The 144,179-nt window shown below is 50.4% G+C and overlaps 2 protein-coding genes across 2 annotated transcripts in view; one reads left to right on the top strand and one right to left on the bottom strand.

Annotated features, from left to right (window-relative positions):
* The window catches only part of LOC140407820 (uncharacterized), a 3,194-nt gene extending 2,542 nt beyond the window's left edge, over window positions 1-652 (top strand). The window contains exon 1 of the mRNA XM_072495071.1: window positions 1-652. This exon is cut by the window's left edge and continues 2,542 nt beyond it. The gene's annotated coding sequence lies outside the window, so the exon portion shown is untranslated.
* Window positions 653-31,720: 31,068 nt separating this feature from the next.
* On the bottom strand, window positions 31,721-120,885 carry s100b (S100 calcium binding protein, beta (neural)). The gene is made up of 4 exons (XM_072480932.1): window positions 120,732-120,885; window positions 99,399-99,551; window positions 65,164-65,332; window positions 31,721-32,041 (listed from the first exon to the last, which is right to left on the bottom strand). The coding sequence occupies exons 2-3, from the start codon at window positions 99,534-99,536 to the stop codon at window positions 65,186-65,188; spliced, it is 285 nt and encodes a 94-aa protein (XP_072337033.1). The 5' UTR covers window positions 99,537-99,551; window positions 120,732-120,885; the 3' UTR covers window positions 31,721-32,041; window positions 65,164-65,185.
* Between the last annotated feature and the right edge of the window lie 23,294 nt (window positions 120,886-144,179).

Genomic DNA, 144,179 nt, shown 5'->3' with positions numbered 1-144,179 from the left:
GTTCCTGAGCTTGGAGACCTAGGAATGCCTACGCTTCAGCTAGCTGGCTATTGACTGGGAAGATGGAGACCACATGATAGCTCTTTTTTTTCCAAATATACGTTGAGAATATTCTTCAAAAAAACTAGAAGTCAGGTTGGAGAATAAACCCAGCATTTCAGATTGTCTATAAAGGTTCCAAATTTCGTATATGTTTTTGGTTGGGGTTGTTGAAAGGGAGCTAAGATTTAGCTTTGGTGCATCCAGGCTCGGGAGTGGGCATAATTTCCCACTCCTGCTTACATCTGATGTCCTCTGCTAGAACAGTGTGGAGGATTCTGTTGGGGAATCAAATTGCAGGAGTGGTTTACAGGGTAGCCTGGGGGACTGGGGGATGTACTCCTGCTCCTCGACCCACAAGCAGTGTTGGAAATATACGTACCAGTTCATAGAATTTACAGTGCGGAAGGATGCCATTTGGCCCATCGAGTCTGCACGGCTCTTGGAAAGAGCACCCTATTTAAGCCCATACACTCTATCCCCGTAAACCAGTAACCCCACCTAAACCTTTGTTGGGGGGACACTAAGAGCAATTTAGCATGGCCAATCCACCTAACCTGCAAATCTTTGGACTGTGGGAGGAAACCGGAGCACCCAGAGGAAACCCACTCAGACACAGGGAGAACGTGCAGACTACACAGACAGTGACCCAAGCCGGAAATCAAACCTGGGACCCTGGAGCTGTGAAGCAACAATGCTACCCACTGTGCTACCGTGACGCCCATTCAGACATTCTTGTCTCCCTTCAGCAGATGGATTCTCAAAGTTTGTAAAACCATGGGAGTTAAACCTGAAGCAGGTTAACTTTGAGGTTCAAAACCTCATGCACGGTAGCACAGTGCTTAGTACTGTTGCTTCACAGCGCCAGGGTCCCAGGTTCGATTCCCGGCTTGTGTAACTGTCTCTGCGGAGTCTGCACGTTCTCCCCCTATTTGCGTGGTTTCCTCCGGGTGCTCCGGTTTGCTCCCGAATGACGTGCTGTTAGGTAATTTGGACATTCTGAATTCCCCCTCTGTGTACCAGAACAGGTGCCGAAATGTGGCAACTCGGGGCTTTTCACAGTAACTTCATTGCAATGTTAACGTAAGCCTATTTGTGACAATAAAGATTATTATTAAAGGTCAGATCTGCCTCTGGAAAGAGGGTTGCTTGCCTGCTCCACCTCCATGAAATCTGGAAATTGGTGCTTTGGAGGGGGGGGTTTGGGGGAAGATTCGAGATTTGTTTTATTTTGAACTACTTTGCACCTGCCTCTTCCCACTCTTATCACTGGGGTTCAAACTCCTCCTTATTGTCTAGGCTCACACACAAAGTGGGGAGCTGGGGGACATCGGGGAAAAGAGCAATATTAACTCAGCCACACCACTTCCAGTTTCGAGCTCTGGCAATCAGCTCAAAGTCACACTCGCTAGCGAGACAGAATAAGTCAGCCCATTGCCTTTAGGAGAGAGGGGAAAACACGGGAGCAACAATCGTGTTTTCCATTAAATGTGTAGGATAAATTTCGCCAATCTCACTTCATTAATTGTGGAGATGCCGGCGTTGGACTGGGGTGAGCACAGTAAGAAGTCTTACAACACCAGGTTAAAGTCCAACAGGTTTGTTTCAAACACTAGCTTTCGGAGCACTGCTCCTTCCTCAGCTGAATGAAGAGGTATGTTCCAGCAACATATATATAGACAGATTCAAAGATGCAAGACAGTGCATAGAATGGGAGCATTTGCAGGTAATTAAGTAATGCTTGCATTCTAAGCACTGTCTTGCATCTTTGAATTTGTCTATATATATGTTTCTGGAACATACCTCTTCATTCACCTGAGGAAGGAGCAGTGCTCCGAAAGCTAGTGTTTGAAACAAACCTGTTGGACTTTAATCTGGTGCTGTAAGACTTCTTACTGTGTTCATTAATTGTCACAGTGGGCTGGTGCAGACTCGATGGGCCGAATGGCCTCCTTCTGCACTGTAAATTCTAAATAGCTAAGCATGTCTATGGGCCATTCAGACCTGTGTAACTTCAGAAGCCAGCATCTAATTATTCAGGCAAAGAGAGAGTGCGCTAAATGGCCTCTGCTATTTCAATCTATAATAATAATGCATTTGTCAATCCAGGCATGTTAATCAATTTTCAGACACCCAGTCCAGCAATGAAAGTGACTCTACAACCATTTTACTGTTTAAACTGAAGCTGTTGAAAGTTTCGACACCCTGGGCTAGTGCACAGTCAATTCCAGCCTGTAGGCCCCGGCGTTACAACACAAGTGAAGTCACCAATAATTCTTATAGAAATTCCCCAAATCTTTGATCTTAGCCTGCCCAATTATTACAATCACCATGTTTGTAAGTTGAAACAGAATTACTGTTTATTTATAACAGGAATGAAGATTAAATGTGTAGTAATCACAGCTGCTTAACAATAAGCTAAAACCTGATCTCCCCGTTTAACTGTACCACCCTATACCCACACACACAAGACAGACAAACACAGAGGGGTGCAAAGAGGTAGAAATAATAAGGATTAAGGTCAAAAGATAAGCATCATTGCTTCAGATGATGAGTTCCTCAGTGCACCTTCTTCACAATATGAATGTAGTTTAAAGTCTCAGGCCTATAGGCCACAATGATCTTTGCAATTCAGCAGTATATCTGAGAGCTTTTCCACAGCCTGTTCTTAGAGAGAGTTGTCATATTCTGGTCTCTACTTCACAGCAATCTTTTCTGGAGAGAGAGAGTTATCAGATTGTCAGCGGCTTGGTGAGAATTAACTGGATATTTCTGGAGTGAGTCGGTTAGATTCCTCCATCCAGCCTGTAGAATCGAAAGTGAAATGAACTCCAGCCTTGATACAGTGAGAAACATGTCAGCAGGGCCAGAACCAATCATCACTGGCCACCGGGTAGGGCACAGACATTCGAACCAATTCATTGGTCACCAGCCAAGCCAATCAAAGAGAGTCATCACTCATGCCCTCCGGACTGTTCCTGCTTGATTTATAGATATAGGCCATTGCTTCTTCTTGAGTTAAAGTTACAGTCTGCATTAAAGTCACTGGTCCATTACTCATCCATTGATCAAAATGGTAGTAGCAAAAATAAAAGAAAGGGGAAATCAGGAAATGAATGTGGAATTAACAGAAAGAAACAGGAAGGACCCTTACCATGTGTAGTAGACACACAATTGGAACCTTGGATTGCTTTATTTGGATCTCCGGTTGTAGTGTATCCATTGTTTTAATCTGCTTGTCTGCAAATCTAACTGGAATCTGATGTATCACTCAATTAAACTATTCACATCTTTCAAATTTTCTATTCAAAACATCACATCTCTCTTTGTGTTCTCCCTGTCCCATCCCATGCTTTTTCTATTGAGTTTGATACTTTTTGGGAAGAAAGTGCACACCTCAAGGTTGGAAGTTATCTGCTCCCTCACTAAGTGCACCACTTTGTTTTCTCCCGTCCCTGCTACACCCCACTCTGTGCCCCACAGCACCACGGCCCAAGATAAATCTCTCTGTCTCTACCTTGTTACTTTTGTTGAAAGCTTTGCAGGTCACACACTGACCCACTCAAAGTCTGGACATCCCGAGGAGTTGTCAAAACAAATTACTGCGGAAGCTGGAATCAGGAACCAATACATAAAATGCTGGACAATCTCAGCAGGTCTGACAGCGTCTGTGGTGAGGGAACCGAGCTAATGTTTAGAGTCTGGATGATCAAAGCTGTGACAAAGAGTCATGCAGACTCGAAACATTAGGTCCCTTCTCTCCCCGCATATGCTGTCAGACCTGCTGAGATTGTCCAGCATTTTCTGTTTCTGAGGAGTCGTATGTTGGACATCTTGTGTAGTCAAGGGTTAATAGTCAAACTCCCTTGTATCTTGAAACAACAGACTTACCAAGATAAACAGTGTGGGATAAAATGTTTGTGCGGAGAAATAAGTGGCAATAATGATTCCAGTCATGAGTAATTATGGGGCTATGTTAATAAGTGCACGTAGCAAGATCCATTAACTATTATAGAAAGATAATGGTTAATAAGACCTGTCTTCTTATGAGGTCAAGAATAGTTGGAGGGAACCCGCTCTGGAGTAAACAACTGCAGTTTGAAAAGATTTGGAAACAGATAAGTCACAAGGTTTTATCTATAACATTGTTCTTTGATCTAAAAAGGTATGTAAAGGAGCCTGGTTTTCACTACATTCTCAGTAATATTCAGGAACGGTGGTGCTGCTCTCTCTGTATATAGTCCAGCTGATCACGGCGTTGTTATCAATAAAGTCTATTCTATATACTCCATTCTCTAGTGGCGCATGCTTACTCAAAACATGATGTTGTCAGCTGGAGAAGAGTGAAGGCTGAGCATTAACGTAAGAGTGGATCAGATAACATGGAATTTCGGTCACTCCAAGGCCAGACCAGGACGGGGTAGTAGGCCAGTATAGTGATCAAGTTATGACTTTTTACATGAAAATTCAGATTCTTTCACTATTATTTACTTCTATTGGGCAACACGGTAGCACAGTGATTAGCACTGCTGCCTCACTGATCCAGGGACCAAGATTCAATTCCTGCCTCGAGCCACTGTCTGTGTGGAGTTTGCATTTTCTCCCCGTGTCTGCGTGGGTTTCCTCCTGGTGCTCCGGTTTCCTCCCACAGTCCAAAGATGTGCATGTTAGATGGATTAGCCATGCCAAATTGCCCCTTAGTGTCTGAAAGGTTACATCAGGCTATTGGGTTTTCAGGGATAAGGTGGAGGCGTGGTCTTAAGTAGAGTGCTCTTTCCAAGGGCCAGTGCAGACTCGATGGGCCAAATGGACTCCTTTTGCACTATAAACTCTATGATTCTAGTTCCAGCCGATCCATTACTAGTTTTGCTGCAGCACAAACAGACATGCCGTCGACGTTTTCCATCTTACATTCATCAGGACCAGTGCAGGAATACCAAACTTCAAAGGGAACAACAATTTACACTGCATCAGAAAAAGGTGCCTATTAGTTGGCATCTGGCCTGATAGGTGCAGGATGCAAAGATTCAATAGCATGTCTCTTTTTTCAGCAGTACTCAAATTCTGTACTGCTAAGTGAGAATTACTAGAATTGTTGAATTCACTTTCTTGTAATGGTGAATTTTTAATTCATAAGATTTGGACTGTTTGTTGAGTACTGTCAGCACAACACAATTTTACCCTTCTTTTACCCTTAGTAACTGGGTTAAGGCTGCTAAAAATCATTTCCCACCCTAACCCTAATCCTAACACAGTCAGCAGTGTCCAGTCAGTCTGGGCTGTGTTCAAACCAAATCCATAGGTGGAAATTCAAAACAAACTCAAACACAGAATCCAAAATGTTTGCTATTTAACTGTTGAATAAATGTTATTTTCTTGGATGGTTCCCTTTTGCATCCCATTATGATAAACCACGCGCCAGAGGAGGGATAATCTACATGAGAAACCAATCCTGAAATATTAAACGGATAAAACTCTTTATCAACATCGACCCACCAACTGCAAAATGCAAGATTTTCCCGTGAATTAGCAGAATAACAGGCCTTATGCAAAATAAAACTCAATGGTCAATCTACATTCTGAAAAATAATAGACAGCTGGGAATGTAGGTAATGTGATGGACTTAGGTGTCTGCATAAATTCCTCTCAGCAGCAGCCCAATCCCAGCAATTCCCATCCCAACTAATCCCACCCCACGTACTTTCATTCAATTCAATCCAAACCCACCCTCTGCCAACACATCCCATCTCATTCTATCATGTCCTTTTTCATCCCGATCCATTCCATTCTCTGCTATCCCCTCCTGTCCCACAACATGTCCTCTTGTTCCACCCTATCCCATTCCATCTCATCCCTTAGATTCCATTATTGCCTTTTTGGCTGTTAGCTTAGCTCAATTGCTAGCACTTTGGCATCAGAGGCTGTGGGTTCATGCCCCACTGTGGAACATGTATACACTCTCTGGGTTAACACTCTAGTGGAGTATTGAAGATATAACGCTACGGCAGATAACAATCATCGTATTTCTACTGTTCCTCAGTGGAGATCAGCTAATTCAGTTAAGCCAAGATTTGAACCTTGGACTTTGTTGGTGCTTATATATACTCACATAAAATACTTTGGAAGATATGCTGACTCCATTACCTCACAGACATCTCCCCTAATAGTTTTAGTTCTATGATTTTTTTGTTCATGGGTATGGCTAAAATAAAAATTCTAAATGGAAAAAATTGCATTTCCAATTGACAATAAAACCATTTGGCGCAGAGCTTTGATCAATAATAACTATGCTAATTATTTGATGTGTTGACATTTCTCTGTGAGTTATAATCATAGAATGGACACAACAGAAGAAGACCATCGATCTGTGTTGGCTCTTTTGAAGATCAGTCCAATTAGTCCTACTCCCCCAATCTTTTTCCACATCCTTGCAATGATTTTCTCTTTCTGTCTTGTTTTTATATTGCAGGATGACTGACACCATTGTTGTAAACTAACTTTATTAATAACACATTTTCAGTACATGAACACACAACTGCAAGGCATCTGCAGCCTGTTGCAATCTTCTCTTACATGTGCAATCTGACCTTCAACCCCCAGGTCCGATGACCCATGAAGTGCAGAGCGTATTGTATCTAATACTGGAGTCCACTACTGTAATCACCTTTTTATCATGATATCTTCAAGCACTTATCTCATTCTCTTTTGAAGGCAGCTATTGAATCAGTTTCTGCCATCCTCTCAGACATTGCATCCCAAACCCTAACCATTTGTTGCGCAAAGTTGCTTTTACTTATGTCGCCTCATGTTGCCAATCAACTTAAATCTCTGCCCTCTGCTGATTAACTCTTCTGCCACTGGGAAACGTTTATCTTTATTCACTCCATCTAAACCATTCATGGTTTTAAACATCTCGATTAAATCTCCACTTAACTTTCTCTGCTACTGGAGTTATTCATCTCACTAATGACAAAGTTAGTCTCTTGAAAAGCATTTAGTTGGTGCCTTAACCAGCCAGCACACACAACCATGTGAGAAGAAGGATGGAAAAGACCATCTGATTCATTAATCCCACTGTGCCATTTGAGGTCTTGATGTTTGGCCCTAACCTCAAGTCACAGTTTCCTGGCTGAGGCAAAACATAATTGAGGGAAAGCATTGAGAAATTCCCCTCTGACTCCTTAAGGAAATCAAGCAAAGTTCCATGGTGCCACGTAGATTGTTCCAATCCCAGTTTGATCTCTGTAAATGGAAATCGCCTCTTCTTTCAAAACTTGCTCAGTTGCCTTTTGATGGACTGTAGATAATTCATATTTACCGCATTCTTCAGTAATCTGTTCCAGAGGGAGATGACTCTCAAATGAATCGGAAAAGAATTCCAAACATGTAGCCTAACTCTTTGATATCTATCTTGAGTAACGTATCTAATAGGATTAAATCTCATTGGTTCATCATTTAAAAACCCTCGTTATTATCCCCGCTCGCTAAACTTTGTGTGAAAGTATTTTCAACTCCTGATTGTCAAGATTGTATAGGTGTGACTTTATAGATGTATAAAAGCTTATCTTTCTTTAAATGGCCTGTTTGGAGCCTTAAAAATGGCTGCCAAAAGTTGCCTAATCTTTTACAACTGCAATGTTTGTCAAGGTTCTAGGAGGCTTCAAGTGGATTGCAAGGGAATGTACCCAGACTTGTGAATAAATTTGTAGTTAATGTGCATTTTCACAAGAGTAAACAGAAAATCATTCACAATAACTTCCCTGGAGGTGTGAATAGCTCTTTCCTAGCTCATCAAATTTGGGAGCCATTCAGATTAAAGGCTAAAACATTCAAAATGTTAATTACCTCGGCTAAAAGACAGCAGATGGGATTATACCTCCAGATCTGGGCTAACTCAATACCTAATTTGGCTGCATGATCCAACGTTTTTGGGATAGCAGCCACTTTTGCGTTTTTGAACTGGTTAAAGGAGGCTGCAAGAAGCCATTTTGTGTGGCAGTGTGAGAGACAATATAAGCACACAGCTCTCAGCTGAACTGGCCATGAGCCACATGTGAGAGCTGGAGTGCCCTGCTATTGGGAGTTAGAGTAAAGCACCCAGAAAATCATCCCTGGTCTGCTGTGAGGAAACCAGGCAATCTCCAAGTGTCAGTACCTACAGTTTCCAGTGGGGAAATATGTATCAAAGTAACACCATTGGCTGGTGTAATGTTGCTTGTTACACGTTCCACGGGCTTTTTGTGGAGTTCACCATTGCCCCGTTTGAACAGCGTCTTGTAAAAAAAAACCCTGCACTATGTTACCCAAACTCAACGAGTGCCACCTCTGATTCTCTCTCTTTGCCGCTACAATAAAGAATATAACGAAAGAGAAACTGGCAATGTGATCTGGGCCGTAAATAATAAACGGGAGAAAAACAACTTTCAATGATGATTTTGTGAGCCAAAATAAGGAATCAACAACGAAGATCCAGGACTATACGCCACTGGGAGTAAGATCGGGCAAAATATCGTCAACTTCCAAGGCTAACTCATCGTCGTCGTGGCAAGTAAAAACTCTCAAGTGAATATTTTGACACCGCAGAGTTTGTATCGGGCATCGGCAAATCATCCGGTTGATCATGACTTCGCTAGTGTAAGTAAAAGGAATCCAAAACAAAATCTATCGGACAGCTGCAAATTACTGGGAACTTACTTCAAACAGACGATTAAAGTTTTCAGTACACTTACCGGTATAGTGGGTAGAGCTGTGGAGACCACGCACGAGGCACTGAAACGGGCCACAGGAACAAAAATCTACGGAGCTGCCAACTCTGCAACCTACTGCCCGGGAATCGATAGCGAGGCACAGAAACAGCTAATCTGCTTGAACGCTGTGAGTTTCTCAGAGAGAAAATAAACAGCAGGAAAGACAGACTGAAGGCTGAGTAGCATAGATCAGGGAGCTTCAATACAGAAATGGTGGGACGAAAAGGCTCCATGGACGTGTTTGATGAGGAGGAGACATGGAACTCTTATGAGGAAAGATTTCAGTCATTCCTTAAAGCCAATCAGACACCAGCAGATAAAAGCAAATCACTGCGGATGCTGGAATCGCAAATGAAAGAGAAAATGCTGGAAAATCTCAGCAGGTCTGGCAGCACCTGTAGGGAGAGAAAAGAGCTAACATTTTGTGTCCGATGACTCTTTGTCAAAACTAACAGACAGAGAAAGTGGGAAATATTTATACTGTGGAGTAAGAATGAAAGATGAGTCATAGCCATGGAAAGCAAGGGGAAAGAGTGCTAATGGCAGTCCCCAGAGAGAACAAAAGACGTGAAAGGCCAAACAGCAGAGAAACTAACATCAGAGAGTGAACTGTAGATGTGGGGGGAGAGGAAGGGCGAAGCAAAGAGGAGAAAGGGTAAGGAAAGGTGGTTAAGATGGGGGATGGGGGGTAAATATATATATTAAGAAAGATAAGAAAGAAAGAAATGGTAAAAGACAGTGAAAATGAAATGGGATGAAAACAAATGGTTCGAGATGGGGTAGAGCTAATCATCTGAAGTTGTTGAATTCGATGTTGAGACCAGAAGGTTATAGCGTGCCTGACCGGAAGATGAGATGCTGTTCCTCCAGTTTGCATTGAGCTTCATTGGAACATTGCCGCAGGCCAAGGACAGACATGTGGGCATGGGAGCAGGGTCTTTTGTTAAAATGGCAAGCAACGGGAAGGTCAGGGTCCTGAATGCGCACAGACCGAAGATGCTCAGCAAAGCAATCGCCCAGTCTGTGTTTGGTCTCTCCGATATAGAGGAGACCACATTGGGAGCAGCAAATGCAATAGATCAAATTGGAAGAGATGCAAGTGGGACGCTGCTTAACCTGGAATGAGTGTTTTGGCCTGGGATGTTAAACATGGAAGAGGCAAAGGGGCAGGTGTTACACCTTCTGCGATTGCGTGGGAAGGCGCCATGAGTGATGGGAGAGGTACTCGGTATGGTGGAGGAATGGACTAGATTATAACAGATACCAGCAGATCTGCATACTGTGACCTTTCTCGGCCCAGTTGGGAAGAAAACATTCATGTTACACAGAATTTAGCACACCCAGCTAAACCAGGAAACAAGTCATACGATGAGTTAATGACTGGCTTGCAAGAACATTTCTCTCCCCATCCACTATTAAAAGCTGAAAGATTCCACTTTCACCGACGTGGAAGGGGAAATCATTTCACAATTTGTTGCATCACTGCGAAAGCTAGCAAGAAACCTGATGAAGGGGAGCGAGTGGATGTGGCGTATTCGGACTTTTAGAAGGCTTTTGACAAAGTCCTGCATAAAATAATAGCGTGTAACATTAAAGCGCATGAGATTGGGGGTAGGGCATTAAGATGGATACAAAACTGGTTGGCAGACGGGAAACAAAGAGTAAGAATTAACAGGTCTTTTTCAAATTGGCAACCGGTGACTAGTGGGGTACCGCAGGGATCAGTGCTAGGACCCCAGCTATTCACAATATATATTAATGATTTAGATGAGGAACTAAGTGTCCTAGCTCTATATTTGCAGATGTTACCTAGTTGGGTGGGAGGGTGAGCTGTGGGGAGGATACTGAGATCCTTCAGTGTGATTTGGACAAGTTGAGTGAGTGTGCAAATGAATAGCATAGGCAGTATAATTTGGATAAATGCGAGGTCATCCACTTTGGTAGAAAAAACAAGAAGGCAAACTATTATCTGAATTTCAATTTAGAACACAGAACATACAGTGCAGAAGGAGGCCATCCGGCCCATCGAGTCTGCACCGACCCACTTAAACCCTCACTTCTATCCTATCCCTGTAACCCAATGACCCCACCGAACCTTTTTTGGTCACTAAGGGCAATTTAGCATGGCCAATCCACCTAACCTGCACTTTTTTGGACTGTGATTTACAGGCATTTCTAAAAAAAAAATGTAGACATGCACATTTAACTTAAATCAATGATCCCTTAGAAGAGAAAACATGCACCATGTCCATAAGACCTGAAAGAATGGATACAATGGGTAACTCTTTACTGCTGGTAGTGGGGGGCCATAAGGATTTATGTTAGACATGGAAAAGCACATGGCCATAAATTAGGAGAGGGGAACATTAAACGAGATCTGGGTGTCCTCATACACCAGTCGCTGAAGGTGAGCATGCAGGTGCAGCAGGCGGGAAAGAAGGCAAATGGTATGCTGCCCTTCAGTGCGAGAGTTTTTGAATAGAGGAGCAGGGATGTCTTGCTGCAATTATACAGGGCCTTGATGAGACCACACTTGGAATATTGTGTGTAGTTTTGGTCTCCTTATCTGAGGAAGAATTTTCTAGCTATAAAGGGAGTGCAGCAAAGGTTTACTAGACTGATTCCTGGGATGGCAGGACTGACGTATGAAGAGAGAATGAATCGGTTAAGATTGTATTCGCTAGAGTTCAGAAGAATGAGGGGGATCTCATAGAAACCAAAAAAATTCTAACAGGACTGTAGAGGGTAGATGCAGCAGGATGTTCCCGATGGTGGGCATGTCCAGAACCAGGGGTCACAGTCTGAGGATACGGGTAGACCATTTACGACAGAGATGAGGAGAAATTTCTTCACCCAGGAGTGGAGAGCCTGTGGAATTTGTTACCATAGGAAGTAGTTGAGTCCAAAACATTGTATGGTTTCAAGAAGCAGTTAGATATAGCACTTAGGGCGCAGGGATCAAAGGCTATGGGGGAAAGCGGGATTAGACTATTGAGTTGGATGATCAATCATGATCATAATGAATGGCAGAGTGGGCTTGAAAGGCCAAGTGGCATCCTCCTGCTCCTATTTTGTCTATGTTTCTATGAACTTCATGATACACTTCACGACTGTGACCTCAGGAATGAAGCCATCCAAAGGAAATTGTTGACTGCAGGTGCATCAACCCTAAAATCTGCTATAGAAATCGCAATGTCTATGGAACTTGCTGCGAGAGAAGCTTCACTGATTGGAGTTTGAGCTAAAGCCAATAAAATGGAGTCTGTGAGAAGCAGGTCTGCAAAGAACCTACCATGTCATTGCTGCAACCAAGTGGGACATATGGCTGGAGAGTTTGGAGTAAGGGGAGCAAACGCAAAAATTATGATAAAGTTGGTCACATTGCCAAGGCTTGTTGTTTACGCCAACCTCCATCAGCACAAAAGAAGCGTACCAAGAAAAATACTGCAAAATCTACAGGGCGAGTTTACGAGTGAAGTGATCCAACTGAAGACTCACCAAGTGCCAAATGGTCAAGTTAGCTTAAGGAATGTAAGCTCAGTGTTCTAGCAGTACAAGGAGACCAGCAACGATTCTGGGTCTATCCAAAATTAAATGGGAATACTATTAAGATGGAAGTGGATCTGGGCGCTGCAGTATCATTTATACCTGATTCGATATTTCGTCAGGGATACAGGAAAGGAACTCAATCTCTTTCTCAGTATCTGCTCTACCTATCGATGAGACCTACAAAGGAAAACTCTGACTATTCTACTTCAAAAGCCATCACAGCTGCTAAACCAAACTTCAGGTTCAACCCCTTCACTTTGGACAGAAGGTTTGCAAGCAACAGGCATGCATGGGCGGCATGGCACGGTGGCACAGTGATGAGCACTGCAGCCTCACAGCGCCAGGGACCCAGGGTCAATTCCAACCTTGGGTGACTGTGTGGAATTTGCACATTCTCCCCATGTTTGCGTGGGTTTCCTCCGGGTTCTCCGATTTCTTCCCACAGTCCAAAGGCGTACAGGTTAGGTGGATTGACCATGTTAAATTGACCCTTAGTGTCCATAATCAATGCATGGGGTTACAGGAAAAGAGTGGGGCCGAGAGCCTAGGTAGGCTGCTCTTTCGGAGGGTCAATGCAGACTCGATGGGCAGAATGGCCTCCACCTGCACTGTAGGTATTTTATGTATTCTAACAATATATCACAGCAATTCATTTGAAGGGTGTCATTTAGCGGGAAAAAACAGAGTGCCATTGTGGGTAGGTTTAACGGGGTGTTGACCGCACTACTGAACGAGACTCTGTTATTTTTTCGGGCCTTGGCAGGGATGGCCCTGCCAAGACCGCAATTACGTTCATGTCCCGCACTAAGGAGCTCCGCTCGATCCCCCAACGCATTCCCCAGAACCCCCCCACATACCTGTCGAGGGATTCTTGAACCTCCGCAGCGAACCTCATAAGGGCAAGGAAAGCCTGGGCCCGATCCCCAGCAAGGGCAAAATGCCACCTTGGCCCTGCCAGCCTGTCACCTGGCAGTGCCAGCTGGGAATCCTGGCAGTGCCTGGCTGGCACCCACATGACACTGCCAGGGTGCCCAGGTGATACTGACAGGGTGCTAGGCTGGCAATGCCAAGGTGTTCAGGTGGCATTAGACATGCCAGGCTGACACACTGCCTAGAGGCTGACCACCCGGGGCCTCAGATCGCTTGAAAGACCACCACAAGTGCTGTCCCACCTGGCCCCATTTCTGGAGACCAGTGCTAAATGACACCCAGCTAGCGTCTCCTCGACAAGGCCTTTAGATCCCGGGGGCTGGTTAGCTCTGGCGGTGACTTATGTAAGTGTGCAGTGGGCCTAACTGCACACTTAAATATGCAAATTTAGGTCCCATCCATTATGGGCAGGATCCAGCTCGCAATGTCCCGCGAGATTTACCGACTGCGTTGTGTCCGAATTTGCACCCAAAATCTCATCTTCAAGTGTCTTTTTTTGAATTGTAATCTTTGTACCTGTAATTTAGTTAATAACTTTATCACTTTTACTTAAGTAACTTTCAGTAATAGTTTTACAATAAACTAACTTTTATTGTGGATAGCACCAGGGTCCCAGGTTCGATTCCGGCTTGGGTCACTGTCTGTGCGGAGTCTGCACATCCTCCCCGTGTGTGCGTGGGTTTCCTCCGGGTGCTCCGGTTTCCTCCCACAGTCCAAAGATGTGCAGGTTAGGCGGATTGGCCATGATAAATTGCCCTTAGGTCCAAAATTGCCCTTAGTGTTGGGTGGGGTTGCTGGGTTATGGGGATGGGGTGGAGGTGTTGACCTTGGGTAGGGTGCTCTTTCCAAGAGCCGGTGTAGACTCGATGGGCCGAATGGCCTCCTTTTGCATTGTAAATTCTATGATAATCTATGATCTGGTTTAAGACTAAAACTTTGCTGCTGGGTTATTTTTGAATGGAACTATCTACAAATGAAAAGGGTGCTGTACACACACACACACAAATTGTTAGCCCATGGAAACTCTTCTTATGTGGTGGTGACACTGGCGTTTCAAAGCCCTAAGACTGGGTAACAGTTTTGTTGCCTTCTTCTGTGCCAGCCCTATGTTCCTTGCCACGTAGAGGACCCAGAACTGGATATGGCTGTGCCAAAATTTTGTGTAGTTGAAGAATAATGTCCCCTTTAAATTTTTTGTATCTCTAGTTACCTAATCTCAGTTTAAATAAATGATCATGAGCTCTTCAGTTGCCTTGCGGCTGTTTCTGAAAGTTGATGTCAAACAATTGTTTTTTTTAATAAATATACAGTACCCAATTCTTTTTTTCCAATTAAGGGGCAATTTAGCGTGGCCAATCCACCTACCCTGCACATCTTTTTGGGTTGTGCAGGTGAGACCCACGCAGATGTGGGGAGAATGTGCAAACTCCACGAGGACAGTGACCCAGGACCCGGATCGAATCCAAGTTCTCTGCGGAGTGAGACAGCAGTGCTAACCACTGAGCCACCGTGCCACCCAATGTCAAACAATTAACTCCACACCGAGTTAAATAAGAACAAACTTTTATTTATACAAACGGTACATATACACTACCCGGTAAACCCCTTATGGGTTCCTGATTGCCGGTGCCTTACTGGACAACATTATATATATTGGGTAATTAAGATACCCATATCCGAGTGGGAGAGCTTGTACTCTTCAAGGGGCATGGGGAAGACGAGCATTCCCACCCTGTAGGTCTCGGGCGGGATATTACACTATTAAACTTGGATGTCCGTATGTCACCCTCTGTACTTCTCTCCATTTGTGTTTTATTCAGACTCCAAATGGTTGGGTTGTTTGCTGTCTAGCTCGCCATTACCACCGTTCAGGAACCTTCCACCAAGTTGCCCATTGTTTGGAAGCTCATGCTGGCTTAGCACAGTGGGCTAAGACAGCTGGCTTGTAATGCAGAACAAGACCAGCAGCGCGGGTTCAATTCCTGTTCCAGCCTCCCCGAACAGGTGCTGGAGTGTGGCGACTAGGGACCTTTCACAGTAACTTCATTGAAGCCTACTTGTGACAATAAGTGATTATTACTATTATTATTATTTTTGCAGTGACCTGATTGGGTTATCCCGCAGTCTTGCCTGCATTTTCCAGTGCAGGAGTTCAAGAAATAGGAGCAGAAGCTGGGACTGGTTTAGCACACTGGGCTAAATCGCTGGCTTTTAAAGCAGACCAAGGCAGGCCAGCAGCATGGTTCAATTCCCGTACCAGCCTCCCCGAACAGGCGCTGGAATGTGGCGACTAGGGGCTTTTCACAGTAACTTCATTGAAGCCTACTTGTGACAATAAGCGATTTTCATTTCATTTCAAGATATACAAACGCACAAAATAAGAGCTGCAGCCTCTTGAGCCTGCTCTGCCACTCAATAAGATCATGGCTGATCTGTTTGGGTTTCAAATTCCCACCTACCCCCCTCATTTTCCCACATTATACAACATCAGACTATCCTTTTACTCCAGCACCAATCTGCAACAATTTTAGAGTTGATTCCCTCGACTTGATTTTCTTTTCAAATATAATTTGCATTAGTATTTAAAACAATATGTATCTGCTCAGGTGGCCAAGGCATTTAAGGGCATCTGCTCCGTTGCATGATTTGTATTTGTCTTGTTTATGAAAGCATGGAAAATATACTGCATATTGCTTCATTAAAGATGGGATCAGGTGGCACAACAATTAGCATATTGTACTTTCACCTCTGGGACCTCGGATTATACCCAATGCAAATTCATGAGATGCCCTTAACTCTTATCATTTGTGGGAACTCTTCACTTCTCACAATTTGGCACTAAATGTACAAAATAACTCAAAGATGGTTACTGGAAGTGACACTATTGTTGAAAGAGTTAATGATGAGGTCAGGATTAAAACAGGCTTGGGGAAATAGAGCTATGAAAGTAGCTTCACTTTCTAACCCATCCTATATCTGACCTGCGAGTGCACAATAACGATGAATAACAGAATGAAAAAACAGTCCTTTCCATAGCTGGCACTGGCATCCCTCACTCTGATTTGGATGCAACCTCAGCAGAGGTTTAAAAGACAAGCAACAAATTAAAACACTGCACAGCTCTGATTTTATATTTTGATGATGTATCTTGTTCTTGTGCTGCTTGTCTGTGGAATGACAAATCAGCTGTATTCCGAGTATGGTGGAGATTGTTGAGGAGGTCAAGACCCAATTACCATTGTGTTTCTATAAAATCTCCCCTTAAACCCAAAGATGCAATCATTGGCAGAAGGGGACTTGAGAAACAGAGTGCAGAAACAGATCTTCTACATCATGTTATTTATATTGTTAAGATACACAGGTGAAGGACATTGTTTAATTAAGCACCTAGAGTACTTATAAAGAGAGACTGACTGACTGATTGACTGACCCTCTTTCATGGCTGGGTGTCCCTGGAGTGGAAGAGTGCAGTTTCTGCTGGCTTGCAGGGATTGGAATGCATTATCAGCCCAGAAACAATATTTTAATTTAATTACATAAGTTTCCTTTAAAGTTTTGTCTTTTGTTACAATGCCCCTTTTAAAGGGTTGTCAATTTAATTTGTTCATCTGTTAATTAGTCTATTTTTATTCCATTGATTTAATCAAAAGTATAGAAAGAGACCAGTGAGGTTGCACCCCTTTTTTGAGCTCATGCCCCTGGGATATAAGTTCAATTGCCACAATGGCAGCGGGAGGAATTTAAATTCAAGAAATAAAAATTTGGAATTAAAAGCTCCTCTCAGTAATGGTGACCAACCATTATTGATTGTTGGAAAAATCCAGCTGGTTCACTAATGTCCTGACGGAAACCTGCTGTCCTAATCTGACCTACATATGACTCCAGACCTGGCGCATGGCAATGGAGTTGACTCTGAAATGGTTTGCTTTATCAAACTGCTGCAAAGTCGAAAAGGAATGAAACCATATGGACTGCTGTCATCAACCTCGGCATTGGGGATGACAACAGCAAACCCAGCCCTGTTAAGCCTGCACAAAGTCCTCAAGTGTGCCATACATTGTCTCAGTTGGTAATACACTCCCACTGAGGCAAAAGCTTCTTGATTCTTGTCCCAGTCCAGGACATGAGCACAAAGATCGAGGCTGACAAAGCAATGCAGTGTTGAGGCCTCTGCCTTCCAGATGGGATGTTAAACTGAGATCCCATTTGCTCTCACAGGTGGATGTAAAAAAAAATCACATTGTTCCATTTCAAAGAGCTGGATTGTTATCCCTGGTGTCCTGGGATAGTTAAAAGTGCCCCTAACTTGTTCATTAATTAATTTGTTTATTTTTATTGGTTTATTGAAAAGTGTAAAATGGAACTGTCCCTTTTAAGGCATTGCTAATTAGTTAATTTGTTTATTTTATCTTGTTTATCTTATTTGTAAATCTTTGTTTACTTGAGTATAAAGCGAGAATGCTGGGACATGCGGGTAATGGGTAGGAAGCAACCATATGGAACGCTGCATTCTGTGAATAAACCCATTACCAAGAGAAATGTGTTAGTGTCTGATTTCATACTTTGCCTGTTGGCTTGGGATCAAAATAAAAAACCCAGGGGGTCACTAATTTTTATTTTATTTTAAATATTTTTTTTATTCTTCTTTTTCACATTTTCTCCCAAATTTACACCCACCAACAATAAACAATAATCAGTAACAAATATGTCAATCCCCATATCAATAACAACGATCCCATCCTCCCACCAAATCCCAAACATTAGCCCGCATGTTCACACAAACAAATGACAAAAAGGAATCAGGGATCACCCATAGTCGCCATTAACACACACAGCCCCCTCCCCCCAACCCACCCATCCACCCGCCCCAACTAATGTTCGATGTTATCCAGTTCTTGAAAGTGCATATTGAATAATGCCACTGAATTGTAGAACCCCTCCATCCTTCCCCTCAGTTCAAACTTAACCTTCTCAAGAGTCAAGAATTTCAACAGGTCCCCCCGCCACGCCAGGGCACAGGGTGGAGAGATTGGTCTCCAACCTATCAGGATCCGCCTTCGGGCGATCAACGAGGCGAAGGCTACATCATCTTCCTCCGCACCCGTTTCCAACCCTGGCTGGTCCGACACCCCGAATATGGCTTCCCGGGGGCCCGGGTCCAGTTTCACGTGCACCACTTTAGAAATTACCCTAAAAACCTCCTTCCAGTAATCCTCTTGCTTTGGACAGGACCAAAACATATGAATGTGATTAGCCCCCCCCCCCCCCCACCGCCCGCAACGTTCACACACATCTTCTACTCCTTCAAAGAATCGGCTCATCCTCGCCCTCGTAAGGTGTGCTCTGTATAACACCTTCAGCTGTATCAGCCGCAACCTCACACCTGAGGTGGAGGCATTCACTCTCCGGAGCACCTCACACCAGAACCCCTCCTCCATATCCTCTCCCAACTCTTCCTCCCATTTTGCTTTGATCCCTTCCAGTGGTGCCTTCTCCTCTTCCAAAATAGCTCCATAAATCGCCGACACTACCCCTTCTCCAGTCTCCCTGTTGTCAGCACCTCCTCTAGCAATGTGGAGGCCGGCTCCACCGGGAAGTTCTGTATCACCTTTCTGGCAAAATCTCGAACCTGCATGTATCTAAACATTTCCCCCTGCTCCAGCCCATGCTTCGCTTCCAGCTCCTTCAATCCTTCAAACCAACCCCGAAGAAACAAATCTTTTAGTGTTTTAATCCCCTTCTCCTCCCATTTCCGAAAATTTCCATCCCACTACCCTGGCTCAAATCTGTGGTTCCCCCGAATCGGCATTTCCCTTGACCCTGTCCCCAACACGAAGTGTTGCCGAAACTGCCTCCAAATTCTCAATGAAGCTATTATTACCGGACTCCCTGAGTATTTCCCTGGAGCCATTGGGAGCGGCGCTGTCGCTAGTGCTTTCGACCCCTTGCACAAACTCTCCTCCGTTCTGACTCAGTGGGAATCAACCCCTCTGACCCAGCTCCGCACTTTCCCCATATTTGCCGCCCAGTAGTAATACATAAGGTTCGGAACACCCAAACCCCCTGCCTGCCTTCCCCTCTGTAGCAGCACCTTTCTAACTCTGGCCACCTTCCCTCCCCATATGAACAAAGTAATTCTTCCCTCAATCTCTCTGTAAAAAGACTTTGGCAGGAAAATCGGCAGGCATTGAAAAATAAACAGAAATCGTGGCAACACGTTCATTTTAACCGCCTGGACCCGACCCGCCAGTGACAGAGGGAGACCATCCCACCTTGCCAGATCAGCTTTCACTCTCCCCACCAAACTAGAAATGTTGTACCTGCGGACCCCCCCCCCCCCCACTCCCAGGCAACCTGCACCCCCAGGGACCTAAAGTCGGTCCCTGCCCTACGGAATGGCAGCCCCCCCACCCCTGCCCCCACCCCCGGCCCCGGCCGAGACACCACAAAATACTCACTCTTGTCAAGATTTAGTTTGTAACCCCAGGAAGACCCAAACACCCGAAGCAGCTCCAATATTCCCCCTATCGACACACTCGGTTCCGACACGTAGAACAGCAAGTCATCGGCATATAAGGACAGCCTATGCTCTATCCCCCCCGCATTATTTCTTTCCATACCCCCAAACTTCTTAATGCGATGGCCAATGGCTCAATCGCGAGTGCAGACAGCAGGGGGGAAAGAGAACATCACTGCCTCGTCCCACAGTGGAGAGAAAAGTATCTCGAGCTGATGTTGTTTGTGCGGACACTCGCCCTCGGCTCCTTACATGGTAGCTTTACCCAGTTCACAAATCTTGGTCCAATCTCAAACCGCTCCAGAACTGTCATCAAGCACCCCCATTCTACCCAGTCAAATGCCTTCTCAGCATCCAATGCCACAACCCCCTCTGTTTCCTTCCCCTCCGCCGGTGCCATAACGACGTTCAATACCCTCCTGACGTTCGAAAAGAGCTGCCTCCCTCTCACGTACCCCATCTGATCTTCACCTATCACCTTCGGGAGGCACTCCTCCAGCCTACTCGCCAGTACTTTCGCCACATTCAGAAGTGGTATGGGCTGATACGACCCACACTCCGTCGGATCCTTATCTTTATTTAGCAACAGAGAAATCGATGCCTGCCCCCAAAGTTTGTGGCAACACCCCCTTCCCTATCGCCTCTTCAAACATCCCCACCATCAGGGGTGCCAGCTTATCCTTGAATTTTTTATAATATTCCACCTGAAACCCATCCGGCCCTGCCACCTTCCCCGACTGCATCCTCCCAATCGCATCCTTTATTTCCTGCTCCATTGTTGCTCCTTCTAATGTAGCCCAGTCCCCCTCCCCTAACCTCGGGTACTCCAACCCATCTAGAAATTCCTGCATCTCCTGGTCTCCCCTCGGTGGCTCTGACCTGTACAACCTCTCATAAAATTCCTCAAAAACCTTGTAAATCAGATCCGGAGCCACCACCAACTTCCCTGCCCTACCCTTCACCTGAACAATTTCCCTAACCGCTGCCTCCCTCTGGAGCTGACCTGCTAACATACGCTTTGCTTTATCTCCATGTTGGTAAACTGCACCCCTTGCTCATCTCAGTTGGCGCACCGCCTTCCTGGTAGATAGTCGGTCAAAGCTCACCTGTAGTTCCTTCCTCTTCTCCAACTTCGCTGGGTCCCCATCTTCTGCATAACTCCTATCTATCCCCAACATCTCATCTATTATCCTCTGCCGCTCTAACCTCTCTTTGTCCACCTTGGCCTTAAACAAAATCACCTCACCCCTCACAACCATCTTTAGAGCCTCCCAGACAACTGCCTTTGACACCTCACTCGTACAGTTGAAACCTACATATTCCTCAATTACCTTTTCAATTTTGTCACAGAACCCTTGGTCCCCCAAAAGTCCCAAATCTAATTTCCTCCCCAACCTCTGCGCTACCCCCTTCTCCAGTACCATATCCACCCAATGCGGAGCATGATCTGACACTGCAATTGCCGAGCATTCCGACCCCTTAACCCCAGCCAGCAAAGCCTTCCCCACCACGACAATGTCGATCCGCGAGTATACCTTATGGACTGCTGAGAAAATCGAGTACTCCTGTTCCCTCGAGTGCAGAAACCTCCAATGGTCCACCTCTCCCATTTCCACTATTAGCCCAGCCAACGCCTTCGCCCCCCCTGGTGGGACCAGCGAGCGTGGCCGTGACCTGTCCAACCTTGGCTCCTGCACCAAGTTCCAGACCCCCCCCACTATCAGTTTGTGCGTGTCCAAGTCGGGTATGGCCCCAAACACCTTCTTTGCGAATCCCACATCCTCCCAATTGGGACCGTATACACTTAACAGCGCCACTAACCTCCCCTCCAGCGCCCCTGTCACAATCACATATCTACCCCCCTGATCTGCCACCACCTTCTCCACCTGGAAGCGTACTCTTGCTGACCATTACTGGTACCCTTCGAGCCGTTCCGTCAAATCCAGAGTGAAACACCTGACTGACCCAGCCCTTTTTAAGTCTCACCTGGTCCTTCACCCTCAAGTGAGTCTCTTGCAGCATTGCTACATCGGCTTTCAAACTTTTAAGATCCGCAAGCACCCTTGACCTCTTGGCCGGACCTCCTAACCTCACGTTCCACGTGACTATCCTAACTGGGGGTCTCTCACCCCCCCCCCACCCTTCTTATCTACCATCATCATACCACCGGGCCCTGCCCCATGAGCCTGACCCGCCCCATCCATTATTAACATCGAACCCCTTCCCCCCCCCTCCCAAAAATCCCCCCCCCCCGCCCCCCTACATTACTTCTCGAAAAATCATCTCCCAGCATCAATCCATTCCCTCCCAACCCACCCTCGTTTGCCTCGTAGGCCCATCGAAACCTGCTAACCAGGCTCCAATGTCCGCAAGCCTCCTCTCACCTCACCTCCGTTCACTAGCCGACTTTAGTTAGCTAGCGCGGGTGGCTCCCCCCGCCAAGGTATACCGTCCCCTCCCACCCAGTCCCAGAGAAAGAAAAAACAAAAACAACAATCCAACCCATGCCATTCACTAAAATAAGATCTAACCGTCGCAACACAGAATGCCAATCAACCCAACCAATAACTTGAACTCTGTAACAATGTGAAATGAAGGAAATTACAAAACACGTCAATACAATACACATCCAGGCACATTGAGGATCACTGAGGCATCGGGGAGGAGGGGGGTGCAGCGCCAGCAGGAGTGAGGTATTGTCTGGGACATAAAATATCCTTTTGCACAACCATTATGATGCTCCACTTTCTTCCATAATGTGGGCAGACCCTTGCAACCTTTGGCCATCTCTCCAGGCGGCACCCCCCCCCCCCCCCCCCGCGCCCCCCCCCCCCCCCCCCCCCCCACCACCACCACCACCACCACTTCCCCTCGCCGTTCATCCACCCTCCAGCCGTGGACATGCCCTTGGAGCTTTGTCCCATCCCCTGGGTGTTCCCATATAGCAAGTGTGCTGTTGCCTCCTGCAGTGTTCATAGAATCATAGAATTTACAGTGCAGAAAGAGGCCATTCAGCCCATCGAGTCTGCACCGGCCCTTGGAACGAGCACCCCACTTAAGCCCAAGTCTCCACTCTATCCCCGTAACCCAGTAACCCCACCTAATCTTTTGGACACTAAGGGGAAATTTATCGTGGCCAATCCACCTAACCTACACATCTTTGGACAATCACAGTGACTAGGCATCAAGCTGTGATTGGGATGCCAGACAATGACTCCCACATGCTCCATTCCCTGCCCACCCATAGGAACCCACTTGGCATGTGTGAAGTGCTAACTTAACCACGATTGCCAATTACCTATTTCCCTATTAGTGATTGCCTTCAGCCGCCCAGCCAGAGGCATCAGCAGTCGGTAGGGGTTATGGGTGATCAGTGGCTCTGACGGGCAGGGACAAGGGTTTCCCCCGGAATAGTTACACACATCCAGGGGTTGGCATGGTAGTGCCGTGAACAGTTGCCCCCCCGATTGCCCCCTGCCCCCACTCCCCCAGGGCGGCCAACCCTGTGGAGGGTCCTCCACCCCCAGCCGAGCTCCCCACACCCCACACCCTCCCGCTGAGCACTGGGGTTGCAATACCAGCACACCCGGGCTCTTTGCCTGTGAGCAAAGTTAGTTATTCCCCTCCTCGGCTCCCCACAGAAGCCCTTTCACCAGTGTGAGCATTTGCCGGAGAGGCCGCTGAATGACGGGAGGCAGTTGGATCTGGGGTGGCTCCCGTTAATTGTATGGGAATAGGGCTTAAATGGTGATTATTGGTTTCTCGCCACGCTACGGCAAGATCCCGATTTTGCCTATGGGAGCAGGCGGCTTGCATTCCAAACTGTTTGCTCCCTGGCGCAGATCTCGTTTTTGGCCTCTCCCGTTATTCACTGGTGTCGTTACGCTTGAGCGAGAGCGCAACAAGGCTGGAGAATCGTGCCCAATTGGCTGTTTTAAAAGGCCAACCACAGCACCAAAAAAAGTTATTGTATAAATACAAGAATCTCAGATCATCATACGATTGTTATTGATCGGTGAAGTTGTGAAAAAAATAGCACTCCTATTTCCAATTCACTTAACAGCCATTGACCAATAAACAAATGCAGAGATCCTGAGTAATTTCTTTCAAGTCTAGAAATAATGGATGGGATTTTGTGGTCCCGTCCGCTCCAAGACCGGAACTTCCTCCCCGAGGTCAATGAACCTTTAAATGGCCTATCAACTTCTCCGTCCCGCCCACAACAGTTCCCAGCATGGACATGACCGTAAAACTGATCATTTCATTACTCCCTAATAGCATTGTGGGTGTACCTACACCACATGGACTGCAGTGGTTCTAGAGACAGCTCACCACCACCTTCTCAAGGGCAATTCTGTATGGGTAATAAATGCTGACCGAGCCAGCAATGCCCACATCCCGTAAATCAATAGATAACTTGCAGATCAGCAATGGAATAGCTGGAACTGGATTAATTAATGTGATGCAATGAGTATTGAGTAGGATGATTGGAATGGACATCACTGAATACTATAATAATAATAAAATATGTCACAAGTAGGCTTACATTAACACTGAAATGAAGTTACTGTGAAAAGCCCCTAGTCATCACACTCCGGAGCCTGTTGTGGTACACAGAGGGAGAATTCAGAATGTCCAATTCACCTCACAGCACGTCTTTCGGGACTTGTGGGAGGAAACCGGAGCACCCGGAGGAAACCCACACAGACACGGGGAGAATGTGCAGACTCCACACAGACAGTGACCCAAGCCGGGAATCGAACCTGGGACCCTGTCACTGTGAAGCAACTGTGCTAACCACTCTGCTACCGTATTGGAAATTGGGCTCCTGCTTTGGCTGAAAGGTAAATAATGGTGCAGGTGAATTCCTCCCCCATTCCGCACCATTCTCATTAGCAGCCGCAGACTTGCTACCCATGGCAGAAACTTGATCCAGAATGGATGAAAAGCTTTCCAATCACCCTCCTTCACACTTGAGTGATTTTGAAGTGGTCAGCTAGAAATTGACAGCTCTTAACTCTCTTTGAAGTGTTTGATGTTTATAAACATTGCGGTTAGAGTACTCCAGAGTTACTTAACTGTGAAGGAAAATGAATGAATTAAGGCTGACAGCTGTGTGTGTGGAAGCTGTCAATCAGAGCCTAGTAAGGGAAATGAATGAATGGCTTGCAGCTCAAGCATCTGAGGGGTTTAAACACAGCTGACTGGTTCTCTTTCCTGGAGTTCATTTGTGATGCTTCCTCTGTCTGAGCCAGCAGGTGTACGCCCAGGTGAGTGTTACAATGTCTGGACTGCTCTCTAACTTCCAGAAAGGGGTCTCTTTTCTTGGGGGCTAGCTGACAATGTCACTTTTCTGGGAGTCTGTGGGCGGGTGTCTTTAATCAAGGGGTGACTGGGGGGTCCCTTTATTTAGGGGTCTGTGAGGGGGGTCTCCCTATTTTTGGGCTCTCTGATGGAGGTCTCTATTTACGGGTCTCTGGGGGGTCTCCTCATTTAATAATAATAAAAATAATCTTCATTAGTGTCACAAGAAGGCTTACATGAACACTGCAATGAAGTTACTGTGAAAAGCCCCTAATCGCCACATTCCGGCGCCTGTTTGGGTAAACTGAGGGAGAATTCAGAATGCCCAAATTAGCTAACAGCACGTCTTTTGGGACTTGTGTGAGGAAATCGGAACACCCGAGGAAACCCACGCAGACACGGGGAGAACGTGTAGACTCCGCCCAGACAGTGACCTGATCCGGGAATTGAACCTGGGACCCTGGATCTGTGAAGCAACAGTGCTACCCACTCGGCTACCGTGCTGCACCACTTTTGGGGTCTCTGAGGAAAGTTTCTTTATGAGGTACCCTCAATAGTGACGCTTAGAGATTAAACTGTAAAGAAGGCTTTATTAGACTAATTATACTACAGCTAGAGACGAGAGCTGACTGTTACACAGACCATGAGGCAGGCCTTTATGTATGGCTCCCAGATGGGCGGAGCCAGAGGCGGAGTCCCCAGGGTTCCAAGCCCGGTCTTAAAGGGGACATCACCTTACATGATGATAAGGCAGTAACCATTCATCACATTCACCCCCTGTTTAAAAAGGAGTCCGGCGGGGGTGAAGTGCCATCATAGGTCCATCCGTCTCGGTGGCCGGATCGTCCTCCTCGACCTCCTCAATTCGGGCGGTGGTGCGGCGGGCACGGACGTCCCGGTTGAGGGCACATCCGGGAGCACAGCGGTCGGAACTTCGGTCCGGGTCGGGGCAGAGGAACTAGGCAGGGCCGGTGGTAGCGGAGCCAGCGCCGGGGGTGTGTGTAAAGGGGGGGGCGCAAGGGGGGGGCGCACGGTAGGAGCTCACCAATGGGTGGTAGGGCCGGAAGGGGGTGTGTTGTAGGGGGCGACGGGTCCTGCAGGGGCGCGGAGCGGGAAGGTGCGTCTGTGGTGGAGGATCCAGCGGGTGCCAGATCCCGGAGGGAAACCGTATCTTGCCTGCCGTCGGAGTACTCCACGTAGGCGTAACTGGGGTTGGCGTGGAGCAGTCGGACCTTTTCAACTAGGGGGTCCGTTTTATGGCTCCTTGAGTGCCTCCGGAGAAGAACAGGTCCCGGAGCCATCAGCCAAGGTGGAAGCGAGACCCCATGGTAGACTTCCTGGGGAAGAGAAACAATCGGTCGTGAGGGGTCTCATTCGTGGCCGTGCAGAGGATTGACCTAATGGAGTGTAGGGCATCGGGTAGGACCTCCTGCCAGCGGGCGGTTGGGAGATTTCTCGACCGCAGGGCCAGAAGGACAGCCTTCTACACGGTTGCGTTCTCCCTCTCCACCTGCCCGTTTCCCCGTGGGTTATAACTGGTCATTCTGCTCGAGGCGATGCCTTTGCTGAGCAGATACTGACGCAGTTCATCGCTCATGAACGATGTACCCCGGCCGCTGTGGATATAAGCAGGGAAACCGAACAGGGTGAAGATGCTGTACAGTGCCTTAATCACCGTGGCTGAGGTCATGTCGGTGCAGGGAATGGCGAATGGGAAAAGGGAGAACTCATCGATCACGGTGAGGAAATAGGCATAACGGTTGGTGGATGGGAGGGGCCCCTTGAAGTCCACGCTCAGTCGCTCAAAGGGGTCCGAGGCCTTCACGAGCCGAACCTTGTCTGGCCGATAGAAGTGCGGTTTGCACTCCGCACAGACTTGGCAGGTCCTGACCATGGCCTTGACCTCCTTGGTTGAGTAAGGTAGGTTGCGGGACTTGATGAAATGGATGAGCCGGGTAACCCCCGGGTGGCAGAGGTCATTGTGGATGGCTTGCAGGCGGTCCTCCTGCGCGTTGGCGCATGTGCCGCGGGACAGGGCATCTGGGGGCTCGTTGAGCTCCCCTGGACGATACTTGATATCGTACGAGTAGGTGGAGAGTTTGATCCTCCACCTCAAAATTTTATCGTTTTTTATTTTGCCCCGTTGCATGTTATCGAACATATAGGCGACCGACCGTTGGTCGGTGACGAGGGTAAACCTCCTACCGGCGAGGTAGTGTCTCCAGCACCGCACAACCTCCACAATGGCTTGTGCCTCCTTTTCGACTGCAGAGTGTCGAACCTCGGAGGCGGTGAGGGTTCGGGAGAAGAACGCTACTGGTCTGCCTCCTTGATTGAGGGTAGCAGCCAGGGCGATGTCTGATGCATCGCTCTCTACCTGGAAAGGGATGGTTTCATCCACCGCGTGCATGGCGACCTTGATGATGTCAGCCTTGATGCGGTTGAAGGCCAATTGAGCCTCAGCCGAGAGGGGAAAAGTGGTGGTCTTTAGGAGTGGGCGGGCTTTGTCCGCATACTTGGGGACCCACTTGGCGTAATAGGAGAAAAGCACCAAGCACCGTTTGAGGGCCTTGAGGCTGCGGGGGAGAGGGAGTTCCTTAAGGGGGCGCATGCGGTCGTTTCGGGACCTAGGACCCCGTCTTCCACAACATAGCCGAGGATGGCCAGCTGGGTGGTGTGGAAAACGCATTTGCCCTCGTTATAGGTCAGGTTAAGGGTTTGGGCGGTCTGGAGGAACTTTTTGAGGTTAGCGTCATGGTCCTGCTGATCATGGCCGCAGATGGTGACATTGTCCAAGTACGGGTATGTAGCCCGCAAACCGTACTGGTCCACCATTTGGTCCATCGCCCTTTGAAAGACGGAGACCCCATTTGTGACACCAAAGGGGACCCTGAGGAAGTGGAAGAGCCGGCTGGCTGCTTCGAAGGCAGTATAGGGGCGGTCTTTTGGTCGGATGGGGGCTGGTGGTAGGCAGATTTGAGGTCAACTGTGGAAAAGACTCGGTATTGGGCGATCCGATTTACCATTTCCGCGATGCGAGGAAGGTGGTACGCATCAAGCTGCGTGAATCGGTTTATGGTCTGGCTATAATCCACGGCCATCCGTTTCTTCTCCCCGGACCGGACTACCACCACTTGCGCTCTCCAAGGGCTGTTGCTAGCCTCGATGACCCCCTCTCCCAGTAAACGCTGGACCTCTGACTTGATAAAAGCCATATCTTGGGCACTGTAGCGCCCAGAAAATCCGGGTGTGGGCTCTAAATTGTGATGCCCAGGGTGGGTGAAGGGGGGGGGGGAGGTGGTGGTGAATTGCACTGGGAGGGGGTGTGGCCAGCCACAGGTCCTTGCTATCAGACCACCCGCTCAAATGGCACCCCGATAGCAGGATTCCCTTGGGAGCGAAAATCAGTTGCAATTCTGCTCCGGTGGGAGATCTATTGGCTGCTTCCCACCGGGACCGGGACAGCACGCGGCCGGTAGATCCCAGAAGAGTCCTCACCCAGGATTCCCGACGGTCCTTAGGCCTCGCAAGATCGAACCAAATCTCGGCCATTGTGATCTGGATCCCACCTACAATGTACGGGACTCAGACTCACAAGTGCTGAAAAACTCTTTTAACTATGCTCGCCCTGGATCGAACGGCCACCCAGCATCTATCTTGCTGAGGAGATCCCAGCCAAGCGCCGTTTAGAATTGGCCCCGACAAACAGGGACCAGGCGGAATGGCACATGGAGGGGTCTCCCAGGCAATCGAAGGCGCCTGGTGGTCGGCCTGCAGGCAGGATGGCACCCTGGCACTGTTGCTGCCACCTGGGCACCTGGGCACTGCCACCCTGCCACCCTGGGAGTGCCATCCTGGCCATGTCACCCATGTGCCAGCCTGACACCACCAGGGTGCACAGGTGGCACGGCCAGGGTGCCATGATGGCAGTGCCAACCTGCCAAGCTGACATTTTACTCATGCTAGGATCTGGCCCGGGTTTGCCCTTTCCATGTGAGGTGGGATGCGGGGGGGTGGGGGGGGGGGCTCAAGAACCTCCTTGTAGATGGGTTGGGGGTTTGGTGCCCCGATCTCTTCCTGCAAAGAGGACCTTCGCTCGTCAGAGCAGGAAATGATCCTAAGTGTGGCCAAGGGGGGGGGGGGGTTGAAATAGCAATAAAGTGCTGTTAGATAGCAGGGCCCTTCCTGGCGCCAGAAGGGGCCATGTCATCAACTTTGACTCACCCTCTAAGCAATGTATCACCTCATCTTGCAGCAGTGGCAAACGGAATGACTGGCACATTTGCACAAGAAGGAAGGAGGGAAGGAATATGTAATTGGATGTAGATATCAATTAGCAAATGGAATAAAACTGAACTGTAGCAGTAACATTTTGTTGAAGGAACAATGCCTTCTGATGTGTTTTGCAACATGGCAAGAGTAACAAGTGCCTAAAGATCCTCAATGACACAATTGACAACTTGTGATCAATTAGTGTTGCTCAGTGACTTGATTTATTAGAAGAGGTCTCTTTTCCACCTCCTGATGTCTCATATCTTTATCTTAGTCTACCTAGGGAAGGGCACAAATATCATAACTGGGAGATGCCTGCTGATCCTTTCTCTCATCCTGGGTTCACTGTTGATTCTGTCCTGTGATTTTTCCATTTGCTGCTGAGAAGGTGTTGTAGTGGTGCCGTGAAAACGATGCATCTTTCAGCCAGAACTTTGAAAAGCTGTGGTTCCAACAATAGGTGGCAACACGTTGTTTTTGCCCACTCACAGATGAGGAGTTGCGGAGCTCTTAAGAACGTTTGTAACCTTTTCAGTTTGTCACTGCCATAAAGGGTTTGATTAAGCATCAGTCCCCATAATTAACCGTGTGTTTTGTGTTTTGCAACCCAGCCATGACAAGATTGTTGAAATACCAGTCAGTTGGCATGAGCAGCTGAATGCTAATTCATGCCAGGACTTTTTTCAGGTCTAGCTTTTAAATAAATGGGGAGAGAGTGCCCGGTCTCATAAACAGAATTTTTAAACCAAATGTTTTCTGAATTAAATATTTAATTTAGGGAAATGTTTCCTGTTTGATTTTTTGTCTTTTTTGGTAATTAGTCCCATGACTGGGACAAGCTGGCTCGGCCAGTATTTATTGCCCATCCCTAATTGCTCCTTGAAAAGGTGGTGGTGAGTTGCCTTCTTGAACTGTTGCAGTCCATGTGGTGTAGGTATTTTGACCCATTAACAGTAACGGAACGACCAATATATTTCCAAGTCAGGATAGTAAGTGGATGTTCAGATCCTCAGACTGTCCTTGTTTTGTTCCATTGTTGGCTTTCAAATTATAGCCAGACCATCTCAAGCAATGGCTTCTCTTCCCATCCCACCTGCTCTGTCATCACTGGAGGTCCCTCTGTCTATCTATCCTTGACTTATTTCCCTGCCTTAGCTCATGATGCCCCTAGGCTTCATCATCTACAGGGAGGGGTCAGATGCCACAGGTATGCTTCGGACACTTGGGCCTACTTGACCTTCACACCTGTCATCCAATGTCAGATGAACAAGAACTTCCTCCATCTAAACATAGGGAAGACTGAAGGCATTAGAGGGAATTTAATTATTTTTAAAAATCTTCCACCTCCAAACAGACCATTTCCGATTCTAACTGAGGCTAGAAGATGGTTGGACAAAAAACCTGATCCAAGGAGGTGGGTCGAAATTTTACATATGGTAATAATGCTGCGAGCAACATGACCATTCAGGTTTCAGACTTTAACCGTTGTTGATGAGGTTTCCCGAATGTCAGGTAACCAGGGGCTGGTTTAGCACAGGGCTAAATTGCTAGCTTTGAAAGCAGGCCAAGGCAGGCCAGCAGCACGGTTCAATTCCCATACCAGCCTCCCAAACAGGCGCCGGAATGTGGCGACTAGGGGCTTTTCACAGTAACTTCACTTGAAGCCTACTTGTGACAATAAACAAATTTCATTTCACCTGGCAGCATCACCAAGAGGAGACCTTGGTGGATTCAGGACGCAAAATTTCTTCGTACTGATCTCAATTAGTTGCCCATTAGCCCCAGCCCAACGCTTCAGCGATGGATTGACACCATCAGACTCAATTGAAGTCTGTTATAAGTAAACAACAGCTTAGGAACATTCCAGATTCAAAGAGTAGTCTATAATGCAAGGTGCTTTCAGCTGAGGTAAGTCTGAGGTGCTTTAGAAATGGAGCTCAAAACTCCAAGGTCACCAGATCCACCCCATTCTTCATTCAACAATTGCAGGATTCTCGAGGAACACCGCACTGTTGGCTATTGCTGCCAACTTGGCCAAGGTGGGGTTCTCAAGCCCAGGAGGTATAAATCCACAGCCTTTTAACCTGTTTGTTGTTGGCAGATGTAGCTCCAGTGACCTCAACATGCTGGGTTCAGGCAACGGAAGACAGCCAGAGATCGCTCTCTCTCTTTATTCAGTGATCACAGCTGGGAAGTATGTGTGTGAATGAACAATATCAGACTGGGCATGGCATGATCGCGTCTGAGACTCAATACTAGAGCTGAACAAGAACTGAGATCAGCCAGTGCTCAGAGAACCCAAACTCAGCATGCGTTAGCATTGTAGGAGAGAGCTGGAATTAAAACGACCAGACAAAATTGGTGCAATTGTCCAATGTGACTGTTTTTATTTATGGATTCATTACAAGCATGTTTAACCATTTACTGATCCAGCATTTCACCTACACTAACCTTTGTTAATCCTTCATTTGATTAAACAGATCTAGGCATTACACAATCTTCATCATCAGGGGTTGAGTTACATTGCTTCCAGAATTAGTGCTGTAGTTGAAACCCTATGAGTTATGCAGGATAATGGGCTTCTTCACAACTACACCGAGGCGAAGGTTAGTTTGCTAGCGGTGTCTTTTCCTGGAACTGCTTATTACTTCTGCAGTGTCGACATTGCTCTGCGCTTTGCTTCCTGTGAAGGAAAAGTACCTGAATCAATTGAAATAATTTTAAATGCAATGATAAAACAAGAACTCCTCTGAGACCTTTTTATTTTGAAATACTTTTTTCTGGGGAGATAACATTTTGCTGTCCTGCAGTTGAAATGAGTGAGTTTACCTGACGCATGGACATAACCACAACGACAACAGAAGATCTAGTGGGCCATTCATTATTTAAAGAAATGGTCACCAAGGTCACCAGCTCCACCCCATTCTTCATTCAACAATTGCAGGATTCTCGAGGAACACCGCACTGTTGGCTATTGCTGCCAACTTGGCCAAAATGGGCTTCTCAAGCCCGGGAGGTTTAAATCCACAGCCTTTTAACTCTGAGATAAAAGGGCTAGCAACCAGGGCATACAACTGTTCCCCACGGTCTCTACATTCTGAGAAAGATCCCCCAGCCTTGCCCTCAAGGTGAAATACCTAACAGACCTTCCATCATCCATTACACACCTTTGGCCTATGACCTTTCTAAGCATGATATTTACATAACCTCAGGTGTTCAGCAATTATATTCCACCAGTCGAGTAAGGGAAGTGAGGAATTCAAAAGTTACAAAAGAGAACACTGGTAGCTTCTGGACAGCAGAATTCAGACTTTTCGGCATCTGAGATCGGTGGGACTTGGTTCGATTAGTTGGCTGGTGGCTAATGAATGGCCGAAAGGCTGTATTCTGCCTGGTAACAGGCGATGATTGGATCCTGCCGAGTGGATGGCGAGTAGAATGATTTTTTCCGAGAATCAAGGAAGGACAGTTGGAGTCTTTTCAACTCTTAACCCAGATATCCACACTCCTCCTATCCAATGGTTTGAATTGATTCAGTGTTAATTGATCAGTGACTTCATCTCAAACAGTCACTGTCCTCTTGGGGTAGGGAGAGGGGATTATTCTTTTTGAGTCTTGAAAGAATCTTGTTCATTTAGCACTCAAGCCTTGTGGCCTGTTACTCACAGCCCCGCACAATAAACTGGTAGTGGTTTGGCTTGACCATTTTAAAACAATGTTTGTCTTCCTCTGTGTCCTTCATCCCATTAAACAATGTTAATTCACGTCAAATTCACATTATTATTATCCATATGGAAGTTTGTCTTGGGTGCATTATCCATTTGTTAAAATAATAATAATTGCAAAAGAATGAAAATTGCCCAATGGCAAAGATCTAATTTTAATTAAATATGTATTTAAAATGATTTCAATGCATTAAAATAATCAGTCAATGTGTGCATATCTTCATCCATAAACCAACCACCTGTTCAAAGATCTTGATCAAGATCTTTAAGACTCTGAGGGTTATTGACAGGGTGGATGTGGGAGAGGATGTTTCCTCTTGCAGGGGAATCTAGAATTTGGGATTACTGTTTAAAAATAAGGATTCACTCATTTAAGATGGGGATGAGAAGTTTTTTCTCTCTCAGAGTGTTGTGAGTCTCTGGAGCTCTCTTCCTCAAAAGGCAGTGGAAGCAGAATATTCGAATATTTTTAAGGCAGAGCCAGATAGATTCCCCATTAACAAGAGGGCGAAAGGATATCAGGGGTGGGAAGGAATGTGGAGTTGAGATTACAATCAGGTCTGTCATGATCTTATTGAATGGCAGAGCAGGCTCGAGGAGCCAAGTGGCTTATCCCTAATTTGTATTTTCTGACAGAGAAGGGCACAAGGAAGTTCAGAAGCCAATTAGTCCTCCATCTGAAGGATTGTAGTCAGTTTCTTTCCAAATGTGACATTCATCTCCTCAGCTGCCCTTTTTCAGCAGAAATTAGTCTACATCAAAGACCATTGCAACTTTAAATTAACCGTGACCAAAAGTCTTTGAGATGCATCTTATTGTTGTCCTACTCTCTTCAGCCTTATCCACTCATTGTCTCTCTCTTGCTCTGTTTGATTGTTTATTGTTGCCAGTCGCTCCATTTACTATGTTTCTTGGTGTTCTGTCTGTTAGTTGTGTAAGGGAGCTTCCTGTTCATTCCCTTTTTTCCCCTTTCTTTATTTTTGCTGTTATCATTTAGATCCATGGATGCTTAATGGACATATTCCTTTAAGTCGAGCAGGGGAAGTGCGGAATTCAAAAGTTATAAAAGAGAACATTGTGTGAGCTTTCGGACAGCAGAACTCCCCAAGTGATAGATGGGACTTGATTTGATTGGTTGGCTGGGGCTAATGAATTGGCCAAAAGGCTGTATTCTGTCCAGTAACAGGCGGTGATTGGATCCTGCCGAGTGGGCTGATTTTTCTGAGAATCATGGAAAGCCAGTTGGTGTCCTGGACACTCAGAGGAAATGACCTTTTCTCTCTCCCTTTCTCCAGAAAAGCTGCATACCTGTACAGGGAATCTGAATGAATCGATAGTGAAAAACAGTAGAGACTGAAAGCAAAATAAACCTTCGGCACTGCTGCCTCATGGCGCCGAGGTCCCAGGTTCGATCTCGGCTCTGGGTCACTGTCCGTGTGGAGTTTGCACATTCTCCCCGTGTTTCTGTGAGTTTCGCCCCCACAACCCAAAAGATGTGCAGGCTAGGCCACGCTAAATTTGCCCCTTAATTGGAAAACTGAACTGGGTACTCTAAATTTAAAAAGAATAAATAAAAATAAACCTTTGGACTGAACGCTTAAATTGAAGGAAGGTGTGCTATAAGATAACCATCTGCAACAAAGTCTTTTATCCCTTTTACTTATTAGTTTTCACCCTCTTTTCCCCTTTTGTCTGTCTGTCTTATGTGTGTATAGAGGATGGGGCAAGTTTAAATGGAGGGGGGGGGGTTAAGAATTAGAACAAGAACAAAGAACAAAACAGCACAGGAACAGGCCATTCAGCCCCCCAAGCCTGTATCACTCATGATACCACCCTTGGCTAAAACCCTCAGTACTTCCTAGTGCCATATCCCTCTATAGCTATTGTGGTAGTCGGTATTAGAGGTATTAACGGTACCCTGTAATGCTGCAAGACCATTGGTGTAGGAGGTCCTGTTTTCATTGGTTAAGCCAGCCTGCTGGTTCCGCCCAGTAAGGCAGAGTATAAGACCCCGTGTCGCCCCAGCAGCTGTCTTCTGTACCTGCACTGCTGGGGGAAATGTCTAGTGTAACAAAGCCTTCAATTGTCTCCAATCTTGCTTCTAGATCGAGCATCAATTTATTACACTAGATTTTAAAGAATGGAGCTCCGATTCAAGCCAGAGTGTCTGCATCTCAGCCCCCATGCTGCAAACGCAGCGGCAACCTTCAAGCACTGGCTGGCGTGTTTCAATGGATATCTCAGGATGGCTACAATTACACCCACGGAGGACCAAAAAATGCTATTTTTGCACTCAAGGGTGAGCCCAGAAATCTACACTCTCATCGAAGACGCAGACGATTTCGAGGCCGCAATGAATCTGCTGAAAGGACACTATTCGCCCTGTACACCAGGTCTACGCCAGACATCTACTAGCGACGAGGCGACAAATCCCTGGGGAATCGCTGGAGGAGTTCTACCGTGCGCTCCTGGTGTTGAGGAGCAAGTTTCAGCCAGCGACCACACACAACTTTTGATCCAGGGTGCATTTGTTGCAGGTATGCTGTCCTCCCAAATCCGCCAGCGATTGCTGGAGAAAGAGACACTAGGCCTCAAGGAGGCACAGGCCCTTGCTAGCTCCCTGGATGTGGCCTCCCGAAACGCCCGCGCTTATGTCCCCGACCGCGCAGCAGCCCCTTGGGCATCGTGGAACCCCCACCGCAACCGACTCCGATGCATCCCCCATCCCCCCACCAGCTTGTGCTGCGAGACTGCCAGGCAACCCCAGGGGGCCCCGCTGCTATTTTTGCAGGCAAGCGAAGCACCCCCGACAGCGCTGTCCGGCCCGTCATCCCTCTGCAAAGGATGCGGCAAAAAGGGCCACTTCGTGGCGGCATGCCAGGCCCGGGCGTTTGCTGCGGTCTCCGGAGACGAATCGGAACCGCCACCACAACCCTCTCCATGGGCCGTGTGTGGCCAGCGTGCACGACCATCTTCCTCCTTCAGGGTCACGTGTGGCCTCCGGGCGCCGCCATCTTGCCTGTCGGCCACCTCGGGCGCGATTCTCCGATGCGCGCCAGTTGGGAGAATCGCCTGCCGTGGCAGCTTTCCACGCGGCGCCGGTCCAACACCCTCCCGTGATGCACCCAAGCGGCGAGATCGGCCCCGTCGAGTTCTGCGCGGCGCAGGCCGGAGAATCGCCCGAGACACACAAAGTGGCGATTCTCCGCTACCCCCGCTATTCTCCAGCCCGAATGGGCCAAACTCCCGACGGCGTGAGCCCAGTTCATGCCGTCGCCGTTCACACCTGGTAAATAAAGTCGTCAGCCAGTCGTGCTGGCTGACACTGAGCAGTGAGGAGGTGAGCGGACTGTTCCGGAGCTCCTGCAGACCGGGTCAGCTTCCCCGAGAACGCTGCGGCCAACGGGGGGGTGGAGGGGGTGGGGGTGAGGGAGGGAGTGGATGTGGGAGGGGGAGGGAGTGAGTGGAGGTGGGAGGGGGGAGGCAGGGAGTGAAGGTGGGAGGGGGAAGGAGGGAGTGGAGGTGGGGGGTGAGGGAGGGAGTGGAGGTGGGAGGGGGGGTGAGGGAGGGAGTGGATGTGGGAGGGGGAGGGAAGGAGTGGAGGTGGGAGGGGGAGGGAGGGAGTGAAGGTGGGAGGGGGGAAGGAGGGAGTGGAGGTGGGGAGGGTGAGGGAGGGAGTGGAGGTGGGGAGGGTGAGGGAGGGAGTGGAGGTGGGAGGGGAGTGAGGCAGGGAGTGGTGGTGGGAGGGGGTGTGAGGGAGGGAGTGGAGGTGGGAGGGGTGAGGGTGAGTGTGGAGGGTGTCGTCCATCCGCGGATGTCACATGTCAGCCGCCCTGATATGGCAGGACGGTGACGAGGACACCACCGCAGGTTGTCGCGTGGCTGATGGGCACAGGCGACTGGCACACTGGTGATGAGGAAGGTGTGAACTGACCCTTGGACGCAGACAGTGACCAGGTGTTAGGCTGGCTGCGTATCTGCAGCGCGACCAGGCCACCGGGTCACACAGGGATCCCATGCAACCCGGCTGTCGAGGTGTGGAAGAACCTCCGTGTAACATGTCGTTTCTCTGCCCCCCACCACCCGCCTGCAGGTCACCATGTATGTCAACCAGACAGCAATGTTCACTGCCGCTGTTGGAGCCGCAGCACTGCAGGTGGCCAGCCGGCAGCGTAGACTGCGACGGCCCACAGTGGCTGCAGATGCAGCGGTTGCCGGTGCAGCAGAGGGGATGGCCGCGGAGTAGCCCATTGTCGCCACGCAGGCCGCAGGCCCTCAGGCCCGGAATGTCCAGGGGGATGCCGAGGGGAACATTGACCCCCCCCAACGGTGAGGAATGCACAGGAAGCGGGCACTGATATCGAAGTGCTTGGGAGGGAGGAGGAGGAGGAGCCACTGATGGTGGTGCCAGGGCGCTACAGGCGTCCAGCAAGGCCTAGGGTGTACCGTGACAGAATGTTGTTCGAGGCCCTACCGGACATCACATGCAGGAGGAGACTACGGTTCAGCAGGGAGACGGTCGCACATATGAAAATGAAATGAAATGAAAATCGCTTATTGTCACGAGTAGGCTTCAATGAAGTTACTGTGAAAAGCCCCTAGTCGCCACATTCCGGCGCCTGTTCAGAGAGGCTGGTACGGGAATCGAACCGTGCTGCTGGCCTGCCTTGGTCTGCTTTAAAAGCCAGCGATTTAGCCCAGTGAGCCAAAACCAGCCCCGGTGGACATATATGCCACCTCGCGGAGGACACGCTATACCAGTCTCCGTCAAGGTGACGGTGGCCCTAAACGTTTACGCTACCGGTTCTTTCCAGGCGCCGAGCGAGGACCTATCCGGGATATCACAGGCATCGGTCCACAGGTGCATCCGGGCCATGACCGACGCCTTGTACGCCATCGCGGACAGGTACATTAAATTCCCCGAGGACCGAGCACAGTAGGAAGCACGGGCACGTGGATTCGCCAAGGTGGCCGGGATACCAATGGTCCAGGGTGTCATCGATGGTGTGCACGTCACCATGTATGTCAACCAGACAGCGATGTTCACTGCCGTGGTTGGAGCCGCAGCACTGCAGGTGGCCATCCGGCAGCGTAGACTGCGACGGCCCACAGTGGCTGCAGATGCAGCGGTTGCCGGTGCAGCAGAGGGGATGGCCGCGGAGTGGCCCATCGTCGAGGAGTAGCTCCTCGAACGACATTCGGTCAGGGTACACCCTAGGCCTTTGCCCACCCGCAGACACCAGGAAAGTGTTCATGAACAGGAAGGGCGCATACTCCATGAACATTCAGGTGGTCTGCGACCCCCACACGAAGATCATGCACGTGTGTGCAAGGTACCCCGGGAGTGTGCATGACGCCTACATTCTGGCACAGTCGTTCATCCCCGCAATGTTCAATGGATGCCCCCCCCCCGGCTGAGGGGCTGGTTGCTGGGCGACAAGGGCTATCCGTTGAGGTCATGGCTGATGACGCCAATACGGAGGCCTCAGACCAACGCGCAGAGCCTATACAACGAGGCACATGCAGCAACCAGGGTGTGGTGGAGCGGTGCTTCGGCCTGCTGAAGAGGCGATTCGGATGCCTGGACCGCTCTGGAGGGGCCCTGCAGTATCGGCCCTACAGGGTCGGTTGCATTGTTGTGGTCTGCTGTGCGCTGCTCAACTTTGCCATGCAGAGGGGAGATGACCTTGTGGAGGAGTCGGAGGGAGGACCCGATGGCACCGGAGCCAACGCAAACGAGGGGGAGGAGGAGGAGGAAGAGGATGGCGTGCATCAGGGTGGGGGAGGGGCGCAGGACACAGACACTGCCCGGTGCTGGTTACGTCCAGGAGGCTGCACGACGGCACTGTCGAGGACAGCGGGCAGACGACGCGTTGGTGGCCGCACGGTTCACGCGCCGTGGGGGAGAGATTCGCTGAACACTGCCACTTGCACCGCCAGTCCTGCACACGGGCACTACGCTGCACCCCCCCAACACCCCCGCACCGGGTTCACGGCACCAATTCCACATCACCTTACCTCTGCGGCACGACGGGATTGCATAACATTGATGATTGGGTAAGCGGGTGTGAACAGTGCCATGTTGAATGATGACAGCCCGCTCTGCGATGAGCTGTGAGCTCAGATTCGCCAGCCAAGGTCTGACTCGTGGCTATAGCTGAACCATCCACTCCGGTGGTCACAGCGTTCGTCACGGACATTTCGTCACGTGCCCATGTGGGGTAGCTGGCGTTGGAGTGCCGAGGACTACGGTGTCCGATTTTGGGAGGCAGGGGGGAAAGGAACAGCACATCCGGCACCGCGTTGAACCGCTCATTAACCACAGCGCCACTCGGTCACCCTCACGAGCCCCCTGGCACCGGACATAGCACAGAGTCTTACAAGGTAAGTGCAACAATGAGTTTATTTGTGACATTCACATACAGATGCCCTGCCCCCTACAACTAAACTGTGCCCTGCACCCGTGCAAACTTACTATGTTTCTAACTTTTTTCCTTAGGTGTCTCCCCAGATGGTACAGCAGGAGTGGAGGCGGACTGTTGAGAATCACGCCCTGTGACATGGCTCCCCGTCGGCACGCGTTTCCTCTGGCGGCCCGGCTTCGATGGGCCAGGCTGCTCGGCGGGCGTGCTGGATGGCGTGGTGCCACCCTGTCCTGCCCGCTGCCCACCAGATGCGCCAGGGACGGAACGGGGGGAGGCCGAGTGTTCAGGGACGCCCCTTGCTGGAGGTAATGGGACGGGTCCCAGAACATCCTCCTCCCTCAGGGAGCCCGGTGGCCCCCGGGCCTCACTGTGGGACGGAGGTGCGATCGGCGACATGCCCCATCGCACCACCGACACCTGGCGCTGCCAGTCCTGGAGGCCTGCAGCGGTATCGACCATGGTCCGAATGTTCGCAGAGACGGAGCCCAGGGAGTGCGACGTTCCTGCCAGGGACTGTGCTATCTCTACCTGTGAAGGCGCTATGCCATTCATCACGTGAGCCAGGCGGTCTATGCCCTCTGCGACTGACTGGTGGGACTGTGCCATGGCCTGCTGGGACCGGGCCATGGCATGGTGAGACTCGGCCAGGGCCCGGAGCGTGGCGGCAATGTCGTGTTGGCTCTGGCGCATGGCTACCTGTGAGAGGGCAGCCCTCTCCTGGGCTATTGATGACGCATGCACGTTGTAGCACAATCAATCACTCACGAGACGAGATGAGAAGGAGTCGTACGAAGGCTTTATTACGCAGACTTGTTCCCAGCAGCACAGTTACAGGATGCGGCTGCTGGGAGAACCCGGGCTCTTATACTCCGCCTTACTGGGTGGAGCCAGCAGGCGGCTGATCCAATCGGGACCCAGTGTCTATCCACCAATAGCCTCTCGGCATCACAGGGTACCTTAATACCCCTAATACATAGCACCACACACGTGAAGCCCAACGCCTTGCAGAACCTGACCAATGGCCAAAACCGTTTCACCCATTGCCTCCACCGCGGATGCCATCCGTGCTGTGTCGGCCTGGGTGGCTGTGATGAGCGGCACCACTCTATGCTCCTGGATGCGGATAGACTCCTCCAACTGCATATGCAAGTCCTGGAAGATGGCCCTCATCCCGTTATTCAGTCCCTGGGTGTCCACAAGCATTGGGTGTCCGGGTGGGTCAAGTACATCCAGGAACCTGGGAACCGTCTGGGCGGAAGCTGGTTGCTGGGCCTGGGCTGTCCTCCGACCGTCCAGCCCCTCGGCTGCTCCAAACTCCACCTGCTGTACCGGCACGGCTGTGTGGTGCGCATCAGACCGTGACCCAGGAGCCTCATCACTTATTTGCCCAACCGAGGTGAGTGTCTCTGCGATGGTGGATGGTGTGGGAGACAGCAGTGCCGCTAGCTCGAGGACATCGTCCGTAAAGACGTCTGGTGTGTACTGGTCCCCCTCATGCCCGGCGCAGGGTGCATGCGGTCCATGTCATGTCGCCCTCCAGTTGATTCCGTGGACTGTGTGACCGTCCTGTGTGCGTCACCGTCCACTGTCCCCGTCCTGTCCCCGCCACTGTCGTGGCTCATGGCCCTACCTTCGGGCAATGCACGGCCATCGCTTTCATCACTGTCCATCCTGTGCCCCTCAGTATTGTCTCTGTCCATCCTCTGTGCGTCCCCGTCCAGCGTCCAAACTGAGAGGATGGCCCTCCTGTCCGACCGACTGCCACCCTCTGGCATGCGTCCCTGGGTGCGGTTGAGGTTGGAGATGGTCGGCTGTGTCTTGGCCGAGACGACCCTGGACGTTCGGCGGCTGGCCCTGGGGAACACAACGATACGGGGTTCGTTCGACAAGCTGGGCCGAGTGTATGGTGGTGGTGGGGGCAGTGTGTGAGGGGGGAGGGGATCGAGAGTGCAGTGGCCAGAGTGTGAGGGGGGAGGGGATCGAGGGTGCAGTGGCCAGAGTGTAAGGGGGGAGGGGATCGAGGGTGCAGTGGCCAGTGTGAGGGGGGAGGGGATCGAGGGTGCAGTGGCCAGAGTGTGAGGGGGGCGATGACGGGCTGAGGGGGGGGATTGGGGGGGGAGGGGGGCATGTAGGGTTGTCTCACTTGCTTCTGCTGCTCCAACCTGGCATGTCGGGACCTCCCGGGTGGCGGATCCCCCAGCGAGGTCCAGGGCCCTCTGCTCGTGAACGTTTAGGGGGTGCAGGACCGGAGAACCCCCTCCGGTTCTCATACGCTCACAATGGTTGTGAGCTGTCTTGTCCTGGGGTGGGGGGGGGGGAGTGGATAAAGCATCACAGTCAGGCGGGTATCATCAGGGTGTGCAGATATAGGCTATATTAATGCTGGGTGAGGAGACAGTTGGAGCCACGCCATGGCATCTCTCCAGGGGGTCGCGGTGCTTATGTGGGTCGAGTACAACGTTGTGCACCTTGACCCCCCCCCCCCACCCCACTTCCCCCCCTCTTGCCCGGGGGTGGGGCAGTTGGTTGTGACCCGGGGGCACACTCGTGGCACTTACCCTGGCAGCCCGAGTGAGGTCGTGCAGCTTCTTCCTGCACTGCTCCCCGGACCGGGGGGGTAGTGCCCCACAGCATTCACAGCGGTGCCAACGTCACGCCAACCGCGCCTCACCGTGCTGGACGGCTGCCGATGCCCACGTCTTGGGCAGAGGGTGGCCCTTCGTTGTTCAACCTCATCGAGGAGGGTGTCCAGGTCCGTGTCCCGGTCCCTCGGTGCGGCTCGTCGGGGCTCAGCCATCTCTCCTCCTTCTCCTCCTCCGGGGTCCTTCCGTGCACGGATCACGTCATTTATGGCGCTGCGCGGCGTCATTCAGGCATCGCGCGTTGCGAGCTTACGACGCGGCTTTCGCGCCACGCCCCCCGAGTTCCTCGCGGCCCCGCTCCTCGCCCATTTTCGGGGCCTGATTCGATCGCGATCGGGGCCGTTTCACGCCATCGTGAAACTCAACGGCGTTTACGACGGCGCGGGGACTCTTTCGTGACATCGGAGAATCCCGCCCCACGTGTGGTGGATGGGTGCCGCCATCTTGTGCACCCCCAGCCATGTGCGACCGGTGGGCGCTGCCATCTTGGCTGGACTCTCAGGACCCCGACTCGGATGACCACACACCGCCCTAGGAGAACATCCAACTTCTGCCACGACGAGCCTCGGTGACCCTGAACCAGTCGCGGCCCCGAACACTCTCGACTGCAACGACGACCGTTCTCATCAATGGGCATGAAACATGCTGTCTGATCAACTCTGGGAGCATGGAGAGCTTCATACACCCCACATGGTAAGGCGCTGTTCTTTCCCCGTTCACCCAGTTAACCAAAAAATCTCCCTGGCCTCCAGGTCTCATTCAGTGGAGATCAAAGGGTTCTGCATAGTGAACCTCACGATCCAGGGAAGGGAGTTTAAAAATTACCGGCTCTACATCCTTCCCCACCTCTGCGTCGCCACACTCCTAGGGTTAGATTTTCAATGCAACCTCCAGAGCTTAAACTTTAAATTCGGCGGCCCTATACCCTCCCTCACTGTCTGCAGCCTCGCGACCCTCAAGGTCGATCAGCCTTCTCTGTTTGCGAACCTCACCCAGGATTGCAAACCCGTCGCCACCAGGAGCAGACGGTACAGTGCCCAGGACCGGATCTTTATTAGGTCAGAGGTCCAGCGATTACTGAGGGAAGGTGTCATTGAGGCTAGCAACAGTCCCTGGTTGTAAAGACCGGGGAGAAGCATAGGATGGTCATCGATTATAGCCAGACCATCAAAAAGTATACGCAGCTCGATGCGTACCCTCTCCCCCGCATATCCGATCTGGTCAACAGGATCGCACAATACAAGGTATTTTCCACGGTGGATCTAAAGTCCACCCACCACCAGCTCCCCATCCGCCCTAGCGATTGCAAATACACTGCATTCGAAGCAGATGGGCGGCTCTACCACTTCCTAAGGGTTACCTTTGGTGTCACTAATGGAGTCTCGGTTTTCCAACGGGAGATGGACCGAATGATTGACCGGTACGGTTTTCGGGCCACGTTTCCGTACCTCGATAATGTCACCATCTGCGGCCACGACCAGCAGGACCATGACACCAACCTCCGAAAATTCCTCCATACCGCAAAAATCCTTAATCTCACATATAACAAGGACAAATGCGTGTTCAGCACCGACCGTCTAGCCATCCTTGGCTATGTAGTGCATGATGGAGTTATAGGCGCAGACCCTGAAAGCATGTGCCCCCTCATGGAGTTCCCCCTCCCTCAGTGCTCCAAGGCCCTGAAACGCTGCCTGGGATTTTTCTCTTATTATGCCCAGTGGGTCCCCAACTATGCGGACAAGGCCCGCCCGCCAATCCAATCCACGTTTTTTCCCCTGTCGACAGAGGCCCGCCAGGCCTTCAGCTGCATCAAAGCAGACATTGCAAAGGCCACGATGCACGCCATCGACGAGTCCCTCCCCTTCCAAGTCGAGAGTGACGCGTCCGACGTAGCTCTGGCGGTCACCCTCAACCAAGCGGGCAGACCCGTGACCTTCTTCTCACGCACCCTCCAGGCTTCAGAAATCCGCCATTCCTCAATTGAAAAGGAGGCCCAGGCAATAGTAGAAGCTGTGCGGCACTGGAGGCATTACCTGGACGGCAGGAGACTCACTCTCCTCACTGACCAACAGTCGGTGGCCTTCTTGTTCGATAATGCACAGCGGGGCAAGATAAAGAACGACAAGATCTTACAGTGGAGGATCAAACTCTCCACCTTCAACTATGAGATCTTATATCGTCTGGGGAAGCTAAATGAGCCTCCTGATGCCCTATCCCGCGGCACATGTGCCAACGCACAAGTGGTCCGCCTCCGAGCCCTCCACGAGGACCTCTGCCATCCGGGGGTCACTCGATTCTTCCATTTCATTAAAACCCGCAACCTGCCCTATTCCATCGAGGAGGTCAGGACAGCCACCAGGGACTGCCAAATCTGCGTGGAGTGCAAGCTGCACTTCGACAGGCCAGAGAAAGCACACCTGATAAAGGCTTCCCGTCCCTTTGAACGCCTCAGCATGGACTTCAAAGGGCCCCTCCCCTCCACCGACCGCAACACGTACTTCCTGAACGTGATTGACGAGTACTCCCAGTTCTCATTCGCCATCCCCTGCCCCGACATGACCGCAACCACCGTCATAAAAGCCCTCCATAGTATCTTTACGCTGTTCGGTTTCCCCGCCTACATACACAGCGATAGGGTGTCCTCCTTTATGAGCGATGAACTGCGTCAATTCCTGCTCAGCAATGGCATTGCCTCGAGCAGGACGACCAGTTACAACCCTCGGGGAAACGGACAGGTAGAGAGGGAGAACGGAACGGTCTGGAAGACCGTCCGACTGGCCCTACGGTCCAGGAATCTCCCAGTCTCCCGCTGGCAGGAGGTCCTCCCGGATGCCCTCCACTCCATCCGGTCACTGCTGTGGACCACGACCAACCAAACACCTCACAAACGTCTCCTTGTCTTCCCTAGGAAGTCCTCCTCCGGGACCTCGCTCCCAACCTGGCTGGCAGCTCCTGGACCCATCCTGCTCCGCAAACACGTGTGAGCGCACAAGTTGGACCCATTGGTCGAGAGGGTCCATCTCCTCCACGCTGTCCCTCAGTACGCCTACCCCGACGGCCGACAGGATACGGTCTCCCTACGGGACCTGCCGCCCGCTGGATCCCCACACACACCCCCACCACCAATCCCACCCACCCTCCCACCGGCGCACCCCACTGCCGTCCCCATCCCAGGTGGATCGGTCCTCCCATCGGTCCCGCCTAGGGGTGATGAAGCTGCCGAAGAAACCAAAGCCACGCTCCCGGAGACAAAGATGCCCGAGCCGGTGCCTGCATCACCACCGAAGCTACGACGATCGCAGAGGACGACCAGGGCCCCCGATCGACTAATTGCTTCATTCTGAACTGTAAATAAATTTTGTAAGTAGTTGCAATGTAACGAGGCAAAACCACTGTACTGATGTATACCGGGTACCTCCATAACCTTAACCTCTACCACTGTGTAATGCGAGGCCACCACCCCCACCGGACTCTTTTTTTTAACAGGGGTGAATGTGGTAATCGGTATTAGAGGTATTACGGCACCCTGTAATGCTGTAAGACCATTGGTGTAGGAGGTACTGTTTTCATTGGTTAAGCCTGCCTGCTGGTTCCGTCCAGTAAGGTGGAGTATAAGAGCCTGTGTCGCCCCAGCAGCTGCCGTCTGTACCTGCGCTGCTGGGGGAAACATCGAGTGTAATAAAGCCTTCAATTGTCTCCAATCTCGCTTCTGGAGTTATTGATCGAGCATCAGCTATCCTATCCATGTATTTGTCAAGATGCCTTTTGAACACCATAATGGATCTGCTTCCACAACCTCCCCTGGCAACGCGTTCCAGGCACTCACCGCCCTCTGTCTAAAAATCCTACCTCACACATCTCTTCTAAACTTTGCCCCAAGATAATACATAACCTGCTTTATTTGCAGCATGTTAAATTATAGTTATTATTATTGATAAAAATAATAATAGTGTTTTAGTTTACAAACCTGGTGACGAGAGTTATTGCGCAGCCAAGAGCCTAAGACATTGGGTGTTTTTCTCAGAATTATTTATTAATTTCAATTGTGTTGTGACTCCGGGCCAAGAATTGTAACCAAACTCTGCAATCTTGGACTTGATCCCTCCCTGTGCAACTCGATCCTTGACTTGTTCACCAACAGACCGCAGGTTGTCAGGATAGTTAACAGCACCTCCTCCACAATAGTCGTCAAACCGGGGGCCCCGCAAGGATGTGTGCTCAGTCCTCTACTATACTCCCTATACGACTGTGTGGCAAGATTTAAGTCCAACTCAACCTATAGGTTTGCGGATGATATGACTGTGGTGGATTGTATCTCAAACAACGACAAATCAGACTACAGAAGGGAGATAAATCACTTGGTTGCATGGTGTACCGAAAACAACCTCTCTCTAAATGTCGGAAAGACCAAGGAACTGATCATTGACTTCAGGAAGCGTAGCTCGACATACTGTGCCCCCCCCGCCCCCCCCCCCCCCCCACCTCCCCCACCCCCACCCCCCCCGAACTGCATCAATGTCTCTGAAGTGGAGATGGTGAGCACCATCTGTTTTTCTAAGATTCCTGGAAGTATGCCAACATCGCCATGCAATAAGGACATATGTTGATAATGAAGAACAGAACATAGAGAGAATCAATGATCTGTTACCCTTGTAAAAGTGAGGGAACATTTTTCACCCAGAGGCTGATTGGGGTCTGGAACAAACTTCTTGAGAGGGTGGTGGAGGCAGGTTTGATCAAGACATTCAAAAAGGAATTGGATTGCTATCTGTGAAGAGAGAATGTATGAGGTTACGGGGATAAGGCATGGGAGAAGGATGAGGTAAAGAGCTCTTTCAAGAGCCAGTGCCAACTCAATGGGCTGAATGGCCTCCTTTTGCCCCATAAATATTCTGTAATTCTGTGAGAAGATGGTGGTGAGCTGTCTTCTTGAACCATTAGTCAGTTTCAGCGGGAGCATTGCGGAAGGAGGGTGCTGGGAGGTAAGTCAACCTTTAAAAGCACTTCTCTTTGCAGGGGCAGGCCAGTCGATTTCGGCCGCGTGAGAGCAGCTGGTGAGTGGTGAGTCAGTTTCAGCAGGAGCTGAGACTTTTTCTCTTTTCTTTAAATTAGTTTTTTAGGCGGGATCAGGAAGTCGACCCGCGGACGTCTGGGAAGACCCTCACCAATAAATTCTGGTGGAGAGGAAACCCGAGACACTACACGTGTAGTGTCTCCCACCCGCCCTCCTCCTCTAACCTAATAATAAAACCCATTGGTCTGAGGTAAGTACCATATTTTTATTATATTATTATTATTTTTTATAAAAATTTAATTTAGTTGTTAGCTAGATCTTGGTAGAAAGTTAGAGGAATGGCAGGGAAGGGAGTACAATGTTCCTCCTGCAGGATGTTTGAGGTGAGGGATGCAGTTAGTGTCCCTGCTGATTTTACCTGCAGGAAGTGCTGCCATCTCCAGCTCCTCCAAGACCGAGTTAGGGAACTGGAGCTGGAGTTGGAAGAACTTCGGATCATTCGGGAGGCAGAAGGGGTCATAGATAGCAGCTTCAGGGAATTAGTTACACCAAAGATTGGAGATAGGTGGGTAACTGTAAGAGGGACTGGGAAAAAACAGTCAGTGCAGGGATCCCCTGCGGTCGTTCCCCTGAGAAACAAGTATACCGCTTTGGATACTTGTGGGGGGGACGACTTACCAGGGGTAAGCCATGGGGTACGGGCCTCTGGCACGGAGTCTGTCCCTGTTGCTCAGAAGGGAAGGGGGGAGAGGAGCAGAGCATTAGTAATTGGGGACTCTATAGTCAGGGGCACAGATAGGAGATTTTGTGGGAGCGTGAGAGACTCACGTTTGGTATGTTGCCTCCCAGGTGCAAGGGTACGTGATGTCTCGGATCGTGTTTTCCGGGTCCTTAGGGGGGAGGGGGAGCAGCCCCAAGTCGTGGTCCACATTGGCACCAACGACATAGGTAGGAAAGGGGACAAGGATGTCAGGCAGGCTTTCAGGGAGCTAGGATGGAAGCTCAGAACTAGAACAAACAGAGTTGTTATCTCTGGGTTGTTGCCCGTGCCACGTGATAGTGAGATGAGGAATAGGGAGAGAGAGCATTTAAACACGTGGCTACAGGGATGGTGCAGGCGGGAGGGTTTCAGATTTTTGGATAACTGGGGCTCTTTCTGGGGAAGGTGGGACCTCTACAGACAGGATGGTCTACATCTGAACCTGAGGGGCACAAATATCCTGGGGGGGAGATTTGTTAGTGCTCTTTGGGGGGGTTTAAACTAATGCAGCAGGGGCATGGGAACCTGGATTGTAGTTTTAGGGTAAGGGAGAATGAGAGTATAGAGGTCAGGAGCACAGATTTGACGTCGCAGGAGGGGGCCAGCGTTCAGGTAGGTGGTTTGAAGTGTGTCTACTTCAATGCCAGGAGTATACGAAACAAGGTAGGGGAACTGGCAGCGTGGGTTGGTACCTGGGACTTCGATGTTGTGGCCATTTCGGAGACATGGATAGAGCAGGGACAGGAATGGATGTTGCAGGTTCCGGGGTTTAGGTGTTTTAGTAAGCTCAGAGAAGGAGGCAAAAGAGGGGGAGGTGTGGCGCTGCTAGTCAAGAGCAGTATTACGGTGGCGGAGAGGATGCTAGATGGGGACTCTTCTTCCGAGGTAGTATTGGCTGAAGTTAGAAACAGGAAAGGAGAGGTCACCCTGTTGGGAGTTTTTTATAGGCCTCCTAATAGTTCTAGGGATGTAGAGGAAAGGATGGCGAAGATGATTCTGGATATGAGCGAAAGTAACAGGGTAGTTATTATGGGAGACTTTAACTTTCCAAATATTGACTGGAAAAGATATAGTTCGAGTACAATAGATGGGTCGTTTTTTGTACAGTGTGTGCAGGAGGGTTTCCTGAAACAATATGTTGACAGGCCAACAAGAGGCGAGGCCACGTTGGATTTGGTTTTGGGTAATGAACCAGGCCAGGTGTTGGATTTGGAGGTAGGAGAGCACTTTGGGGACAGTGACCACAATTCGGTGACGTTTACGTTAATGATGGAAAGGGATAAGTATACACCGCAGGGCAAGAGTTATAGCTGGGGGAAGGGCAATTATGATGCCATTAGACGTGACTTGGGGGGGATAAGGTGGAGAAGTAGGCTGCAAGTGTTGGGCACACTGGATAAGTGGGGCTTGTTCAAGGATCAGCTACTGCGTGTTCTTGATAAGTATGTACCGGTCAGACAGGGAGGAAGGCGTCGAGCGAGGGAACCGTGGTTTACCAGGGAAGTGGAATCTCTTGTTAAGAGGAAGAAGGAGGCCTATGTGAAGATGAAGTGTGAAGTTTCGGTTGGGGCGATGGATAGTTACAAGGTAGCGAGGAAGGATCTAAAGAGAGAGCTAAGACGAGCAAGGAGGGGGCATGAGAAGTATTTGGCAGGAAGGATCAAGGAAAACCCAAAAGCTTTCTATAGGTATGTCAGGAATAAGCGAATGACTAGGGAAAGAGTAGGACCAGTCAAGGACAGGGATGGGAAATTGTGTGTGGAGTCTGAAGAGATAGGCGAGATACTAAATTAATATTTTTCGTCAGTATTCACTCAGGAAAAAGATAATGTTGTGGAGGAGAATGCTGAGCCCCAGGCTAATAGAATAGATGGCATTGAGGTACGTAGGGAAGAGGTGTTGGCAATTCTGGACAGGCTGAAAATAGATAAGTCCCCGGGACCTGATGGGATTTATCCTAGGATTCTATGGGAGGCCAGGGAAGAGATTGCTGGACCTTTGGCTTTGATTTTTATGTCATCATTGGCTACAGGAATAGTGCCAGAGGACTGGAGGACAGCAAATGTGGTCCCGTTGTTCAAAAAGGGGAGCAGAGACAACCCCGGCAACTATAGACCGGTGAGCCTCACGTCTGTAGTGGGTAAAGTCTTGGAGGGGATTATAAGGGACAAGTTTATAATCATCTAGATAGGAATGATATGATCAGGGATAGTCAGCATGGCTTTGTGAAGGGTAGGTCATGCCTCACAAACCTTATTGAGTTCTTTGAGAAGGTGACTGAACAGGTAGACGAGGGTAGAGCAGTTGATGTGGTGTATATGGATTTCAGCAAAGCGTTTGATAAGGTTCCCCACGGTAGGCTATTGCAAAAAATACGGAGGCTGGGGATTAAGGGTGATTTAGAGATGTGGATCAGAAATTGGCTAGCTGAAAGAAGACAGAGGGTGGTGGTTGATGGGAAATGTTCAGAATGGAGTACAGTCACAAGTGGAGTACCACAAGGATCTGTTCTGGGGCCGTTGCTGTTTGTCATTTTTATCAATGACCTAGAGGAAGGCACAGAAGGGTGGGTGAGTAAATTTGCAGATGATACTAAAGTCGGTGGTGTTGTCGATAGTGTGGAAGGATGTAGCAGGTTACAGAGGGATATAGATAAGCTGCAGAGCTGGGCTGAGAGGTGGCAAATGGAGTTTAATGTAGAGAAGTGTGAGGTGATTCACTTTGGAAGGAATAACAGGAATGCGGAATATTTGGCTAATGGTAAAGTTCTTGAAAGTGTGGCTGAGCAGAGGGATCTAGGTGTCCATGTACATAGATCCCTGAAAGTTGCCACCCAGGTTGATAGGGTTGTGAAGAAGGCCTATGGAGTGTTGGCCTTTATTGGTAGAGGGATTGAGTTCCGGAGTCGGGAGGTCATGTTGCAGCTGTACAGAACTCTGGTCCGGCCGCATTTGGAGTATTGCGTACAGTTCTGGTCACCGCATTATAGGAAGGACGTGGAGGCTTTGGAGCGGGTGCAGAGGAGATTTACCAGGATGTTGCCTGGTATGGAGGGAAAATCTTATGAGGAAAGGCTGACGGACTTGAGGTTGTTTTCGTTGGAGAGAAGAAGGTTAAGAGGAGACTTAATAGAGGCATACAAAATGATCAGGGGGTTGGATAGGGTGGTCAGTGAGAGCCTTCTCCCGCGGATGGATATGGCTGGCACGAGGGGACATAACTTTAAACTGAGGGGTAATAGATATAGGACAGAGGTCAGAGGTAGGTTCTTTACGCAAAGAGTAGTGAGGCCGTGGAATGCCCTACCTGCTACAGTAGTGAACTCGCCAACATTGAGGGCATTTAAAAGTTTATTGGATAAACATATGGATGATAATGGCATAGTGTAGGTTAGATGGCTTTTGTTTCGGTGCAACATCGTGGGCCGAAGGGCCTGTACTGCGCTGTATTGTTCTATGTTCTATGTTCTATGTTCTATTGCAATCTCGTTGGTGCAGGTACATCCAGAGTTCTGCTCGGGAGGGAATTCCAGAATGCTAACCCAGCGACCTTGAAGGAATAGCGATATATTTCCAAGTCAGGAAGGTGAGTTATTTGGAGGGGAACCTCCAGATGATGGTGTTCCTATGTGTCTGCTGTCCTTGTCCTTATAGATGGTAGCAGTCGTAGGTTTGGAAGCTGCTGTGTAAGGAGTCCTTGTGAGTTGCTGCAGTGCATCTTGTAGATGGTCACACTGCCGACACTGTGCATCAGTGGAGGAAGGAGTAGATATTTGTGGAAGGGGTGCCAATGAAGCAGGCTGCTTTGTCCTGGATGGTGCCAAGCTTCTTGAATATTGTTGGAGCTGCACTCATCCAGGCAAGTGGAGAGTATTCCATTTCATTCCTGACGTGTGCCTTGTAGATGGTGGACAGGCTTTGGGGAGCCAGAAGATGAATTACTCCCCACAGGATTCCTAGCCTCTGACCTGTTCTGGTAGCCACAGTATTAATACGTTAGTCCAGTTCAGTTTCTCGTCCATGTCAACACCCAAGATATTGAAAGTGGGGGTTTCAGCGATGGTCATGCCATTGAATGCCAAGAGACGGTAGTTAGATTCTCTTGTTGGAGATGGTCATTTCCTGGCACTTGTATGGGACGAATGTTATTTGCCACTTGTCAGCCCAAGCCGTACAAATTTACAGTTAACCTACAGAAGTCTAGAGAGACATCTTTAAGACAAATTGATCTGCCATCAACACCCCAACACCCTCCCAACAAAATCAATCAAGTCTCAGAGCCAGGACAGTCCATTAGCACAGGCACATGATATAGTCAACTAAATCCTTCTCTCTACTGTGTCACGTAGCACTGCAAACAATTTATTTATTAACTGAATGAGCCAGACAGCTGGCAGAGGAAGTGAGCTTGTTTAGTGAGCAATCCATAGTAATTTAAGTCAATTTACTGTCCATTGGTTTGATCAAACTCTTCAGTCCAAAAAATGCCTCATCAGAGCTGCAGGAAATAAGGCAAATAGAAACTCCCATGTGAGCTCTATGTATCAAATCAGATCACTACCACTGTCAGTTATTCCAGATTTGATGCATGCTTATGCTGAGGGCACTGATCCTCAGCCTGACCAGATGGTTCTGCTTTAATGTTCTTGCTGTGAATTGTGTAGCAGAGCACTCTTAAATCTTATTTACCGTGTTCAGTAAGCAAGACCCCAGAGCTAAACAGTCACGGCAAAATATTTACCGACTAGTGGGCAAAAGGAAAATAACCTTCACATCACAGTACAATAATATAACCTGATTACTGGCTCCTTACAATTGTGGGTCCAGATTGAACATTTCTGATGGATTCCTGATGTAAATTCCTTTGGGTTGAATTTTTGTGCCTTTGACATTAATTGGACAGTAAAGTGGAGTGAGTGACCTGAGTGGTCAGTTAATGGCACTGATGTGATAGGGTTGTAGCCATCTGGGATGACCACTAGGTACAGAGAAACTCGCAAAGCCTGGCGGGTAAAATGGACAAGCCAAGAGTCAGGCAGGCTCAGAGCCTGAAATGCATATTTGTCAGCAAAAAGACCAGCCGGTATCGAAACTCCGTCCAATTAGCATTTTAATGGGGCCGATTAACATTTGATGGCCCATCTTCACCAAAGCAAAGGACTGGTACTCACGCAACAGGGATAGTCCCAGACATTTCGGTGCCACTCCCTGTTTAAGGGAAACGCAAACAACGGGGTCAGTGACCGCTTGGGACACGCTCAACCATCCAGATCCCTGCCCACTTATTGGCTAAGGAATCGAACAGCGTGATCAGGGATCACCCAATTAGTAAGGCCCAAATCGAAGGACCGCCCAAAAGAGCGCGAAAACCCCCGAGTATAAGAAGAAGTGTTCGCCATATGTCCGCGCTCTATTGGCCTTGGTACCCCGGTCACAGCCATCGCCAATTGCAGCAACACCAGAAGCAAGTCCAAGTTCAACGCCCACGACCAGACGGATGAGCCCAGCTGAGCAGCAGTTACTCCTTCGAACCCGAGAGATCCAGAATTGAACAGCGGCCACTGTTTTCTGACCTAAGCCGGGTGCCCGAAGTTAAGTCCAGGTTGTCTTAGTCGATAGGTGTAGTTAATAGTAGTGTTTATGTTGCATGACTAATTGTGTGTAAATAAAGTACCCTTGACCTTGAACTGAGACAACTAACTGGTGTTTGGCTCCTTGATCGATTCCGGTTGAAACTTGTGGTGGTATCATTTGATACCTGGCGACTCTAAGCATTAGGACAGAGACAATATAAAAAGAAGAGCCAACTCACTGATTGCGATAATTGGAACAGAGCCACAGAAAAGACAGAGTAAAAGAAACTCACAACAGTTATTGGCGACATCTGATGGGATTCGACCCAGAAGTGACCGAGTCACTCCGAGAGAACCCACAAAAGCATTTGAATTAGAATCCAAATTGGCAAAGTAAAAGAAACCACAAGCGTAAGACCAGTACCGATCAAACCTCCAAAATTCGGAAGTGTGTAATTTGCATGCGCACTAACAAAGGGAGATAAGGTAACCTCGATAGATTTTGTTGCGTGAAACTTTCGGGAGTTGCGTAAACTGGAAAATAGCTTGAGCAGTGCCCGTGTTTGCACCACCGCTTTATTCCACTTGTTCTAAATTTCCGGTAGAGACAGAAGTAATTGTAGGGATTGCCATGAAGGCAATGGAACGCCTGATGCATCCACAAGAGCCCGAGGTCGCAGCGACCAATAGATCAGAACAGTGTCCCACATGGGAGGAAGAGATTAGGAGATAGGTCTTGGCAGCATAGGACAGACTTGGTGGGACAGCCTGACCGAGATCCGCAAAAAGAGTTTGAGTAAGGTTCGTAAGCCGATGGCAATTGTGTCCTGTCTGGCACAGACACAGGCACAGAAGAGGTCGTGAGGACGCTCGGCAAGCAGCTAGAGGAGAAGGAGAAAACTAGAGAGGGAGATTTAAGTGAAAGCGAGAGATTAAATGTACAGCTCCGGGAGCAGTTAGCGGCGAAGGACAAGGAAATGGATGATGTCAAGAGGGCACATCATTCCTGTCTCGCCCACCTTAGCAGCTTCCAAAACCAATACGATAAGGCCTATAAGGACACACAGCGTGCTGTAATGGTAAGAGAAGAGACAGAGAATTAGGTACAGCAGTTAAAGAAACAGTGCAATGATCTAAAAGCAGCCCTCCGAGCACTCCACAGTTCCACCATGGAACAGAGACAGAGTTCGGTGGATCATGCCAAATGCAGGCAGGAAATTGCAAGGTTGCAATCCCTACTATCAGTTCAAAATGGGTTTAGAACAAAGAACAAAGAAATGTACAGCACAGGAACAGGCCCTTCGGCCCTCCAAGCCCGTGCCGACCATGCTGCCCGACTAAACTACAATCTTCTAAACTACACTTCCTGGGTCCGTATCCCTCTATTCCCATCCTATTCATGTATTTGTCAAGATGCCCCTTAAATGTCACTATCATCCCTGCTTCCACCACCTCCTCCGGTAGCGAGTTCCAGGCACCCACTACCCTCTGCGTAAAAAACTTGCCTCGTACATCTACCTTGCCCCTCTCACCTTAAACCTATGCCCCCTAGTAATTGACCCCTCTACCCTGGGGAAAAGCCTCTGACTATCCACTCTGTCTATGCCCCTCATAATTTTGTATACCTCTATCAGGTCTCCCCTCAACCTCCTTCGTTCCAGTGAGAACAAACCGAGTTTATTCAACCGCTCCTCATAGCTAATGCCCTCCATACCAGGCAACATTCTGGTAAATCTCTTCTGCACCCTCTCTAAAGCCTCCACATCGTTCTGGTAGTGTGGCGACCAGAATTGAACACTATACTCCAAGTGTGGCCTAACTAAGGTTCTATACAGCTGCAACATGACTTGCCAATTCGTATACTCAATGCCCCGGCCAATGAAGGCAAGCATGCCGTATGCCTTCTTGACTACCTTCTCCACCTTTGGCCCAAAGCTAGACCAGGAAGACGGCCCCGATTGGCAGGAACTCAGTGAAACGGGCCAACGGTACGTAAGCGAGACCGAGAATCAAAATGCAGCCCCCCAGACCCCGAAAAGAAAAGCACCCGCACCACCGACTGCACAGGCAGCACCCAACCCAATGAACACCATTACCACACAGTACAGGGTTACTATGGAAGGCCAACCCAATTTTGTGTACACCACCCCATTATCTATCACCCAGCTATGAGATGCCTGCGAGAAGATAGATACTTTCCACCCCACATCGGACCTACATCACTTTTTCGAGTTAATGAAACAACAAATCCTCATGAATGGTTTAGACGAGCCGGAACAGGTTAAGCTCATAGTTATGTGCTTAGACCCCTCAGTTAGTTCAGCTCTTCTAGACCCACAAAATGTAGGAGGAGGTAGCCTCCAAGAAATGAAAACGGCCATTTTAGACGCCATAGGATGTGACAGAGGAGATCCGGTAGACGGACTCAACTGATGCAGGCAGAAAAAGGGAGAGCATCCAACAGTGTTTGCTGGACGCCTTTGGATCCATTTTACTGTTGTATTTGGTGAGTTAGCCCGCGCCCATTTATCAGCAGACAATACGGCCAAATGGACCCGTACGTTGGTATCCCATGCCACAGAGGCAGGACAGAAGGCATGCGCCAGTTACAACCCCTCAGACCCAGCACACAATGAAGTGTGGGTTCTGAAATGATTGTCCAGAGCTTGGGAACAGTCTGTACAGAAAAAGACAGAGCATGAGAGAGTAGACGCCACAATGAATCCAGTAAGGACACACCAAGACCCCGCATGGGTAAATGAAGGCAGAGGTACAGCGCCGCACACCAAGATATAGGAATGCTATAATTGCGGACACGAAGGACATTACGCTCGAGAATGCAATGCCTCCCCGAAGCAGCAAAGGAATCAGCACCCAAACGCCCCCTCCAGAAACAATACCCGACCCATTCACAGCGTTAGCGCCAGACCAGATAATTTGGCCATGAGTGGCACCGATTGACGGTGTTCAGGCTCACCAACTTGGATCTGCGATACCATTTGGGATAAGTCCGGAAGACCGGTAGTTGCAGGCACAGTCCGGGGACACCCCGTAGAGTTCCTTTGGGACACAGGAGGATCCCGAACCACATTAAACTCCTCCACCATGTACCAGAAGGAGATATGGCCCACTACGGATATCATTACCCTTAGTGGCTTTACAGGTCACCTCCAGCAGTGAAACATCACAGCCCCTGTGGACATACAGTAATATTAGGACAAAACATTTGGTTGTTTTAGTAGACTTGCCCCAGGCAGAACACATCCTAGGCATCAATTTCATGAGCGCACACAACCTTCCATTCGACCCAGTCAACCGATGCATATGGAAATTGGCTAGAGCAGCGTGAGCCCCCGCCATGCTCACAGTAGGAGATTATGCCCATAGAATCAGCTCAGTAGGAGAGTACTGGTTTGATCCACAAACCATTACCACACGCTTAGAGATGTCTTGAAAAGACATAAAACAGCATTTGCCCAGCACAAGCACGACTGTGGCAAAATCCCAGGTGTAGTAAACATTACAGTTCCCGATCCCAAGCCCCAGAAACTGTACAGCTTCCCCCAGCAAGCCGAGGGAGAGATAGCCAAGGTAATTCAAAGTTTATTGAATCAAGTTGCGTTTCGACCCATTGCATCGACAAATAATGCCCCGATTTGGCCAGTAAGAAAACCCGATGGATCATGGCGACTGACCATCAACTACAGAGAATTGAACAAAGTGACTCCCTAGCAGCCCCCACCGTTGCCACAAGTCCCGAGACCATGTTGAGACAGGGACTCCAGTCGAAATATTTTTTGGTATTAGATATTTTGCGTTTACCTTACAGGGACAGCAGTAAAGAAAGAGGCATCATGGACATGGCTTCCACAGCACACGGATGCCGTGGATGCATTGAAACGCACCCTGAGCACAGCCCCCACTTTGCAAGCTCCAGATCCCCACTCCCCATAGGCGATAGAGGTAGCGACCACTGACCGAACCCTTTAGGCCGTACTCCTGCAGGAAAGGCACGATCGTCTAGGACCTGTAGCCTATGCCTCACGAGTCTTAGATCCGATGGAACAAGAATTTTCAGCCTGCGAAAGGCACCTGTTAGCAGTTTTCTGGGCGGTATGTACTTTTCGTACATAACCGGACTCAACCCAGTAACCATTTTGACCGAGCACACCCCGACACAGCTTTTATTGGACGGCAGACTAAAACACGGCACAGTAAGCCAAATCCGAGCAGCACGATGGACCCTACTCCGACAGGGACGTGACATTACCATAAAACGGACAGAAACACACACGTTTCTGCCCGATAATTTGCATTATGCAGGAACCCCACATGAATGCGAGATCATAGCCCCAACGCACAGCATAGGCCCGTTTGTTCCCCAGTCGGTACCAAGAAAGACAGGTATCGGAACCCAGCCCACAGACAAAGCACTGAGAATTTACGTAGATGGCTCCTCCACAGTCCTTGATTGAAAAAGGATAACAGGATGTGGTATTTATGTAGAGGACGCGCAGGGACGCGCTTTAGAAGAGATTGCATTAAAGTTGCCTGGACACTTAGTTCGCAGGCAGCCGAGTTAGCGGCCATTGCTTACATTGTCCAGCACCCAGATTCGTTCCCGATCCCTGCAGACATATATTCAGACAGTTTGTACGTCTGCAACAGCCTGACAGAATTCCTACCCCTGTGGGAATCGAGAGGATTTATTTCCGCCGACGAAGAACCTCTACCATCAGCCCCAGTGCTCAAACATATCCTTCAGACAGCTAATGGCAGGAAATATGGCATCGTCAAAGTTAGAAGTCACCATCGTTCCTCCCCACCCGGTAATGTGAAAGCTGACGCCCTAGCGAAAGCAGGCTCACGACATGGCCACTTTTGGCAACCCTCCGAAAGTGCTCCAGTACACACGGTTCAGGTCCCACAGACCAACATCCAAGACCTAGCCCAGGCACAGAACGAAGACGAAGCGTTAAAAGACATTTTAAAAGGGAACTTCCCAGCTCCCTATGAAAAGTTTAGGAATTCTTTGACGGTCCATGAGGGAATCGTTTTAAAAGATGGAATTTATGTAGTCCCCACCCAGGACAGGAATGAGATAATTTGTAAGTTTCATGACGGACATGGATACCAAGGGATTGAATCCACCCTTGCCCACCTCAGACCCCTCTGCTGATGGCCTGATTTGAAAACTGACGTGTCCCATTACGTCGAAAACTTTTAATTTGTGCTCAAAACAACCCCGATAGGTATGCGAAAAAAGCCCAGCTATGCCACACCCGCCCTGTAAATGGCCCGTGGACAAACCTTCAATTGGATTATATTGGTCCGCTCCCCCCCTGCAGAAATGGATACAAGTATGTGTTAGTGGTGAGAGACACATTTACGAAATGGGTCGAAGCGTTTCCCTCGAGAACAAACACAGCCAAGTCCACGGCGAAGATCTTAATTTTTACGAGATGGGGACTCCCCCGTAGTATTGAGTCGGACCAAGGTTCCCACTTTATGGGAAGGGTCATGAAAAATGTGATGACGATATTTGGGATTAAACAAAAGTTCCACATTGCCTATCACCCGCAGTCCAGCGGTATTGTGGAGCGCATGAATCAGACACTAAAGGCCACACTTAGAAAAATGGTGCAGCAGCACAACTCCACATGGGACACAGTGCTCCCATTCGTACTGATGTTTATTAGAAACACGGTGTCGAGTTCGACAGGTTACACCCCCCCATACCCTCATGACCGGACGACCCATGAAGGGTACCGAGTATTTATTTGGACTTGATTTGGCCAGCCCCACAGTCACCGCCCTGACCCACGAGAAAGCAGTCCAGCACATGGTAGAGAATATTAAAGCAGCACAGCTCGCTGCAGCTGTTCGACTAAGCGCTAAACGAAAGCAGAGTAAGGCTAGCTTTGATAAAACAGTACACCCAACAGAGTATACAGTCGGACAGCAAGTAATGATCACCTTATACAACCCTAGCTCATTCCTCTCCCCTAAATTTGCAGGACCCTATTAAACGCAGTGCAGCCACTCGCACCACCTCTCATTGGCGATGGCAGACAATGAGGACCCGCCCACTGACAACCCGAGTTCCCTCTCCCCCAGCAGCATCAGCACATCCACAGACACGACCTCGACGTCGCCACCAGAATCAAATTTCATCCTGACGCTTGATTCGGCTGCTAGCGACAGCGACAGCACTACTGAAGCCCCTGAGAGACCCGAACGAAGTTCCCACAAACCAGGCCCCAGGCACTACAGGCCCAGAGACCCCGACCATGACACGCTCAGCCTCTTTGAAACAATTTATTTGGCCACACCGGAACCTGACCCGCCACCCGACGGTAGCGATGGCCCCCTTGCAACCTCCCTGCAGAACATGAAGCACTGGCACCGTGACAATTCCTGTCGCCTGACGAGGAATGATGAAATAGACCCCACATCGGCACATGCCGCGTTAGCACGCAACCTCCATGAACAAGTTTGGCACCCGTGAGATGGTGACAACTCCGTGTCTGACTCCCAACATGGTAACCCCTTTGCAAATCCTTTTGAAATGGAATCTTGAGGTGTCCAGATGATGAGAGTCAGGAACCGATGGAGATTTACGGTATCCTGTACTCTGATGGAGCCTGCCCACTTTTCTTTCTTTAATTTATTATTTTTAAATGTTGAATGTTTGTTATTTATGCGACTATTTGTGTTGATCTCATAAAGTTTTTGACACTGTTTATTTTTTCGGTTTCACACCAAATTTCTTGATGCACTCATAATTACTCGTCCGACGCCACATGGCAGATAGTGAAACAAGTTTGTCTGGAGCTCATATAGTTACAAATTTTTACCGCTCTTGGAAGGTCACTCAGGAAGCGGAGTAATGTCACTTATCCCCGCCCTGCCTGAGGACCCTCTATACATTTGGTCAGCCAAGCTCGGGTCGTGGAGCAACGGCACTGATCACCGCCCTATCCGGGGACCCCACTCATTCTTGCCCTGCCACGGATCATACACACCACCCCATTGGGATACTTGTTTTCGAAACTCTTTTGCTGTTCTTTTCTAGTCCTGTGGTTTAAAGAATGCATTTTGCCACAACTTTTGCCCTTTCCGGCAACCCTTCGGTTGCTATCCCCCACATACTATTTACATCTCAGAAACACTTGGTTGGAAAAACAAGTTTGCAGAGGATGGAGAAATTGTCCACCCACTCAGCCCATCGACCACAGGCTGCGAGAGTGCTCGCACTGTGACACAGAATTTTTTTTTGGATGTCTTGTCTCCGCAAATGGTGGTTTTTGAGGGAGTTACATATGGTGACGATTATAATGGGAAACTGACATTAAGGAGAAACAGACAGACATACGAGATGTTAAACAACACGATTATAACAGGTACTATGCTTGTTCCCCTAGGAAGATACAAAGATACGCGACGGCGAAGGAAAGCCCGAATAAGATGAAAACGACCCTGATGATCGGCATTATGATCGTCTCTACCCCCCCTCACCACACAGGCCCCGAACACGACCACCAACACAACACCCCCAGCCCGGACACTACACCACACACACACCCAGCCACCGATACCCCCACATGGTGTGAGAACCTCGTCAAGTGGTATTCACTGTCCTACACAGTGGAAGCCTTACTAGTGACAGCCATATTGTACAGTGTCATTCAGACAATTAGATTGTGAAGATGGAGAAGGAGAGACTCCCGCCCTCCAGTATACACATTTAGAGCCCCTTTCCTCGGACTCCAGCAAACCCCACACTCTTTCTGAACCTTCCTCCTTAATAAATTCTGCGGTTGTTGTTTTTGTTAATAAAGTTACTTCTCTGTATGTGAATGTTAGTGATAGGAAGAAATGTGATGCTGCTATCGGATGTTTTTTGTATTGCAAGATGAGTTCTTTGATTGTTAAATAGCAGCATGAGTGTAGTCTAGTTAGAGACAGTTAGAGGTTCCCCTTTTTACTGAATGTTAAATGGCCCCCTAGAAATTCTTAGACATGTGTTGTTTAGGGAAAATTAGGTAAATGTTTTTGGACCCATAGGACAGAGTAGAGTAGAACTTGTCCTTGGTTAAGGGTACCCGGCATTTCAGAGAACAAAGAAGACCCAGTATTGTGATCCTTCACGCTTCGCGTTGAAGATCAAGAGGATGGAGTGTAGCCATCTGGGATGGCCACGTCCAACTAGGTACAGGGAAACTCGTAAAGCCTGGCGGGTAAAATGGACAAGCCAAGAGTCAGGCAGGCTCAGAGCCTGAAATGCATATTTGTCAGCTAAAAAGTCCAGACGGTATCGAAACTCCGTCCAATTAGCATTTTAATGGGGCCGATTAACATTTGATGGCCCATCTTCACCAAAACAAAGGGCTGGTACTCAAGCAACCGGGACAATCCGAGACATTTCGGCGCCACTCCCTGTTCAAGGGAAACGCAAACAACAGGGTCAGTGACTGCTTGGGACACGCCCAGCCATCCAGATCCCTGCCCACTTATTGGCTAAGGAAATGAACGGCGTGATCAGGGCTCACCCAATTAGTAAGGCCCAAATCGAAGGACCGCCCAAAAGAGTGCGAAAACCCCCGAGTATAAGAAGAAGTGTTCGCCATATGTTCGCGCTCTATTGGCCTTGGTACCCCGGTCACAGCCATCGGCAAGTGCAGTAACACCAGAAGCAAGTTAGAGTTCAACGCCCACAACCAGACGGATGAGCCCAGCTGAGCAGCAGTTACCACTTCGAACCCAAGAGTTCCAGAATTGAACAGCGGCCACTGTTTTCTGACCTAAGCCGGGTGCCTGAAGTTAAGTACAGGTTGTCTTAGTTGATAGGTGTAGTTAACTAGTAGTGTTTATGTCGCATGACTAATTGTGTGTAAATAAAGTACCCTTGACCTTGAACTAACTAACTGGTGTTTGGCTCTTTGATCGATAGCCGGTTGAAACTTGTGGTGGTATCATTCGATACCTGGCGACTCTAAGCATTCGGACATAGATGACATAAAAGGAAGGGCAAACTCACTGATTGCCATAATTGGAACAGAGCCACAGAAAAGCCAGAGTAAAAGAAACTTGCAACAGGATTCATTGGGTGCTCGTAACGTCAGCCCGTTTCAGGTGTACACCCTCTTTTAAATGTGGAAATCGAGGTCCTGAAATGCAAATGGGGGGGAGCAGCAGCCAAGGACCAACCAGAACTGGAGGGAAACCAGAGAGGAGCAGCCTGGGATAGAAGGACAGGAAACAGAGCAGTCTTGGACACTAACAACTGTTACAACCCCCAGCTAGGGTGTGGTCAATTCCAGCCCCACTTTATTTGATTTGATTTGATTTATTGTCACATGTCCCGAAGTACAGTTAAAAGTGTTTTTCTGCGGCAGAGGGAATTTACACAGTACGTACATAGTAGATAAAAAGAATAATCGACAGGGAACATTGACAAATGGTACATCGACAATCAGTGATTGGTTACAGTGCGGAACAAGGGGCCTGTTATGTAATGCTGTTTGATTAACATAAGTTGCTACTGACCATGGAAGATGTTGAAAGTGTAGCCACCTGCGTTGGCCACTTCCCGACTTAAAATGGAGAACTGCAAAGGCTGAAGGGAAATTCAGCCAACACAGGCAAAAACTAGCAGGTGCAAGTTTACTGTGTATTAGACTCTGCAGAAACCCAGACAGCATCGATACAAGCAGCCATCTGCATAGTAATGTAGCAGCCATCTACATAGTAATGAGCGATCCTCGGGAACAATCAAAACATTTTAAGGTAAACAAAGCCAAGCCAGACTCCTCGGCGCCAGCAGGTGCCAACACAAAATAGGTTAACGGACACTTAAAGACCGCCCAACAATCAGGGAACTGCTCCAGCATTGGAGAAATCGAACCAAGTGATTGGAACAAAGTCCAATCACTTGAAACCAGGTACGGGGTCCGCCCCAAAGTGCGGGAAGCCCCTGGGGACTATAAAGTAAAGTCCCCAAGTTCAAATCGTCCTTCTTGACAGGGTCACTCAGCAATGCGAAGCAACCCCTGAGAGTGAACTGTCCAGCGGCCTCCAAGCAAGTAAGTCTGAAGTCAACGCTCGCTATGAGATAGGTGCTCCTAGCTACCAGTTCATACCAGCTTTTGAATCCCGCAGACTCAGGACCCGAACGAAAGGCCATTTGTTCCCCTGACCTGGTGGGCCAGTCCAAAGCTAAGTATAGGCCTGTTAATTATAGAAATAGCCTAGAAAGTAGAGTTTATGCATGAGTAGCGATTGACTGTGTATAATAAATGTGTTTTGATTTGAATCTTACTAATTGGTGTGATGAGTTATTGATCATTACTTGAACTTGAACCTCGTGGTGGTATCATAAAGATACCTGGCGACTCTAGAGCAAAGGTTACAAAACAGAGCCAATTGAACCAACCAAAAGTTAGCAACATAAATATGTTGAGAGGGAAGGTCTAGTGTGTGTCTGGTTTTATAATGAGTGGTGTAGTGCCCTCTAGTGGTTGTACCACAGCCGGGTGTTCTGATTAACCCCTTAGTTTCATGTCAGTCTACATTCATTACAGGGCCAATCAAAGAAATACATGAGCAAGAGCAGCATAGGGCATCGTGAATAGTGTTCTTACAGGGAACAGATCTGTCTGAGGGGGAGTCGTTGAGGAGTCTTGTAGCTGTGGGGAAGAAGCTGTTCCTATGTCTGGATGTGTGGGTCTTCAGACACTTCTGCCTGATGGAGGGGTCTGGAAAAAGGCCATGCCTGGGTGGGAGGGGTCTCTGATAATGCTGCCTGCCTTCCTGAGGCAGTGGGAGGTGCATACAGAATCAATGTGTGGGTGGCAAGCTTGTGTGATGCGTTGGGCCGAGTTCACCACACTTTGCAGTTTCTTGCGATCTTGGACCGAGCAGTTGCCATACCAAGCTGTAATGCAGCCGGATAGGATGCTCTCTATTGCACATCTGTAGAAGTTTGTGAGAGTCGATGTAGACATGCCAAAAGTCTTTAGCTTCTGTAGGAAGTAGAGACTTTGTTAGGCTTTCTTGACTGTTGCATCAACGTGAGTGGACCAGGACAGACTGTTGGTAATGGTGACCCCCAGGAACTTAAAACTATTGACCATCTCCACTTCGGAGACATTGATGCAGACGGGAGTGTGTGTTGTGCTGCGCTTCCTGAAGTCGATGATCAGTTCCTTGGTCTTTCCGACATTTAGAGAGAGGTTGTTTTCGGTACACCATACAACCAAATGATTTATCTCCCTCCTGTCGTCTGATTCATCGTTGTTTGAGATAGGGCCCACCACAGTCATATCATCCGCAAACTTATAGATTGAGGATGTAGGATAGCGTACTTGGGGAGAGACAGATGTAGTATAAATGGGATATGCTAATGTATGATGTAGGTGAAGCTGTACTCACCTCCATGTATTCTAACTCCAGCAGTATCTACCTTAATAAAAGTACTGCTTTTCAATGTGAGCTGAAAACAATCATTAATGGTTGGCTCATAGATACCTGAGTTTTTCTGAGATCAGATGGAGGTGGATGATACCAATTAATGATTCTTATTTGCAATTCTATAAATTAAACCAGCTTAACACCAGCTTGTCACAAGCCACTAAAAGTGGAAAGATGAAGGGAGCAGTGACTTACATTCCGCTGCCATATGATCCACTTATTCATCTTCCTGGACAAAGAACTCATGACAAGCCGCAGTTGCCATAGCAATGAAAGCAACAAACTCCTGAAAATCACACTCTGCATCACCGTCGGTATCCAGGCTTTCCATTAACTTATCTAGGGTCTCTTGGTCTTTGATATCCTAAAGGTGTTTTTAAAAGAAAGAAAGCACAAAGTTTAAAATGTAAGGCACATATGTCTAACAAGGATCATTCTGCATGCACCTACCTTCAGATAACTTCTTTGCTTTTAAAAAGTAAACACCCCAAAATCGAGCAGTTCAACATTTAAGCAACCGACCAGTAATAGTTGACTATACATATTTTATTCCAATCTGACACATGCGTTTCTAATTCTTTACATGATACACAGGCAGTTTTATATATTCCTTTACTTTAAAATAAAGGTTTCAAATGTGGTCATTTTGCTTGAGCCAGCTGTATGAAAGAAGAGATAAGCTGATCAGTTCAGATACATCCTGTAGACTTGGCTTGAATTTATATAGCTGGCAGCTCTCTGAATCAACATTTATTCCAAACTGTTTGGTCCCAATTTTTGAAAATGATTTCTTTGTCTGTCTGGCTCACTCTGGGGAGGTTGTCTGAAGACTTTTCAGCCCCACCCCACCGCAGGTTTTCCGGCAGTGAAGGCGGCTCACCGTTAGCCACCGGTGGGGGGCTGGATTCTCTGTTTAGGAGGCTAAGTCCGGCAGTGAAGGCGGCTCACCGATAGCCACCGGTGGGGGGCTGGATTCTCCATTTGGGAGGCTAAGTCCCCACGCCGGTGTGAAAACGGTGGACCGATTTGTCGTTTTGCTGGGACCCAGCAGAGGAGGCAGCGTAGAGCTCCCAGTTCTAGCTGCCGACACGGCCCTGAGCATTTCCGGGCCCGTGGCCGAGCATGCGCACGGCGGTGGTCTGCAGCGGCCGCGCTGTGCTTCGTGGCGGACTCAGCCCACGGACCTGGACCGCAAAAATAGTGCCCCCCTTCAGCCGTCACGTGCCCCGTACTGCCCGCCCACAGTGGCACCAGCCCCGAATGAAGCCCCCCCCCCACCCCCGGCCTGTGGATCAGCTGTCCCCCGACAATGGCGGCGCCGGACTAAGTCCGCAGCCGCCACGCTACGTTTACGACGGGTGGGACCACACGAGTCCCACGCCTTCGGGAATTCGGCCGGACGGTGACAGAGCATCGCGGGGTGGGCCTCAGGCAATGGAGCATCGTGAAAGAGGCGCCGCCCCTGATTTTGGCATCATCGGGGATTCTCCAGCCCCTCGCCGAACGCGATTACGGCGTTGGGGAGCGGAGAGTTCAGCGGGGTCTTCCGGTCTCGCCCAAGTCTGTATGGCTTGCCCACCCTGCCGCGGAGGACCGACTTTGGTGTGAAGGGCTGGAAAATCCTGTCCTGAGAGTTGCTCTGATCAAGAAACATCCGTGGACAATGAGACAGAACATAAAGACATTTTGTACAACGCTGATATGAGGTAGTCTTAAAATCTGCAATACGTCCCCACAACTGGCTAATTATTCTTTCAGTGTTTAATAGATTTGGTTGACATTTAAAACCTAGGTCATTGTTCAGTGAAGTGCATATTCTGCTGTCTTCCAAACTCAGGGAGAATTGTGACATGGCATGTGATCAAAATCAGCACGCAGAATAGAGTGTAGCATGTTATGTATTTAATCCCTGGGCAGCTCCAAGTTTATGAAGCTATTTGACAAACACCGGCCTTGATACAGGAAGAGAAGCTCATCTACTGGAATGGTCAGCATCATTAACCAAATAAAATGCCTCAAGTGAAATATTTCCCCAAAACACAATCATTGCACTTCAGAAAAGCTGGGTTGAAAAACAACCAGAAGGCGGACACAACATTTGTAAATTACATGAGCAGTTTGTGATCATTATCCGAACCCCTGGGTCATTATGGCCCTTCACTGACACCAATATTACAGTACACCTAGATACTGAGCAGCAGTGATCAGATTCCATCTCTGATTCCTACTGTGTTATCTTATCACCACTGGAACTGTAATTTAAGGATTATAATTAGCATCATAGAGTCATGATGACACAGAAGGCAGCCATTCGACCCATTGAGGACATAGCAGCCCTCCTGTGGAGCAATCCAGTCAGTTTCATTCCCCCGTTTAATCCCAATCGCCCCGCAAATTTATTTGCCTCAACTGTCCATCGTTTTCCCTTTTGAAATCATTGATCAACTCCGCTTCCACCACCCTCATAGGCAGTGAGTTCCATGATATTACCACTCGCTGTGTCAAAAGGTTCCTCCTCACATCCCCCCACCCCCACCCCGCCCCGCCCCACCCCTTAGATCTGTTTCCTCCTGTCCTCGTACCATCAGCCAATGGATCCAGATTTTCCTTGTCTACCTGATCAAAACCTACAATTATCTTATATACCTCTATCAAATTTCCCCTCAATCTGCTTCGCTCCAAGGAGAACATCCCCAGCTTCTCCAACTCTAACTTCGTAACTGGAACCATTCTGGTAAATCCCCTCCGCGTCCTCCTAAAATTTACAAATGCCGTGTCAACTCTCTCGGTAGGTTTACAGAGCTCAACCCAACTTTTTTGAAGCACAATGATTGTGTCAAAATCTCCTCCGCACCCTCCTCACATCCTTCCTAAAGTGTGGTGACCAGAACTGTAACAATATTTAAGTTCTGGCCGAACCAGGGATTTACAAAGGTTCAGCATTGTGGTGATATGCCTGCAGATAATATTATAGGCTCTCAGCACTGTGACCTTTCTCCAGCAGGTGGCATAAGGGGCGAGATTCTCCGCAACCGGCACGATGTCTCCTGACCGGCGCCAAAAACGGCGCGAATCAGTCCGGCATCGCGCCGCCCCAAAGGTGCGGAATTCTCCACATCTTGAGGGGCGGAACCCTCACCTTGAGGGGCTAGGCCCGCGCCGGACTGATTTCCGCCCCGCCAGCTGGTGGGAAAGGCCTTTGGTGCCCCGCCAGCTGGCAGGGAAATGACTTTGCCATGCGGCGCATGCGCGGGAGCATCAGCGGCTGCTCACGGCATCCCCGCGCATGCGCGGTGGAGGGGGTCTCTCCCGCCTCCGCCATCGTGGAGACCATGGCGAAGGCGGAAGGAAAAGAGTGCCCCCACGGCACAGGTACACCCGCGGATCGGTGGGCCCCGATCGCGGGCCAGGCCACCGTGGGGGCACCCCCCCGGGGCCAGATCGCCCCGCGCCCTCCCCAGGACCCCGGAGCCCGCCCGCGCCACTTTGTCCCGCCGGTAAGAGAGGTGGTTTGATTCTCGCCGGCGGGACAGGCATTCCAGCAGCGGGACTTCGGCCCATCGCGGGCCGGAGAATCGTCGGGGGGGCCCGCCAACCGGCGTGGCGCGATTCCCACCCCCGCCGAATATCCGGTGCCGGAGAATTCAGCAACCGGCGGGGGCGGGATTCACGCCAGCCCCCGGCGATTCTCCGACCCGGCAAGGGGTCGGAGAATCCCGCCCCTGATATCAGTCAGGGGACATCCAGTCAGCACCAGAAGGTTGTAAGACGTACACAGGGACAGTCGCACATAAGTGTAGTTCCTGGAGAGTCTAGAGGAACTCTGTAATAACTTGGTCTGTTAAAGATTCATTTAAAAAAAATAAATTTAGAGTACCCAATTATTTTTTTTCCCAATTAAGGGGCAATTTAGCGAGGCCAATCCACCTAACCTGCACATCTTTGGGTTGTGGGGGTGAAACCCACGCAGACATGGGGAGAATGTGCAAACTCCACACAGGCAGTGACCCGTGGCTGGGATCGAACCCGGGGCCTCAGCGCCGTAAGCGGCAGTGCTAACCACTGCGCTGCCCTGTATAAGATTTTTATCATTACATTAATAAAACACCGTTCTGACTTAGCCACCAGCAGTTCTGTTGAATCATTGCTAGACAAGATAATAGAACACAACAAGCTTAACTTCTTAGATTTTATTACTCAGTGTTTATATTTATGAAGCCCAAGTTCCCAAGTGCTTTTCTGACGACTCACTATTTCTGGGCTGTGAAAGGGAAAAATACATCAACCATGGTGCTCATCCCTGACCTCTAGCCAATGATCATTACTGTGTGGATGTTGCCTGTTGACAGAATGGTGTTTAGATCCCTGCGTGGGTAATGGGCCAAAACTCAGGACCAAGGATCACACATGGGAGGTAGTTAATTCGCATGGTTTAAGAGGATTGGCTATTGAACTATAGCTCTAGGACATTGGAGAAGAGGTGATAAAAATATATAGAGATAGACTGTAGAATTCCTACAGAGCAGAAGGAGGCCATTCGGCCCATTGAGTCTGCACTGGCCCTTGGAAAGAGCACCTACTTAATCCCACGCCTCCACCCTATCCCCGTAACCCAGTAACCCCACCTAACCTTTTGAACACCAAGGGGCAGTTTAGCGTGGCCAATCCACCTAACCTGCACATCTTTAGACTGTGGGAGGAAACCGGAGCAGCCGAAGGAAATTCACACAGATGCGGGATTCTCCGTTTGCCAATGCCAAAATCGCGAAATACAACTGGCCAGAGAGTAGGTTCCAAAATCGTGGTGGGAGTCGATCCGATGCCGAATTGCGATTCTCCGCCACCATGACAGCGGCGCCAATGTGTAACGGAACGTATGTACAATAGTCACCATTCGCATATCATTAGCAGGCCCGAGCCGGTATTCTCCGGGGCCTCCACGATTCTCCACCTCCGAAGGGCCGAGTTCCCGACGGCGCGGTACACTTGTGCTTTTAAAAATCGTGAAATCGGCGTCATGGCTGATGAAGGAGAGAGAGGAGGTAGGACACAGAGAGAAGGGACAATCAATGGGCTGCCGGGCTGGACACTGGCCAGGCTGAGGAAGACCCTGCCAGGTCCGACGGATGGCGGGGGGGGGGGGGGGGGGGGGGGGTGGAAACAGGCCGACTGGCCGGGATGACCCCCCATGGGACTGGGCGTTGTCTAGTCCCAGGCCGCCATTACTGTGGCCATCTTGCTGCGCACCCACTGGCCACCCACCATGCTCCTGGTTCTGCAGGGGGACACCAGCCATGTGGGCAAAGGCCATAGTAGCCCCTATGGGGGCCACAGAGAGTACCGCTGATGAGGGCAGTGCCAGCCGATGGTAGCCCTGGCATCAGGAACGGGAGCCTGGGCCAGTGGCCCCCAGGGTGCCGACCACTGATGGCGTCAGGGATGCGGGGATGGGGGAGGGCACACGGGGGCAGAGCCCACAGTGCCACTGGCAGCACCATGTAGCCCGGTGGACCTGGTTGGGCTTGGGGATACGCACCATGTTAACATGTCGGCCTTCCTGCTAGTCGGCGCAAACCTGGGGGATGCCCTGTGGCTGTACAAGCGGGTGCTGCCTGAGGAGGAGGAAGCTGTAGCAGCAGAGTGGGCAGCAGCGGAGCTTGCCCCAGAGGAACAGGCGGCAGTCGCCTCGGTTGGAGAGCTGGCTGCCCAACAGGCCGAGGAGGAGGTTCCAAGGAGGCGCCACATGAGGCCTTGTGTATACGGCACCCTTTGTTATTCGAGCACCTGCCGGACTGGGCATGCCTCGAGGACTCTGGCTGAGCAGTGGGACAATGGGACATAGCTGCCAGACGATGGCACACCTGGCACCGCGGAGGTATGGTGGAGGAGACATGCTCCCAGTGGCCATCAAGGTGACAGTTGCCTTGAACATGTAAGCGTCAGGGTCCTTCCAGGCAGCGAGTGGGGATTTCTGGGCTCTCACACACCTTGGTGCACAGGTGCATCCACGCCATCACGGAGTCCCTATAATGCCCACACAGCCAATACATCCACTTCAATGTGGACCAAGCCCATCAGGCTGTCCGGACAGTGGGGTTCACCACCATCACCAGGATGCACCGGGTCCAGGGTACAGGGGTTACCCGCTGCTGCCGTGGCTAATGACACTTATCCGGAGGTCACAGACCGACGCAGAGACCACTACAACGACGCCCATACAGCAACCAGGATGTGAATGAGTGATGCTTTGGCCTCCTGAAGATTCGGTTCAGGTGCCAGGACAACTCTGGAGGGGCCCTCCAGTGTGTCGCTGGGAGAGTCTCCCGCATTGTGGCGGCCTGCTGCGTCCTCCAGAACATCACGTAGCAGTGTGGCGATGTACTGGAGGAGGCGGATGAAGACCAGGCCCCGTCTGACGAGGAGGATGCGGGTGAGGGTGAGGATGGGCAGGACATGGGGCCCAGCCAGGCACGGGAGGCCGCACAGGTTAACTGACTAGGGGTGTTGGATTGGCCAGGGGCATGGACACCGCATCCCAACCCCACACCACCCCCTCGCTCCCCGGCCTCCCCCCGCCTGCAACTCCCTCTGTGATACATACCTGCCGCATTACGGGGTGAGAGCCCTGGGTTGGCAGTAACACCAGGTCTGGTCCATGATGGAAGATGATGACAACCTGCTCTGCGATGAGCTCCGGTGCTCCATATTGTTTGACAATGTCTGCCTCCTGCCCACAGTGGCACTTTCCACCGTCCACCTGGGTGATCCCTGCATGCAAGTCCATCACACAGTCCCATGAGATCCCTGGGATTATGGTGGTGGTAGGGACGGTCGGGCGGGAGGGGGGGATGGGGCAGGCCCCCACCAATGTCCGCCCATTCCCCCACCTGAACCCCCGCACCACCTCCCTGGCCAGCCCAGACCAGCCCACCCCTCACACCTGAAGCAGGTTGTAACAGTGGTAGCAGGTGTTTAATGTGAACAAATATTTACAGATTTTTGCCCTAGCCTCGATCACTAAACTGTGCCCTGCACCCGTGCCAACCTAACTGGTGTCTAACGTTCTGGGCTTACGGGCCCGATCGGTATGTCTAGGTGGTTCCCCAGATGACACAGCAGTGGTGGAGTAGGTCTGCTGTGATTCCTGCCCTGTGACCTGGGTCTCCATTGGCGGGTGTCTTCTGAGGCGACCGAGCCTGGATGGGCCCGGCTGCTACTCGGACGTCCCGGAAGGCATGGTGCCACCCTGTTCTGCCTGCTGTCCACCAGATGCACCAGGGACAGGAATGGGGGAGTGCGAGGTGCTGCGGTGTTCCACACCTCCCCTGCGGGAATCACCAGAACGGGCCCCATCACCTCCTCCTCCCTCGGGGTGCCTGTGCCCCATGGGCAACTCCATGGGACGGGGGTATGAGCAGAGCTATCCCCTGAGGCTCCGCCGCCATCTGACGCTGCCAGTCCTGGAGGCCCTCTCTGGTCTCGACCAGGGTCCGTATGCTTGCAGCCATGGAGCACAGGGAGTGGACCATCAGTGTCTGGGACCGCACCACCTCATGCTGCAACTGTGCCACCACCTTCTAGGTCTGTGCCACATCAGCCAGTGACGGGGCCACCTCCCCCTGGGTCTGGGCCACCTCCCCTTGTGCCTGCACCATGCGGCCAGCGCCTGGGCAATGCTGCCGATGTTCCCAGCCATGGCCCGCTGTGACAGGGCCACGCTCAGGAGCGCCGCTGCGATGTCCAGGTGGCTCTGGCACATGGCTGCCTGTGAGATGCAAACCCTGTCCTGGGCCTTGGCCAGCGCCTGCACATGCTGATCCGTAGCCACTACCATCGCACCCCAATGCCTCCACCATGGTTGCCATCCGTGCAGTATTGGCCTGGGTGGCACGCATGGTTGGCACCATCTCCTGCTGCTGCACGCCAGCAACCCCTCATGTAGTCCCTGGCTCTGCGACTGCATCTCCACTACAGATGGGACAGTCGTTCCAGAAGCCCGAAACCTGTCTAGATAGCAGCTAATCCCTGGGGTCGGCCCGCCCTCCGACCACCCGCCCTCTTGGGAGTTCCAACCTCCACCTGCTGTACTGGAGCATGTGGGTGGTGCGCACCAAATAGTGCCCCAGGAGCCTCTTCACTAAAATGCCCAACTGAGCTGAGTGTCTCTGGGATGATGGCGGGTGTTGGAGACGCTGTGATGGGAAATCACTGACAACCTCCGACCCGAGCTCTGGGGTATCCCGAGTCTCAGGCAGAGGGCTGGTGAGCCAGCTGCTATCCTCATCACTGCTCAGCTCACAGGGGGGGCTCCGGCTGTGGCACTGGCAAGGACAGGGGTTGCCAGATGGACCTGCCCCATCTCCAGCAGGTCCTGCAAGACAAAAGTCAAAGACGCGGGCCAGGATTGGTCGGGGTGACATGTAGGTGGGGTGGGGGATGGTGATGTGGGGGTGGTGAGGGGGTGGTATAGGGATGAGGTTGGTTTGGGAGTGGTATAGGGGTGAGGCTGGTGTGGGGGTGGTATAGAGGTGAGGGTGGTGTGGGGATGGTATAGGGGTGAGGGTGGTGTGGAGGTGGTATAGGGGTGAGGGTGGTGTGGGGATGGTATAGGGGTGAGGGTGGTGTGGAGATGGTATAGGGGGTTGAGAGGTGATGTGGGGGTGGTATAGGGGTGAGGGTGGTGTGGGGGTGGTATAGGGGGTGAGGGTGGTGTGGGGGTGATATAGGGGTGAGGGTGGAGTGGGGATGGTATAGGGGGTTGAGAGATGATGTGGGGGTGGTAAATGGGTGAGGGTGGTGTTGAGATGGTATAGGGATGAGGGTGGTTTGGGGATGATATAGGGATGAGGGTGGTGTGGAGTTGTTATAGCGGTGAAGGTGGTGGGATGATATAGGGGATTGAGAGGTGATGTGGGGGTGGTATAGGGGTGAGGGTGGTGTGGGGTGGTATAGGGTGTTGAGAGATGATGTAGGGGTGGTAAATGGGTGAGGGTGGTGTCGAGATGGTATAGGGATGAGGGTGGTTTGGGGATGATATAGGGATGAGGGTGGTGTGGGGTTGTTTCGCGGTGAAGGTGGTGGGATGATATAGGGGATTGAGAGGTGATGTGGGGGTGGTATAGGGGTGAGGGTGGTGTGGGGTGGTATAGGGGGTTGAGAGATGATGTAGGGGTGGTATAGGGGTTGAGAGGTGATGTGGGGGTGATATAGAGGTGAGCGTGGTGTGGGGCTGGTGTAGGGGGTTGAGAGTTGATGTGGAGATGGTATAGGGGTGAGGGTGGTGTGGGGGTGGTATGGGAGGTTGAGAGGTGATGCAGGGGTGATATAGGGGTGAGGGTGGTGTGGAGTGGTATAGGGGGTTGAGAGATGATGCGGGGGTGGTATATGGTTGAGGGTGGTGTGGGGGTGATATAGGGGTTGAGAGGTGGTGTGGGGGTGATATAGAGGTGAGGGTGGTGTGGGGATGGTATGGGGGTTGAGAGGTGATGTGGGGGCGGTATAGAGGGTTGAGAGATGATGTGGGGGTGGTTTAGGGGTGAGGGTGGTTTGGGGGTGGTATAGGGTGTTGAGAGGTGACGTGGAGGTGGTATAGGGGGTTGAGAGGTGATGTGGGGGTGGTATAGGGGTGAGGGTGGTGTGGGGATGGTTTAGGGGCTTGAGAGGTGATGTGGGGGTGGTATAGGGGTGAGGGTGGTGTGGGGCTGGTATAGGGGGTGAGGGTGGTGTGGGGATGGTTTAGGGGCTTGAGAGGTGATGTGGGGGTGGTATATGGGTGAGGGTGGTGTGGGGATGGTTTAGGGGCTTGAGAGGTGATGTGGGGGTGGTATAGGGGTGAGGGTGATGTGGGGGTGGTATAGGGGTGAGGGTGGTGTGGGGTGGTATAGGAGTGAGGGTGGTGTGGGGGTGGTATAGGGGTGAGGGTGGTGTGGGGATAATATAGGGGTGAGGTTGGTGTGGGGGTGGTATAGGGATGAGGGTGATTTGGGGATGATATAGGGGGTTGAGAGGTGATGTGGGGGTGGTAGAGGGGAGAGGTTGGTGTGGGGGTGGTATAGGGGTGAGGTTGGTGTGGGGGTGGTCTAGGGGTGAAGGTGGTGTGGGGATGGTAAAGCGGGTTGAGAGGTGATGTGGGGGCGGTATAGGGGGTTGAGAGATGATGTGGGGTTGGTATAGGGGGTTGAGAGATGATGTGAGGGTGGTATAGGGGGTTGAGAGGTGATGTGAGGGTGGTATAGGGGGTTGAGAGGTGATGTGGGGGTGGTATAGTGGTGAGGGTGATTTGTGGATGGTATAGCGGTTGAGAGGTGATGTGGGGGTGGTATAGGGGTGAGGGTGGTGTGGGGATGGTATAGGTGGTGAGGGTGTTGTGAGAGTAGTATTGGGGTGAGGGTGGAGTGGGGGTGGCAAAGGGGCGAGGGTGGTGTGGGGGTGGTATAGGCGTGAGGGTGGTGTGGGGTGGTATAGGGGGTTGAGAGATGATGTGGGGGTGGTATAGGGGGTTGAGAGGAGATGTGGGGGTGGTATAGGGTTGAGAGGTGATGTGGGGGTGGTATAGGGTTGAGAGGTGATGTGGGGGTGGTATAGGGGATTGAGACATGATGTGGGGGTGGTATAGGGGGTTGAGAGGAGATGTGGGGGTGATATAGGGTTGAGAGGTGATGTGGGGGTGGTCTAGGGGTGAGGGTGGTGTGTGGGTGGTATAGGGGTGAGGGTGGTGTGGGGATGGTATAGGGGTGAGGGTGGCGCGGGGTGATATAGGGGTAAGGTTGTTGTGGGGGTGGTAATGGGGTGAGGGTTGCGTGGGGTGGTATAGGGGTGAGGGTGGTGTGGGGATGGTATAGGGGTTGAGAGATGGTGTGGGGTGGTCTAGGGGTGAAGGTGGTGTGGGGATGGTATAGCGGGTTGAGAGGTGATGTGGGGGTGGTATAGGGGGTTGAGAGATGATGTGGGGGTGGTATAGGGGGTTGAGAGATGATGTGAGGGTGGTATAGGGGGTTGAGAGGTGATGTGAGGGTGGTATAGGGGGTTGAGAGGTGATGTGGGGGTGGTATAGGGGTGAGGGTGATTTGTGGATGGTATAGCGGTTGAGAGGTGATGTGGGGATGGTATAGGGGTGAGGGTGGTGTGGGGATGGTATAGGTGGTGAGGGTGTTGTGGGGGTAGTATTGGGGTGAGGGTGGAGTGGGGGTGGCAAAGGGGCGGGGGTGGTGTGGGGGTGGTATAGGCATGAGGGTGGTGTGGGGTGGTATAGGGGGTTGGGAGATGATGTGGGGGTGGTATAGGGTTGAGAGGTGATGTGGGCGTGGTATAGGGTTGAGAGGTGATGTGGCGGTGGTCTAGGGGTGAGGGTGGTGTGTGGGTGGTATAGGGGTGAGGGTGGTGTGGGGATGGTATAGGGGTGAGGGTGGCGTGGGGTGATATAGGGGTAAGGTTGTTGTGGGGGTGGTATTGGGGTGTGGGTTGTGTGGGGTGGTATAGGGGTGAGGGTGGTGTGGGGATGGTATAGGGGTTGAGAGATGATGTGGGATGGTATAGGGGTGAGGGTGGTGTGGGGAAGATATAGGGGGTTGAGAGGTGATGTGGGGAGGTAAAGGGGTGAGGTTGGTGTGGAGGTGGAATAGGGGTGAGGTTGGTGTGGGGGTGGTATAGGCATGAGGTTTGTGTGGGGGTGGTATAGGCGTGAGGTTGGTGTGGGGGTGGTATAGGGGTGAGGGTGGTGTGGGGCTGGTATAGGGGTGAGGGTTGTGTGGGGGTTGTATAGGGGGGTTGAGAGATGATGTGGGGTGGTATAGGGGGTTGAGAGGGGATGTGGGGTGGTATAGGGGGTTGAGAGATGGTGTGGCGGTGGTATCGGGGTTTGAGAGGTGATGTGGGGGTGGTATAGGGGTGAGGGTCGTGTGGGGATGGTATAGGGGGGTGAGCGTGGTGTGGGCGTGGTATAGGGGTGAGGGTGGTGGAGGGTAGTATAGGGGTTTGGGAGGTGATGTGGGGGTGGTATAGGGGTGAGGGTGGTGTGGGGTGGTATAGGGGTGAGGTTGGTGTGGGGGTGGTATAGGGGTGAGGGTGGTGTGGGGTTGTATAGGGGTGAGGTTGGTGTGGGGGTGGTATAGGGGTGAGGTTGGTGTTGGTATGATATTGGGTTGAGGATGGTGTGGGGATGGTATAGGGGATTGAGAGGTGATGTGGGGTGGGAAAGGGGTGGGGTTGGTGTGGGGGTGGTATATGGGTGGGTTGGTGTGGGGGTGGTCTCGGGGTGAGGGTGGTGTCGGAGTGGTATAGGGGTGAAGGTGGTGTGGGGATGGTATAGGGGTTGAGAGATGAGTTGGCAGTGGTATAGGGGATTGAAAGATGATGTGGGGGTGGTATAGGGGGTTGAAGGATGATGTGGGGTAGTATAGGGGGTTTGGAGATGATGTTGGGGTGGTATAGGGGGTTGAGAGGTGATGTGGGGGTGGTATAGGGGTTTGAGAGGTGATGTTGGGGTGGTATAGTGGTGAGGTTGGTGTGGGGGTGGTATAGGGGTTTGAGAGGTGCCGTGGAGGTGGTATAGGGGTTTGAGAGGTGATGTGTGAGTGATATAGGGGTGAGGTTGGTGTGGGGGTGGTATGGGGGGGTGAGGGTGGTGTGGGGGTGGTATAGGGGTGAGGGTGGCATACGGGTGGTATAGGGGCGAGGGTGGTGAGGGGTTGGTATAGGAGTGAGGGTGGTGTGGGGGTGGTATAGGGGTTGAGAGATGATGTGGGCGTGGTATAGGGGTGAGGGTGGTGTGGGGATGGTATAGGGGGTTGAGAGGTGATGTGGGGATGGTATAGGGGGGTGAGGGTGGTGTGGGGGTGGTATAGGGGTGAGGGTGGTATAGGGGTGAGCGTGGTGTGGGGATGGTAGAGGGGTTGAGAGATGATGTGGGGGTGGTATAGGGGTGAGGGTGGTGTGGGGATGGTATAGGGGGTTGAGAGGTGATGTGGGGATGGTATAGGGGGTGAGGGTGGTGTGGGGGTGGTATAGAGGTGAGGGTGGTGTGGGGATGGTATAGGGGGTTGAGAGGTGATGTGGGGGTGGTATAGGGGGTTGAGAGGTGATGTCGGGCTGGTATAGGGCTGAGGGTGGTGTGAGGATGGTATAGGGATGAGTGTGGTGTGGGGATGATATAGGGGGCTGAGAGCTGATGTGGAGGAGGTATAGGGGTGAGGGTGGTGCGGGGGTGGGATGGGGTGACGCCGGTGTGGGGGCGGTATAGGGGGTTGAGAGATGATGTAGGGGTGGTATAGGGGTGAGTTTGGTGTGGGGGTGGTATAGGGGTGAGTTTGGTGTGGGGGTGGTATAGGGTGAGGATGGTGTGGGAGTGATATAGGGGTGAGGGTCATGTGGGGGTGGTATAGGAGTGAGGTTGTTGTGGGGGTGGTATAGGGGAGAGGGTGGCGTGGAAGTATTATAGGTGTGAGGGTCGTGTGGGGATGCTATTGGGGTGAGGGTGGTGTGGGGTTGTATAGGGGTGAGGTTGGTGTGGGGGTGGTATAGGGGTGAGGTTGGTGTTGGTATGATATCGGGTTGAGGATGGTGTGGGGATGGTATAGGGGATTGAGAGGTGATGTGGGGTGGGAAAGGGGTGGGGTTGGTGTGGGGGTGGTATATGGGTGGGTTGGTGTGGGGGTGGTCTCGGGGTGAGGGTGGTGTCGGAGTGGTATAGGGGTGAAGGTGGTGTGGGGATGGTATAGGGGTTGAGAGATGAGTTGGCAGTGGTATAGGGGATTGAAAGATGATGTGGGGGTGGTATAGGGGGTTGAAGGATGATGTGGGGTAGTATAGGGGGTTTGGAGATGATGTTGGGGTGGTATAGGGGGTTGAGAGGTGATGTGGGGGTGGTATAGGGGTTTGAGAGGTGATGTTGGGGTGGTATAGTGGTGAGGTTGGTGTGGGGGTGGTATAGGGGTTTGAGAGGTGCCGTGGAGGTGGTATAGGGGTTTGAGAGGTGATGTGTGAGTGATATAGGGGTGAGGTTGGTGTGGGGGTGGTATGGGGGGGTGAGGGTGGTGTGGGGGTGGTATAGGGGTGAGGGTGGCATACGGGTGGTATAGGGGCGAGGGTGGTGAGGGGTTGGTATAGGAGTGAGGGTGGTGTGGGGGTGGTATAGGGGTTGAGAGATGATGTGGGCGTGGTATAGGGGTGAGGGTGGTGTGGGGATGGTATAGGGGGTTGAGAGGTGATGTGGGGATGGTATAGGGGGGTGAGGGTGGTGTGGGGGTGGTATAGGGGTGAGGGTGGTATAGGGGTGAGCGTGGTGTGGGGATGGTAGAGGGGTTGAGAGATGATGTGGGGGTGGTATAGGGGTGAGGGTGGTGTGGGGATGGTATAGGGGGTTGAGAGGTGATGTGGGGATGGTATAGGGGGTGAGGGTGGTGTGGGGGTGGTATAGAGGTGAGGGTGGTGTGGGGATGGTATAGGGGGTTGAGAGGTGATGTGGGGGTGGTATAGGGGGTTGAGAGGTGATGTCGGGCTGGTATAGGGCTGAGGGTGGTGTGAGGATGGTATAGGGATGAGTGTGGTGTGGGGATGATATAGGGGGCTGAGAGCTGATGTGGAGGAGGTATAGGGGTGAGGGTGGTGCGGGGGTGGGATGGGGTGACGCCGGTGTGGGGGCGGTATAGGGGGTTGAGAGATGATGTAGGGGTGGTATAGGGGTGAGTTTGGTGTGGGGGTGGTATAGGGGTGAGTTTGGTGTGGGGGTGGTATAGGGTGAGGATGGTGTGGGAGTGATATAGGGGTGAGGGTCATGTGGGGGTGGTATAGGGGTGAGGTTGTTGTGGGGGTGGTATAGGGGAGAGGGTGGCGTGGAAGTATTATAGGTGTGAGGGTCGTGTGGGGATGCTATTGGGGTGAGGGTGGTGTGGGGGTGGTATAGGGGGTTGAGAGATGATGTGGGGTAGTATAGGGGGTTGAGAGATGATGTCGGGGTGGTATAGGGGGGAGGTTGGTGTGGGGGTGGTATAGGGGGTGAGGGTGGTGTGGGGGTGGCATAGGGGTTTGAGAGATGATATTGGGGTGGTATGGGGTGAGGGTGGTGTGGGGGGGTATAGGTGTAAGTGTGGTGTGGGGGTGGTATAGGGGTGAGGGTGGTGTGGGGGTGGTAAACGGGGTTGAGAGGTGATGTGGGGGTTGTATAGAGGTTTGAGAAGTGATGTTGGGGTGTGTGGTAGTATGTATTAGGGGTCATGTGGGACTGTGAAGCCATGATGCTATTGGCTGACAGATCCCGGGTCCTGGTTGGCTGTTGACTCCTGGCTCCGCCCTGAAGGTGGAGTATAAGAACCCGAGCTTCTCTCCGCCGCTCCATTCTGTTGCTGAACTGCTGGGGACAAGTCTCGCTTAATAAAGCCTCATCGACTTAATCTCTACTCGTCTCTCTCGTAAGTCATTGTGCGCTACAATTTATTAAGCGAGCTTAAAGGACTATGGAGCTCCGGATCGCCCCGGAATGCCTGCGGATCAGCCCCCACGCAGCGAACTCGGCAGCAGTTTTTAAACACTGGCAAGCTTGTTTTGAAGGCTACCTCCGAACGGCCCCCGGCCGGATCACAGAAGACCAGAAAATGCAGGTCCTGCATTCGAGGGTAAACCCGGAAATTTACCCTCTCATAGAAGACGCAGAGGATTTCCCGACGGCGCTCGCAGCACTGAAGAGCATTTACGTTCGCCCCGTGAACCAGGTCTACGCACGCTACCAACTCGCAACGAGACGGCAAAGTCCCGGAGAATCGTTAGAGGAATTCTACGCCGCGCTGCTAATTTTGGGACGGGGCTGCAGCTGCCCGCCGGTGAACGCGATTGAACACACGGACATGCTAATTCGCGATGCGTTTGTGGCAGGTATGAACTCTCCCCAAATCCGCCAAAGACTTTTAGAAAGAGAGTCGCGAGGACTCTCAGAGGCACGGGCCATTGCAGCTAGATGTGGCCTCGCAAAACGCCCGCGCCTACGGCCCCGACCGCACGGCAGCCCCTTGGGCTCCGTGGACCTCCGTCGCGACAACCCCCCCCCCCACAGGCTTGCGCGGTTAAAGCGCCAGATCATCCCGGGGGGGCCCGCTGCTATTTCTGCGGGCAAGCGAAACACCCCCGGCAGCGCTGCCCTGCCCGCGCAGCTATTTGCAAAAGCTGCGGCAAGAAGGGCCATTACGCGGCTGTGTGCCGGTCCCGGGGGGTCGCCGCAATCCCCGGAGGAGAACGAGCCCAGCGCATGCCAAACGCTCCCCAACCCCCCCCCAGCGCCCCATGTGCGACCCGCGGGCGCCGCCATTTTGGGTCCCGGGCACCACGAGGGGAGGATGGGCGCCGCCATCTTGTGACTCCCCAGCCACGTGCGATTCATGGGGTGGCCATTTTGTCCACCCCCGACCACGTGCGATCCATGGGGGCGGCCATTTTGTCCACCCCCGGCCGCGTGCGATTCATGGACGCCGCCATCTTGGATGACAACAAAGGACCCCAGCATCGATGGCTCCACGGGGTCCGAAGAAGACGCCGAGACACTACGACCACGACTGGCTTCGGTGACGCTGGATCAATCACGGCCCCGGACGCTCCAGACGACGACAACAACAGTGCTGATCAACGGACACGATACATCATGCCTGATTGACTCCGGGAGCACCGAAAGTTTCATTCACCCCGACACGGTAAGTCGCTGTTTTCTGACCATCCATCCAAGTACGCAAAGGATTTCCCTAGCTGCAGGATCCCACTCCGTAGAGATCAAAGGGTTCTGCATCGCGAACCTAACAGTGCAAGGGAGGGAGTTTAAAAACTACAGGCTCTACGTCCTTCCCCAACTCTGCGCGCCCACATTGCTGGGATTAGATTTCCAGTCTAACCTGCAGAGCCTAACATTTCAATTCGGCGGCCCAATACCCCCACTCACTATCTGCGGCCTCGCAACTCTCAAGGTTGAACCGCCGTCCTTGTTTGCAAACCTCACCCCGGATTGCAAACCCGTCGCCACTAGGAGCAGACGGTACAGCGCCCAGGACCGGATATTTATTCGGTCTGAAGTCCAGCGGTTGCTGAAGGAAGGCATAATCCAGGCCAGCAATAGTCCCTGGAGAGCCCAGGTGGTAGTAGTAAAGACCGGGGAGAAGCAAAGGATGGTCATAGACTATAGCCAGACCATCAACAGGTACACACAGCTAGATGCGTACCCTCTCCCCCGCATATCCGACATGGTAAATCGGATTGCCCAGTATAAGGTTTTCTCCACCGTAGACCTCAAGTCCGCCTACCACCAGCTCCCCATCCGCCCAGGTGACCGCAAGTACACAGCCTTCGAGGCAGACGGGCGTCTATACCACTTCCTAAGGGTCCCATTTGGTGTCACGTTCGGGGTCTCGGTCTTCCAACGGGAGATGGACTGAATGGTTGACCAGCACGGGTTGCAGGCCACGTTCCCGAATCTCGACAACGTAACCATCTGCGGCCACGATCAGCAGGACCACGACGCCAACCTCCAAAAATTCCTCCAGACCGCTAACGCCTTGAACCTCACATACAACGAGGAAAAGTGCATTTTTAGCACAAACCGGTTGGCCATCCTGGGATACGTAGTGCGCAATGGGATAATAGGCCCCGACCACGAACGCATGCGCCCCCTCTTGGAATTTCCCCTCCCCCACTGCTCCAAAGCCCTGAAACGTTGCCTGGGGTTCTTTTCATATTACGCCCAGTGGGTCCCCCAGTATGCAGACAAGGCCCGCCCGCTAATACAGACCACTACCTTCCCACTGTCGACAGAGGCTCGCCAGGCCTTCAGCCACATCAAAGCGGATATCGCAAAGGCCACGATGCGCGCCATCGACGAGTCCCTCCCCTTCCAGGTCGACAGCGACGCCTCCGACGTAGCTCTGGCGGCCACCCTTAACCAAGCGGGCAGACCCGTGGCCTTTTTCTCCCGAACCCTCCACGCCTCAGAAATCCGCCACTCCTCAGTGGAAAAGGAAGCCCAAGACATAGTGGAAGCTGTGCGACATTGGAGGCATTACCTGGCCGGCAGGAGATTCACTCTCCTCACCGACCAACGGTCGGTAGCCTTCATGTTCGATAATGCTCAGCGGGGCAAAATTAAAAATGACAAGATCTTAAGGTGGAGGATCGAGCTCTCCACCTTCAACTACGAGATCTTGTACCGTCCCGGAAAGCTGAATGAGCCGTCCGATGCCCTATCCCGCGGCACATGTGCCAACGCACAAATAGACCGTCTCCAAGCCCTCCACGAGGACCTCTACCACCCGGGGGTCACTCGGTTCTACCATTTTATAAAGTCCCGCAACCTCCCCTACTCTGTGGAGGAGGTCCGTACAGTCACCAGGAACTGCCACATCTGCGCGGAGTGCAACCCGCACTTTTTCAGGCCAGATAGAGCGCACCTGATCAAGGCTTCCCTCCCCTTTGAACGCCTCAGTCTGGATTTCAAAGGGCCCCTCCCCTCCACCGACCGCAACACATACTTCCTGAACGTGGTGGACGAGTACTCCCGTTTCCCCTTCGCCATCCCCTGCCCCGACATGACAGCGGCCACAGTCATTAAAGCCCTTGGCACCATATTCACACTGTTCGGTTGCCCCGCATATATCCATAGCGACAGGGGGTCCTCCTTCATGAGTGACGAGCTGCGCCAGTTCCTGCTCAGCAAGGGCATAGCCTCGAGCAGGACGACCAGCTACAACCCCCGGGGGAACGGACAAGTAGAGAGGGAGAACGGCACGGTCTGGAAGACCGTCCTACTGGCCCTACGGTCCAGGGATCTCCCAGTTTCCCGGTGGCAGGAGGTCCTCCCGGACGCTCTCTACTCCATCCGGTCGCTGCTGTGTACCGCCACTAACCAAACGCCTCATGAGCGCCTCCTTGTCTTCCCCAGGAAGTCCTCCTCCGGAACGTCGCTGCCGACCTGGCTGGCGGCCCCAGGACCCATCTTGCTCCGGAAACATGTGCGGGCGCACAAGTCGGACCCGTTGGTCGAGAGGGTTCACCTCCTCCACGCGAACCCGCAGTACGCCTACGTGGCGTACCCCGACGGCCGACAGGACACGGTCTCCCTGCGAGACCTGGTGCCCGCCGGCAACACACACATCCCCCCGACACCGATCATCCCCTCCCTGCCACCGGCGCACCCCGCGACCGCCCCCTTCCCGGGAGGATCGGTCCTCCTCCCGTGTCCGCCCAGGAGTGAAACAGGAACAAACACCGAAACGCTCCCGGAGACGACAACGCCGGAACAAGCACCTGCACCACCACCGGGGCTGAGGCGATCGACGAGGAAGACCAGACCACCCGCTCGACTCGTGGCATCGGCGTGACACCAAGAATGTTGTTGGACTGTAACAAAAGATTTTTCTCTTACTAATATTGTAAATAGTTTCACAAACCTTGTACATAGCCCAGTGTAGGGCTAAAACTGTAATGACATGCCCGAAATTTTCCTCCCAGGACCAGCCTTGTAAACCCCTACCACCATGCGAACCACCACCCCGCCGGATTCATTTTTTAACAAGGGGTGAATGTGGTAGTATGTATTAGGGGTCATGTGGGACTGTGAAGCCGTGATGCTATTGGCTGACAGATTCCGGGTCCTGGTTGGCTGTTGACTCCTGGCTCCGCCCTGAAGGCGGAGTATAAGAACCCGAGCTTCTCCCCGCCGCTCCATTCTGTTGCTGAACTGCTGGGGACAAGTCTCGCTTAATAAAGCCTCATCGACTTCATCTCTACTCGTCTCTCTCGTAAGTCATTGTGCGCTACAGGGTGGTATAGGGGTGAGGGTGGTGTGGGGATGGTATAGGGATGAGTGTGGTGTGGGGTTGGGATAGGGCTGACGCCGGTGTGGGGACGGTATAGGGGGTTGAGAGGTGATGTAGGGGTGGTATAGGGGTGAGTTTGGTTAGGGGGTGGTATCGGGGTGAGTTTGGTGTGGGGGCGGTATAGGGGTGAGGGTGGTGTGTGGGTGGTATAGGGGTGAGGGTGGTGTGGGGATGATATAGGGGGTTGAGAGGTGATGTGGGGGTGGTATAGGGGTGAGGTTGGTGTGGGGATGGTAATGGGGTGAGGGTGGTGTGGGGGTGGTATAGGGGGTTGAGAGGTGATGTGGGTGTGGTATAGGGGTGAGGGTGGTTTGGGGGTGGTATAGGGGTGAGGGACGTGTGGGGGTGGTATAGGAGGTTGGGAGGTGATGTGGGCGTGATATAGGGGTGAGGGTGGTTTGCGGGTGGTAAAGGGGTGAGGGTGGTGTGGGGGTTGTATAGGGGTGAGCGTGGTGTGAGGGTGGTATAGGGAGTTGAGAGATAATGTGGGGGTGGTATAGGGGGTTGAGAGGTGATGTGGGGTTGGTATAGGGGTGAGGGTGGTGTGGAGGTGATATCGGGGTGAGGCTGGTGTGGGGGAGGTATAGGGGTGAGGGTGATGTGGGGGTGGTATGGGGTGAGGGTGGTGGGGATGGTATAGGGGTGAGGTTTGTGTGAGGGTGGTAAGGGTGGGTTGACACGTGACATGAAGGTGGTGGGGATGGTGTAGGGGGTGAGGGTGGTGTGGGGGTGGTAAGGGGGGTTGACACGTGACATGAGGGTGGTGGGCATGGTATGGGGGGTGAGGGTGGTGTGGGGGTGGTAAGGGGGGGTTGACACGTGATATGGGGAACTGCAACTCAGCAGGGTCTCACTTCCTCTCCCGCGGCCGAACTCCACCTCGGCGACCTCCCTTTCCTCCGGTCCACCGACCACGTCCAGGGACCTCTGCTCTGTCACAATGAGGGGCCACAGGTCCGGCGTCCCCCTCCTGTCTTCTCCTGCTCCCGGCGATTATGCATGGCCTTCTCCTGCGGGGTGGCTGGGTACAAACATAAAATAACAGCGCTAGTCAGTCCGATGTATGCAGTCCTGATGGTGCATTTCTGGTACCCTCAGTGGCCAGGGCACCCGGTCATTGCGGCCGGTATGGATGCTGGGTGAGGGTTGGATTGCGTTATGGGGGTTAGTGCTAAGGCATAGTACTGCCTACTCACCCTGTCCTGCCTGACCGGTCCACATGGTGTTACCTACTGCGCTAACGGCCTCTGCCACCTGCGCCCAGGCACAGCAAATGGCTGGAGTACAGGGTCATCCGTCGCTCTTCCACCACATCCAAGGGGGTCTACAGCTCGTCATCGGTAAACTGCGGGGCTGTTCTCCTCGTTCCCATCTTGTTGGCTGGGATGGTGTGTGTGGGGAGTGAAGTGTGTATATGCGGCTGCAGCTTGTCAGCCTCCTTGAGTGTCAATCGTGAAGCCGGCGAATCAAGCACCGTTTCTCATTGGAATCGATTGTTTTCCATGTGGCTTCGGTGCTAGCCCCTTAACAGTAGCTGAATCGGTCCAGGTGCGACTTCAGTTTTTCTGTCGTGAAAGTCCACAAATTCTGCATTGGCGTCAACACTTAGCCACAGAAACAGAGAATTCTGCTCAGGGAGAACGTAAAAACTGCGCACAGTCACCCCAGGCCGGAATTGAATTCGGGTCCCTGGAGCTGTGAGGCAGCAGTGCTAACGTGCTGCCTAAATATATGCTGCCCAAAGAATAATGGATGCTTGATGGACCAGGGCATCTGTTTTTTTTCTGATATAATTCGCATGCACCATGTGACACTGACCATGATACACCAGAGGATAAATCAACTGAGATTGGGTAAAAGCTATTGGAAGTAACTTGACACTTGTAAGAATTGTCAATAATCTTGATAAATTGAGGATAGATTTTCAGTTTAAAGGTGGGTTTATTTTGTAACATTACTGGGGCCAATTAGCTCAGTTGGCTAGTGTGTGGTTCAGAGTAGCACCAATAGCGTGGGTTTGTTTCCTGTTCTGCTTGATGTAGACTTGGGCCCGGCCCCTGAGAGTGGAGAGGAATTAACAAACTACCACTGGCAAAAAACTACCACTAAAGATTCTCATATGAAGCAATTGATAATGAGCTCAGGCGCTGCCTCTGAGCAGTGTATAAATGCGAGGGAAGGACAACACGTTGGCAGTATTAATGTCCATGATCCTCTTTATAATAATTGCAATCCCACCCTTAATCAAATACAGAGATCCAGTTCTGGAATGCACTGTTGACTGTGCACATTGTACATTGAGTACATTGTGTACATTACTGACAGATTCTCTAACAGTTTGGTGTCTGCTTTATCTCTAAACTTTGACATTACATGATTGGAACAGTAAGTATATCTGATGACATCAAGATCTATCTCAGCATCACCTCTCCCAACCCCTCCAATGTCGCTCATTTTCAGATTGCTTATTTGAGATTGAGTAGTAGATATGCAGACATTTTCTCCAAATAAACGTGGGGAACATTGAAGCCCTTGACCCAGATTTTCATCCTCGGGGTGGGCAGCAGAAGTTGGGATAATGTTCGGCTTGTCCTGCCAATTCACAAAAGCGGGATCTTCATTTCCGGAGGGTGGGTACAGGCTGGGATGTGGCCAGCCAATCCAGGAAAGAGGTGGCCACAGCGCGGCTGGGTCCCGAGGCGGGCTGTTTAAAAAGCTGCCTTGCTGCAGTGAGCCTTCATCCTGATTAAAATAAAAACATGGTCAGCACGGTGGCACAGTGGGTTAGCTGTCTCACGGCGTCGAGGTCCCAGGTTCGATCCCGGCTCTGGGTCATTCTCCGTGTGGAGTTTGCACATTCTCCCCGTGTTTGCGTGGGTTTCGCCCCCACAACCCAAAGATGTGCAGGGTAGGTGGATTGAACACGCTAAATTGCCCCTTAATTGGAAAAAATGAATTGGGTATTCTAAATTTTTTTTTTTAATTTTTAGAAATGTAAAAATATATATAAAGCCCCTCACCCATGCCCCATCTATGCAAATTCATGCCCCTTATGCCTCCAGATGCCTCTAGATTAAGTTCTACCCATCTACACATGCCCTAAGGCCCACTCACACCCCTGAACTTCCAGCCACTTCTCATGCCTCCATGCCAATCTATGGCGCTTCCATACACATTTACCCATTATTATTATCTGTATAGAACCCTATAGTGATAGTAGGATGTATAAAAAAAAGCTTTAAAAAAGTAAGACATTCAGAATTTTCACTGCAAATTAATACAAGTGTTAATCAGCCAGACCCTTTCAAGTTTCAATAACAAAAACCACAAACCACTTGGCCTTGTGCAAATAAACATTGTGTAATTTACAGCAGAGATCAGAGAGCATGATCTGCCAACCAAATAATGTTTTCTCTGGGGCATAAGTGTTTTAACAAGCTGAATGATTGTCTGGGCTCTCACTTATACCTCATTATGTATGCTTTTTCAATATAGAAAGTTATAAATTATTTTTTTATTTTTTAAAGCTTTCTTTACACATCTTACTGATTCTATTCAGTGTATAGTGAGTTAACGGGCATGGAATCACCTTAGAACAAAGAACAATACAGCACAGGAACAGGCCCTTCGGCCCTCCAAGCCTGCGCTGACCATGGTACCTGCCTAACTAAAGCCGTCTGCACTTACGGAGTCCGTATCCTTCCATTCCCACCCGATTCATATATTTGGCTAGATGCCACTATCATACCTGCTCTTACCACGTCCCCAGGCAGCACTTTCCATATATTTACCATGCTCTGTGTAAAAGACGTGCATTGCACATCTGTTCAAAACTTATCCCCACGCACTTTAAACCTATGTCCGCTTGTACTTGACTCTAGGAAAGAGCATCTGACTATCCGCTCTATCCATGCCACTCATAATCTTGTAGACCTCCATCAGGTCGCCTCTCAACCTCCGTCGTTCCAGTGAGAACAGACCGAGTAACTTGGCATGGGCCATAGCGGAAAGGGGTGGGCAGAAGGGCAGAGCTTTGCAAAGGGGCATGAAGAGGATCTTTTGGATTTATCTTTTAGACTGTCCCCTTCCCTGAAAGGTCATGACTCCATTGGCATGATTTTATGGCCACTTTGTGCTTAAGCGAGAGCGCGATGAGGCTGTTAAATAGCAGGAGAGGCCAAAAACAAGAACTGTGCCGGGCGCCAATCAGTTTGTGATCCAACCGGTCCGCTCCCGTTGGCGAAATCCCGATCTCCCTTAGTGTGGCGAGAAACCAATAATCACCACTTACAGCCAATCTCCATACAATTAATGGGAGTCACGCCCTATCTAACAGCCCCTGAATTGTAATCGTCTCCCCAGCAAGTGGTCACGCTGGTGTTGATTAGTACACGGGCTGCTGGGGGCACCCGAGAAGGTGAGTAGCTATCTTCACTCACAGGTAAATAGGCCAGGAGCACTGGGGTTGCTGCCCCAGTGCTCAGAGAGGCTGGGGGAGCAATTGGGGGGCCAACCTCGGTCGCGCTGGGAGGCGCGGAGCAGGGGGGTGGCCGTCCTTGGAGTCGGGTGGGTGGAGCTGTCTAATCGTCCGCAGATCTGCCATACCAACCCCTGGATCATGTGTACCTGTTTCGGGGGCAACCCTAGCCTCAGCCCGCCAGCCCACTGACCACCCATAACTCCCATTGACTGCAGAGGCCTCTGGCTGCGCGGCACAAGGCTATTGCTAATAGGAAATTGGCAATCAAAGTGAAGTGAGCACCTCACATTTCCCAAGTGGATTCCTGTGGGTAGGCAGACCATGTAGCATGTGAAGATTATTGCCTAGGATCCCAATCAGACTATGATGCCTGGACACTGTGCCTGAACTTTGCAGGGAGCAACACCATGGACGCAACGTCCAACATCTGACCAGCCAGGGGCTGGGCACCTGCACCAGGGACATTTCCGTGGCCGGAGGGTGGGTGTCTGCACCGGGGAGGGGATCTGTGTCTGGTCCAGGTAACATTCCATGTGGATGCCTGGGGTACAAGGTCTGGGTGCCTGCTACGGCCGGGCATGCATGGGCAAGGTGTGCCAGGGGGTGGTTGGGGTGGACGATATCGCTGGTTGTCAGTCTGACACCCTCTCCCAATACCTTACAGACATTGAACGATATGGACGATATTTTTAACCCCGCGGAACTTGCCCTAGTGGTGCTGCTGGCTGGCCAGGCGGCCAGACATCAGAAAAGGCAGCGGCAGGAGCAGCACCAACAGAGGCTCGAGGCAGCGGCCCATTGCAGGGCCACACCCCACACCCTGTGGACCTGGCCGCCAAAAAGGCCAGGGAGAGACTCAGATGGGGAGACCTGCGACACCCCAAGATGTACAAGCATCGCTAGTCCTTCGAGCAGATGATGGACAACGTGTGCCACTGAGGAGGAACAGGAGGATAAGGACAAGGAGGTGCCAGACCAGGAGGGGCTGGAGGACAAACCCGGGGAGGAACCAAAGGACCAGCCGGAGGAAGGATGACAGGTGGAGCGGCAAGTGTACGGATCGCCCGGAGGCCCTCCTCCTTGCCCACTTCACATAAGACGTTGCCAAATCCGTCATTCTCCAATCTCCCCAGCCCCCTTCCCGCCCCCCTCCCCACATCCCTCTGCATCCCCCCCTTCACAATCCTCCCTTCCGCTCTCCTCCCCACCATTTCCCACCCTCCGAGGGTCTGTGTAACATCACTCCAGGGTGCTGGGACTGGGTTGGCACCGTCAGTGGGTCACTGTCGAGGGCAGGGGGGTGATGATAACCCGCAGAGGGCTGAGTGCCAGTGCTCCTCAGTCTATGCCATAGTCTGACCCCTGCCTGTCTGCTGAGTGCTCACTCACACCATCACCTGCACAAAGTGTGCCCGAGGTGTGGGGGGAGTCCAGGACCCCCATTTATCGGAAGGTGGGGCATGGGATTGGTGCTCGGCCCGCATAATGGAAGAAAGTGCGTCATATTGGTTGCGGCGCTGATATTTTAATAGGTTTCACAGAGTGTCTACCACTGCCTCACTCTCCCGCTGGTACAGCCCCCTTCCCCACCACTCTCTCCCCCAATGCACACTTCCCCCACTTACCCCCAGCTACACGTCCTCCACCACTCCTCCTAGTGGCCTCTCAGTGATCCTTGACCTGCTTAGCCTTCCATGCTCTACTGCTGTGTCTAGCTGTGTCTAGGTGTGTCTCCAGGATGCACATCAGAGGAGGAGGCAGCTAGCTGCTGACCACTTCCCATGGCATTCGATACTCTTGGCGGGTGTCCTCAGGGTGCTCTGGGACCGGAGGGCCCTGGTGTACTTGCTGGCGGCACATGCCCCATCATGCCACCCTGTATCAGGGGCAGCACGGTAGCATTGTGGATAGCACAATTGCTTCACAGCTCCAGGGTCCCAGGTTCGATTTCGGCTTGGGTCACTGTCTGTGTGGAGTCTGCACATCCTCCCCGTGTGTGCGTGGGTTTCCTCCGTGTGCTCCGGTTTCCTCCCACAGTCCAAAGATGTGCAGGTTAGGTGGATTTGCCATGATAAATTGCCCTTAGTGTCCAAAATTGCCGTTAGTGTTGGGTGAGGTTACTGGGTTTTGGGGATAGAATGGAGGCGTTGACCTTGGGTAGGGTGCTCTTTCCAAGAGCCAGTGCAGACTCGATGGGCCGAATGGCCTCCTTCTGCAATGTAAATTCTATGATAATCAGGTGCTGACTGTGAGATGTGGCGTTGTCAGAGGGATGGAACTCAGGGGAGCTGTGTCCGCTGTCGCCACTCCATTGGATGGGCCCTGGTTGGCATCCAGCATCCCCTCCTCCCAGTCTGTGGTCAAAAGGCCCTGGGGTTCACCTGGGGATAGAGCGGCAGCTGGTTTGAGATCATCTGGCTCTGCCAACCGTGGTGGCTCCCCAATATCTGCAGCATCGTGTCGACGCCTTCGGCGATGCTCCTCAGTGACTGGGACTTGCTCTTCAGCACCTCGGATATTCCCATCTGAGACTGAGACATGTCCTGCAGAACCTCATCAAGGACAGCCTGGTACTAGGTCACGTCCCCCAGTAAGTCTGACATTCTACCGAGGCCCTCAGCCATGACCGTCACCGACTGAGCCTTGGACACCTCCACTCATGCTGCCGGGGTCATGCACCAGGCTCCCATCGCCTAGCTGTGTTGGCCTCGGTGCCACGCATTGCCAGTGCCATCTCATGCGCCCTTAGCCTCTGGGACTCCTCCAATGGGCTATGGACCTGCTGGAGGGCCGCTGACATCGCCCTCTGAATATCACGGCTGCTCCCTATCGTCTGCATCAGCTCCGGGTAAACCTGGTCCAGAGGCTCAGCATCTGACTGGGACCCAACTGGGTCCTGGGATCCAGCAGGCCTCCGACTGATGTCTCGCTTAATGTGCATCTGCAACTGTGTGGTGCTCACCAGGATATGCCCCAGAATCCTTTTTTTAATAAATGTTTTTAATTGGGTTTTTGAATAAAGTATATTTACCGTTATGTACACAAAACAGAGTACATATATATATATATATATATACATAGAAGAGAAGTGAACACGCACAAAAAACAAAACAACACAAAAAGTTAGAATAAAATAACTGGTAGGGTATTATTTGCTAGCTCAACAACAGTAGCTCTGTACAATTGGCAATATTGTTTTTAGCACATAAGTAGGCATGTTTGCGGTGGGGGGGAAACTGAGGGGGTTACATATACATTTGGGCGCCGGGGAAACAATTGCAGAAAAATTACAGAGGGTAATACGCAAATGGATCTGGTGTTGGTGTTGTCGCTTGCTTCTCCCGGACGGTTTTCGTTGCCATTGTCGTCTCGCGATCACCTCTGCTTCCGCTGTTCGTCCCGTCTTTCGCCTGGATATTCCTTGTTCTCTGCTCCTGTAGATGCCAAGTTTGTTATCGTTTCCCGTGCCCTCCTTCCGGCTGTCATTCCTTTGCCTCCCCCCCCGCCTCACTGGTTCCCCTCTATTGTTCCCTGTCTCTCTCCCCCCCCCCCCCCCCCCACCCCCACCCCCCACCCCCCTCCCCTTCTCCTGCGGTTCGCCTTTCTTTTCTCTTAGGTTTGGAGAGATTCCGAGAGGTCGGACAGCCAGTCTGCAGCTTTGGATGGTGCTGCTGACCGCCAGCCAAACAGGATTCTATGGCGGGCGATCATGGAGGCAAAGGCAAGGGCGTCCGCCCTCCTTCCCAGGAATAGATCTGGCTGGTCTGATACCCCGAAGACCGCCTGTTTCGGGCATGGCTCCACCCTCACCCCCACCACTTTGGACATTGCCTCGAAGAAGGCTGTCCAGTACTCCACAAGTCTGGGGCAAGACCAGAACATGTGGGCGTGGTTGGCCGGGCCTCCTTGACACCGTTCACATCTATCCTCCACCTCCAGGAAGAACCTACTCATACGAGTTCTTGTTAAGTGGGCTCTATGTACCATTTTTAGTTGTGTCAGGCTGAGCCTTGCGCACGTGGAGGTGGAGTTGACCCTATGCAGTGCTGCCCCAGAATCCTGACCACTTCTGTTGCCCACAATGTGTGTGTCTCTGCGCTGGTGGAGGGTGGGGGTGACAGTTGTGCCGCGTCTATGGAGCTCTCCTCCGAGATGTTTTCATGAGTGGCGGGGCACCACTCAGGATAGGCCGCACCATCAGCTGGAGGTCCTGTGGGAGAATGGACAGGTGGCCAGTGGGAGGGACAGGTCAGTCTGGCATTAACAACTCATGTTTGACAGGTTATCTGGGGGGGAGGGGGGGGGGAAGGGGGCAGCGTAACCTCACCTCTGCGCAGTGCGCCAACCTTCACATTGGTGACCGATCTGTCCTCGGCCACCCCCTTAACCTCCAGGTCCCACTCCTTGCAGGGGGTGTAGACGGTACCCTGCCATCCGTCTGAGACGCTCACTACCACACTTAGAAACTTTTTGTTAAATCGCGACCCATGAAAATTGCGGAGGAGTAGGACATGCCTCCCTCTGCAATGGAGCCTGCCAGATTGGGAGTGACTTTTTTATTGAACTCAAATTCCACCATCTGCCATGTTTCCCAATTTGGGGGAGACAGTGAATAGAAAACCTTTTCACAGGCATGTACACAATGTCAGGCAGCGAGATTCTTTGTTGCTCTTTGTAGCTCGAATCTGGGATAAGCACCAAGTTTTCATTAATTAACCAAATAACACTGAGGAGATTGCGAAGGAGAGTGGGTGATGCAAGCCTGTGAGGAAATACTTTTCATTCGACTGGCACAGAGTGAAAAGTGTTATCTGGTTCCTTTTCTCAGACAATGACTTCTTGTCTTCATCTTTTGTTCTCTCTTTCACTCTGCAGCCGTCATCACACAGACCATTGTCACTCATTGCTGTTAAAGGTCCTACATACATTCTCCCCATCCCTCAGTGTAAACCTCAGTGGAGAACAAATGGGGCAAATTAAGCCATTCCTTGGGGTTGTCACTGATTTTCTCATCGTTATGGCAGATGGTGGAGTAAATCCCGGTGTAAACTGCATCCGTTTAGTTTTGTTGACCCACTCGCTGCTCTCCAACTCTCCACTGGCTGTAGTTACATACGTACAAGTACTTATATGCTCACTGACTCAGTACTCACAACCAGTGGGAAAATCTGGTAATCCACTCACACTGTGGCCGAGCTTGATGAAATGGGAGTGCAGACCTCAGTGCATTCTTGATGGTTTTCATTCTGTTATTCAAGGAAATATGAATGCCCGTAACCAAATTCCCAAGAGGTGCTTGGGGTTCTGCATTTGGAGTGAGCACTAAGCTGCAACATCTACCTCAACTTCAAAGGTAACTGCAGCTGTTGATGTCTAACTCCACCTATGCTCAAGGAATCATGGAATGACAAAAAAATCCCTCATTTTACTGGATATAGTAACAGCGTGGTTATGATACTGGACTGGTAACCCAAAGATTTCAGCACCGTTGCCAGCATAGCAAGTGGGCAATGTAATTAACTGACTAAATCTTAAATAAAAAGCTAGCAGCAGAAATGGTGACCATGAAACTGCTGGATTGCTACAAATTAAACACATCTGGTTGATTAATGTCCTTTATGGAAGAAATCTGGGTTCAGGTCCCACAGAGCGGCACAGTAGCACAGTGGTTAGCACAGCTGCCTTACAGCGTCAATTCAAGCCTTGGGGTGACTATGTGGAGTTTGCACATTCTCCCCGTGTCTGTGTGGGTTTCCTCCAGGTGCTCCGGTTTCCTCCCACAGTCCAAAGATGTGCAGATTAGGTCATGATAAATTTCCCCCGAGTGTCCAAAAGGTTAGGTGAGGTTACTGGGTTACAAGTTAGGGTGGGGGCGTGGGTCTAGGTAGGTTGCTCCATCTTCTGAGCTGTAGGGCTTATATGATTCTTCGATGATACATAGGTACATAGAAGAGTAGGAGCAGGAGGAGGCCTTTTGATGGTAGCTGGTGGAATGTAAATTCAATGAATAAATCTGGAATATAAAGCTAACCTCAGTTATCATGACTATGATTGTTGGTAAAATCCTATCTGGTTCACCAATGTCCTTTAGGGAAGGAATCTGCTGTCCTTACCTGATCTGACCTACATGTGACTCGAGACCAACAGCAATGTGGTTGACTCTGAAATGGTCGATCCAGCCACACTGTTGTATTCCAGAATGTGGCTCATCAGTAGCTTCTCACACGCAATTAGGGATGCGTACAAAATAATAGCCTTGCCAGTGACACCCACATTCTATGAATGAATAAATACATTTTTCTCTCAATTATGTTGCTTATAGGGAAGATAGGAATTTAGACCAGGCCGTCACGTACAGGAGGGAAGAGAGAGACAATAAATTAGAGGGAGGGTGATTTCCTGGGCGGCTTCTTTGACCTTCCTGAGAGTTGCTTCACGACAGCATTGTAGCTTCATGGAGAATGCTGCTCTCTTGGTTCTGGACAACAGCCAATAACAAAGAACTTCCTTATTCATTTTGTGGCACCTAATTCTTCTAAACACCAAATCAATGCATCCCTCTGTGGTGGAGGTGGGTTAAGCAGTATTATCAATATAGCCTATAGCATGAAGTCAATGAATAATCGGCGGAATTTCACAATATTTTTTCAAAGCATTGGTTCCAGTGAGAATACCAGGGAGAATCCCACCGGTGTCGTCAGCGCATAAACTCGACTGCCCTCTCACCGGATCCAATGACCAGGTCCAGTGCCCACCGTTCCGTGACAGTGAGGGGCTGCAGGTCCGATGGAGCCCATTCTGTCTCTCTCTCTCTCTCTCTGCGGTTATGCGCTGCCCTCTCTTGTGGGGATGGGGTACAGACAGAAAGCGTACAGTGTTAGGCAGTCAGATGGGTGCAGCACAGGGGGTGGGCAGCTGGTGGTCTTTGTGAACAGGACATCTGGTCTTGGTGGGCAGTATGAGTGCTGGCATGTGGTGCAGGGTGCAGAGCGTGAACACTGCCAGCGGGTGGGTTCAGTTGCCCTCCGGATGGGGTGGTAGGGGGTAACGGGTGCCTGGGAGTTGCAGGGGGTTGCAGCGAGGGGGCTGGTTGGTGGTGCAGGGAGTGTGGTCATGGGAGGGGTGGTCAGCCACGGGGGAGGGGTGCGGGGAGGGGGGCTTGTGGGGGTGGGATGGGATGTTTGCGGCGCTGGCCAGGCAATAAACCTGGATGCGATTAGAGTGTCCCGGTAGCACCAGCCCTGGCGTACACATTGAGCGGCATCCTGTGTCTGCCCGGGCCCCATGCCCTGGCCATCCTCCTTGTCAGATGAGGACTGGCACTCATCCCCCTCTTCCAGTACGACACCCTCTGCTGCGCGAGGTTGTGGAGGACGCAGCAGGCCACCACAATGTGGGAGACCCTCCTAATGCTATACTGGAGGGCCCTTCCAGAGTGGTCCAGGCACCTGAACCACATCTTCAGGAAGCCAATGCACCGCTCAATCACGCTCCTGGTTACTGCATGGTTGTCATTATAGCGGGTCTCTGCATCCATCTGTGGTCTCCAAATAAGCGTCATCAGCCATGACTGTAGTGGATAACCCCTGTCACCCAGGAGCCATCCCCTCACTCGGGGGTGCGCCTCAAAGGTGTCAGGAAACGTCAAGTGTGCCAGGATGAAAAGGCAGCACGGTGGCGCAGTGGGTTAGCACTGTGGCCTCACGACGCCGAGGTCCCAGGTTCGATCCCGGCTCTCGGTCACTGTCCGTGTGGAGTTTGCACATTATCCCCGTGTTTGCGTGGGTTTCGCCCCCACAACCCAAAGATGTCAAGCTAGGTGGATTGGCCACGCTAAATTGCCCCTTAAATTGGAAAAAACATAAAAATGAATTGGGTGCTCTAAATTTTTTTTTTAAATGTGCCAGGATGAAGGTGTCGTGTACACTGCCCGGGTATCGGGCACAGACGTGTAAGATGTGCAGCTCATAGTCACACACCAGCTGCATGTTTATCGAATAGAAACCCTTTCAGTTTGTGAAGACCACCCCCTCATGCTCCGGTGCTCGCAGAGGACATGCGTCCCATCGATCGCCCCCTGGACCTGGGGCATCACAGCAATGGCGGCGAATCACACTGCCCGGGTACGCTGGTGGGCTCGGTCCACATCACACAGGGCATCCTGAGTACCCAGGTCTGTGAGATCCCAGACAGGTTCTCACTCGGCACCTGGACACATCTCCCTATGTGAGCACCTTTTCACTGAGTCTCACTCCCTCCCTTGTCTCTCAATAGCCTCTTCCCCACAGTTGCTCCTCTCAGCTCCACCTGAATGAAGCACTTTGAGCCTTTAGAGCCTCAGTAGTCCACGTACTCCCATCAAAGTGAGGAGTGAGGGCAGTTGTGTGCATTCAATGGACCAGCATTCCAACTTCACAGTGGAACAAAGTACTGCCCCCCCATTATCCCTTGAATAGGGTGAATAATGAGCAAATTCATCACAATACCTTACATTGGGGGCTACAACTGTTAGGTATACATGAGTATGAGCCTAGGAGTTCACTGAATGATGGCTAATCTTCCAACTATAAGGCTTGGGCGACAATCAGTGGCACACTCATGAATTACAATGCTGAATGAATTGGCACAATTGACTCATCATAGATTGTCATAGAATTTACAGTGCAGAAGGAGGCCATTCGGCCCATCGAGTCTGCACTGGCTCTTGGAAAGAGCACCCTACCCAAGGTCAACACCTCCACCCTATCCCCATAACCCAGTAACCCCACCCAACACTAAGGGCAATTTTGGACACTAAGGGCAATTCACCATGACCAATCCACCTAACCTGCACATCTTTGGACTGTGGGAGGAAACCGGAGCACCCGGAGGAAACCCACGCACACACGGGGAGGATGTGCAGACTCCGCACAGACAGTGACCCAAGTCGGAATCGAACCTGGGACCCTGGAGCTGTGAAGCAGCAATGCTACCGTGCTGCCCTCAATCAAGGAAACTCTCGCACTCATCAAGGAAAGGTCAGGGACCTGATGAAGCTTCCCCTTGTGGCAGATGAGACACAGCTGATGCATGTGAATACTGCAATTAGCATGTCAACTTCATTCTCAGAGGGCACCCTCATTCTCAGCTCACATGGACTGCGGATTAAATAAGCCTTCCAACTGGAACAGCCAGCCAGCCAGCCAGACACTAATCCCTAACATCTTGGCTTCCACAACCTAGAACTTCTAGACAGCTCATTCCCTCTGGCTTCACAGTGCTGCCTGAGTGTGGGGGATTCATTCTCACCACAGTCGTCCTACCTCCTGTGTGAGGGTCTTCAGGCCTCATGAGGTTAGAAAACATCCCCTGTCAGAATCCCTCACTCTGCCCATGCAGCCTGGCCTCTCATGGGATCCCATCCAAGAACCTCTCAGGCGCCCCCAGTGTTGACCCTGTGGATTCACCTCCTCCCACCCACTTTCCAGCTGCCACTCTGGAAGGGCATTCTCCCAGGGGTGATATCGCCACATGCCCAGCAAGGAGGACATGGGGAAGCATTATCTGCAAACCAGCCACGAGAGCCCTTTACACCTAAAGGCTCACAGACATGAAAAGCCGCCCAGGCTTGCGAGCGACCCCACCACCCAGAATGCCGAGACTGATCACCCCTACCACACAACCCCCCGGCCCTGAGCTGAACATATTTGGGTCCCCCGCGTGACGTCACACCAACGGCCAATGAATATTCAACGAGGGAAGGAGGTCCCATCAGGAGGAATCGCTAATGATTTTATAATGTATTTAAAGGAGGTTCCTGACCATTTGTGGTAGATTTCTCGTTATGGCACCGGCGAGGGGCATGCAAAACTGGAAGACGCAATCCCTCCCACGAGAATTGCGTTTACCGATTCTCGCCGTATTTTACGCCTGCATCGCAGTTCTCACTGATGGCTAACGCAAGCTCAAAATTCTGCAGAATGTCTCCACATGAAAGTTGTTTGTTGTGAGGATTCTTTCCAACCTGAGACCTGACACGAATATTTGAGGTGCACTTGCTTTGATCGGAGGCATTCCGAATGGAACCCACTTTCCCTCTACTCCTGAAAAATGAACTTGGCCATACTCACGCCAATGAAGTTGGAGAGCTCATTGTTAATGAGCTCCTTCAGTTCCATCTTCTTTAATTTCAGCTTGTCTCCCTCTCTTCCACTGTATTTGTGAAAAGTTTCAATGATTGTGACCATCGCATTCTCCAGGTCAGACATACTGTCAGTAAAATGCTGCACGAGAGTGAAAAGAGGGGGAAAGCTTTAGATTCCAGTTGGGCAACACTTTGATTTTAAAATTCTCATCCTAGTTTTCAAATCCATCTGAGGCCTCATTCCCTCCCTGTCTCTAATCTCCTCCGGCCCCCACAACCTCCAGGATCTCTGCTCTCCTATAATTTTTGCCCCTTGAGCACACTCATTTTGAAAGATCTAACATTCAGCTGCCTGAACCCCAAATCTCTCCACCCCTCAACCTCTCTCTTTCTTTGATATGGTCGAGCTTTAAGCCAGTTGAATATCTCCTTTTGTAGTTCAGTGTCAAATTCTATTGGATAATATTCTTGTGAAACACTTTTGCCTTGCTACATTAAAGGTATCATTTCAATGTAAGTTGTTGTAGTTATCCAAAATGAAAATGTCCTCGAAGAGACAACCCAATATTTTGAAAAATTATCAAAGAATACCAAGTGGGACTAAATCCATTGCGGCAAATACCGCAATGCGTAAAAATGGTTAATCAGTAAGCCATTGTGATCAGAAGGCCCCAGGCATGATTCTCACTCTGTGCTGGTCTCCCACATCTAATTGGGACAACGGGAGTGTTGGTGGCAATTGGGTTTCAGCTTTCCTACTCTTGGGAGAGGAAAAGAAATATCAGCCTGGGCTCCCAGCCCAATCTCTATCCAGTCACCAACAGCTGAAAAGCTCATGTCTGCAGCAACAGCTGTGACAGGACCTGTTTAAAATAGAAACTGCAGTGGATTGAGGTGCCTGTCCCTTTAAGACAGTACAGCAGAGGAGGGTCATCTGACTCCAGGGACCAATGGGGACTGAGAGCAGGTGATCACCCCAGAGGGTGGAATCCCCTCCTGGTCAGAATACCTCGGGAAGCAATGTAGTAAAGATTTAAAGGCTGAGACCCATGAAGACACGGGGGCAATGTGCAAACTCCACACGGACAGTGACCCAGGGCCGGGATCAAACCTGTGACCTCGGTGCCGTGAGGAGGCAGTGCTAAGCACTGCGCCACCCTGCTGCAAAACCATTGGTCCTTGTCATCAATAAACTCTTGTTTGTTCACATGAAGCGCTTCGGCTTCGTCGCTGCCAGGCCATCACATTGGCGATGAGGATGGGATTGATCATGGGGACACAGCCTGTGAGCATTCGGTAAGTCTGAAGGAAGCAAAGACTCACTCGAATGCCTGTTGGACAAATAGATGGGGCCAGGCCCTGAGGAGCAGACGCAGAGCAAACCTGAATTGGCTAGGACAGTTAAAAGCTTCGGAAATTTTTTTTAAAAAACAAATAAAGAGAAAATAACCCTCAGAATCGAGAGCTATGATCCTGAGTTTAAGAAAAAAAGAAATGAAGTTAAAAGAGAAAAATTAAAAGGAGAGCATAAGAAGCAGTGTCAAAAGTCAAAAAGGGACAAATGCCCCAAGGAACTTCAGAACCTGCCCCAGAAGCTTGGGAAAGAGAGGAGGCGGAGACTCCAAGCTGTTAATCTGGTGGACTGCAGGCAGCAAAGGTCTGGGGATCTTTGGCAGGGAAGACCTCCATCTGTTCAGCTAAATGGAAAGAAAAGTTTTAAACATAGCCCTGTGGATTTTGACAGCACTGGATCTGTTGGTAAAACTGATTTAAAAAAGGCACATTGGGAGAAAACTGACTTTTTTTAGGGAGCTGAGAGGTTTCTTCACCTAAAAGAAGAGAAGTGAAACAGTTCAGAAGGGTGTTGCTAAGGAGGAGCTGCAGCTTCCACCCAAAACTCCTGCAGAGTGGGAAAGCACAGAGAGAAACAGCAGCTTGTGAGCGAGGGGAAAAAATGGTTTTGACAGCTTTAAAGCGGTAATGCATTTAAAGTTGTACAATATTAATTCAACAAGCATAAGAAGGAACAAAGGAGAAGGAATAGGGACATCAGAGGACACCCCAGATAGAGGGCGATAGACCATCTCAGAGAATGTAGTGAAGACCTGGAGGAAGAGGCAACATTGGATCTCAGAGGAGGTTATAAGTCCTCAAGGGAGAGGCAATGCCAGACTCAGAGTAGGCAGTAAAAGAAACCCCTGAGAAGGTGGCGCAGTGGAAGACCCTGACCCCGGAGAGGGAGGGGGGCACAGAGAGAACCCAGAAAGTGTGTAACAGAAAACCTTAAAGGACTAAATGAACAGCTGTCAAGACATAAGGCTGTGTTGTAGTGTGATGATGGTACCAGTAGGCATTGTCGAGTCAGGTACTTGACACAGAAAAGGATCAACGGAGGATTGGAGAATGCCATCATCCACAGAGTAAAGTAAAGTTGGTCAGCGCAGAGTCTAGGACAGAACTCGGAAAGCAGCAAGCCTGTTTCGAAGAATCTGATGCAAGACTATATTTGGAACTGTACACATTTAAAGCCTGCTAGTAGAAGTGTTATGTTAAATGCAAGCCTCAAGATCTCATCATTGAACAATCACCGCATCGTTTTACAAATGCCCAACTTGTGCGTATAATGTTTGTGCAGAATTTGGGTTGAGTCAATTAATTTTGATGATTGTCTTAAAGGATTAAAGGGGAAGGGATGTACTGGATTGAGGTGCCTGTCTCTTTAAGACACTACAGCAGAGGGGGATCATCTGACTCTGGGACCAATGGGGACCGAGAGCAGCAGCTCCCTCTTGCTACAGTACATTGATAGTTGCTTAAGGATGATGGGAGGTGGGCTGAGTGCCACTGAAGACAGGGCAAAGGCGATGGAGTGATGGGTTAGACAGGCAGTGACACCCTCATTGCATCCAGATTCGAGCTAGAACGAGGTCCCTTCAAGAAACCTTAACTCCTCACGAATTGTTATTGTATAAGTGTCAGCTGATGCAGAGATTAACATCTCCTCACAAACAAGCAGATTGATGATGCTGGGTGACAATGCTTGTCCGGATTCCATTTAAATATGGCACCCAGGCTGTTGACCTGTGAGGTCATGATGTGGAGATGCCGGTGTTGGACTGGGGTGAGCACAGTAAGAATTCTTACAACGCCAGGTTAAAGTCCAACAGGTTTGTTTCAAACACTAGCTTTCGGAGCACTGCTCCTTCCTCAGGTGACCTCTTCATTCGCCTGAGGAAGGAGCAGTGCTCCGAAAGCTAGTGTTTGAAACAAACCTGTTGGACTTTAACCTGGTGTTGTAAGAATTCGACCTGTGAGGTGACAGCGGGGTCGGCAGCTTCCTGCCTGTCCCCACTGCATGATTAGCTGGGACCCTCACCTCTGCATATCTAATTGGCCGCCTATGATTCTTACGCAAAATTCAGCAGCAAGAAGACCTCACCTTCTGCACGCCATCTTTAACCAGTAGCAAATCTGCCTACTTAATTCCAAATGTACAATTAAGCTGGCCAAGTGTGTTTTAATGATATAACATACTAATGCATGAAAAGTAGGTTCTGGCCACTAGCTGTTGGGAATCACAATCCACCCACAATCCACTGCTACTCAATGACTAACTTTCATCTTGTCCTCAGGAAGCTGAGATTTTACCTCCTGCTCGATTTACATAGCCCCACCCGCCTGACATCCCAATGCCTGGAGCTTCACAAGATTCTGCCCAAGGAGTTCAACCTCCATCAATCTATAAACTGGCAATTTGTACAACAAGATGTTCAATTACCTCACAAAGTTGGCCAAAGGAAGTGAAGACCTTGCTCAAATGTATACCCTGTAAAAATGGCATCGCTGGTTTACTCGATGCCATTATCTCACTTATTACCAAGAACACTCTGGACACATTTACAGCATGCAAAGGGACCATTCAGCCCCCACTGGTGTTTCTGTCCCCCAATACTTCTTCATCAACACATCAGCAATAAGACTCACTTCAAATCAGTGGGATATTCTTACGCAACAGATTTTGCTCATCTACACAGGGAGTTGTTTAAAAGTTGCTGGCACCATCAAGTCTGATCAGAATAGCAAGAGTGCAGATGATTAAAAAATATTCTTGCCAGTCACATGTCTTTGTCTTAATGGGAAAATAAATATTTTATGATTGTGAGTCAGATGGTTGCAGATAGTCTGAAAGCTATAAGGTAATAATAATAATAACTTATTGTCACAAGTAGGCTTCAATGAAGTTACTGTGAAAAGCCCCAAGTCGCCACATTGTGGGCAGCACGGTAGCACAAGTGGATAGCACTGTGGCTTCACAGCGCCAGGGTCCCAGGTTCGATTCCCCGCTTGATCACTGTCTGTGCGGAGTCTGCACGTTCGCCCCGTGTCTGCGTGGGTTTCCTCCGGGTGCTCCGGTTTCCTCCCACTGTCCAAAGACGTGCAGGTTAGGTGGATTGGCCATGATAAATTGCCCATAGTGACCAAAAAGGTTAGGAGAGGTTATTGGGTTACAGGGTTAGGGTGGAAGTGAGGGTTTAAGTGGATCAGTGCAGACTCGATGGGCCGAATGGCCTCCTTCTGCACTGTATGTTCTATGTTTATTCTGGCGCCTGTTTGGGGAGGCCGGTACGGGAATTGAACCCGCACTGCTGGCATTGATCTGCATTACAAGCCAGCTCTTTAGCCCACTATGCTAAACCAGCCCCTCCTGGCTAACTGCCCTTCTTTTCATATGGAATAAACTCAGGATGAATGCATAGGCAGCTGATCTGCTCTCAGCACATCTGACCCCCCCCCCCCACCACGACCCCTCAGAGTTGTTGAATTGCAGCCTATGTTTTCTTAATGAAAGATGGAGTGTAACCAGCAGCTATGGGGCAGAAACACCAATCTGGAAGTCCTTTTTCAGTCCCCGAGTGAGTTGAGAACTTTGTAGCTCACGTACACATGAGGAGGGACTTCAGGAGAATGTTCAAATTCCATCACAGCAAATAGGGAAATTTAAATTCAATAAAAATTAAAAGTCTAATGATGACCTTGAAACCATTGCCGATTGTCGTAAAAACCCATCTGGTTCACTAATGTCCTTGAGGTAAACAGTCCTCAGCAGGTTTGGCCTACAGGTGACTCCAGACCCACACAGCGATGCAGTTGACTCTTACCTGCTCCCCACTGAAATGGCCCAGCAAGCCACTCAGTTCAAGGACAATTTGGGATGGGCAACAAATGCTGGCCCAGCCAGCAATGCCCACATCCCAAGAATGAATAATAAAAAACTTCAAATATCTGTGGAACAAAGACATTTCAACTGCAGAATTACTTTAAGTGAACTTCAGTATCCAAGATTGTAGCAGGCACTTGGCAGAATTCAAAGTACTGTTCCTGTCTTACAAGGTAACTTGGCTGACACTGACTTTCAATATCAATCTTTTGGAGGGTCGGTGCAGACTCAATGGGCCGAACGGCCTCCATCTGCACTGTTGGATTCCAGGGAGGGTTCCCTCAGCCCAGGCCTGGCCGGAGAATCGCCGGGACGGGCGCGAATCGCGCGACGCCGGTCCGCCGATTCACCAGAGAATCAGCGCCACTGGCAACGGCATGGTTGGGGGCAGGTCTACGCGGCACCCTCCCGGCGATTATCCGCCGGGATGGGCTGAGTGGCCACGCAAAATATCCGAATCCCGCCGGCGCCATTCACATCTGGCCTTACCCGGCGGGACCTCGGCGTGCATGCATCCGGGGGCGGCCTGGTGGCGGGTCTGGGGGTGGGGGGTGGGGCCCGACCCCGGGGGGGGGGGGTTGGTGGGGGCCTCCGCTGTGGCCTGGCCCGCAATCGGGGCCTACCGATCGGCGGGCCGGCCTCTTGGGCTGGGGGCCCCTTTTGTTCTGTGTCAGCCCCTGTAGCCCTACGCCATGTTGCGTCGGGGCCGATGCGGAGAAGGGAGCCACTGCGCATGCACGCATTGACGCCGGTCCAACTGCGCATGCGCAGACCCATACCGCCCATCTGACGCCAGGATCTGCAGCTGGAGCGGTGTGGGTCGCTCCAGTGCCCTGCTGGCCTCCTGTAGGGGGTCAGAATTGCTGCTCCTGAGGCCATGTTGACGCCGTCGAGAAACGCAACGGCGTTTACGACGGCATCAACACTTAGCCTCAGGATCAGAGAATCCCGCCCCTTGATTCTGTATATCTGTTTCACCTAGTAGCTTATTAGCTGATTTGGGATTTGTTAAAAACCCTCTTTTGTTGACATTGGGAGGCAGTGGGGTTGTGGCATTGTCACAAAACCAGTAATCCAGAGACCCAGGGTAATGCTGTGGGAACACAGGTTCGAATCCCACCATGGCAGATGGTAACATTTAAATTCAGTAAAAATCTGGAATTAAAAGTGTAACAATAGCCATAGGTGTAAAAACCCAACTGGTTTACTAATCAGCTTTGACAAAGAGTGATCCAGACTCAAAATGTTTGCTCCGTTCTTTCTCCACAGATGCTGATCGACCAACTGAGGTTGTCCAGCATTTTCTGTTTTGGTTCGAGAAGGAAATCTGCCATCCTTACCTGGTCTGGCCTCCAGGCCCACAGCAACGTGGTTTATTCTTAAACGGCGTCATGATTCTCTCTTCCTGCCCTCTGATGTGGCCACTCAGTTCAAGGCCAATCAGGGATGGGCAAGAAATGCAGGCCCAGCGGTGCCCACAACCCATGAAGAAATGGGAAAAAAATCCTGTGCAGCAAAAAATCTCCTCATTCATAAACTTCTGAAAAAAAATTTCAACCCCTTTGGGGGGAAAAAAACTTTTAAAAGACAATGATTCTTCGCTGGCAGCACACTCATGCCCGCGGATTTCACGATGACGTGGGCGTGCCCACAGTGGGAAACCCCATTGGCCAGCTGCCGGGACGGAGAATCCCGCTGCCGGCAGTGGTGTGCCGCACCCGAAAACGGGGAAAATGTTTCAATGCTTTAAATTACTATTGAACATCACTATTGGCAATGATCAACCATAGTAAACAAATCCAGTGTTTCTATCATTTACAAAGAGGTCATTCAACCAGAAACCACATGTGGGAAGTTCTACCAGAAATATTTTTCACCCTTGCATTATTGTGTGTGAATATCTCCGTGGAATGGTTTAACTTTATCGAGTATTGTGTTGAGGGGTTTATCATATTATCGAACATAAAACCAGAATGCGTCTATCTCTTTTGTCTTTTACTGACAGTGTCAGCTGTGGCTCTGAAGAAGCACTCTTCTCCTGTGTTTAGGAAAGCTTGGGGTTCAAATCTCACTCCAGCCTATGCTAATGGTTTATTAATTACACTGTTAAGATACACCAGTGAAGGGCATTGTTAAATTAAGTACCAAGAGCATTTATAAAGAGAGACCGCAGGGACACATTAACAAACTGGAGGAAGGAACTGAGGGCATTGTTGCTAAGTTTGAAGATGATACAAAGATATGTAGAGTGGATGTGGGAAGGCATCCAAAACACTAAATGGGGACAGGCTTCGGAAATCTGAAGCCCAAAAGTACTTAGAATTCCTAGTTCAGGATTCTCTTCAGGTTAACGTGCAGGTTCAGTCGGCAGTTAGGAAGGCAAATGCAATGTTAGCATTCATTCCAAGAGGGCTAGAATACAAGATGTGGAAATGCCGGCATTGGACTGGAACCTACCTCTTCATTCACCTGAGGAAGGAGCAGTGCTCCGAAAGCTAGTGATTAGAAAAAAAGCTGGTGGACTTTAACCTGGTATTTTGTAAGACTTCTTACTGGAATACAAGAGCAGGGATGTACTGCTGAAGCTGTATAAGGCTCTGGTCAGACCCCATTTGGAGTATTGTGAGCAGTTTTGGGCCCGTATCTAAGGAAGGATGTGTTGGCCTTGGAAAGGGTCCAGAGGAGGTTCACAAGAATGATCCCTGGAATGAAGAGCTTGTCTCATGAGGAGCAGTTGGGGACTCTGGGTCTGTACTCGATGGAGTTTAGAAGGATGAGTGGGGATCTTATTGAAATTCACAGAATACTGAGAGGCCTAGATAGAGTGGACATGGAGAAGATGTTTCCACTACTGCCAAAGACTTTAAGCCAGAGAGTGGCGAATCTGTGGAACTCTTTGGATTGGATTGGATTTGTTTATTGTCACGTGCACCAAGGTACAGTGAAAAGTATTTTTCTGCGTGCAGCTCAAACAGATCATTAAGTACATGAAAAGAAAATATGTAATAAGGCAACACAAGGTAATAAAAGAGAAAGGTTAGTGATAGTGTTAGTGTTAGAATTAAGTATTAAGAGATTAGTACGGTCACAGGAGATGTAAGAAGAGGATATGTGTGAGAGAGCTCGCAGAGAGTCGCCACGCTCCAGTGCCATCTTTGTATACATCATAGATACATCAGAGAACATACAGTGCAGAAGGAGGCCATTCGGCCCATCGAGTCTGTACCGACCCACTTAAGCCCTCATGTCCACCCTATCCCCATAAACCAATAATCCCTCCTAACCTTTATGGACACTAAGGGCAATTTAGCATGGCCAATCCACCTAACCTGCACGTCTTTGGACTTTGGGAGGAAACCGGAGCACCCGGAGGAAACCCACGCAGACACGGGGAGAATGTGCAGACTCCGCACAGACAGTGACCCCGCGGGGAATCGAACCTGGGACCCTGGCGCTGTGAAGCCACAATGCTATCCACTGTGCTACCGTACTGCCCATACTGCTATCTTGGATAGCGTGAACCAAGCATTTGCCGCAGAAGATTAATAAGGGGATCAGGGGTTCCAGGGAGAAGGCAGGAGAATGGGAATGGGAAACATATCAGGCATGATCGAATGGCAGATAAGACTTGGTGGCTGAATGCCTTAATTCTGCTCCTGTTTTGTATGGACACTGGGTTGATGGGTAGAAAGCAGGCATTTAAAATGCTGCATTATGTGGATAAATCCATTATCAAGATGTGTCTGGTTTCACATTTCACCAGTTGACTTAGGATTGAAAAGCCTATAATGCAAATATACTGGCACTGGCAATAGCCCAGAGAAGGACCATTAGGTTGATCCAGGGTATGGAGGGATTTTCGTATGAAGAGAGGTTGAGTAGATTGGGTCTGTACTCATTGGAGTTTAGAAAAATGAAAGGTGACCTTACTGAGACATAGGATTCTCAGGGGCTGGGCAGATGCTGAGAGGTTGTTTCCTCTATGGGAGAGTCTGGGACTAGAGGGCAAAATCTCAAAGTAAAGTGTCACCCATTTAAGACAGAGATGAGAAGGAATTTCTTCTCTTAGAGGGTAGTGAATTTGTGGAATTCTTTTCCACAAAGCGGTGTAGAGGCTGGTTCGTTAAGTATGTTGAAGTCTGAGATGGGCAGGTTTTTAATCATTAAGGGAATCAAGGTTTATGGGGATAAGATGGCAAAGTGGAGCGGAGGATCATCATAACAGATCAGTCATGATCTCACTGAATGGTGGAGCAGATTTGATGGGCTGAATGGCCTACTTCTGCTCCAAGTATTATGGTTTTATAATGACACTCCAGTATGATACTGAGGCAGTGCTAAACTGTTGGAGATTATCTTTTGAATGAGATGGGACCCCAGCTTCCCTATCAAGAGGTTGTGGTTTCAAATCCCGCTGTAGGATTTTGTATCAAACAGCACGTCTCTTCCGCTGTTCGTAACAGGCAAAGTACTGACCGTACCCCACAAACCCGTGCATGCACAACTCAAAACATAGTGTCCAACATTGTATGTGATTTGGACACATCTTGATTCTGCTAAGAATTACACTTAAAACCAATTTAAGATTATCAATTGGGCTTGCTGTGTGGCTCACTTACAATACTGGAAGCTACACATATTCACACTCAGGGCCCTGTCCTTTGGAAACAGATGGAGCATGTTCATCACCTTTTTTAGCTAAACAAATGTTTGGGGCACAGCCTTTCCCTGGTTCATTCTCCATTGACCAATTAGAGTCGATCTGCCTGGTTTGAACGTAAACAAAATTGAAAGCTTAACAGTTAGCTGTTCCCTGGTACATTCTTCATGACAAGGCCTAGATCAATCAGAGTCATTTGTCAGCCAATCATCACTCTCTTCTCATGTCGTATAAATTGTTGTTCCCTTTGAGATTTGGTATTATTGCGAATCAGTCCTAATAAAAACCTTTGGCATATGTCTATTTTTTCTGCAAAACCCGTGTTCTGTACTAGCAAGCGACTGCTTATAAATGCAAGTCTTTCTTTTGTTAACCCACTGTTTGTGGGGTCTTGCTGCATGCAGGTTGGTTCCTGTGGTTGTCTGTGAGGGGTGTTTGAACTGATCTAACTTGCTGGGAGTGCGGGGGTGGGTTGAGAGTGGGGAACTGGAGATCAGGGCTCCTAGCTGGTTCAGCACAGGGCTAAAGAGCTGATTTTTAAAACAGACCAAGGCAGGCCAGTAGCACGGTTCAATTCCCGTACCAGCCTCCCCGAACAGCCCAGAATGTGGTGACTAGGGGCTTTTCACAGTGTTGTATCCTCAATAACGAAGCAAGAGAGTAGAACAGTAAAGAAGACTTTAATAAGCTGAGAACTAGCCTGATGCCGAGACAGGTGCTGACTGGATGCCGCCTACAGAGCGGCCCCTTATATACGACTCCCTGGTGGAGTCGGAGGCAGAGTCCCTCAGGGTTCCAAGACTGGTCTTAAAGGGGACATCACCTTACATGATGATAAGGGTACAGTAACATAGTAACCATTTATCACATTCACCCCCTGTTTAAAAAACGCAAAGTCCGGCGGGGGTGAAGTGGAATCACAAGTCTATTTGTTTCGGTGACCTGATCATCCTTGTCGACCACCTCAGCTCGGGCGGTGGTGCGGCAGACACGGACATCTTAGGTGAGGGTACATCCGGGAGCACGGTGGTCGAAGCTTTGGTCCGGGTCGGGGTAGAGGATCGGGGCGCAGGTGGGATAGCTGGGGCTGGGGGCAGCAGTGCCGGCGCCAGGGGGGGGGGCGCTAGAGGGTGCGCGTGGTCGGTGTCCACTGACGGAGAGGGGAACCGGGGGGGTGATCAGTGGGTGCCAGATTCCGCAGGGAATCCGTGAGAGGGGGGCGTCTGTAGTGGGGGAACCGGCGGGTGCCAGATCCCGGAGGGAAACCGTGTCTTGCCTGCCGTCAGGGTGCTCGACGTAGGCGTATCGGGGGTTTGCATGTAGTAGTCGGACCCTCTCAACCAAGGAGTCCGTTTTATGGCTCTTCGCGTGCCTCCGGGGAAGAACAAGTCCAGGAGTCATCAGCCAAGGTGGAAGCGAAACCCCGGAGGTGGACTTCCTGGGGAAGACAAACAAGCGGTTGTGAGGGGTCTCATTCGTGGCCGTGCAGAGGAGCGACCTAATGGAGTGGAGGGCATCGGGTAGGACCTCCTGCCAGTGGATGGTTGGGAGACTTCTCGACCGTAGGGCCAGAAGGACAGCCTTCCAAACTGTCGCATTCTCCCTCTCCACCTGCCTGTTTCCACGTGGGTTATAACTGGTCATTCTGCTCGAGGCGATGCCTTTGCTGAGCAGATACTGACGCAGCTCATCGCTCATGAACGATGTACCCCGGTCACTGTGGATATAAGCGGGGAAACCAAACAGGGTGAAGATGCTGTGCAGTGCCTTTATCACGGTGGCTGAGGTCATGTCCGGATAGGGGACAGCGAATGGGAAGCAGGAGAACTCGTCGATGATGGTTAGGAAGTAGGTATTGCGGTTGGTGGACGGGACAGGACCTTTGAAGTCCATGCTTAGTCGCTCAAAGGGCCCCGAGGCCTTTACGAGGCGAGTCTGGTCTGGCCGGTAGATGTGCGGTTTGCACTCCGCGCAGATCTGGCAAGCCCTGGTCATGGCCTTGACCTCCTTGGTGGAGTAAGGTAGGTTGCGGGACTTGATAAAGTGGGCGAGCCGGGTAACCCCAGGGTGACAGAGGTCATTGTGGATGGCCCGCAGGCGATCCTCCTGCGCGTTGGCACACGTGCCGCGGGACAGGGTATCCGGCAGCGACTCCTCGATATCGTACGTGTAGGTGGAGAGTTCGATCCTCCACCTCAAGCTTTTATCATTTTTAATTTTGCCCCGTTGTGCGTTATTAAACATGAAGACTACCGACCATTGGTCTGTAACGAGGGTGAACGTCCTACCGGCTAGGTAGTGCCTCCAGTGCCGCACGGCCTCCACAATGACTTGTGCCTCCTTTTCGACTGCAGAGAAAATGGAGTAAAAGACCTCCAGGACACGGTAACACTCGCCACCTCGCTGGAAGTGGCCCGCCACAATCTAGGCACGTATACTGCGGACCCTGCGAGCCCCCCTCGGACTTCCCCAGACTCGGCCACGCTACAGGCCAGTGCCGCGCAGTGATCCACCCAGACCTGGGGCACACCGTGCTATTTCTGTGGGCAGGGCCAGCATCCATGTCCACGCTGCTCAGCCCGCTCCGCCATCTGCAGCGACTGCGGGAAGAAGGGGCATTTCGCGAGGGTCTGCCTGGCCAGGCCCAAGGCCCAGAAACAAAAAGATCATCAGGCCCGTAAATCAGGCTCACAGGCCCGCAGGCCTCGCAACGCGGCTGCGCATCAACCCGACACCCCCCCCTTCTGACGCGTCATCCGCCTCGTGCAAATCATGGGGGCGGCCATCCTGGCGGTGGCCATCTTCTCGGCCCGACACGTGCAACCGACGGCGGCGGACATTTTACGAGTCCGACTCGGCTGAGGACTCGGACTACCCACAACTGGGAGCGATCACCCTTGACCAAACCCGGCCAAAACACCTGCAGAATTCCATGATGTAGGTCCGGGTCAACGGGCGCGACACTGCATGCCTCTTCGACTCCGAGAGCACTGAGAGCTTTATCCACCCAGAAACGGTAAGGCGCTGCTCCTTGTGCACCCATCCCGCGTCCCAAACCATACCCCTCGCCTCCGGGTCCCACTCAGTCCAAATCAAGGGGTATTAGAACATAGAACATAGAACAATACAGCGCAGTACAGGCCCTTCGGCCCACGATGTTGCACCGAAACAAAAGCCATCTAACCTACACTGTGCCATTATCATCCATATGTTTATCCAATAAACTTTTAAATGCCCTCAATGTTGGCGAGTTCACTACTGTTGCAGGTAGGGCATTCCACGGCCTCACTACTCTTTGCGTAAAGAACCTACCTCTGACCTCTGTCCTATATCTATTACCCCTCAGTTTAAAGCTATGTCCCCGCGTGCCAGCCATTTCCATCCGTGGGCGAAGGCTCTCACTGTCCACCCTATCTAACCCCCTGATCATTTTGTATGCCTCTATTAAGTCTCCTCTTAACCTTCTTCTCTCCAATGAAAACAACCTCAAGTCCATCAGCCTTTCCTCATAAGATTTTCCCTCCATACCAGGCAACATCCTGGTAAATCTCCTCTTCACCCGCTCCAAAGCCTCCACGTCCTTCCTATAATGCGGTGACCAGAACTGTACGCAATACTCCAAATGCGGCCGTACCAGAGTTCTGTACAGCTGCAACATGACCTCCTGACTCCGGAACTCAATCCCTCTACCAATAAATTGTATTGTATTGTATTGCAGACCTCTCGATTCAGGGCGCCGAATACGCTCGTTTCAAACTTTATATCCTCCCTCACCTCTCTGCCCCCCTGCTGTTCGGACTGGATTTCCAATGCAGCTACCGAAGCCTGACACTGAAGTTCGGCGGACCCTTGCCCCCCTCACAGTATGCATCCTTGCGACACTTAAAGTCGCATCCCCCTCTCTATTCGCGAACCTCACTCCCGACTGTAAGCCCGTCGCCACCACCAGGAGCCGACGGTACAGTGCCCAAGACATGACTTTTATCAAGTCGGAGGTCCAGCGATTACTGGGAGAGGGGGTCATCGAAGCTAGCAACAGCCCCTGGAGAGCACAAGTGGTGGTAGTCCGGTCCGGGGAAAAGAAACGGATGGTTGTGGATTATAGCCAGACCATAAACCGATTCACGCAGCTCGATGCGTACCCCCTTCCTCGCATCGCGGAAATGGTAAATCGGGTCGCTCAATACCGAGTATTTTCCACTGTCGATCTCAAATCTGCCTACCACCAGCTTCCCATCCGACCGAGGGACCGCCCTTATACTGCCTTCAAAGCAGCCGGCCGGCTCCTCCACTTCCTCAGGGTCCCCTTCGGCGTCACAAATGGGGTCTCCGTCTTCCAGAGGGCGATGGACCAAATGGTGGACCAGTACGGCTTGCGGGCTACATACCCGTACTTGGACAATGTCACCATCTGCGGCCATGATCAGCAGGACCATGACGCTAACCTCAAAATGTTCCTCCAGACCGCCTGAGCCCTTAATCTGACCTATAACGAGGGCAAATGCGTTTTCCACACCACCCGGCTGGCCATCCTTGGCTATGTCGTGGAAGACGGGGTCCTAGGTCCCGACCCCGACCGCATGCGCCCCCTTAAGGAACTCCCTCTCCCCCGCAGCCTCAAGGCCCTCAAACGGTGCTTGGGGCTTTTCTCCTATTACGCCAAGTGAGTCTCCAAATATGCGGACAAAGCCCACCCACTCATAAAGACCACGATATTTCCCCTGACGGCTGAGCCCCGGTCGGCCTTCAGTCGTATCAAGGACGACATCATCAAGGCCGCTATGCACGCGGTGGACGAAATCATCCCTTTCCAGGTAGAGAGCGATGTGTCAGACATCGCCCTGGCTGCTACCCTCAATCAGGCAGGCAGGCCAGTAGCTTTCTTCTCCCGGACTCTCACCACCTCCGAGATTCAGCACTCTGCAGTCGAAAAGGAGGCACAAGCCATTGTGGAGGCCGTGCGGCACTGGAGGCACTTCCTAGCCGGTAGGAGGTTTACCCTCGTTACCGACCAATGGTCGGTAGTCTTCATGTTTGATAACGCACAACGGGGCTGTGGTAGTATGCATTAGGGGTCATGTGCGACTGTGAAGCCGTGATGTCATTGGCTGACAGATCCCAGGTCCTGGTTGGCTGTTGATCCCTAGCTCCGCCCTGAAGGCGGAGTCTAAGAACCAGGAGTTCTTCCCCACAGGCCAGTCTGTTGCTGAACTGCGGGGAACAAGTCACGCTTAATAAAGCCTCATTGACTTCATCTCTATTCGTCTCTCGTGAGTCTTTGTGCGCTACAGGGGCAAAATTAAAAATGAGAAAATCTTGAGGTGGAGGATCGAACTCCACCTCAACACGGGCAGCACGGTAGCATTGTGGATAGCACAATTGCTTCACAGCTCCAGGGTCCCAGGTTTGATTCCTGCTTGGGTCAGTCTGTGCGGAGTCTGCACATCCTCCCCGTGTGTGCGTGGGTTTCCTCCGGGTGCTCCAGTTTCCTCCCACAGTCCAAAGATGTGCAGGTTAGGTGGATTGGCCATGATAAATTGCCCTTAATGTCCAAAATTGCCCTTAATGTTGGGTGTTATGGGGATAGGGTGGAGCTGTTGACATTGGGTAAGGTGCTCTTTCCAAGAGCCGGTGCAGACTCGATGGGCCGAATGGCCTCCTTCTGCACTGTAAAGTCTATGATTCTATGACCTACGATATCGAGGAGTCGCTGCCGGATATAGGTCGAACGGATGCCGGACACGAAAGTGGCTCGGATGTGCAGGTTCATATGGACTTCCCCTGTCACATCCTGATGATTGTAGTTCCTGGTGAGCTTTTCCATGAACTCGTCTAGCGTTTCCCCTGAGCGCTGCCGGCAGGTAGAGAGCAGATGCTGGGCATGTACTTCGTTTATGGGTTTGACGAACCTCTTGCGTAGGATCTCAACCATCTCGTCGTAAGTAGTCACCTTCTCGATCGTGGCGGAGATTCTGTGACTCACCCGGGCGTGGAGTAGGCGCAGCTTGCGTGGCCCTAGCACGGGAGTCTCCGAAGAGTCCAGGTAGGCCTCGAAGCAGCGGAGCCAGTACTTAAAAATTTATTTTGCCTCTGGTGTCCGTGCTTCCAGGTTGAGCTTCTCTGGCTTGAGTCCTGCGTCCATCCTAATGTAGTTCAGCTTATTAAATTGTAGTACCCTCAATTACAACGCAAGAGAGTAGAACGGTAAAGAAGGCTTTAATAAGCTGAGAACTAGCCTGATGCCGAGACGGGTGCTTACTGGGTGCCGCCTACAGAGAGGCCCTTTATATACAACTCCCTGATGGGCGGGGCTGGAGGTGGAGTCCCCCAGGGTTCCAAGCACGGTCTGAAAGGGGACATCACCTTACATGATGATCAGGGTACAGTAACACAGTAATCATTCATCACACACACTAACTTCATTTGAAGCCTACTTGTGACAATAAGCAATTTTCATTTCATACTCTGTGGCCTAACTGACCGGTTCACTGTCTGGGATCCAGTCTGATCGATAGTGTTGGTTTATGCCAGGTTACTCAGGAGTTAAGTGGAATCACATGTATACAACTGAATTTAAATGGCAAATGGGGATTCCGTGCTTCCTTTGGTTTTCCCCATTGTCTGGAATTTTTCTTCCAAAATTTTAAATTGGGCGTGGGACAGTCCAGCGGCGATCACAGGACAAGGTAGAAAAATAGAACAATTAGGCTTTCTATTCAACCGATAGTTTTAACTTATTTACAGTCTGGAGATTGCTGAGATGATGCCAGCTGGAAAGACCCAGTCCATTGTTATCTTGGAATTATCGATTGTGAAAATTCTCAGATTGTTCGCTGTTCGACATCCTTTACAGAGACCCCCACCTCATTGATTCCCTACCCTCCTCCCTCCACCACCACTTACCTGCCCCACTCCACCCCTCACTGACCTTCATCTCATTTAATTGGATTGATTTTAATGCTGTCATCTTTGCTTCCGGTCCCTCTGTTCTCCTGCCCCATTCAATGACTTCCTAAAGCCATGTGTATCCCCAGTCATCCTATTCCCTTCCACGCCCTTTGTGTTGGGGGGAATGGGGGAGTGTGGGTGGGGGCCGGCGAGGGGGTGCTGGCTAACAAATGCGTGAACAATTGTTGCTGCCGATAATCATTCACTATCTCCCCCCAATTGTGTGCTCTAAGGGAGGGAGATTTGAACCATTTCTTCCCCACTGTCAGAAAGAATTGGAGGAACAAAAATAAATCAATTGGCAGGCACATTGGAAACCTATTGGTCATGATGACTATCCAATGGGTAGATACAGCTACAATGACCTAAAAGTAGTGAGATTCTTGCCTGTCTGCTACACTGCATATGGAATATATTACCAAAACATCTCCCCAATTAAATCCTCATCATATAAAAGAGATAATAACCTCCGGAGGTTAGCTTGTAGCTCACAGATAAATGCAAGGCCAATAGGAGAATACAAAACAAACGAAGCTGCGATCAAACAGCTCAGAGGTTGGGAAACCTGTGATTAATAACTTGCCTCCTTACTCGCCCAAAGCCAGTCCACCATCTGCAAGGCACAAGTCAGGAGTGTGATGGAATACTCTCCACTTACCTGGATGAGTCCAGCTCTAACACTCAAGAAGCTCGACTCTATCCCGGATAAAACAGTCCACTTTAATCGCATCTCATCCATCACCTTAACATTCACTTCCTCCACTACCTATACACAGTAGCAGCCGTGTGTACCATCTACAAGATGCACTGCAGGGACTCACCTAGGCTCCAAACCCACTACCATTTAGAAGGACACGAGCCCCAGACATATTGGAACACATCACTTTCAAGTTCCCCTCCAAGTCACTCACCATCCCGACTTGGAAATATATCACCATTCCTTCAATGTTGCTGGATCAAAATCCTGGAACTCCCTCCCTAACAGCACTGTGGGTGTACCTATACCACATGGACTGCAGCGGCTCAAGAAGGTGTCTCACTAGCACTTTCTCAAGGGCAATTAGGGATGGGCAATAAATGCTGATCTAGCCAGTGACACCCGTTTCCTACAAATGATTGACGAAAAGCTGCTCAGAAGTCTAGCCGGGCCACACTTAAATCCTATCTCCAGTTTTTGTTTATCAAGACACAAGGGAGACATTCCTAAAGTGGAGACAGTGCAATGAAGAGTCACAAGGTTGATCCTAAATTGCATTATGAGGAAAGAAAGTCAGCAGGAAATTTTTCTTCACACAAGGAAAGGTCAGTGTGTAGTATAACCATGAGTGTTTCGTGACAAAAACCTGAGAATTATTTAAAAATAAGCAGCTGAATACAACAATGGTGTGAGAAAAACATTTCCCTGGATGGACAAAACAGGATGGGTTTAATGGTACTCCTTGTCCGTCATTATCTTGTGGAATGCTGACAGTCTAGGCAATAGTCATTCTCAGGAATAAATACAAAATCTAACACTTTAAATGTTCACCCGGAAAAGTAGGCATAAACTTAGATGGATTTATGTGTGGACTAACCTTCAGGGTGCAATGAAATCATGGGTCAGGAAAACTTGGTTCTTTCACCGTTACCATGGTTGGGACACCCAGAGATTTGTTTGAATGTCTAATTTAAGTTGGGCAGCGGGGAATGTTTGTTAGTATGAGCTAACATGTTTTGACCGTGAGCACTGTTCTGTTGGTATTGTTTTTATGTTGACCTTGGTTTAGTATTCATCATGATTCAACATCAAATCAGAAAAAAAATGAAGCAAGTTTATTAATTTTTAAAGCAAAGCTTAAAGACAGTGGCAATCCCCACCAAAATACCACCCAGATCCCCTGGCAGCAGCCTGATAACTAATTCGCTGTTGAGAGATTGGCAATGAAGTGGCCGTCTACAGATGTTTGTATTTAGACTGACAGGAAATGCTGACACGTACTGAACTCCGAGCATATCAAGAAATCCCTGTGCAATGTCATCCAGGGATGTTCATGAAAGTTTTCTAAAGGACCACAGTCTAGGCCGGTGACTTATTCATCGATATAAAGTTGTAGGTAACACATAGCTCAGAGGCACTGGTTGCACACTTTCACCTCATTATATTGGTGAGGGCATGTGGTGTCCATGGGCACTGCCCCAGTAGAACTGGTGGTTCATCCTAGATTAATGTGCTTAAGTCTCTCATGCTGTTAGTAGTTTTTATGCTGATTAGAAGCAGCTCTGCTCCCGGTGCGGAGAGGGGGTAGGGAGGGATGAAGACCACTTCCTGAACAAGCTCCTGGCCTGGCCAAACTTGCCATAAACAGATCCAGGCAGTGGGAGACTGAGGTGATCTCCTGACCCGACTGTCTGCCCCTCTACTGTTGCTCTATTCGCAACTGGGTGTCCCTGGAGTGGGAGCATGCGGTGTCCACGGGCACCATCAAAGCCATCCGTGCCTGCTGGACACCGCAGGGACTGGGGTGCTTTATTGACCCTTTTAATCACATTTTAATTTGATGTTTTAAGTTTCGCTTGTGCATTGTTTTTGTTTAGGGCAGTAAGCCTTTAAGTGGCTGCCCCTTTTAATTTGTCCATCAGTTTATTTAATTTAGTTTAATTGTTTTGTGCACAATAGTTGGAAGCAGCACCTCCAGCAATGTTGGGTGCATTCACTCAAGCTGCACTGGTACTAGGCCAAAAGGCGGTGCGGAGCAAGACGGTTGGGGGGGGGGTTTGTGTGAAGAGAGTGCATGGGTGTTTAATTGGCTGGTACGTGTGCAAATCTCAACAAACTACACCCCTGGGAGTAGCAACTATATTGAGGAGATAGTGCACCTCTGAACCAAATGTTACCTACAACTTTGCTTTGTTTATGGGAAGGGAGGGAAAATTGTGTCTGCAAACTGAAGTTTGTGGGTGGTCATTCGCATGCAGGAAACATGAGCCCTGCAGGCAGCAATGAAAAAAAAAATGCTCATTTCAAATTCAGTCACAAGCATTTAATTGTTCACGGAAGTTTAGCACTGTAGCAAAAATGAATCAGGGTGAAAATGTCATATCCACCACATTTACCAGTCAGTATCTCCTTATAAAAGGACCAGTCAGTATCTCAACATAATTTGTGATGTTGCTGTTTATACATTGCACAAAACACAGAAGTAGGTCATTCATTCCATCAGCGGACTCTTTGATGGAGTTAACCAACTCCACTCCTTCACTCTTTCCCCATTGCCTTGTACCTTAGTTTTCTTTCCTTTTCAAATATATTTCCATTTCCCTTTTCAAAATTATTATTGAATCTGCTTCCAGCACCCTTTCAGGCAGCGACTTCCAAATCACAACAACCTGTAGAGTTAATATTGGTGCTAATGTGCTTCTTTCACTGACCAGTTACAATGGAGCTCTTGGAGAAGAGTTGGGTCCTACACGACCCTCTCCTCCTCCGTTCATTCTCAGACTGAATCAGTTATAATCTTTGCAACTAAGTGTGAACAGGACAACGATATGCATTTTCAGTAAAAAATTTAAAAACCCTAAGACAAGAAGGAAATAGATTTGATGAAGTATTAAACTACCTGCCTCCCAGACCCAAGCGGACTGATCTGACTTGCAGTCCCACCCCTCGTCTTTTTTTGCTAATTTAGATTTTCAGCATTTGAAGTTTTTCATTTCACTATTTTTTTGGTAAATAGGAACAGTAATCCTGGAACATAGAATCCCTACAGAGCAGAAGGGGGCCATTCGATTTATCGAATGGGCACTCTACCCATGTCCACTCCCCCGTTCATCCACCCTATCCCTGTAACCCCATAATCTAGCCTGCACATCCCTGGACACCAAGGAGCAATTTAGCATGGCCAATCTGCACATCTTTGGACTGTGGGAGGAAACCAGAGCACCCAGAGGAAACCCAAGTAGACACGGGGAGAATGTGCAAACTCCTCACAGACAGTGACCCAATGCTGGAATTGTACCTGGGTCCCTGACGCTGTGAGGTACCAGCGCTAATCACTGTGCCACCGTGCCACCCTTAAAGTTTAAAAGTTCCTGCTGAGCAAGTCCACAACACACTGTCAGGGAGCTGCCCCACCACTTGTCGTAACTCTGAAAGACAGCTGCCCGAGGAAAATGAGCAGTATTAAGGAGTCCCATTCTGTGGAGCACTGCAAATTCTTCCTTTTCAACCATTGATCCAATTCCCTTTTAAGTTACGACTGGACCTGTTTCCTTAATTCCTTCAGGCAAGGAGTTTGATATTTCTCAGCTCCGTTTGAAAACCTATTTAATTCAATCCTGACGATACTTGGCGATTGGCTTTATTCCTATTCTTCCACAATAGGAAATTATCCTAAAAGCATATTTTTCAGTCAGTATTTTTTAAAACAGCATTATGTACAATTGTCTTAAATTGACACAGAACATATAGATGCATCTCACTTTTATTCCACACAAAACAGTTTTATTCTCCTTACCTTGGAGTGATTCCAGCTAACTTTCAGTGTGGAGTTGACTGCAACGTTTGCTGTCCAACAGTGATGTTTTTATTCGCTGTGAGCTGTGAGTTAGAAGCTGTTATTGAAATCAATGCAGTCCCAATGCGGATAGATTCAACCAATCGGTGGCTGAGATTGAACACATCCCTCAGACCAGCTACATCAGTTGCAACTTAATGAAGCTTAAGTGATGCAGCAAAAATCTTTTAAAGGACCCAGTGTCTTGTTGGAACTCGAGCAGAGTGGTACACAGTGTCCCTGTAAAATTCTGATGATCTGGATTGCCCCTGATGACTATCACACAACAGCCTGCTTTACATCTGAGATTGTTGATATTATCCATGATTTATTCAGATCTGTTCCATGATTGTGGCTGACCTAATGACTCGAGCACAATAATACCCCCATTCTTATATCTGCCAAATTCTTAAATATCTTAAATATTGAGGGCTGGTTTAGCTCAGTGGGCTAGAGAGCTGGTTTGTCATGCAGAACAAGGCCAACAGTGCAGATTAAATTCCTGCATCAGTTTACCCGAACAGGCCCCGGAATGTGGCGACTAGGGGCTTTTCACAGTAACTTCATACTTGGGCAGCACGGTAGCATTGTGGATAGCACAATTGCTTCACAGCTCCAGGGTCCCAGGTTCGATTCCGGATTGGGTCACTGTCTGTGCGGAGTCTGCACATCCTCCCTGTGTGTGCGTGGGTTTCCTCCGGGTACTCCGGTTTCCTCCCACAGTCCAAAGATGTGCAGGTTAGGTGGATTGGCCATGATAAATTGCCCTTAGTGTCCAAAATTGCCCTTAGTGTTGGGTGGGGTTACAGGGTTATGGGGATAGGGTGGAGGTGTTGACCTTGGGTAGGGTGCTCTTTCCAAGAGCCGGTGCAGACTCAATGGGCCGAATGGCCTCCTTCTGCACTGTAAATTCTATGATAGTCCCTTCTTTCTTGACAAATCTAATTCAAGTAGGGAAACAGATGAGGCGAAACCAACTCAAACAATTGGAGTTTACACGTTCTCCCTCTATCTGCGTGGGTTTCCTCCGGGTGCTCCGGTTTCCTCCCACAGTCCAAAGATGTGCAGTTTAGGTGGGGTTGCGGAGATATGGGGGGTGGGCTTTTGTCGGGCACTCCTTCAGAGGGTCAGTGAATTCTATAAGTCTTGATGCGGGAAAGCGAGAGAGAGAACAGCAATGTGAGAGATAGCACTCTGTAAATAAAGCTCCGTTGTTTTAAACCTTCGTGTTCCCTCGTATCACAGGGCAATGAGCACTACAGACGTACGTTGGCTAGCCATCTGGGAAGAAGAAATTTACCAAGAAAAGTTGGAGAAAAGAAAAGTTATGAAGGAAAACTTTTCACCCGGCGCGACACATGCTACGGTGAACTAACAGGCTAGGTGGATGTGGACGATAATCTGCCTGCAGAACATATTATACAGCTGTCTGTGATAAATGAGAGGCTGAAGCTCAGGTTGTTGTCTTATGTGTGAGGGAATCAAGGAAGCTGCTGAAAACGAGGTTGCGAAGTGTGCATATGGGAAACCACCATCAGTAGAAAAATGGCAGGCATTTTCAGCATTGCGGTATCCTTTGATGAAAATATGAAGCAATGGAGCTCTTATATTGAGCATTTTGACTATTTATCGCAGGCAAACAAAATAGTTGAAGATATTATGGTGCCCACTTTCCTGAGCGTGGTGGGGGAAACATATTTAATCTCCTCCATAGTTTAGTGCAACCTGAGAAACCAGGCATTAAGATGTACAAGCAGATTGTAGAAACTTTGAAAGCACATTTTCTGCCAAAGCCCTTGGTGATTGCCAAGCGCTTCTGATTTGCTAAGCAAAACCAAGAGGAGGAGAAAAATCAAGCAATTCATCATGTCTGTGCTTAAAAGACATGCAAAATATTGTGAGTTTGGAAATGCGCTGAATGGCACTATTCGGGACAGATTGGTTTACGTGAGCGAAGTAATACAGAAACGTTTGCTAGCTGAGAGTAATCTTACTCTGCAGAAGGTTATGGAAATCACAGTTTCTATGGAATTGGCTGCAAAGGAAGTTCAGCAATTGCGTTTATGTACTCAAATACACAAAATGGCTGCTGACTCGATACCCAAGAATTTCGAGATTCATACATGTGTATCTCAAGATTAACACACTAATGTTTAAGGCCAGGTCATTCTGATGCTGAATGTTTGTGTAAAGACATGGGACGGGATTCTACGTTTCTGAAACTAAGTATTGACGCCAATGGAGAATCCGTGGGCTTTTAGGACAGAAAAACCAACGCCGCACCTGGACCGATTCCGCTACCGTTGAGGGGCTAGCACTGGTGCCGCATGGAACACACTCAATTCCACTGAAAAATGGTGCGGGATTCGCCGGGTCCGTGATCGACACTCAGCAGGCTGACAAGCTGCAGCCCACATACGCATTACACTCCACAAGCAGGTACATGCAGCTGCAGCTTGTCAGACTCCCGAGTGTCAATCACGGACCTGACGAATCTCGCATCATTTTTCATTGGAATCAAATTTTACGACAGCAAAACTGGCACCATACCTGAACCTTTTACGCACCTCATCAATCAGCTCCTCACCCTCATCTGTCAGCTCCTCACCCTCATCTGTCAGCTCCTCACCTGTCAGCTCCTCACCTGTCAGCTCCTCGCCTGTCAGCTCCTCACCTGTCACTCCAGTTGTCAATGATATGAGACCAGATAGTTTTTGGAATCTCCAATGATAAAGTGCGCGAGCTGCTTCTGCAGGAAACAGACCTGCAACTTGAAAGTACAATTCAAATATGTCACGCTGGTGAGCTTACTGCAAAGCAGCTCAACACATTGAATCACCATAATTTTGGCGCAAAGGCAGCTGAGGCGGCAGATGACATTAGTGTGGTGACGCTGAATAAGAAACGTGTGCAAAGTGCGGGTGGCCATTTTGAGAGGCTGAATCGATCCTTCATTTTCTGTCCGCAAAGTGGCAAATGACATTTGCCCTGCTTATGGAAAAACATGTGCCATCTGTAATGGCAGGAATCATTTTGCAACTCAAGGAACTTATACAAGGAATAGGCCTGAATAAACAAAAAGTATTAGTGCTATTGATGAGGTGTGCCTAGAGGACATATTCTTTGTAGACACTGGGCTGGATTCTCCGATTTCGAGGCTATGTCCTGTGCAAAACGGCCACCGATCCTCCGTTTAGTGGGGGGCTAGCAGGCCGTCAGTATAGAGCACCCGGCTTTAGCTGCTGATACGGCCAGAGAATTGCTAGGTCCGTGGCCGCGCATGCGCACAGCGGTGGCGGCCTGCAGCGGCCGCGCCGTGCAACATGGCGCCGGCTGTGTGTGGTCCTGGCTTGCCAAATAGTATCCCCCATTTTGCCAGGCTCGCCATCCCAGACCATCCCCCATCAGTGCTCCCAGCACCTGCCAAAGTCCCCCCTACTCACGGATCAGCTCTCCCCTGACTGTGGCGGCGCTGGATTGAGTCCGCAACCGCCACGCCGAGTTCCTGACAAATAATAGCATGAGAGAACCCCGCCGTCGAGAATTCGGCTGGTTGCATCGGGGGGTTGGGCCTCAGGTAACGCCCTGAGGCCGTCAATATGGCATGCGGCGTACTACTAGAGTACGCTGCTTTGGAGGGGGCGGAGCATCGCAAAAGATTTTGTCGCAAACGGGGATTCTCTGGCCAATCGCCGAATGTGATTTTGGCATTGGAGACCGGAGAATCCCACCCATTATCTCCAGCAAACACTAGGAGACTCAAGTCATACCAAATAATAAATATATTTGTATCAAATCAATCTGCAGCAACAGTGAATTGAAGGCAGATAACCATAAAGATAAATGGCACAGTGATAACAGTCAAGTTCGACACTGGTTCGAAGGCCAACCTCAGCGACCTGTCCGATGTAAAAAAAAAAAGCTGCAAAATCAACCAAAAACAGCTACCAAAATGATATTATTAAGACATTATAATGGTAACAAAATCTCATTGTTAGAAGCATGTGAGCTTGAGGTCGATATACAAACCAAAATGTCCAAGTTGACATTTCCTGTGGTGGCAGCAGACCACGAGTCTTTAATTAGAGTTCAGGCGTGTGAGGAGCTACAGCTCGTCCTTCGATAGTACAGACAATGGTGCAATAGGCAGTCATCCCTCAGGAGACTCCATACTGAATGATTTCCCTGAAATTTTCCACAGTTTTGGTACGTTACCATACACGTACCAGATACAATTAAAGGAAGATGTGAAGCCTGTGATTCATGAGCCGAGATGTGTGCCGGCACCATTAAGGGACAAACTAAAGGCAGAGCTAGAGAGAATGACTGCCTTGGTGACATTAAGCATATTGAAGTCGCTACAGACTGGGTTAATTCGATGGTATATGTAAAGAAGCACAATAAAGAATCTCCACAATGGATGACCTGTATTGATGGTCTCAAACTAAGAGAAGAAACGAAGGAGGACCCAATGTTGCAAAAGGTGAGAAGATATCTTTGCGAAGGATGACCCAGAGAATCCCGCTCCGGTTTCCACAACGTGAGAGCAGAGTTGAGTATTGCAGATGGAGTTTTGCTGCAAAATAAGCAAATAGTAATTCCGAAACCGTTAAAATCGGTGGTTCTGAGCGAACTCCATGCAGCGCACAATGGAAAGAAAAAGTGCAAAAAGAGAGCCGAAGACACGGTCTATTGGCCGGGCATCCTCCAGGATATCAACTCAATGGTTCGAAACTGCACACAGTGCAGGAAAGTGAACATCTGTACACAGTGCAGGAATCAAACAAAAGGCACATGGTGCAACCTGCTTCAGTTCTAAGTGTTGGAGGAATCTGCTAATTCAGAAGCAGAGAATCAACCACTGTCAAAAATCGGGGCAAGGGAGAGGTTGCAAGCCAAATCCACAAAGAGGTTTGCTGCTGAGTCTACAAAATGCCTCCAATCATTGTGATGCAACCACCAGGTGAAGCAAGTTACAGTCTTAAAACATTTGAAGAACATACGGGACAAATGCAACAAGAGAATGATACGTCAATACATGAAGAACATCAAACTCAAGAAACAAACACAGAACATGAAGAATCTTTGCCAGTTCAGCAGACACAGAGAAGGTCTTCAAGAATAAGGCACAAATCAGAAAGACTGAACTTGTAACAGATTGTAGAAAGAAAATTCTGAAATGTATATAGTTATGCATATCATGATGAAATGTAAAAAGTAATTTAATGCATGTAAATAATTTCATTTTTCCAAAGGAAAGGGGATGTAATGATATGCATAAGACAAGTTTGTACATCATGTTATGCACGACCTCTGACCACTATGTGGCAGTGTAAACTCATCATGTGACTCTGTGGTCTGGGAGTTGGGAGTAGGTTGTGCTGGAAGATAGACATATTTTGCAGTAGTTCCACAATAATTAATTAGCGTTGGTAGTTTATTATTTTATTTACCTTAGTTATCTCATCACACAGTTGTTCCATGATAAATTATTTAAACTAAATGTTCTGTAGTTCATCATTCACTTCGGCCAGTTTACAGAACATGACAGGCTGGGAAGGGACATTAGGAATGTTGGAGCAAGCTCGAGGGGCCAAACCATAAGACCATAAGACATAGGAACAGAATTAGGCCATTCGGCCCATCGGGTCTGCTCCGCCATTCAATCATGGCTGATATTTTTCTCATCCCCATTCTCCTGCCTTCTCCCCATAACCCCTGATCCCTTTATTGATCAAAAACCTATCTAGCTCTGTTTTAAAGACAGTCAGTGATTTGGCCTCCACAGCCTTCTGCGGCAAAGAGTTCCACACATTCACCATCCTCTGGCTGAAGGAATTCCTCCTCATCTCTGTTTTAAAGGATTGTCCCTGTAGTCTGAGATTGTGTCCTCTGCTTCCAGTTTTTCCTACAAGTGGAAACATCCTCTCCACGTCCACTCTATCCAGGCCTCGCAGTATCCTGCAAGTTACAATAAGATCCCCCCTCATCCTTCTAAACTCCAACGGGTACAGACCCAGAGTCCTCAACCGTTTCTCATACGACAAGCTCTTCATTCCAGGGATCATTCTTGTGAACCTCCTCTAGACCCATTCCAAGGCCAGCACATCCTTCCTTAGATACGGGCCCAAAACTTCTCACAATACTCCAAATGGGTTCTGACCAGAGCCTTCTATAGCCTCAGAAGTACATCCCTGGCCTTGTATTCTAGCCCTCTTGACATGAATGCTAACATTGCATTTGCCTTCTTAACTACCGACTGAACCTGCACATTAACCGTAAGAGAATCGTGAACACGGACTCCCAAGTCCCTTTGTGCTTCTGATGTCCTAAGCATCTTCCCATTTAAGAAAATAGTCTACACCTCCATTTCTCCTTCCAAAGTGCATAACCTCACACTTTTCCACATTATATTCCATCTGCCACTTCTTTACCCACTCTCCTAGCCTGTCCAAGTCCTTCTGCAGCCTGCCTGCTTCCTCAATACTACCTGCCCCTCTACATATCACCAGCAAACTTAGCAACAGTGCCTTCAGTGCCTTCTTCCAGATCATTAATATATATTGTGAAAAGTTGTGGTCCCACCACCGACCCCTGAGGTACTTCACTAGTCACCAACCGCCATCCTGAAAAAGATCCCTTTATCCCCACTCTCTGCCTTCTGCCAGTCAGCCAATCCTCTATCCATGCCAGGATCTTACCCTGAACACCATGGGCTCTTAACCTATTTAACAGGCTCTTATGCGGCACCTTGTCAAAGGCCTTTTGGAAATCTAAATAAACCACGTCCACTGGTTCTCCTTTGTCTAACTTCCTCAAAGAACTCTAACAGATTTGTCAGACATGACCTCCCCTTGACGAAGCCGTGCTGACTCAGTCCTATTTTATCAAGCACTTCCAAGTGCTTCACGGCCTACTCCTGTTCCTATTTCTTATTGTCTTATGGTCTTATTTAACACTTTATTGTTTCCTTTCAGTTTTTCTTTCTGATTTCCTGAAGATATTAATTAATGCAGGGTAGGAGTCCTTGGCTTCCTGTAGCCCTCAGTGTGTTTTACCCATAAAGTCTGGACAGTGACGTCTGATAGACCAACAGGATATTGTGGGAATAGTGGCAATATGGCATGGCAATGCCAATCCACACATTCTGCACTAACTGGGATGACCATTGGGTCAGAGACCTGTCTCTCCTCCAATGACATCTCTGCTGATATGACTTACTGTAGGGTAACTGGTTGCCTTGGCCTGGAGACATCAATCACAGTTCTGAAGACACTAGAATCGCCTGCCAACTGAGGCTGACAGGTTGAAGCCAGCTGTCTTTACTATAAGCCTGTGGGCATCTATCCAAATGCTGGCTATATGTTGACTGTGAACAAGCTGTATACGAGTGTGTTCAGTGTAACCATGTGGCAGAACTTCCCCTCTGTGTGGAGTTTTGTTTTATTCCATTACTTGTCTGCGTGGGTTTCCTCCCACAGTCCAAATGGGTGCAGGTTAGATGGATTGGCCATGATAAATTGCCCTTAGTGTCCAAAAAGGTTAGGTGGGGTTACTGGGTTACAGGGATAGAGTGGAGGTGTGGGCTTAAGTAGAGTGCTCTTTCCAAGGGCCGGTGCAGACTCGATGGGCTGAATGGCCCATTCTGCACTGTAAATTCTATGATTCTATGATTGGGATGTTAAACCAAGGTCCTATCTGCTGTCTCAGGTGGATGAATGATCCCATGGCAGTATTTTAAAGAAGAGCGAAAGAGTTGCCCCTGCTGTCCTGCTCAATATTTATCCCTCAACAAACACCATAAAAACACAGATTATCTGCTTGCCACCCACATTGGTGCCTCTGGGATCTTTCTGTGTACATATTAGCTGCCATGTTTCTGACAATAAAACATAGCCTACACTTACTTAAAAGAAGCATTTCATTGGCCTTAAGGTGCTATGATGTCCTGAGATCATGAAAGGTTCAACAGAAATTCTGATCTTTCTTTTCTTTTAGACAAGATAGCAGCGACAATGTTGTACTGGGTACAGTTTAAAACTGGCTTGTGGCTACTCCATTGTGGAGCTTCTCACATTGACAAAAGTAAATGATGGGAATGAAAGACCTTTCCCATTTTGAGTAATTCCAGGTCAGAATTGTTAAACCCTCTGGACTCAAGAAGAAGCGGTCACGTTGACAATATTTACATGGAACATTGCAACATTTTACCAGTCACTTCACAGCTCATAATCAGACAGAGAAAGAATAGGAAGGAATTTGGGGAGACATTTCAAAGAAAGGAGAGAGGTGGCAAAGTATAAAGATTTAGTGAAAGTTCCAAAGTGTGGGGACAGTGAAGGTGTTGGGGCTGCTGATAGAGCAAAGAGGCAGAACTGGAGTGACAGTGCAGCATGGTGGAGACAGAGAGCGAGCGGATCAAGACTACAGTGGGATCTGAAGATGTGAATGAACATTGGAAAGCTAGTTGCGCTGAGGGGTGGGGATCCAATGGGAGTAATGAAGGCAGTGAGAGTATGTGGGGGAGGTTGAGGGGAGTGGCAGAGTGGTGGAGGGAATTTGAATTCAGTGAAAAATAATTGCAGAATAAAAAACAAGTAATGGTGGTCATGTATCCAGCAGATTGTCGTTTAAAACTACATCAGCTTCACAAATGCCCTTTAAGGATGGCAGCTTCTCTGACCTCAATGTGATTCTACACCCCAGGGCAATGTGATGGTTGCCTGGGCCACTAGCAGTGGGCATAAGTGATGGCCTTGCCTACCTCATGTTAACAATTAACATCCCCAAGTCAGTGTGGTCAAGGTACTGTTGCAAACCAACAAACATTTGGTCACCATTGTTGAGTGCACAAAATGCGGGCAATGTTATGAAGATTCACCTAGGGACTTCCAGTGGTAGCCATGGAGTGAGTGGTCGCACATTTGGTGGCTCCCGCTCAAGGTAGATATTTTTCCCGCCCGAAGGGCATACATAGCATTTCAGGGCAAAAGGTACAGGAGTGCCGGGGAAGATGTAGCTGGTTGATGGATCCACGGACAAGGAGTACTGAGAGAAATAAAGAGCAGCTGGGGCAGGAGAGTCTTTGTGGTATGCCACAAATAAATATGGAAGAGGGCAAGGAGGGCATGCTGCCTGCCCAGTGGTAAACAGAGCAGTTGGTAGAGTTCCTGAATAATACGTTTCAGCAACAGAGGAAAGAGGCCCTGGGAGACCTAGCCAAGGTGGTGGAACTGCTGAGATCTGAGATTGCGCGAGTTGAACGAAGGCAGGCGATCCAGAAAAAGTGGGGGGGGGGGGGTGAGCGTGCCTCTTGTTACTCTTTAGGGGTTAACGTTTGGGATGGCTGGGGGGGAACTGGAGGGAGGAGGGGCAGCTGGTGGTGAGGATCCTCGACGGGGCAGGAGGGGATGCAAGGGTTCCTGGATGGGTTAGAGCTTCCCAAAGTGGAGGAGGGGCTGGTTCAGGTGGTGAGGCCCCATTAGGACTGAGGGAGGTGATGGATGGTATGGGGGTGATGCAAATGGGGAAGGCTCCAGGCCCAGACTGGTTCCCGATCGAGCTTTAGACGATGTTTGGGACGGACCTGGAGCCATTGCTGGTAAGGGTGTGTAATGATGCGAGGGAGAGGGGGGAAGCTCCCCTCAACACTGTTGCAGGCTTCCATCTCCCTGATTTTGTAAAAGGATAAAGGATCCGGAGCAGTGTGTCATACCGCAATGTGGGCGCCAGGTTATTGCCGAAGGTGCTGACATTGCGAATTGAGGACTGGGTGCCAGGGATGATAAGCGAGGATCAGACAGGGTTTGTGACGGGAAGGCAGTTGTCTGCAGAGGGTACTCAATGTATTTATGATGCCTTTGGAGGGGCAGGAGGTGGAGGTAGTGGTGGTGATGGAAGCGGAGAAGTCTTTTGATCAGGTGGCATGGGTGTATTTGTTGGAGGTGTTGGAGCGGTTCGGGTTCGGGCAGGGGTTTGTGGATTTGGTCTGGCTGTTGTATAAGGTACTGGTTGCAAGATGAACTGAGTGAGTTTGGGTTACTTAAGGCTAAACTGTGGGACGAGGCAGGGATGCCCACTCTCCCTGTTGGTTTTCACCTTGGCGATAGAGCCGTTGGTAATGGCGTTTAGTGCTTCGAGGGACTGGAGAGGGATTGAGCTGGGGAGGGGAGGGGAGGGGGCTGGGGGGGGGGCGGCTGAGGAGTGTCGAGCACAGGGTCTCATTGTATGTGGACGGCCTGTTATTATATATGTTGGACCCAGTGGGCAGCATTAGAGGCATCATGGAGATCCTGGGGGACTTTGGCACATTTTCTGGATGCAAATTGAATATAGGAAAGAGCGAGGTGTTCCCAATGGAGGCCAGGGGGCAGGAAAAGAGACGAGCGGAGTTGACGTTTGGGGTGGTGGCGGCAAGTTTCAGGTATTTGGGTATCCAGGTGGTGTGGAGCAGGGCGTGGTTTGTTGCTCTATTTATTTATCTCGGTGAACCACAAGCCTTTCCCTTTCTTTTATAGTGCCCTATAAGCCTTGCCCTTATATCAATCAAATGACCAAACAACCAGTTAGTTAATTCAAAAGATGGTTTATTCACATACACAAGAGTTATCTTAACATGCAAACACAATATCTACTACGAGTTAAACTACACCTAACAGCTACAATAACCTATACTTAACCTCAGGGCGACCGGCACTGTGCAAATGGATAAAGGCCTTTATCTGGTTTTCACTTGGCTGGTTCGAAGAAAGTGGCTCTGTCTCTGCTGGGCTCATCCGTCGGGTAGCGATCATTGGTCTTGAACTTAGCTGGCTGTTCCTGCTACAATTGGGTTGGCACAGGCCGGATCCAAGAGAGACAGAACACATGGCTGTGCTCTCTTTTATACCCCTGGGATTTCGTGGGCTTTGGGGCGGTCCTTAACCTTGGACCCAATAATTCGACAGGGCTCTGATCACTCTCTTCGATTTCGGCCAATAAAGGGGCGGGTGCCTTGGTAACTGGGCGGATCCTTAGCGGTCATTGACCTTGACAGTTGTGCTTTCTGAGTAAGGGGAGTGGCACCGATCAGTCTGTGGCTGTATCGGTTGCTTGATTGGAGTTCTATTGTCCTGGGAAAATGGGCCATTAAAATGTAAACGAGCGGGGGTTTCTGTCAGGTCTGGTTACCTGTGTTTTAGATACACATAGGCTGTGTATCTGTCGGAGTCCTGGGTTGGCCATAATTTCCATGATCCTTTGCAGGTAGCCATCTTAGATGGCTACAAGTTGCATAAACTGCACTTGGCTTGGCTGGTGGAGCAGATGAAGGTGGACTTTTAAGAGGTGCAGACAGTGAAAATGACGATGCTGCTGAGGTTTCGGTTTGTATTTCAGAACCGCCCAATTTTTGGTCCCAAGTCGCTTTTTAGGAAGGTCAATGGGCTGGTCTTTGGGTTTGTGTGGGCGGGGAAGACGCCGCGAGTGCAGTGGGGTTTCTTGGAGCAAAGGCGAGGGAGGGGGGCTGCTGGCATTGCCGAACATGAACTATTATTAGACAGCGAACATTGCTGTGGTAAGGAAATGGGTCGTGGGGGGAGGGGTCGGTGTGGGGGCTGGTGGAGGAAGCATCGGGCAGGGTAAGCGTTTGAGGGTTTTGTTGTTGGCGCCTTTACCGTTCTCACCGGTCACGTACTGTGCAAGGTCATTGGCGGTGTCAGCCCTAAGGGTGCGGAGGCAGTGGAGGCAGCATTTGGGGCTTGAGGGTGTCTCAGTGTCCATGCCGATTTGTAATAAACATAGGTTTGCGTCAGCGGGGCTGAATGCAAGGTTTAGGGGTGGCGGTAGGCAGGGATTGAGCGATTTGGTGAGGTGTTTCTTGGGGGCAAATCTGCGGGGCTGTATGAAGTTGCCCAGGGGAAGTGACTTTAGGTTCCTGCAGGTTTGAGACTTTGTAAGGAGAGAGGTGCCGCCCTTTCATGGGGGCGTAAGGAGGTTAAAATGGGGAAGGCGAGATGTGGTGAGGGGTTGGCGTCAGGGGGCAGGTGGGGTGTGGTTGTTCATTGAGTTGTTCTGGTGTTCTTCTGATTTTTTTTGTGCGTATATGTGAAAATGTCTTGAATAAAATATTTTCCAAAAAAAAGGAATATTCACCGAGAGGCCGTTGTCCTTTTAAGGAAAGCACGGTGAATCAGAAGCGTTCCATCATTATTTTGGTGGTTACCTTTGATGAGTAGTTGATGTGTGATAGTCAGGTATCTGTTGCAGCTACCGCACAGTGTGGTCAATCTTTTTTATTATGTCAGCATCTGACAGAAAAGGTGACTATATTAATGTCTGTGTGTCGATATCTTGATGGATTAGATTTACCCAGTGGCTCCTGCCTGTCGAGACACTAGCAATCGAAGGCACAGGCAACAAGGGGTGTCAGATTTATGATGGAAGAACTTGTCTTGCCAGCTGCCAGTCCTGCCAACTCTCTCACATGGCAGTCTGCCCCTTTGTAGACAGCTCGATGACTAATGAGGAACGGGAAGAACTAGAAGCATTCAAGCCCGCACCATGCAGATGCGTTTTGAATACAATAGATCAGCCTGATCCTTCCTTCCTCCTTCCCAACTATCAGCACTTTCAATGTTTATATTGTCTGTACTGCTGTTTTCCTCAATAATGCAATCTTTTATTTTCAGATAAAGAGGAGACTTTTATGTATTCTGTCTGGACTGAGTGTGACATCCAGGTTTTTCACTGTAATCAAACAAGCAAGGCTATGAATGCCACAAAACCCTTTTATAGCACAGTTCTTGTGACTTTTCCCATCAATAATTAGACGCAGTGAGGGGAACAGCAGTAATATATCATGGCTGGTGGTAGAATACTTGAATTGGCACATCGCAGGAGAAAGTGCCAGCAGAATCCTACTTTGATGATCATTACTAGTATCTGAATGAGAAGAAATCATCATAAACTATCCTCGCTTACCGAGCTATGAAATATCAAGCAACCAAAACTCCTCGCATGCCACGCGCACATCTCATAGTGATTATATAGAATAGATTCTCAGTGTGGGCAATGCATAAATCATCAATTCACAACTTTACAAAGAAATATTACATTTATGTAGCACTTCAGAACATCCAGAGTGCTTCAGATGTAGTGACGTGCTTATTGACTTGCAACCAGTATTGCACAACCATATCCTGACCAAGGAATGACAACTAACATGGAATTATAGAATTTACAGTGCAGAAAGAGGTCATTCAGCCCATCAAGTCTGCACAGGCCCTTGGAAAGAGCACCCTACTTAAGCCCACACTTCCAACCTATCCCCATTCCCAGTAACCCCACTTAACCTTTTTGGACACTAAGGGCAATTTATCATGGCCAATCCACCTAACCCGCTCATCTTTGGACTGTGGGAGGAAACCCACGCACACACGGGGAGGATGTGCAGACTCCGCACAGACAGTGACCCAAGCTGGGAATCGAACGTGGGACCCAGAGCTGTGAAGCAACTGTGCTAACCACTATGCTACTGTGCTGCCCTCTTCTTGCTTGAGGGAGAATCGTTGACCAGGACATCAAGGGAATTCACACTCTCACTCAAATAATTCCAGTCAATTTTTTACATGTACCTGTACCTGTACCGGAAGGAGAGCACCTCCAACTGAGCAGCATTCCCTCAGTACCACAAACTGGAATGTCCGCCTAGATTATATCATGTAGATTTTGGTGTGAGGCTTCAGATTCAGGCACGTTTGTTATTAATTGAGATAAGCTGACATTTCATCAGATTTTTCTCAGGATTATTAATTCAAGATGTAACACCACCTGTTTAAGAAGGGAGGGAGGCAGAAGTCAGGAAATTATAGGCCTGTTAGCCTGACTTCGATTGTTGGTAAGATTCTAGAGTCTATTATTAAGGATGAGATTGCAGAGTACTTAGAAGTGTATGGTAAAATAGGACTGAGTCAGTACAGCTTAGTCAAGGGGAGGTCATGCCTGACAAATCTGTTAGAAATCGTTGAGGGGGTAAAGAGGAAGTTAGACAAAGGAGAACCAGTGGATGTGATCCATTTGGATTTCCAGAACCTTTGACATGGTGCCAGACAGGAGGCTGCTAAATAAGATAAGAGTCCATAGTGTTGGAGGCACAGTACTGGCATGGATAGAGGATTGGCTGACTGGCAGAAGACAGAGAGTGGGCATAAAGGTGTCTTTTTCAGGATGGCAGCTGGTGACTAGTGGTGTACCTCAGGGGTCGGTGTTGGGACCACAACTATTGACAATATAAATTAATGATCTGGAAGAAGGAACTGAGAGCATTGTTGCTAAGTTTGCAGATGATACAAAGGTACATAGAGAGACAGGTAGTGCTGAGGAAGTGGGGAGGCTGTGGAAGAACTTGGACAGGTTAGGACAGTGGGCAAAGATGTGACAGATGTAACACAATGTGGAAAAGTGTGAGGTTATGCACTTTGGTAGGAAGGATGGAGGCATTGACAATTTTCGAAATGGGAAAAGGCTTCAGAAATCAGAAGCACAAAGGGACTTAGGAGTCCTAGTTCATGATTCTCTTAAGGTTAATGTGCAGGGTCAGTCAGCAGTTAGGAAGGCAAATTCAATATTAGCATTCATGTCGAGAGGGCTAGAATAGAGGAGCAGGTATGTACTGCTGAGGCTGTACAAGGCTCTGGTCAGACCCCATTTGGAGTATTGTGAGCGGTTTTGGGTCCCGTATCTAAGGAAGGATGTTCTGGCCTTGGAGAGAGTCCAGGGGAGGTTCACAAGAATGATCCCTAGAATGAAGGACTTGTCATGTGAGGAACGGTTGAGGACTCTGGGTCTGTACTCTATGGAGTTCAGAAGAATGAGGGGGGATCTCATTGAAACTTACAGAATACTGTGAGTCCTAGATAGAGTGAAAATGGAGAGGCTATTTCCATTAGTAAGAGAGATCAGAACCCGAGGTGTTGGTTCATACTGAAGGGATGATCTTTTAAAACAGAAATGAGGAGGAATTTATTCAGCCAGAGGGCGCTGAATCCGTGGAATTCTTTGCTGCAGAAGGCTTTGGAGACCAAGTTATGAGTATCTTTAAGACAGAGATAGATAGGGCAGCATAGTGGCACAGTGGTTAGTGTAGCAGCCTCACAGCACCAAGGTCCCAGGTTCAATCCCAGCTCTGGGTTACTGGGTGCATATTATCTCCATATTTGCATGGGTTTCACCCCCACAGCCCAAAAAGATGTGCCGGGCAGGTGGATTGGCCACACTAAATTGCCCCTTGATTGGAAAAAATGAATTGGGTACTCTAAATTTATTTTTTAGAAGGACAGAGATAGATTCTTGATTAATAAGGGGATCAGGGGTTATGGGGAGAAGGCAGGAGAATGGGGATGAGAAACATATCAGCCATGATCAAATGGCAGAGCAGACTCAATGAGCCAAATAGCCTAATGCTGCTCATATGTCTTATAGTTTTATGGCCTAAGACTCCAGATTACTAATCCAGCAATGGAACCCTTCCATTGCTGTATCTGAATGATTCCAGTTTAGGAATGGGATGGAAGGCTATAAAGGGAATGATGGAAAGAACATAATTGGTTAGATTTTCTGTCTGTGCATAAGTCTGAACAAAGTACAGTCACACCTGTATGTTAATTTCAATGCTGGTACATGATGGAGGAATAATACAGCAGCTTGTCTTTTACCTTCAGCAAGTTTATTCTGCATCCAGCTCAGCAGAAACACAAACCCTTTATGCTTCCCCCACCCAACTCTTCCAGCTGTGTCCATTTATACTCTTTAGGAGGTTGAATCAATAACCGTTAGCTGTCTTTAATAAGGTAATTAGCTTAACAATGTAAATGCCAAAGCATCCAAGAGGATCACCTTCCTGAGCCAGTGTATTGACCCTGTACAGATATCCAGGATGGGCAGAGAGTTTCCAGTACGGAAAACCCTATCCCCACCCCCCAACCACCACCACCACCTCTCTGCATCTCGACCTCTCTTCGCTCCCTGAAAACGCTCCTTGAACATACCTCTTTGACCAAGTTTTTGGTCATCTGACCTGATATCTTCTTATTTAGTTCATTGTCAAATTATGATTTCTAACGTTCTTGTGAAGCACCTTGTGATGTTTAATTGTGTTAAAAGTGTTATATAGATACAAACTGTTCTTGCCTGTTCCAGGATGGGCCAGAGTCATGCCAATTGTGGAGGTGAAAAACGGGAAAGGGGGTTTGAATTCAGCAGAAATCTGAGCAGATGATCAAGGCAGTGGGCATGGGGGGGGGGGTTTCGGGGGCGTGGTGCAAGGGCAAATCGACAGCACTTATGGAAGGTGTGGAACGCCATTGGGGATCTCACCTGTCAGTTTTGGAAAGAAGAGACCATCCCAAACACGACTGCCACTCAGGCTCCGCCTAGATGATGCCCAAGGATGAATCGAATGAGGACAGACAGTTTTCTGTGTCAGCAAGGGAAAGCACTGTGGGCACAAGCATTGAGCCTCTTTCATTCTTCTAATTAATCCAGTTACTGTGTGCGTCGGGTGATGCTGACCTTACCGGCATGTTTCATTGGGTAATGGGGACGTAATCTGACCAAGACATGATGGACTAAATGGCCTCCTCTGTGCTACCTGATTGTAAATTTGTAATTTGTCAGGAGATTTATAGTGTTGGTAAGGGCATATCTGTGGAGAGCACAATATTTGCTCCATGATTCCCCCACTTGATGGCAGTGTTGCTGGACTCTAACTCTGGTCCTGTGTTTTGTTCAAGGCTGTTTAGGTGTGAGCTAACTCAATGCTGTGCATGAGCAAAGCTTTCCCATGAGGCTGTATTTGTTGCCAATTCGTGCGTTCGCAGTTCTAGCTTTTTATCCTGTACCATCATTGTGAGTAACGGAGTAGCCAGAGGCTGGGAGCAGAGATGCTTATCAAAGAGTTATTCAAGACCTGTTCCCATAAACTTTGAAAGGCTTTTAAAACAAATGCAGATGCTGTAAAAAAAAAAAGGAATGGACAAGACCGCATTTCCAAACCAGTATAAAACTCATTGCATTATTGTCCCAGGCACCAATCTGGTGGCTTAAAAAACCCACTCATGATCTCTCCCTGGGCCTCGGTTCAGAACAATGTCGTCCTCCTTCAGCAGATGCCAAACTGCTACAACCATACATGATCCATTCAGTGTCATGCCCATTTCTCTGATTTGGCTAACACACACTCATCAAAACTGATGGAACCAGAAAGCTTTCTGGCAGGCTGGGCTCAGCGGACTGATGCCATTGTCTTTCTCTGCATGCACCGGGCAGTGCATACGCGGATAGGTACAGCTGCCCATCTTGCATTGGCCGAGACGCAGTGGACAGTCAATACAGTGGGCACATTTCCAAACAGAGTAAATGGTTCCAATATGATAGAACCCAAGATAAAAGATAAACAAAGAAGCTTGTTAAACCCCGCTGTGGATTTCTAACAACACTTTAACAGAATTTCCATTAACAACGCATTCTCCAGAGACCCTGGGCAGGATTCTCCGTCAGCTGACACCGGAATCGGGAAACGGGATTGGGCAGAGAATTGGTTCTGACGCCAAAATCTTGGCGGGTTCCAGTCTCACGCCTAATCGCAAATCTCCAGTGCCGCGGCAGCGGTGCAATGCGCTCCACCCTGCACGTACAATAAACACCGTTCAAATATCATTAGCAGGCCTGACCCGGTATTCTCTGGGGCCTCCGCCTCCACAGGGAGGAATTCCCAATGGCGAGGTTCACTTGTGCTTCTAAAAATCATGAAAGAGGGGGGGCTAGGGTGAACCCCCCCGCCCCAGGACTGGGGAGGTGTCCAAGCACAGAGCATCTTTGCCATGGCCTGCAAGGCAGCTATCTTGCTGTGCACCCCATTGCCCACCTTCCCTGGCTCCTGTTTCTGCAGAGTGCCACCAGCCTTAAGGGTGCCTCCACCCCATCGTACCCTAGCCCCCACCCATCACCCCACAATCCACCATACCACAGCACCCACCGGCCGCCACCCGCCTTTGGGGCATTATGTGGCCCGCCCAAGAGCAACGCCCGCAATAGCCCCTACAAGAGGACCGTCAGATGGGGGCCGCGAAGCATACTGCTGGCAAGGGCAGCACCAGCCAATGGTACCCCTGGCAGCAGAGATGGGTGCCAGGGCACAAGAATATCATAGGGCTAGGGGTGCAGGGATGGGGCAATGGTGGAGGAGGGGAACATGCGGGGGCAGGGTCCACAGTGCCAACCAAGGCATCGTGTAGCCTGTTGGACCTGGTTGGGCACAGGGTAGGTACCATGCTAACATGTCAGCCTTTCACCCCCTGCAGACAATGGATATTGGAATTCAACCAGCAATGGTGACCGTCCTCCTAGTCGACACAGCCCTGGGGGATGCACTGAGGCTGTACGAGCTGGAGTTGCACGAAGAGGAGGAAGTAGCAGCAGTTCAGCCTGTCCCAGAGGAACAGGAGGCAGTCGCTGAGGATTGAGAGCCAGCCGATCAATAGGCCAAGGAGGAGGTGCCACGGAGGCACTGCATGAGGTCTTGTATGTACCGGTAGCGCCTGTCACTCGAGGTCCTGCTTGACCGGGTATGCCGTCTAAGACTCCAGCTGAGCAGGGGGACAGTGCGACATATCTGCCAGATCATGGCACACCTGGCACTATAGTTCAATAGGGAAGGATGTCCGCTCCCCGTGCCCATCAAGGTGACAGCCGCCCTGAACATTTCCAGGCGTTTCCAGGTGCCGCGTGGGAGGAGCCTGTCCGGGATCTCACAGTCCCTGTGCACAGGTGCATTTGCGCAATCACTAAGGCCCTATATGCCCAGGTCGCTCAATACACCCATTTCAATGTGAACCAGCCCACCAGGATGCCCGTGCATCAAGGTTCATCACCAACACCAAGGTACCATGGGTCCTGGAGCTGATCGAGAGGATGCATGTGAAATAAAAATGAAATGAAATGAAAATCGCTTATTGTCACAAGTAGGCTTCAAATGAAGTTACTGTGAAAAGCCACATTCGGGCGCCTGTTCGGGGGGGGCTGGTACGAGAATTGAACCATGCTGCTGGCCTGCCTGGGTCTGCTTTAAAAGCCAGCTCTTTAGCCCTGTGCTAAACCAGCCCCTCCCACCCCGCGAGCACCTGCAGATAACAGGCCACTCTACACAATCGAAAGAGGTTCCACTCAATGAACGTGCAGCTGGTGTGTGACCATCAGATATGCATCGTGCATGTTTGCGCCTGGGCTGTGTGCACGACGCCTTCATCCTGGCACATTCGACGATTCCCAGCCTCGAGGTGCCCCACGTGACAGGGGTAATCCACTGCGGCCATGACTGGTGACACTGTCTGGAGGCCACAGACCGGCACGGAGACCGCTACAACGATTCCCATGCCGCGACCAGGGGAATGATGGAGTGCTGCGGTGTCCCATACCTACCTTGGGGGAGTCACCAGCATGGGCCCAATCACCTCCTCCTCCCTCGGGGTGCCCGATGGCCCCTGGCCTACGCCATGGGACAGGGAGCGAGTGGAGCTTTCACCTGAGGCTCCCCGCCGCCTGCCGCTACCAGTCCTGGAGGCCCGCTGCCGTCTCGGACAGGGACTGCCAGCTCCCAGCCATGGAGCACAGGGAGTGGACCATCTCTGTCTGGGACTGCGCCACATCACACTGTGACTGTGCCACCACCTTCTGGGTCTGTGCCACATCAGCCAGTGACTGCGCCATCTCCCTCTGGACTAGGTCACTTCCCTCTGAGGCTGTATCACATCGGCCAGTGCCTGGGCAATGCCGCCAACTCTAGCAGTCATGGCCCGCAGTGACAGGGCCACGCTCAGGTGCGCCACTGTAATGTCCAGGTGGCACTGGCACATGGCTGCCTGTGATATGGAAGCCCTGTCCTGGGCCTCGGCCACCGCCTGCACAGATTGATCCAGGCCTTGGACATGCTGATCCATAACCAAAATCCTCAAGGCCTCCACCACAGTTGCCACCCATGCGGTGTTGGCCTGGGTGGCACGCATTGTTTGCACCACCTCATGCTTCTGAACTGGGTTAGACTCGTTCACCTTCACCTGCAGATGCTGAATGCTCGCCGACAAACCCCTCATGTAGTCCCTGGCTCTGCGACTGCATCTCCACTCTAGATGGGACTGTCCGTTCCAGAAGCCCAAAAACCATCTGGACGGCAGCTAGTCCCCAGAGTCGGCCTGCCCTCCGACTGTCTGCTCCCTGGGGCGTTCCTACCTCCACCTGATGTGCCGGATCAGCTGTGTGGTGCACAGATAGTGCCCCAGGAGCCTCTTCACTAAAGTGCCCAACCGGGGTGAGTGTCTCTGGAGTGTTGGAGGGTGTTGGAGACAGCTGTGACGGGAAATCCGTGACATCCTGGGACTTGAGCTCTGGGGTGTCCTGGGTCTATGGCTCTAGTCAGTATTTAGGCAGGACAGTAGCACAACTGGATAGCATTGTGGCTTCACAGCACCAGGGTCCCAGGTTCGATTCCGGCTTGGGTCACTGTCTGTGCGGAATCTGCACGTTCTCCCTGTGTCTGCGTGGGTTTCCTCCGGGTGCTCCGGTTTCCTCCCACAGTCCAAAGACATGCAGGTTAGGTGGATTGCCCATGATAGATTGTCCTTAGTGACCAAAAAGGTTAGGAGGGGTTATTGGGTTACGGGGATAGGGTGGAAGTGAGGGTTTAAGTGGGTCAGTGCAGACTCGATGGGCTCAATGGCCTCCTTCTGCATTGTATGATCTATGTTCTATGTTCAACGTGTCGCCGTTGTTGCTGGTCAGCACCTGGGACTCTGGCTGTTGCTGGGGGCGGGGGACACCAGAAAGACCTGCTCCTTCACCAGCTCCTGCAAGGCACATGAAAAGACGCATTATTAGACCGCGGGCTGGGGGGGAAGTGGGGGTGATGGGGGTGGTGGGGTGGGGATGTGAAGGTGGTGTGGGGGTGAGGGTTGTAATGGTGAGGATGGTGTGACGGTGTTGTGGGTGTAAGGGTGGTGTGGGGGTGAGGGTGGTGTAAGGGTGATGTAGGTGTGAGGGTGGTTTAGGGGTGCGGGTGTGGGGGTAAGTGTGGTGTGGGGGTGAGGGTGGTGTGGGTGTGAGGGTGATGTTGATTGGAGGGTGGTTTAGGGGTGAGGGCGGTGCGGGTGTGGGTGGTGTGGGGGTGAGGGTGGTGTGAGGGCGATGTAGCTATGAGGGTGATGTTGGTGTGAGGGTGGTGTGGGTGTGAGGGTGATGTTGGTGTGAGGGTGGTGTGGGGGTGAGGGTGGTGTTGGTATGAGGGTGGTGTGGGTGCAAGGGTGGTGTGGGTGTGAGGGTGATGTTGGTGTGAGGTTGGTGTGGGGGTGAAGGTGGTGTAGGTGTGAGGGTGGTGTGGGGGTGAGGGTAGTGTGGGAGTGAGGGTGGTGTGGGTGTGAGGGGAGTGTGGGGGTGAGGGTGGTGTGGGTGTGAGGGTGGTGTGGGTGTGGTGGGGTGAGGGGAGTGTGGGGGTGAGGGTGGTGTGGGTGTGAGGGTGGTGTGAGGGTGAGAGTGGTGTGGGTGTGAGGGTGAGGGGGTGTGGGTGGTGTGGGTGTGAGGATGGTTTAGGGGTGAGGGTGGTGTGAGGGTGAGGGTGGTGTGAGTGTGAGGGTGTGTGGTTGGTGTGGGTGTGAGGTTGGTGTGGGTGTGAGGCTGGTGTGGGCGTGAGGGTGGTGTGGGTGTTAGGGTGGTGTGGGGGTGAGGGTGGTGTGGGGGTAAGGGTGGTGTGGGGATGAGGGTGGTGTGGGTGTGAGGGTGAGTGTGTGAGGGTGGTGTGGGAGTGAGAGTGAGGGTGTGAGGGTGGTGTGGGTGTGAGGGTGGTGTGGGGGTGAGGGTGGTGTGGGGGTGAGGGTGGTGTGGGTGTGAGGGTGAGGTTGTGAGGGTGGTGTGGGGGTTAGGGTGGTGTGGGTGTGAGGGTGGTGTGGGGGTGAGGGTGGTGTGGGTGTGAGGGTGGTGTGGGAGTGAGGGTGAGGGTGGTGTGGGGGTGAGTGTGGGCGTGAGGGTGGTGTGGGTGTGAGGGTGAGGGTGTGAGGGTGGTGTGGGTGTGAGGGTGGTGTGGGTGTGAGGGTGAGCGTGTGAGGGTGGTGTGGGAGTGAGGGTGAGGGTGGTGTGGGGGTGGTGTGGGGGTGAGGGTGGTGTGGGTGTGAGGGTGGTGTGGGTGTGAGGGTGGTGTGGGAGTGAGGGTGAGGGTGGTGTGGGGGTGAGTGTGGGCGTGAGGGTGGTGTGGGTGTGAGGGTGAGGGTGTGAGGGTGGTGTGGGAGTGAGGGTGAGGGTGGTGTGAGGGTGGTGTGGGAGTGAGGGTGAGGGTGTGAGGGTGGTGTGGGGGTGGTGTGGGGGTGAGGGTGGTGTGGGTGTGAGGGTGGTGTGGGTGTGAGGGTGGTGTGGGAGTGAGGGTGAGGGTGGTGTGGGGGTGAGTGTGGGCGTGAGGGTGGTGTGGGTGTGAGGGTGAGGGTGTGAGGGTGGTGTGGGAGTGAGGGTGAGGGTGTGAGGGTGGTGTGGGTGTGAGGGTGGTGTGGGTGTGAGGGTGGTGTGGGTGTGAGGGTGAGCGTGTGAGGGTGGTGTGGGAGTGAGGGTGAGGGTGTGAGGGTGGTGTGGGGGTGGTGTGGGGGTGAGGGTGGTGTGGGTGTGAGGGTGGTGTGGGTGTGAGGGTGAGCGTGTGAGGGTGGTGTGGGAGTGAGGGTGAGGGTGTGAGGGTGGTGTGGGGGTGGTGTGGGGGTGAGGGTGGTGTGGGTGTGAGGGTGGTGTGGGTGTGAGGGTGAGCGTGTGAGGGTGGTGTGGGAGTGAGGGTGAGGGTGTGAGGGTGGTGTGGGGGTGGTGTGGGGGTGAGGGTGGTGTGGGTGTGAGGGTGGTGTGGGTGTGAGGGTGGTGTGGGGGTGAGGGCGGTGTGGGTGTGAGGGTGGTGTGGGTGTGAGGGTGGTGTGAGGTGTAGGTGGTGTTGGGGGGGTGGTGGCACAAGTGTCACGGGGAACCGCAACTCAGCAGGGCCTCACTTCCACACCTGACACCAATCTCCACCCCGGCGACCTCCCGCTCCTTGGACCGCCGACCACGTCCAGAGCTCAGTGCTCTGCTGTGGTGAGGGGTCGCAGATCCAGCAGACCCTCTCCAGTCATCTCCCGTTCCTGGCGGTTACGGCAGCCTTTTCCTGGCGGGGTGGAAACAGAAAACAACAGTGTTAGACAATCCGACATATGCAGCCTATGGAGTGGCTAGCTGGTGGCACCCGGCCATGGCGGCTGGTATGGGTGCTGGCACGCGGAGCAGGGAGGGTGTTCGGCCGCCCTCCTGGTGGGAGGGGGTGTCATGATGGATTTGTGGGACAGGGGTTAGTGCCAGGGGCACAGTGCTGCCTTCTCACCCTGG

This window comes from Scyliorhinus torazame, chromosome 2, assembly GCF_047496885.1.
Source record: "Scyliorhinus torazame isolate Kashiwa2021f chromosome 2, sScyTor2.1, whole genome shotgun sequence".
Taxonomy (NCBI): domain Eukaryota; kingdom Metazoa; phylum Chordata; class Chondrichthyes; order Carcharhiniformes; family Scyliorhinidae; genus Scyliorhinus; species Scyliorhinus torazame.
The sequence above is the reverse complement of the archived record's forward strand: the minus strand, read 5'-3'. Positions and strand labels throughout refer to the sequence as shown.

What these genes read in the sequence shown, in the direction of transcription:
- s100b (XM_072480932.1), bottom strand. Translation starts at nt 99,536, where the DNA reads ATGTCTGACCTGGAGAATGCGATGGTCACAATCATTGAAACTTTTCAC. An exon ending in AGCTCTCCAACTTCATTGGC is followed by an intron (nt 65,333 to 99,398) that starts GTGAGTATGGCC and finishes AAACACCTTTAG; the next exon opens with GATATCAAAGACCAAGAGAC.